The 144179-nt window shown below is 41.2% G+C and overlaps 7 protein-coding genes across 11 annotated transcripts in view; 3 read left to right on the top strand and 4 right to left on the bottom strand.

The window, feature by feature from the left end:
• hhat (hedgehog acyltransferase) overlaps positions 1 to 17785 on the top strand; it is a 428216-nt gene extending 410431 nt beyond the window's left edge. Inside the window, exons 10-13 of the mRNA XM_079511738.1 lie at positions 4279 to 4314; positions 7885 to 8086; positions 9642 to 9786; positions 16934 to 17785. Coding sequence (XP_079367864.1) covers positions 4279 to 4314; positions 7885 to 8086; positions 9642 to 9786; positions 16934 to 17019 — 469 coding nt within the window. The 3' untranslated portion in view covers positions 17020 to 17785. The remainder of the gene's footprint in view (positions 1 to 4278; positions 4315 to 7884; positions 8087 to 9641; positions 9787 to 16933) is intronic.
• Positions 17786 to 25404: 7619 nt separating this feature from the next.
• On the bottom strand, positions 25405 to 81521 carry kcnh1a (potassium voltage-gated channel, subfamily H (eag-related), member 1a; the record flags this gene model as incomplete). The annotated part of the gene is made up of 12 exons (XM_079511735.1): positions 25405 to 26828; positions 31490 to 31686; positions 35240 to 35492; positions 37653 to 37852; positions 50120 to 50391; positions 51541 to 51698; positions 66424 to 66816; positions 67245 to 67363; positions 69855 to 69983; positions 70337 to 70443; positions 72829 to 72952; positions 81449 to 81521. 12 exons carry the CDS (start codon positions 81519 to 81521, stop codon positions 25971 to 25973), a joined length of 2883 nt encoding a protein of 960 aa, XP_079367861.1. The 3' UTR covers positions 25405 to 25970.
• A 2014-nt stretch (positions 81522 to 83535) lies between these two features.
• On the bottom strand, positions 83536 to 83838 carry mrpl57 (mitochondrial ribosomal protein L57; the record flags this gene model as incomplete). Its single annotated transcript, XM_079511916.1, has 1 exon — positions 83536 to 83838. One exon carries the CDS (start codon positions 83836 to 83838, stop codon positions 83536 to 83538), a length of 303 nt encoding a protein of 100 aa, XP_079368042.1.
• A 3333-nt stretch (positions 83839 to 87171) lies between these two features.
• Positions 87172 to 101858, top strand: LOC306930658 (cytochrome P450 3A56-like). Its single transcript, XM_079511737.1, has 13 exons — positions 87172 to 87277; positions 87879 to 87978; positions 88350 to 88402; positions 92200 to 92299; positions 93013 to 93132; positions 93542 to 93627; positions 93987 to 94135; positions 94657 to 94781; positions 96599 to 96674; positions 96846 to 97006; positions 98269 to 98495; positions 98968 to 99130; positions 99491 to 101858. The coding sequence occupies exons 1-13, from the start codon at positions 87198 to 87200 to the stop codon at positions 99566 to 99568; spliced, it is 1518 nt and encodes a 505-aa protein (XP_079367863.1). The 5' UTR covers positions 87172 to 87197; the 3' UTR covers positions 99569 to 101858.
• Positions 101859 to 102942: 1084 nt separating this feature from the next.
• On the top strand, positions 102943 to 116691 carry LOC306931078 (cytochrome P450 3A56-like). 5 transcript variants are annotated; one of them, XM_079512266.1, is made up of 14 exons: positions 102947 to 103001; positions 104072 to 104177; positions 104779 to 104878; positions 105263 to 105315; positions 107271 to 107370; positions 108084 to 108203; positions 108613 to 108698; positions 109057 to 109205; positions 109727 to 109851; positions 112211 to 112286; positions 112454 to 112614; positions 113536 to 113762; positions 114235 to 114397; positions 114757 to 116691. In XM_079512266.1, exons 2-14 carry the CDS (start codon positions 104098 to 104100, stop codon positions 114832 to 114834), a joined length of 1518 nt encoding a protein of 505 aa, XP_079368392.1. In that variant the 5' UTR covers positions 102947 to 103001; positions 104072 to 104097; the 3' UTR covers positions 114835 to 116691. The 5 variants fall into 5 exon arrangements, with proteins under 5 accessions (XP_079368394.1, XP_079368392.1, XP_079368391.1 ...); XM_079512265.1 differs by lacking the exon at positions 102947 to 103001 and adding an exon at positions 103076 to 103312; XM_079512267.1 differs by lacking the exon at positions 102947 to 103001 and adding an exon at positions 103120 to 103140.
• A 2847-nt stretch (positions 116692 to 119538) lies between these two features.
• Positions 119539 to 134523, bottom strand: LOC306930820 (solute carrier family 22 member 7-like). The gene is made up of 9 exons (XM_079511915.1): positions 134059 to 134523; positions 132604 to 132707; positions 131908 to 132062; positions 130651 to 130819; positions 130154 to 130274; positions 128826 to 128935; positions 120775 to 120992; positions 120184 to 120292; positions 119539 to 119810 (listed from the first exon to the last, which is right to left on the bottom strand). Exons 1-9 carry the CDS (start codon positions 134512 to 134514, stop codon positions 119579 to 119581), a joined length of 1674 nt encoding a protein of 557 aa, XP_079368041.1. The 5' UTR covers positions 134515 to 134523; the 3' UTR covers positions 119539 to 119578.
• A 3810-nt stretch (positions 134524 to 138333) lies between these two features.
• LOC306930819 (inositol hexakisphosphate and diphosphoinositol-pentakisphosphate kinase 2-like) lies at positions 138334 to 141798 on the bottom strand (the record flags this gene model as incomplete). The annotated part of the gene is made up of 1 exon (XM_079511914.1): positions 138334 to 141798. The coding sequence occupies one exon, from the start codon at positions 141796 to 141798 to the stop codon at positions 138334 to 138336; it is 3465 nt and encodes a 1154-aa protein (XP_079368040.1).
• Between the last annotated feature and the right edge of the window lie 2381 nt (positions 141799 to 144179).

The raw sequence follows: 144179 nt of genomic DNA, 5'->3' as shown, positions 1-144179 counted from the left end.
ATAAGAACTACCCAAAATAATTCCCTGTGTATGCCTTGTGTATCAAGGCATACACAGTGCTGCCTTGATCCCGCCTCTAGCTGCCGCTGATTGGCCATGCCGTTTTGTGGCCGGAGCATCTAGTCCAGGGACAAATTAGCCATTGGGCCAGTGGGGCCGTGGCCCAGGGGCCCTTGGCTCTCAGGGGCCCTTCAGAGAAACTGGACTGCGCGGTAATAGATTTGACGCCCTGAAAAGGGCTCCTGGGGCCCTTCATTGGCCATTAATTTAGTTAAATTTAGGTAAAAAATATGATAAAAACACGGAAAATCATGAAAATGTCGCACGCACACGTGCTATGGGGGCCCTGCAAAACGTACCCGCTCAGGGGCCCTCGTGGGGGTTAATCCGTCCCTGATCTAGTCTGCCTGAGAGTTCCCAGATGGGAGCAGGAGGGGGGAACCCAGTGTACTCTCTGCTGCCCCATCTGGCGGAGTCAGGTTAAATTTTAGGGCCTACCCAATAAAATCATTGATGCAGCATAGTTTAGCTGATTTTTTAAGTACAAAATAAATATAAATGTGAGTATACTTTCCAGAGACTATTTAGCGTCTTTATACCCTTTGTTATCCCATGGGGACATTCTATTTTATTGGGTAGGCCCTAAAATTATGATCACTGGGAATTTTTTTGATAGGTCTTATTCCGGCTGTGGTTACTTTCCTGCCTGAAGACTACAAATCAGTGACTACAACATGGTAAGTGCTCCCGACCGGATCACATGGTGATTTAGTAACACAGACCTGGCTTTCCTCAGAGGTGGAAAGCCTGGTGACGCTGTCTGGTAATCAGAAGGTCATTGGTTGACCTCTTGGCCCGCCCATCTATGTATCTATGTATTGTCCCTGAGCAAGACACTTAACGCCTAACAACATGTCAACGAAATTGAAGTGTCCCTGAGAAAGACACTTAAACCCCCCAGCACTCATCATGACCATCTTAGCAGCCATCAGCTGGGTGAAGATTAAACCGAATTTCCTCTGCAGTATTATCAAAGGTCTCCCGTCCCAATCGGCAAGCCAAAATGTATGTCAAACAGGCTGCCACGGTAGCTACATTGTTATGTACTTGTGAATAAATACGGCTATGGGTACTGTATGTGATAAACAATGTACATCCTCATTGCCCTCAGTAATTAGCCGGCAAACAGGAACGCCGGGTTGATGATCTTTTATCTCATACCCGGCCTCTAATTGCCCTGGAGTGATAAAAGGATTGAGAGAGAAATATCTGATTACCCCATGGGATGATAACTGGTAATCCCTAGGGCTGCTGACTAGCTGTCCAATCAGCCAACGCTGAACTGTCACTGAGTAACTTCACTGGTGCCATGTTCTCCATGTCTTTGTGATTTCATTAGGCATCAGGTGTATGTGGTGAACAAATTAGCGCTCAGGCATTCATAGTTGTGTTTATGCCTGGGCAATTACCTTTATTTGTTCCAGTCAAGTAATTTGAATGGATAAGAGCCAGTCCATGAGTCCCGATATACAGTATAACGGCAATGGAATTTTACTGTAACCTATATTACTTGATACTTTATAGTAGAATGTGGTATAAAACCAGTATGATGTTATATTTATCTTATCTCTGACACCATTGTCACAGCTTTCCTAATATACATTATAACCACACTCCATCGTGTGTGATATTCTTAATGGGTCAGATCAAGGTCAAATCATTTACAGGTTGCTATATTTGTCCTGCAGCAAAAGGAGCAGTTCTACTTCTAAACTGCTCCAATTCAGATTGTGTTTTTATTTCAGCTACTTTGATCGTGCTTTGTCAATCAAAGGCTCAACTCCTATCCTTACTGGCATCAACAATATGTCCCCTCCAGGCCCCTTGTTTCAGAACCTGACAAAAACATCATACACTCCTAGTTCCTAGTTCTACTTCTAAACTGCTCCAATTCAGATTGTGTTTTTATTTCAGCTACTTTGATCGTGCTTTGTCAATCAAAGGCTCAACTCCTATCATTACTGGCATCAACAATATGTCCCCTCCAGGCCCCTTGTTTCAGAACCTGACAAAAACATCATACACTCCTAGTTAATGGATTGCTTCTTGGGTTTTTATAGTGCCTTTCTAAGTACTCAAAGCGCATTACAATGTTCCATACATTCACACATTGGGAGATGAAGCGGCGAACAGTCAACACCACTCACTCACCTCACTTGTATCAAATACATAGAAATAGTATTATGTTTTTCCCCTTTTTGAGGTAGGCCTATTAAAAAGGTCTTAAAATCCTTAAATTGTTACTTCACTGACATCTGGGGACCCCCTAAAAATCATGTGGGGACCCCCTGGGGATGCCGACCCACAGGTTGGGAACCACTGAGTTAGTAGACCGTTGGCCCTACTACAGCCACAGGTTAAATTCATAGCCGTAGCCTAGGCTATAATATATACTGTATAGGCATGTGTTTTCGCATTTGTGGATATAGGCTAGCTAGGCTAGGTATGCCACGGCAATGCTAATGTGAGAATAGGGTTCCCCAATTAATTTTCCTCAAGGGCCATATTTTGACTAGGGTACCAGGCTTGGGGGCCGAGTCCGCACATGCGAGGTCGAGGTCTTGCCCTGAAAATTAATTTTCAGGTCAAGACCCCAATTGAAAAGGATGCCCAGTTTGACATGCATAGGCTACTGACCCCCATTTAATGCCATTTATATCTGGGACCCCCCCCCCCTACTGCAGAGGAAATTCGGTTTCATCTTCACCCAACTGATGGCTGCTAAGATGGTCATGATGAGTGCTGGGGGGTTTAAGTGTCTTAATTCTTCCAGGGGCCACAAGGGGGCGCTCCGCGGGCCGCAAATGGCCCGCCGGCCGCCTATTGGGGAACCCTGGAATAGGCTAATAATCCCCACAGACGAATGCATTATCCAGGCAGGGTCTGACCACTATCTCAATGTAATGTAGAGATTCAGTGGCAAAAGGAGCAGTTCTAAACTACTTCCCCAGTCTGCTCCAATTCAGATTGTTTTATTTCAGGTATTTTAATTTAGTTTGATCGTGCTTTGTCAGTCAAACCTTCTGACAGCAATGATTTGGCTCATCTCCTAATCATCACTGGCACATCAGAACAATGGGTCCCCTCCACACAATCAGGAACAGGCTATGACCCCTTGTTTCAGAACCTGACAAAAACATCATAAACACCTAGTTAATCATTTGAATAGCATTGTTACCTTTTATTATAATAAACTCCTAAACAATCACAAACAATCAAAGCCCAGGTAAAATTGATTGCTATGCGTATCTTATACTGAAGGGGTCAGAATTGCTTAAGCTAAAGGGCATATTAAAGCGCTTGGCTTATTATTTTCAAAGAACCTTAATCACCATTACTGCTAATTCTCTTTAATGCTGATTTTCCACTGCGATGTCCTTTGATGAATATTTAAAGACACCTGAAGCTATATATTTTTTTATGCCCATGCCACCCCACCCCCCACTCACCCTGAAATGTGCCTGCACGAACAAGTATTACCAACCTTACTTGAAATGTGATGTGATGTATGCCCCCCCCTGCTTTGTTTTCTTTTTTTTTTATGTTGCAAGAAAGATGTATGGCGCTGCTCTGCGGCGACATGGGCATAAGGGCTACGCTTGCATACAGGCCCTTTGTCTAAGACAAATTTCTTCCTCGGGAGACAAATGACAAATAATAAAGAACCTTGAAGCTATAGTTTGGGACTGGTACAGCAACTGCTGGTGGACTTTATGCGGCAGCTTAAACCCCATTCAAAGTTGTAGAGAAACACACATATGCAACATACAAATTAGCATTGCATGTGGTAATTCCATAATTGGTAATGACAAGCTCCTGACACCTGTATTTAGCTGGAAACCAAATGGTGATGGAATCCTTGCTTTGTTTTTTCAATACAACTGCATGCTTGTAGCACATTTTGTCTGGTAATAATTCCACCATGGATGCACTCCATACTGACTAGCTAGAGGTTCCCAATGATTATATTGATAGGTTAGTGAAATCCCCCCCCCCCCCCCCCCCTCTCTCTCTCTCTCTCTTTTTGGTGAAAGCAATTGATGTAGACACACACCTGTGTGTTACTAACTCAGGTTATATATTCTCTAAATCCATGAAGCTGTTTGCCCTGCAGTGATAAAAGGATTGAGAGAGAAATATCTGATGTAATCAGAGAGTGCTCTGGTGTTTCATTGGGGTGGCTATTTTAGTATGTACATTTCTTTTTGTCTCTTTCAGGCATTTTGATGAAGGACTATATCAATGGCTCATCAGGTAAGAGGCATCTAATCAAATAGGAGCCATGATGGATGATGATGCATCATCATATACATTTTTAACGTTTCCCTTGATTTCATGTACAATATAGAATACAGAAAGACAAGCATTTATTTGGTGTATCAAAACACGGTGGAAATTATTTGTTGCATACTAAAAGAGTATTCATGGTTTGGCATTAAGATTCTCTCTTGAATTTATTTCAAACGTCTACAGTTGCCAGTCAGCATGTGTATGCCAAGCATACACATGGGTGTAGTGTTCATGAACTGTATGGTGGATGCATGTTGCTTTGAGGAAATGCTACTATTACTACAATCGTAATAATACAGAGTCCGAATCTACATTGCAAATACAAGTTCTACATTTTAGTCATTTTGTTTTAATGGCATCCATATGCTTTGTAATTTTCCTGGCTACAAAATGGTACATAAGATACTGTTCCCCCGCACATTAGCTGAAGTGTCACTGAAGAGGTTTTAATGCATTTCTAAAACGCTGGTAATTGTAATTGTGTGAGAAGAGTGCTAGATACTGTATGTATGTAGGTGTTAATGCGGCTGTGCTCCAGTGCTCCACATGACTCACTCGCCTGACGCCTCGTCTCCCCCGAGAAACTAAGTGGCTCATAGCTCCTCATTTCATGGCGATGGTCTCTGCCCGTACAGAGACGTGTCTAACACTCTTCCCAACAAAAAAGCTCTTGCTGCTCAATTTGCCTTTCAAGTAAAAAAGGCCCACCAGGGCAGGCTGTCTTGTGAGTCACATCTGACATGTAAGGAGGAACAGACAAGCATTTCAGCATTTTATCGATTCATTTCTCCACAAGAATTGAGATCACGATTTGCACACAATTCTCATTTTTCTTTTCCATGAAAATATTTATTGTCTTTAGTCTGTAGTTGCTGAACATTACTACGGTACATCCAAAATGTGGCACCTGGAGCAAACTACTGTGGCTTTAAACAGACAACATCAAGTGCTTGACTTTTGATGATTTGAACAAGGTGGACCCTCTTGTAAACAAGTGTAATGCTTTATTGGGTCGTCCACTCACAGTTAACAGTCTTTGTATTGAGTTGTGCTTGAAATGTACTGTAATTCTGCAAACTGTTAATAAATATTTCAATCAATCAATCAAAAAAACCTCTAGAGTAGCCTAACTAAAATGAATTGGACAGCCAACCAATGCTGCACGATCCTTGCTCAAATTTCTGAATCTGTCTGAATCTAGATCGCGATCGTCATATCGCAACGCATTGTGAGCTTGTAGATCGGTTATGTTCAAATGGCCGAAATGTGGGTAATGTATGTTTTGTATGTAATAATAATGAAAATCTACAAAGTAACTAGTAACTAAAGTTTTCAAATGAATGTAGTGGAGTAAAAGTACAATATTTGGAACCGAGGTGTAGTGGAGTAGAAGTAAAAGTATTGGAAATTCTCAAGTAAAGTAAAAAATACCTCAACATTGTAGACTGTACTTAAGTACAGTACTTAAGTAAATGTACTTACATTCCACCACTGGTTATGGACTAGCATAAATATCAAACATTGTCCCTTGTCTGTTGCCCAGCCCTACCTTTGATAATTGCCAATGTATTCAGGTCATCTCAGCCATTTTCTAAGATGTTTATATAGTGATTGAGAAGCTGTCAACAGCTACCTAATTTCATTAGTTTGTAGAGACGGACAGACCGGTTGGTTGGTTGATTGATTGAGTGAGTGGTTGAGTGAGTGAGTGAGTGGTTGGTTGTTTGAGTGAGTGGTTTGTTTGGTTGAGTGAGTGAGTGAGTGAGTGAGTGAGTGAGTGGGTGGGTGGCTGGTTGTTTGAGGATCTTTAGTGTTCAGTGTGTAGTATGTAACAATATGTGATTTCTGTAGTCCTCTGCATGCATCTGTTCTTGCACCTACTTTACTCTCTCAATATTGTCAACCTGGCCACTGTGTGGACAGCCTCTAATGAAGGCTGTTAAACTGCAAGCTCATCTTTCAGGACCATTGATTAGCCACAGCGGTGGTCGAGATAATTAGTTCCCTGCTCAGTAGGAGCAATAGCCTGAAAGTGATGTTTCCTTGTAAGTGCTGTGGCGTGATGCTGCCCGATGCTACTGGGGCACCACACAAGGGCCGATACCTCCTTTCTCAGAAAAAGACCACACTTTTCATACCCTGACACCAGTTTTCTTGATGTTATGCACAGTATTCTTCCATATTCAGAGGCAATCCAAAGTAGTAACTTTGCAATGGGTGTGTGAGAGAAATGGGTTTGGGGGTGTATATTATTTTGGTATTGCATATGTTATTAGAAACTTATAAATAGTTGTTCTAACTCAATATAGTCTACTATGAGTCTGGACAGACACGGATGTACTGTATGTACTATGTCAAACGGTTGGTGCAGCCAACTGCGATGCAGTAATTCTAGTTTTCTCTTGAAATCACTGGCTGCACATGGCTGTTAGCCTTTTGGACTTTATTTTAATGAAATTGCTGTTGTTGTTTTGTCAAACTGGACACAAACAGCTTCCATCAGTGAGGAGTGGTGGTGTGGGAAGAGAGCAAGGTGATCATCATCATTGACAATTTAAAATGTAGGCATTTATCAGACGCTCTTAATCCAGAGCGACAGTAAGCAAGAACAACACATACTAATTAGGTAATACACCAAATACACAGAAATAGTCATCGAGGATCATAACCAAGCTAAGAGCCTAACATCCATCTAACAGTAGAACAATGAAACTATGAGTATACACTAGAGTGCTATGTCTACATACTATGATATCTAAATTACATAAATGTAGCCTTTGCTACGCCTGCAAGGTCGTGGAGGCTAGGGCAAGTGCTGCGGGCTAAGGTGGAGTCTGAAGAGGTGAGTTTTCAGACTACGGCGGAAGATTGGGAGAGAGCCTGCGGTTCTGATTGCAATGGGAAGTTCATTCCATAGTTTTGACCAGCTGCAGTTCATATATGGAGATCTGGTTGCCCAGAATTGCTGATCTGACCGCTGTGCCCATAATGGTCATGCACATATGGTACTACCGACCGACTTCAAACTCGCCACATGCTACATCTATGACCCGAGGGAGTGTGGTGCCCGGTGTCGAGTCGTGTGGATAGCTGTCACTCACTTGAGCATGGCAAACATATTACATAATATCACCATGGAACCACATTCAATGCACATACAGTTTTAAAAGTATGTAAAATGGGTTTCCAACCATCTGTTGTTTTCTGATTAGCACCATTTAGTCTCACTGTGGAAAGTTCCATTAAAACATCTCTCCCTTTGGTTAAAAGGGAGAGATTGTACAGGGTGCCAACATATATATTTTTTGCAGCTATGCTTCCTGCCAAGCAGAAATGTATTTGAACTGTGCTTAAAGTTAATGAATTTCAGTAGCAAAAACGTTGGACAACAGGGAGGAGCATGCATTTGTAATACTTTGGAAATTGAATGGGTAATTGTTGTATTGTAGGCTTTTTATGTACTTAAGAACTGTAACATTAATCATCTTGAGTCCATATATCTATTTTTCTTCATAAGCCTATCTGTTTTTCCAGGTACATCTATGTCCCACTAGGAGGTTCCCGCCATGGACCTCTGTATAAAATGCTGTCCACTGGCCTGGCGTTTGGCTTCGTCTGCCTCTGGCATGGAGGCCATGACTACCTGCAGTACTGGGCTCTGATGAACTGGACTGGAGTTCTGGTGGAAAATGGACTGAGGACTCTCTTCACCTCTTCCTTCATTCACTCCTTTGTTGTATGTTTGAACACAAAGCAATTTAATTTAAAAAAGACTTGGACTTAAATTAATCGTTTGTTTCTTGGTAAATTTCATTATTTTCCCTACCTAATGTACCAAGAGTCAAACTAATGATTCCCTTTTGATGTTTCTCATACAGTTTGAACTAGGTATGGTAAGGTAAGAATGGTGAGCTTAATTTAGTTCAGCGCAATTCCTGGATGTCTCTATGGGATCACGTAACAGGCAGCTCCTCTCAAATGTAGGGTAATGCACCGTTAAACTTCTCCATAAATGGATGACTGGCCTAACAATATTACACCTTGTAATCTATGTATTCCTAGCTTCTAATTAGAAATAAATTAGATTACATCAAAGAAGTTTAATTAGCAGATGAATATGAATATATGTATTTAGGAAAAATGTACTATAGCTCGATCATTTATACTAATGAAAAAAACCTTTTAACACTTGGCTACTACACATATTAAACCCTCAGCTTTGGAGGTGCAAATTTGCTACCTGATCCCATGACATCCAGGAATTGAACTACATGCAGAGATGTCCTTGTTTTGAGGGTTAAAATCTAAAAACATTTCCAATATCCAATTATTTGTACCTATTTTTTTTCTCTCAATTTAGTTATGCCAATTTACCCCTTCCCACATATTTCTGTGTTGCCAGATTTAGCCACTGCTATTGTACCCGACTGGCTCACCTGCCAGTGAGGAGCCCCCGCCAGGAGAACCTAGGGCCTCCCCCCTGTGTACTCGTCCTGTTCAGTATCCCCAGTGCTGACAGGTGCTGCCCCAGTCCATACATAGGGCAGCAACAAAGTTGCCCTTTCCGCCCGGCTTCCCTCCTAACAATTGTGTTTGTATAGAGACACTTGGTCGTGCCGGATACACCACTCTGAATTCAAACCCCTAGACCCCACAGTGGTAGACAGCTACTTTACCCCTGCATGCAGGGGTGTCCATGACATTGGTCTCTGTACATAGGAACATGGTAGACTTTCCCTTTAAAATAGAATGCATGTATTGGTAATTAATGTGTGACTAGGTTTCCCAATATATTCTTGTGTCAAACTGTTAAGAGCAAGAATGTAGCCTATTTTATCAGTAGACAAAGACTGAAGATATCCCAAGATAAATAACAATTGACTTTGACGGTACGCAAATGTTTAGCATGTCTTCGATGTGGAACAGCTCTGGGCTGTTTCTGTTCATATCTTTAGGAGAGAACTTATTGTCACAAAATAATGCTTTTAGGGTAATATTCCCCCTTAATTGCTTAAACCCTATATACAGTACTTTGTTGTACATCTAATAGTAGTAAATAATAGCTGATCTACAAGCTCACAGTGCATCGCCGAGCTTGTAGATCTGATATTTTCACTGAATGTTCGCCTATTGTGACATGTCCAGAATTAGGATGTTGGGGTTCATGCCCTGTAGCATAATATTGAGAAAACCTACTTTATCAAAATGTACTACTGGCAGGCAGGTACACTTTTCCTGCATATACAGTACAGTGTGTATATAACTAAAAATATATATATGCCGTTCCCTAGGAGCGCAGTTTGTCTATGCGCATGAAGAGGCGTTGTGTTGCCCTGCTCTCTGCGTTCTCCACTGCCATGCTCATCCTCTCTAATCTGGTGTTCCTCGGAGGGATTCATGTCGGCAGAATCTTCTGGAAGCGTGTCTTTGTTCAAGGTGAGCTGCCTTCCATAACACTTACCCAAGAGGATTTGCTAATACCTCATTTTGCATCATTGTGGTGCTGGCGCTGTCCAAGTTTGTGTTTAATGTGGTGTATCAAGCCAAACAGGCTGTACAACTGTTAACTAAGACATGTGGCACTTTCTGTCCCAATAACAGAGACGTAAATAACGAAATATGTATGATGTAACAGTTTAATAAAGAGTACTGTTTTAACCCATTTTGATATGAGTACCGATTCTAAAAACGCCTTCTAAAACCTAACCTAAGGTTTCTGAAAACCTTCAAATTCGTATGTATGTTGCTATACATACGAACCAATGACACACAGATTGTCACCAAATGAGCTACCAGATTGAAAGGTATAACAGGTCTAAATGGGTTAATTATAAACTGACACACAAAACGTATTATTAAAAAGGCATTTCAACTTTAGCTTTTACAGTAACCCTCTGTCCCCCCCCCGCCCATGTGGTGTGTGTATCAGTGTTTCCACACCTAAGCGCAAAACGGTCGACAGCCGCGCACGTCTTAAGCTGTGCGCGACTGTGACGACTGCCGCGGAGGAGAGCGTTTCCGGGAATATGGCCGTAGCGCAAGTCGTCCGCGGAGGTGGAGCTTAATTTCCATCCACCAGCTATCTGGTGACCCAGAGGCAGTTATAGCGGACCACCGCAGATAATAATATTGCAGCTGGTAATTAATTGATTTAATCAATTCTTGTTTTCTCCCCAATTTAGTTGTTATGGCAATTGATTCCTCCCCACATACATTTTGCATTGTCACTGCTGTTGTATCCTACTGACTCACCTGCCAGTGAGGAGCCCCCACCGGGAAGACGCTCCTCCTGTCCCAGAAGCTGCCCTAGTCTGTAGGAATACATGCAGTGATATCACCATCCCTCCCCCGAATACGGAGGTAGGGAAGCCGTAGGCACCATGGTGGATTCAAACTCACAACCTCTGCGTTGGTGGGCAGGCACTTGGGTGCCACCAGAGTGAGTGCCTTGAGTATGTATATTCTAGTCAGTCAGTGGCTATAGATTTGAAGGTTAATCCGCCATGAGATGAGAAGAAAGCAAATGGAAACGGTGCATATGGCCACAGAAACCAAGGGACACCATGGTTTATTCAGCCAAACTGTTAGCATAGTTTATAGTCATGGTTTACACGTGTGTACATTGTTGTTAGCAGGAATGAAAACAAAGGCGTCCTACCGGAATAGGAGGGCCTAAGGGCCGATTCATACTCCTATTTTACCGCTAAATGGTAAATGGTAAATGGTGCATTTATATAGCGCCTTTATCCAAGGCGCTTTACATAGATTGTGCATTACATTCACCCATTCACACACACATTCATACACTGATGGCGGCGGAAACCATGCAAGGCACAAACCAGCACATCAGGAGCAATTAGGGGTTCAGTGTCTTGCTCAAGGACACTTCGACACTAACTCTGGGGGAGCCCAGGTTCGAACTGGCAACCTTGCGGTTACCATCCAGCCACTCTACCCCTGAGCCACCGCCGCACAGCCACCGCTGTAGTGCCGAAATGATTTCGGCTCGTCAGAAATGTTCAGTAGCACCGAAGAGCCGACTTTAGGACGGTACCCGCCCCCCGAACCTCAAATGACGTCACATTGTAGGCTCTACAGAGCCGAACCGACTTTTATTCAGCTCTAAAATAGGAGTATTTATCGCACCTAAGGCGGAGCAAACGGGCAACATCCTGCTATCCACAATCTGTTTGGCGCTGCCCCCAGAGGCAAATTCAAAGAAAACCAGGGCACTGTTTTTTTCCCTTTTTCTGCCGATGGGTTTCCAGATTGCTGTCCACTCTGTATCACCAGAGCTTTATTATTGGAGTGGAAGTTTGGGTATATCCTGATACGTTTCCCATTCATGACACTGTTACTTTTCAAGCCCTTGATATTGTTAGCAGGGTTTTTGTAATTTTTCTTATTTTATAATTCTAGTTTTCTAATCTCAATTGCACCCAAAAAACAGGAACTTTTAACATTCAGTAGATTTTCTGTGGTCTGGGGTTTTCTGGCTCAAACAAGTGCTCTGATTTGCCTGTGGAGTGTGAGGTAAGACTCCACAAATCCAATATATGACATAGGGATTTGCCAGCAGATGTCACTGTTGAGGCCTGTTTCCCTTCAGAACATACAGAGAAAACCACAGACCACCAGAATTCCACTAAGTGTTCAAAGTTCAGGTTTTTTTGGTGTAATTGAGGTCATACAACCTAAAATAAATGAATGTCATGAAATCTTTAAGTGAAAACTAAATGGTAAACATTCTATAAACTGACCTTCATCACCCGATGAAGTTCCAAAACATATTAAACCTTTTGGGCTATAAGTGAATGCAGTGTGCAGGATTCCTTTTTTTGCTCGTCTTTTGTTGACTGCCTACACTGTCCATTAGGTGTGCCAAAGGATTTATTTTCTAAACACTTCTTTAAATAGAGCTACGGAGATACAAATGAAAAACTACGGAAATTGGAATATGTTTTGTAGAATAATTTGACAGAAATTCCTAGATTGAGCCATTGAGACACAGGATGTATTAGGAAGTATTATAGTATATTGTGATCTTGTTTTATAGTCTTTCCTTACATTTTGACAATGAGGGATTACGTTGACTGAGCCAAATGTGAAAAACAAATCAGACCCGTCTGAACTGAGCTGTGTGTGCGTGTGTGCATGTGTGCGTGCGCGCATGTGCACGCAGTGGTCAATGGGTGAGTGATTAGTGTGAATGGCCCGGCAAATGCAGACTAGGTCAATGAGCATGAGCCGCAGGGTCAAAGGTCCTCCTGCAAATGGACAGACACATATGGACAGACGGGCACACACAGTCATGTAAAGGAGCGGTGAGCAGCGCTCAAAAATTTAAATCAGTATCTTTTAATATGAGATGTTTCTGTTGATGTACCCTGACAACTCAGAGGGATATAAAAAAAACTATCATATTGCTCTGGGTAAAAAATACATATTTATAAAATGTTGCATTATAATCTCTGTAATATTCTGTACGCTAGTCTCAACCCTACACATTTTCGGCTCTTTTCTATAAAAAGCACAGTACTTTGCTCCTTTATACATTAAAACCGAGAAAGCATACTGTCATTTTAAGCTATCACATTGGTTCTCAAAATATATAAGGAGATGTACAAGCTCATGAAGCGTCACTTAGTGCCATGTTATGAGCTTGTAGATCTGCCTTTTTTGTATTCAAATATGTGTGCAAATCTTTGAATATATCTCAAATCTTTGCTTCTTGGGGTACGTGGAACAAAATATTTTCAGATGGGGGTCCGCAGCCAAATGAATATCATTTTGTGGATCATTGACATGAAAAAGTTTGAGCACCACTTATATATGGGTAACATACGTTTTTCAGAAAAAAAGATTCTACAAAGACATTAGAATCGGCATCAGGTCTTCATGGGTTAAGCAACTTTGCATTGAGCGTTAGTCTTTGCAGTTTTTCATGATTAGCCAAACTGGACAAGAGAACAACAGGTAACCTCAGGTAACCTCCCTGCAAGTGGCCTTTTCACATCATTTGCACTTGAAGTATGCTGTATTAATCAGGAGACAAGCCAGTTGTGTTGAGTAATTAATTACAGTGCTGGCTGATTGGGCAGTTGAGAGGAAATGCTGGCATTTTGGAGTGTTTTGCTCACCTGTTTTTTGAGGGGTGGTACCACCAAGGGTGAGATCAAGAATGGTGACTGACGTAGTCTGTCGCTAACTCCCGTCCGTCCGTCGCTAACTCCCGTCCCTCCGTCGCTAACTCCCGTCCGTCCGTCGCTAACTCCCGTCCCTCCGTCGCTAACTCCCGTCCGCCGGTCGCTAACTCCTGTCCCTCCGTCGCTAACTCCCGTCCGCCGGTCGCTCCATGCATTGTTTTTCAAATGATGTCATATGGCAGCCAAGTCTATGGACTTTAATGTTTGTTTAGTGCACTTTTAACAAATCGTTTGCCAGCCAAGTCTATGGACATTTAATATTTGTTTAGGGCACTAATTTAATTTGTAGTTTGGCTGTTTTTGCTGTATTTGAAAGCTTTAGTAAGATGTTGTGAAAGATTGCCCAAAATAGGTATGCCAGAGTTAATGTGGTTAATTGCATGCAGTTGGACTTGTGATAACTTATCGGCACACAGTAAACCAGCTGTGTGAACATGCCATGATGCCACTGTAATATTTCTTCAGAGAAGCAGATATTACATTTATTTCAGGCAATTGCAACTGCAAGCACAGAGATAAACATATCAATTATTCTCTATATTCGATTGTAACTAGAAAATCTAACTTGAACTGACTTTTACTATTAACTATGGAATCGTGCATTTCCCGTCCGTGTGTTGGTCGGGCACGTGACATCACGTGACATCATCATTTTGTTTTCTCAAGGTAAGGTTTGTTCTATCTGTTCGAGCTGATTTACCATCTTGTTTGCTTCATAATAATATTGGTCTGTCACATTTTTACATTAGAAAATGTACTTAGATTATCCAGAGAAAAAAACGTGTAAATGCTAATGTTAAATGACACCACTATTTACCGGAAGTGGGCGTGGAAAGCGGGCTGTGAGATAGGCCTATTCCAAAGCGCCAGCGCTCGCCCAGCAGTCTGCTGTGACCCAGACGGATGATGTGAAGGGCGAGGCCGCTTCTCGCCCTCAGGCGTCTTACTGGTTCTCTTACTGTCAGATTCACACTATTGTAAATTAAGTAAATTAATTAGTAAATTCATTTTACTAACTTACTAGTAAATTACGGTATGGGGTTCTCGGTTCCCCTACTTAATCTACATATTTCCACTCAGTAATTGTAGTCTTGATAAATAATGAATTGAGATGAATGCTGCATTCACATGGGGTCAGGCAGACGGCATTAAGTACTACTTTATTATGCATAGTACTGTACTTACTGTAGGGCAGTGGTTCTCAAACTTTTTCATGTCAATGACCCCCAAATTGACATTTATTAGACCGCGGACTCCCATTTGAAAATATATGCCAGGGATCATTTATTTTACGGCTCTAGCAGTGATTCTCAAACATTTTAATTTCAAGGACGCCCAGTTTGACATGCATTAGGCCACAGACCCCCCATTTAATGGCATTTCTATCTCTGGGAACCAACCGTTTGGTTCCATTTGTTCACTCTCTAAGTTACAGACACATAAGGGTCCATTTGGTTCCAAACTTGACACAAATCAACATAGTACTGTAACTGTAAGTGTGAAACATTTCTAATATTCTCTGCTGAACTTCTATTGTAGCCTCTTGCCAAAGACAACACAGGGATGTCTTGGCATAATACCCCAGCTTGAATCACACATTGTTCATGGAGAGCACTGGACCTTGAAGGTTAACCCATTAAGGCCAGAAGACCATTTTACAAATTCCTTCTAAATCAGTGTGTGTGTGTGTGTGTGTGTGTGTGTATATATATATATATATATATATATATATATATGGCAGCGGTCCCCCATCTGAAAATGTTTTGTGCCAGGGACCCCCAGAGAGGATTTGTTATAAAAATCACTTTTTGTGTTGAAAATAGAAGTGACACCTGGGCCGTGGCTCAGCGGTCCAGGCACCTTGGCTGGTAATCCAGTCTGGCAGTGTGCCGCGGGTTCGACTCCCGATCCCAACGGCCTTTACTGCATGTCACCCCCCCATCTCTCTCTCCATTTCCTGTCAGCCTACTGTCTGTCCCTCCATAAAACATATAAAATAAAGGCGGAAGCCGCAAAAACAAAAACATTAAAAAAAAATAGAAGTGACACACTGTGAGAGCTTGTAGATCTGCTATTTTTGGATAGCCATAATATAAAATCTAAAATGACACGGATCCAATTCATACCTCAGTTAGCTTCTTCGCTTCACTTCATTTCAATGACAAGGGAGGTAAAAAAAAGAAAAAGGGGGGGGGTGAAATTATGTTCTCAAGGGATGACATTATGTCAGTGCTTGGCAGCTGTAGTAGGTAACTCTGAAGCCTGACTTAAGCCTGACTTACCTAGTTGTGCAGCTGTAGTAGGTAACTCTGAAGCCTGACTTAAGCCTGACTTACCTAGTTGTGCATGGGTGTCACACACTGTAAATAGACCATCTACATGCCTAGAGCGTGACACATTTTGATCTTGTAGATATATTTTCATATCAACTCAGTTTCATTAGTAACTAAGATATTCAATAGAAAGTCCTATTTTTTTTAATGCCATATTTAGCCAGTACAACTGCAAATGTACCATGCAAACTTCTAGCCTAACCTGCTAGCCTACTAAGCCTAGTAGCGAGTGCTCAGTGCGAGCTCAGAGCATACACCCGCCCCGGTTTCAAACTGTTTTCACTGAGACCACGGCTTTAACTAGATTTAAATAAATCTAGAAAACTCTTATCTACCCATGACCTTGCTCTTAGTGCAGATAGGAGAGGGTTTTCACTACAGCTGTGTATAAACCGGCTTGCGTGTATGTGAATGAGATTCAGATGGAGAGAATAGAAAATAATAGATCATTGAAATTCATTGTGATTGCAGGTGCGTGTTACTGGAGGAAAGCCAGGGGAGGTGGGGGGGGGGGTTTGTCTTCCTACTGCTAGATAAGTCCATTATTTTACTCAAGTAAAACTGTAAAATCATTGAGCCTTTATTCAATTGAAGAACAGTAAAAGTAAAGTAAATGCATGGTTGTGGTTAAGCATCAAAACATGCGGACAGACATTGCGCCCCTTAAACTTACCAACTGTAACATATCTTTTTGTGTGTGTGTCCCCAATTTGTGATGTTACAGTAGTTCTAAAACAAAATCATCGCATTCCGTGCTACAGACACACACACACACACACACAAAGCTGCGCATAGGAGGGGCTAGCGCCCCTCAAAAAAATTAAACATATTTCCTGCTAAACATCTGGTCTACCAGCCAACAATTTTTAGACAGGATGGGCAAAGGAGTGAATTTGTCCTACAAGAAATCAAACACCAGATAATGATTTTGGAGCTGTGTAATTAATGGTAATTTATGGAGAACTAAGTCTTGATGAGCTAGATGTAACAGAAGATTGTGTATTTCATGTTCCTGCATGATATTTTCTATGCATCTCATTTCAGGCTGGTGCACCATTGCCCCGCCCATGTTGGCCTTCCTGTACTGCTTTGCTCAGGTTGGTCTCCAGTGGACACCCGACCCTGCGTGAGTCACCTTGCACTGGCATTGGAGCGATCATCTCTGCTATCTCTGCAGATCAGCCTGCTGAGTCCACTGCACTGGCTGGGGTCTCTGCTGTGTGCGCGTGTGTGTGTGTGGGCGTGTGTGTGGGCGTGTGTGTGTGTTGGCACGTGTGTGTGTGGGCGCGTGCATGCGTGCGTGTGGCTTACAGCCAGCGTCTCCACTGTCTTCAGAAGCCAGCCAAATCTGTGGACGTGCGCTGAGACAGCACCTTTTCATAGCCTGGCTAGATCTGTCTGGAGCTGGCCACGAAGTACAACATAAATGATTAACAGTTATTGACTCCAAATAGAATGCGTTGTGCATTTGAATGTATGTACTGTATTTGTACATTAGGTGTTTTAAAGGTAACTGATGCTGAATCAGGACCCAGTACGTTATACTAAATTAATGAAATGCAAAGTGATTATAACAACATATATAGCAATTGAAGTCTTGATTATATGACTGAATAGATTGCTGGTGTTGCAGTAGGCTGAAGAATTGCTGACCGGCCTGTTCCTTTTGCCCTTGTCTATCCACAGTCGTGGCCTTTCTCTGCCCCAGGTGTTACATTGATCACAGCAAGAGAGGCATTTCTCTGTAGTTAGTTAGTTAGTTAGTTACCCCTTTTATTTCTTTCTTTTTTACAGTAGAAATAGAGAACTAAGCGTTATAAGCTTTTCCTCTTGTCACTAATTGTTTCAAACACTTATGATCATCAAACAATAAATGCTCTGCTTGATTTTTATTTATTTTTTGTCGACGGTTTTCATTTATAATATAGATGAAAAAGAGTGGAGTTTAGTGGTGATGCAATAGCAGTTAAAGGACCACTTCACCACTTTTCAACATCTCTTCATATAATTGGTCCTCACTAATGTTCATGATAAAACACCACCATTTTTTTCCTACTCAGTCTGTGTCTCATAGGAGGGCTTTGGGCAGTTCGGACACCCGTCCACCAGTGACATCATCATTAGGCAGATTTTTTTTTAAACAAAATTTGTTTTAAAATATATTTATATTTTCATCATCGTGAGAACAATGGCTTCAACTTTTGCATTGCAACTTTTCAGGAAAAGAAAGCCTGCCGTTTCTATTAGCTTGCATTCACCATCGATGATGTCACTGGTGGACGGGTTTCTGAACTGCCCACAGCCTTCCTATGAGACACAGACTGAGTAGGAAAAAATTGTGGTATTTTATCATGAACATTAGTTAGGACCAATTATAGGAAGAGAAGTTGAAAAGTGGTGAAGTGCTTTAAGCATCCCCAACACACACCGAAAACTTCAAAACTTAAATTATAATTGCTTCGTTCGAAATTAACACAGAAGATTCAAATATGCAAATGTTTTCCCACAGCTTAAAACATTGCCAAAACTATTTGCATATTGAGCATTCCCTGCTCATTTAAATTCTGAATTACTAACTGGTAAAGAAACCATATGAGTCAGAATGACAAGTGCCAGTCGCTTGGGATGACTGCTGCTGCGGATCTTATCCATTATTAAAAAAGACTCTTAAAACCTCTACAGGGAGTGTGGATTGTACCTTCAATTATACATATTACTGTATCTGCACTGTATATTCTCAAACTTTTCCAGGCTGTCCTTGAGTTGAGCGAGCCTTTCCTTTCCTCCCCTCACTGCAGTAATTTAATTGCAAGTCACTTAAGAAAGTTGTATTCTTCCATGGCTTTAGATGAGGAAAGACTCAACTTCCTCCTCTTTTAGTCCATGAGCTAGACGCCTAGACCCCACCTAATTTGCGCGTTAATTACGAAATGGGTGGGCAAATTGTTGTTTGAATTTTTGACTAGCTGTACATCTCTACTTCACATTTTTGTATAACAATTGCAGACTAGCAGCTTAGTGGTAGTTATCATGCATTGAATACTTGCACCCATATATTGTCACATGCAAATTGTGACAACAAATATATGATCAACTTTTGAACCTTACTTTGTGTAGAGACCAATGAAACCACTTTTCTGCATAATTCAAATATGGGGAATTGATTGGAATGGTTATTTTACTTCCACAAAACTTCCATATATGCTTAAATGGCCTTTTAATGCAGTATTTTGCACACAAATTTTAAATAAGGCTTGCAAATATCCCCATTTTGGAAGTTCCTAATGGCTATAGAAAACTGCTCACCATTCTAAGCTTTAATATGAGTGGTAACATGTGTTTGTACGTTTTGTAACTCTAGAGATACAATCAGAAACACTATTATAGTGTGATAACATGAGCCAAAATCGTAGCCTGGCTAATAAGCCAGACTCAAATCACACTGTCGTGTGGTATTTGAGTCTGGAGATGCTGTGTATGGATCTTGTTTCCCGGGGGGCGGGTTCAAACATTTTCTCTTTGATGCAATTGGTTAGAGCTACTGTCAGTCAAAGGTCTCAAGCATTGAACATCACTGTACCAAAGCCCGCCCATATTGCATACCGTGTCCCGATTGGCCACACCAGTTCCAGACCGTAATCCGCCGGCAGGCAATTCTTTTTTTGCCAACGGCTGATTCGGTCTGGCTTATTAGCCAGGCTACTAAAATCGAGCTATAGAATCAAATGGGTGGGCAAAGCTGGTGTGATTTTGTTGACTTGTTGTGCATCTCTACTTCACAGTTTGGCTTGATAACCATTGCAGACACTTAGCTTAGTGGTCGTTATCATCCATTGAATATGCGGACCCCTATATTACTACACACACATTCTTACAAAAAATATATTATCAACTTTTGAGCCATTATTGTGTAGAGACCTATAAGCACACCTTTCTGCATAATTGAAGTATGGGTAATTGATTGGAATAGTTATTTTACTTATTCAATAAGTGCCCTGTGCACGCTGTTGCGTCACGCATCCGGTTGCGGTAGGCTCGGGTACCTTTGGGCATATTGGCATGTAAAAAAGCCAATTTATCATTCTGTTGAGCTAGTGATGTCAGAAGTGATGTCAGGGGGCACGGTGGCACAGTCGGTAGTGCTGTCGCCTCACAGCTGGGTTCGATTCCCTGGGGACGCCATGGGCGCTGGTGGCGTGTCCTCTCCTCCGTGTCATCAGTGCCCATACTCGAGGCGGGGTTGACGAAAGGGCCCTTCTGTGTGGAGTTTGCATGTTATCCCCGTGTCCCCTAGGGTAGGTACCCTCACAAAAGTAGTAATCCTGGTCTCTAAACTGCCTCCCCCTGGCCAGCCGGGGCGCCTGATGGAGGGGAAAGGAACTGGTTGGAATAACGTGTTCCTTCCACGCCAACCAGGGAAACTCCCCCCTGTCAGGTGTAAAGGAGCAACTTGGACACTCGTGCATGAAGGAAGCATGAGTTCAAGTCCGTTGGAGGGTGTGTAGAGCCCAGGATCACATTAGATAATTGACACATGGGTGAAAAATGGGTTACAAAATCGTGGGATAAAATGATTCTGGAAAGTTAGGCAAAAACAGGCATATTTTCCTATATAATGCCTAATTTGCATATTTAAATATACGATTTCAGAAAACTTGTAATGCAATAAATCAATGTTTTCAAGTAATTAATCAACTAGGAAAGTTTCATGGTGATCACTACTTCTTACGTTTTTTCATCCAATTCACCCATCATGTATGTCCCGGCCCGTGAAAATAACAAAATGTGTGGAAGTGTTATCATATATTAATTTACTTATATTGACCTTATAAACAATTTAATATAGGTATGGTTTTGCCCACTCATTTCGTAATGAAAACTTGTCCGGCTCATGGACTATTAATTTTCTTTTATGCTCAATATACATAAAAACTGTCGCTCCATGGGATGGTGTTGGTAACATCGCCGACTAGTAACCCTTATTGCTAGTAACCTGGCATACCCATTTAACATCTTCACATGCTTTTATTTATGTCATTTCATTTAATGCAGTGTTCAAAATATGAATGAGAAATTACTTCTCTGTAAGGGGGGAAAAAGGTATTGTTTGTTGTGTCCTGCATGTGGATTCTTTGACAGAGCCTCCATGTTTGCATTAGTTGATTTCTATTCTTGTCCTGGGGATTACACACCAGTGGCACTAAGTTGGATCAGGGTGTGGAGTCGGTGAGGAATCCTCTTAAATGAGCAAAACTATGAGGTGTGTTTAACATAAGAGGATCAGCCAAGTAATGAACCTGCTGAATTAATCTTTGTATAGTGTAGAAGACAAATGACCCTATTAGAGATGAATAGATAAACAAACAATCCTATCAGAGATGGCAGGTTCACAGATGCTATAAGGATGCAATGGCCATGAATCTTTCCGAGGCAACAACAATGATCCCTTAAGCTGACACAAGATGATGCAGTATGTAGAAAATATTTATTGTTCTGAATAATTTATCACAGTTCTTAACAAGTTAGATCCCATTGTGCTTGCAACAGTTTCATTTTTTATCACACAAAATGTATTAATATAGAGGCATGTGCATATTACATAAAGGACCATAGTCTAGAACAGCCATCTCTTTCCTCATAAAACCGTCTTAACATAATGTGTGCATACATGTTTTACCACTTCTAGGCAGCTCCCCAGAGCTGACCACAAAAATAGTTCAAATTCCCATTTCCATGCTAGTTTCAAAGGAGCAACCATGACTTCACTATGCCGCTTTTTCTTTGCGTGGGACTAGACATGGGCAGTGGGGCAATCTCCTAAAGGCACAGTCTTGCATGCGTCCCGCTGGCATAGAAATGTATGGACTGCCGACTGTAATTACACGAATAGTAATATAGAAACGGTAATGTAATAATATGAATTGTAATATAATTGTAGAAATCCATCGTAGCTTACATTGCATCGTGCATGATTTTGGACCTTATAAATGTTACAGCACAGCACTACATATTGCTTTCAAAGATCGTTATGAATTTTACAGTGGGCCCACTCCTATCTAGCTGTGACTTTGGTTAAAGATTTAGCATGGTGGGATGGGCCCTGAATCTGCCGTTATCTACCCTTGGGATATTTACTACAAAGAAGGCCTTTTCTGGTTGGATGCATCTATCAGGGATAGAAAAGAAAATGCTGTATAGCCTCATCAGAGAGAAAATGCTGTATAGCCTCATCAAAGAATGCACACATACTGTACATCGGTTTCTCTTAAAACATAAAATTCTGTCATAATCCTCTAGCATAGTGTAATGGTTAATTTATACTTTGTCATGTGACCTGGTCGCTTGCCAAAAATAACAGGTTTCGAACTGAAAAATATGATGCAAGAAGTACAAATTGGGCTTAACACAAACATCGCACCTACAGTACTATGTTGGAACTGCTTGCAGTTCACATGGCTCAGATGCAGATACTGTCCAGCAGCACGCACATACCCAATAAATAGGAGATATAAACCTAGAAACCATCACACAATAGCAATTTACAAAGCACACAAGAGTGTCATTCTTTGTGTCGGTGGAAGGAAGCATGTTTATAGTGTGTGTTAAATTAGATGAAAATGTTAGTGGATGGGATATTGTACAATTTTCAAAATTATTACTAGTTACTGCTCAGTGATGGAGTTAAATCTGGAAGAGTGACAAACCTCACTCCTTCAATATAAACCTAAAAAATGTCGCACTTTCAACCAGAAATTGCACTGGTCGGCTTACTCGGCTTCACAAATCTGATTGATTGATTGAATGAATGAGTTGCACTAGGTATTTGAGCAATATTTATAGAGTTTGCATAACATTTGTCAATTATGGACATCCAAGGATTTATTTGTTGTGACGTTTCAGCTAGAATGCTGCACCCACTTAAGTGATTGACCTCAGAAATGCTGACAGCTCCTGAATTTCGAAATACTGTAAGAGTTGGTCTCTGTAATGTTAGTAAATAGCTTCTATGACAGAAAACCCTAGTGCTTTTCCATAGTTACTTTTAGATGATAAAAATGCTATGTCAATATAGACCTAGAAATGGCTCCATGTAGCCTATACTGCAAAGAATATGTCAAGTTGACAGGGGCTCTGACTTTCACAGCCATTTATTTTTACTCCTCTAAATCTTTGATGGAAATTGTGAATATTATTGGTACTGGCAACCCCAGCCTCTTTCTCCCCCTCATCATATTTCTACCCAGCTTGTCAGTCTTTATGTTGAGGCAGATGTTTGCTGTGCAATGATGCCCAGGAAGTTGAAGTCCTAAGTAAAATAAATCTGTTTCCAATCTTAGATCTTCTCTGTCTAAATGAAATAATAACCCATTCATATACACTTGGAGCAGGTCATTAGTCAAAAAGTGGGACTACCTAAAATAAGAGAAATCAAATATTGTTTGCCAGCCAGTTTACCTGTGAGTGACGTATACGGTATGATTTAGGGGTGTTGTGCAGGATGCAGAAATTAAGATAGCAAAGACGAGACGTGCAGTGCTGGAAATAAGAGATATGACTGATTGGCCAGCTTACCTATAGTATGTGCTACGACAGTGGTTCCCAAACGTTTTAGCTCGAGACCCAAAAGAGACATTTGATCTCCCTCCCGGGACCCAAACTAGTGAAAATGGCATAGGCCTACTGCTATAAAAGTATTTCCCCCCCTCTAATTAATGATCTTTTGTTTTTATGGAATTATTTTGGGGGAAAAAATAAAAAAATGTTTTTAACTAAATTGTGAATTTTTGGCGATTTTTTTCTAATAATTTAAAAACAAAATGTAAGAAACAAAAAGAACACAAACACATTGGTGGAGTCACCGTGCCAGAGGAGATGACACAACACTCATGCATGCAACCATGCAGCAACAAAGTGATGATGAATACAAATGCAGATGATGCTTTACCACATCGCTTGCATCCATGATTAAAGCTCCATTGTGCGATAAGGAGAACCAAACCTTAAAACAAGGGGAATCACAATACCAGCTGTTGTTTCAAAACAAGCCAGCTATCCCTCTCCCCTGCAGCACCTCACTGTACAAGCCAGCTATCCCTCTCCCCTGCAGCACCTCACTGTGGGTCCCAATCCTGTCAGGTCCTAGACAACATTACACACAACTGACTATGGCAGCCAAAGCAGAACAGAGTACTGCAGGCTGTTTCAGTTTTGTTATCAGGTTAAATGAAGAAGTAGGTAGTTGGGAATCTGAAGGTTCCAGGTTTGATCCCTGCAGGCTGCTCCTGGTTAAGACACTGAACCCCTGGCCTGGGCCATGGCTCAGTGGTCCAGGCACCTTGGCTGGTAATCCAGTCTGGCAGTGTGCCGCGGGTTCGACTCCCGATCCCGACGGCCTTTACTGCATGTCTTCCCCCCATCTCTCTCCCCATTTCCTGTCAGCCTACTGTCTGTCCCTCCATAAAAAATATAAAATAAAGGTGAAAGCCACAAAAAAAAACATTAAAAAAAAGACACTGAACCCCTAACTGCGCCTGATGAGCAGGTTGGTGCTCTGCGGCTTCCTCCACCATTGGTGTGTTAATGTGTGTATGATTTGGATACAGGTGCTGTAAAGATCAACATTTAATCCCCCCCCCCCCCCCCCAATGCAGATAGATCAGCTTGCGCTGGAAAATAGTAAACCATAACTCAGTAGTAAGACATTTTGGCTGGCCAACACCGTGGCTGTTGCCAAGGTGTTTCAACAGATTTGAAAGCAGCTCAGAGACGGGCGAGCCCCAAGTCTTAGGAGGAGCTTAGAGTTGGCCGATACGTGCACAACTGCACATACAGTATTCAGTAGCATTTTCTGAATAAAACCTTTATACGGCGCATGTTACGTTCAGGATTTGTGACTATCAAAAATATCACAATGCAGCTTTATAGTAAACAAAATCCCTCTAAAATCAAATTAAGCATTATTGAACAGAGTAGTCTAGATTTGTACAAAATCAGCAACTGCTAACTGGAAATCAGAAGCAAAATATTTGAGATGTTATCAACTTTCTGCAGTTGGTGCATCGTCAATGAATTGGAATTGAATTGAAGCAAAAGACTCCAAACATACATACCTACATCATATTGATATCATGTATGTTCTAATTGCAGTAGCATCTAAAAGGGCACTCTTTAATGGCATTAAGGATGTGATTATGAGAAGGTTAACGATGTGGTATGATATGAGACGCAACCACGCACATCAGCAGCATTACTGACATTAAATAGCAGTAAATGCGGCAAAGAATGCACTCCGGTATATAGATATTGTCTTTTGTACAGTGGTTACCACGTGATAAGTATTACTGTCAGATGATTCCAGTAAGTAGTTTACATAAGGATAAGGACTATCTAGCTCCCTGTTACCATGCAAATGAAAATTTGCTAATTCCATGTTTACATAAAGCGTAGACATGCTTTATAGGAATTATATGACTGGGACACCTGTTTGGCCAATCAGATGGGTAACTGTAATGATTTGCACTAATAACTAATAACCATCCTGGGACTCTTGTGTTTTCAAAGTGCCCTATCCCTTCTATCTGTCATTGTGAAATAATTCAAATTACTTTTATATTACACTAATTAATCAAATGTGAATACGTTTTTATGTGCCATGCAAGGTACCCCATGTGAGAATTTTCATACAGTAACAATGAATCATGCTCTTTCTGGAACTTTCCAATATATGTTAAAAGTGTAACACATGAAAGACATTTGTGCTTTTGTTTGGACTGTGATATGATCCAGTGATTGTATTAGACATGAAATACCTTTCTGACCAAGCTATTTTTTCTCTATGATATTATGGAAAAATAAATCAAGCTTATATACAAACATTTGTATGACTGATGTCATAGTGCTGAAAGGCTTCAGCATCTTTACAAATTGACCTTTCAACATGACTTGGAACGGTCACACCTATAGGACAAGCACCAGTGAATCACAAAGACCACAGTGTTCTATTGTCTACTTGGTGCACACAGTGCCACCTCGGCCATCCAAGTATTCTGGATATTACTCATTACACTGCCACTGTCAGCCTCTAAGTAAAGATGTCCTCCTTGTCCATCTCTGGTGAAGTGGGTCTAGAAATCTCAAAGAGTGTTTTCGGGGAGCCAGCGACAGGGCTCCTCGCTTTGAGGAGCTCAAGTGCTTCTGTAAGCTGCGCTTCTAGGGCAGATATGCGAACACTGAGGTTCTTGAGGTCATCCCTCAACTCCAGCTTGAGTTCCTGAAGTGAGGCCTGAAGTGTTTGCTCTGGGATTGGGTAGAAGGTGTGCCTAGCCTCCGGCTGGACAGGGCTTCGGTCCTGCGGGGTCGTCATGCGAAAGTCACCCACTTTGTCCAGGCGCAGGTCACTTTTGGTGATGCCACTGTCACAGGAGTCTGTCTTCTTAAGACTCGTCATCTCTGACTCATGTGTCTTTGTCCGATCAGGCAAAGTTTCCATGGATTCAGCCTTAGACACTTGGTTCCAGTTGTCAGCTTTGGCCATAGACTCTTTGAAGCGCCCCCAGCCTTTGGCCTTGGTGGGTTCTGCTGGCCGACATCCTGCAAAGCCGACGGGATCTGGTGCCTTGAGTTTTGCCTTATCTGTCGGTGTGGAATTGTGGGGCGCAGATGATGAGGGTGTTGCTGGGCTTTCTGTCACTGTGACAATGCTGGTGGTGGCGATGGGTGCCAATGAGGAGGGTTCTGTGTACACAGCGCCTTTCTCTACATCGTGTTCATCTGAGTCAGGTTTGTCTGGTGCCGTGCGAGCCGCCTCCTTCTGCTGTCTGAAGCGCTGAAAGAGCCGTCGCACTGGGTGATCCGGGGGAAGGTTCAGAGGTGCTTCATTTTTGCGTCTTAGCCTTTCTTCCTCCTCTCGTTTCACATCACTGATCTTTCGAAACACAATCTAAAAACAAAGGGAAATGGGAAAAGCTTTGATTAGCAGAGGAGAAAACGGTTAATTTGAATTATAATTTTTATTATTTGTGTAGTGTCAATGCTAAAGGCCTTGACACTATACTTGGCACGTCCGCAATTAGGGTCTGCGGACAGCAGGGGTGATGTGGTTGCGATTATACTGCAATTTGGTATCTGCAGACATGCACATATTTAAGAGCAACACGGCTGCACTCAATAAAAGCTATAATCGAATGAGTCATTAGATTATAGCTTTTATTGACAGTGCCATGGTATATACTGTACAAGTCCTGCAGTTGATTGCTAGGAGTATATACCATGGCACTGTCAGAAGAGAGCTACTGACCTATAGTTCACTATATCTTTGCTCAATTATTTGTGTGCATGTCTTTGTTGTGTGTGGATATCTTTTATTGAATTCAAATATTTGATATACAAATATTTGTATTCAAATAGAAACTAGAGAAAATGGATATGCCCTACGTCAGCACAAATCGGCATCCTGCGTTCTCCTCTCTCCTCTCCCAGCAAAAACACCACATATTTAGTCATTGTATTATGTAAAGAAATTGAACTAGCCAGGGTTTGGTAGGGGTGGGTTCCACTTCTTTTGGGTTTCCTTTTTGCTCGTGTTTTGTTGATTAGGAGTTAGGTTAATGATTGTATTTTGGTTTATATTACTTTGGGTAGCAAAGTTAGGGTTATATTGTTTAGTTGTTTGCTAGCCCACCTTGAAGAAATTAATAAAACCCATTGTATGGCTGACATCCTGGTTGCTGGTAATTCTTTGGGAGTAAAGGAGAGAGAATTCTCAGAATGTTATCTTATATTTTAGTTTTTGGTACTAGTTGTGCTTACTGCCTACAATCATCTGAACCTATTTATTGTTTCTCGCTTTGAGCTAGTAGCTCAACAAGTTCATGACTTGCCCTTGGTGGTGGTTGTGAGCTTGGGCCAAAAATAAGCAACATTTCAAATGGTCAAACATAAATTTAAACCAAAGTGCAATACACTTCCATTTGCTTGGTTGTATTTCTTCTCACTAGTGAACAGTAGCTAGTATTGTGTGGGCCTGGGTTGGGTAGCTCATTTAGTAGAGTGGGTTGGGTAGCTAATTTGGTAGAGTGCTGGCTCTGGGTTTGACACCCAGAACCCATAAGAAATAGAGACATTTCAAGATTTAACTAACAGTTCTGCTGAATGGCTCTCCTGTATTTATCATTTGTTTTCCTCCTTTTGCTAGTTTCGTCCTCCTTAAAATGCCCTGCCGCATTGCTGCACAGCAGCTATAATTTGATTACATCTGATCTGATTAAGTTGGTGTGATTGACCATGGAACTAAACTGTTGTGCACTGACATTTCAGAAGTACAAATTTGTACACAGTACAATCCAGAGTGTTGATTTTAATTGTAAAAAATGGACCCGAGTCAACTCTCTTCTTGCTATGTTATCCCTGAAGCACAGTCATTGTGCTTAATAACTCTCTTGTGGCAGTGGTCTGATCAATATTCTAGAGCTGCAGCAGAGCATTAGGTTTTGAGGCATAGGACTTCATAAAAATCATTTCAAAGGATTTTGTAAAATCACATTCATCTGGTTGGAATTTATATGTGAGACTGTTTCTTGCATCACAAGAAATCTTATTTTAACAACCCATCAGTAGGTATAGACCAAATCATCATAGCATCATAGCCCCACCACAATGTATTTCTGGGTAGATAAGGTTAGCAGCATCATATTGGATCATTAATTTATTACTTAATAATCATTCATTGTCTTCTAGAAGAACAGAACACAAGACATCTTATTGACTATTAGAAATATAAATTTGTTCTAAATATCCACAGGTTGACAAACTAGACATTGCTAATGTTCTGGACACTTTATTTAATATTCTGTAAATATCCATGTGACATACGTAGCAAGTTAGCAACATATTTAGATTAGGATTTAGACGGCATTTTTAGAATCGGTCTCAGGGCTAAATGTTTGTACTTACGTACATTACATGTGAAATACACCTTAAGCAGTATCCATTCAATCAACGTTTGCCAAGCTGTATACATCCAGAATGTATAGGACCCTAGTGAATGGTCTGTTCAACACAATATATGAGATTGCTTTTCCGGGTGCAAGCAACCCATTCATCACATTCAGTTCAGTCTCTCGGGAAGGGTAACCTTGTTTGTGAACAAGAGAATGACTAGTTACTGTACTCCCATTACAGTAAAATCCTTACTCCTCAGTGTTCCAATATCTCTAATGTACCCATACTGCTGTTGCTGTCACTGCTGGTGTCTCTGAATGGAGAATATGACAGTGGCTTGAATGTGACACTGGGCTGGAGTTGAGCTGCGTGAAATCTTTTTAGGCAGCTCTGGCTGCTTGTTTGACTGCATATAGGACACCAGACCAGTCCTACATTCAGACATCCTGAGATTGATATCACTGGATTCTCGCAACCTTTTGATGATCTGGCCGATTTTGACAGCCAATTTTATGCTTGCAAATGTTCCCATGCTCTGGACGGCCGCGTAAGTGAGCCAATTGAGAGCGAACACAGGCGGCTTTCACTGGGAACAGGGCTGGGAACAGACAGGTCTCTGCTGTACTGTACCGGATGTACTGCACATTTGCTGACTGTCTCCTTTACTTACCAGCCATGACGAATATGTGCGTGCGTGCGTGCGTGCGTGCGTGCGTGCGTGCGTGCGTGCGTGCGTGCGGCATTCACTCCGCCAGGCTCTGCCTGCTCTATTGGTGTAATTAAGAGATTCGATAGTGGATATACGCTCTGTTTTATATACACAGATTCAAATGTAAAAAGAACCACCGCTCATCTGCTGAAAAAAATGAAGTGAGGTGCTGGAGTCACAGAGGGATAATGAGAAAAATAAAGGGAAGCTCCGCACACTCAGATCTGCGCACAATCAAAGTATTTATTTAGCAAGCTTTCGGTCTACTGACCTTCAGGCCTGAAGAAGGTCAGGCCTGACCTGAAGAAGGTCAGTAGACCGAAAGCAAAATAAATACGCAGATCTGAGTGTGCGGAGCTTCCCTTTATTTTTCTCATATACTCAGATTTACAAATAAATAAGTCACATACTGTACATGACACATGTCAGTTGTTATTTTTTTCTCCATCATTCGTCATTGTTGGTTAGATAGTCTCTTGAAAGTTATCAAGGGTTAATTGCCCACCTGCCCCTGGCAGGTAAATAAAACTTTCGGGCAGGTAAAGATTGCTTTCAGGTTGCCCAACCAGGCAAGTGCTCCTTTGAGAGGGGACACAACTGTCTATAAACACAACACAAGATATCTGTCTACACCTGAACATAGCCAGAGCGCTCTGTCTTCTGGTCTGCATGTAAAATAATAGCACTGTTTATCTATAATGTGCTTTCACTGTTGCTACACTTAAAAATATCAAATAACATGTGAACCCATTGTCATATTGCCCACATACATAGCTATGGTGGTATTTGGCTTAAAAATGTAGGTATACTCAGTGTATGACATGTTTTAATCACACAGCCCCAGAAAGTAAACACAGTAAAATTGAACGGTAATTAAAATTTTACCTCAATTGTCATTTTATAATGGACAATTTACTTATAGGGCAAGTAGGTATGACCTTTGGGCAAGTAGAACATGACCTGTACTTGCCTCTGAGACCTTAGTGTCAACCCCTGTTATCCCTAGAGAGCTTTTAGATAATTGAACTACAGTACTACACAACAATGCCAACAACAACTGAGAATGTTTTGGGAACTTCATTTAGCAAAGTGGTTTAATTAAAATTGTATAACTGTTTTAATGTGAAATGGTAACCTGGCAAAAACAAAATGTGAAGAGAAAATATATAGTAAGGAACGAAAAACAGTATTCAGTAAAATCATTAAACGGTGCCACTAGTCGACATGGAAGTCTGAGAAATGTTATTCTCTCCTGAATTACTTCCACTGTATAAATATTACTTCCACTGTATTATGGCTGATGAACCGACTATAGTGAGTGAACACAAATCTTGATTAAGTCACTAAGCATTTTTCAATATCAAGCGTCTTTCATTAAACTGAAATTAGAATCCTTAATTCTACTCATCATTTGAGACCAGCATCTGGTAGATGAATCGTTTTGTTGTTGCTGTCTGTTGTTGTAGTCATTTATTGTTCCAGCATTGTTCCAACATGTTACGGAAGGATTATGCCAATTCCTGAATTCTCCATAATACTACATAATAGTGCTGTCCCCTACTGTTTGGTTTTCGGACTGGTTGGTCCTACAACCACATGCCTCTTCCAATACACATGGAATGTCCTGCAGTTTTTGTGAACCACTGGATGGACATGAAACTTTGCACTCACACTCCCACAGTTGGCCAAAGAAGAGCCAAATCGGCCTCATAGTGTCGCTATAAAGCTTAAATAAGTAATTTCCCCCGCAGCTCCTCATGTGACGGCTGCACCCCATGACTGACACAGGCCATAGGTAGGCAACCCGACCTGGCGGAGATCTGCACTCTGAGGAGCACACTTTTCCAGTTAAAATGTGTGAACATTGTCGCCTATATATGTGTCCCTGAGTGAGTTCTGAGGACCCACGCACTCAACGCAAAATAAGACGTAAATGCAAGAGCCAAACTCACCCTCTTCCGCAGGTTGTATGTGAGAAGCAAATTCCTTGAGAAGTGATTGGAGAAAGCTGTGTAGAATTCCAGCACCTTTTGCAGAGCGTCTCGTTTGATGATGTGAAGGTCGCAGTATGTCAGCGCTCGTACATTGGCACACGCCTGGGCCAGTGTGACCTCTTTCCAAAACACATCCCCAAAAACATCTCCCTTTCCTGCAGAGCAAGAAGAGACAACTCAGCTTTTTCGGTCCCTATTACTTTTTGCAAGTGCAGCACTTCTTCCAAAGTGTTATATTAGTGTTAATATTTCAGTCTTGTCTGAGGAAAGGATTGTGATCTGTGATACGCTATGTTGTCTGTTCTGGCCTGTTGTCATGGTCTCCAATCATCTTCATGCAGTACTGAGCTCAGACAAAACTGTTCTAGCCAGTGTGACAGAAGTTCTTGATAATAAACCATGATGTATTATAAATATTTTGAAACAGAAACAGAATCAACTGCTTCTCGTAACACAATAGTAAATGTACCTATGCTTGACTCCCTACAGTATGTCTAAATTAGCCTGGTAAAACCATCTGGCAAGGGGGAGGGGTTTACCCAGGCTATGTCTAATGCCTGGATAAAGAAAATCATATATACCTTCAGTAACACCCCTCAAAATGACATGATGATGGTATAGAATGCAGACATTGTAATAATTTCAAATCTTTCAACTAGTTTAGTAAAAGTGTTCAAAAAAGGGAGTAAGGATGCACTTGGACACCCTTAGTTTAAATCAGTGCTGGACAACCATGTCCGTTTGATCTACTAGTAGATCAGGATGAGTAGAGAACTTGAAAACCCAGATGAAGCCATCCATTAAATTATTTGATAACAACGGTAAGGGAAAGGGGAATATTTAGATTTTCAGAGCAGCATAGAGGAGCACATGGTCCTAGTACAGAAGGAAAGCTCCATCTTGTGAGTCCTTGTATTTTACATTTAGTCTTAAGAGTGCCATTAGGCTAATGAGAACCTGATTCATACTGTAGCAGTAACAGGTTTATCATCGGAAGCTTCATTACAGTGAAGTGAACCCTCCAAAGACGCACAAGCAGCCTAAGAGAATATTGATTGTTCCAAAGACGAACCAACAGCAAGTTATTGATGGAAATCAGTCAAGGCTACAGTATTCCATCAATAAGTGTACCATACAATTTACAATTTAGGCATTTAGCAGACGCTCTTAATCCAGAGTGACTTACATTAAGCAATAACAAAAGCATGGCATACATCACATATATAAAAAGTAGTTGAATCATGCGTAAACTAAGAACGTAACAGTGGAGTATCTATGTAAACTATACATACTATACTATATTATATATTATACATGTGTACTATAAAGTGCTATGACTACATAAAATGCAATTCTAGTGCTCTCTACGTAACAAGCTATAAGTCTGTTTAAAATACTATCTAAGTCTACATAAAGTGCTATCTAAGGGGATAGGCTAGGGCAAGTGCTACGGGCCATGGTGGAGTCTGAAGAGGTGGGTTTTCAGACTACGGCGAAAGATTGGGAGTGAGGCTGCAGTTCTGACTGTGATGGGAAGTGCATTCCATAGTTTTGGAGTCAGAAGGGAGAAGAGTTTGGGACGTGTGGAGCATTGTCCCGTCGTTTTTAGTGAAGGTACCTCCAGCTTCCCTGCGTTGGCTGATCTGAGTGCGCGGGAGGGTTTGTAGGGTACGATCATACTTGTGAGATATGGGGGAGCCATGCCTTTGGTTGCTTTGAATGCCAGCATCAGAGTTTTGTATTCTGTGTGGGCAGCGACCGGGAGCCAATACCATCAATTAATACAGTATAGGCTTATCAAATCATGCTTTTTAAATGGCCACTTTAGTGAGAAAGAAGCAAGGCAGGGTCATGCTTATACGAAGATGCATGCAATTTCCATACTGTTAAACTATGTGTGTGCAATATCGTCCCTTATTTGGAAACTATAAGTCTTTTGAACTGATAAGGGACACACTTTGTTCCTTTTTGGGGGAATCAATCAATGACACACAACTTAAAAGTTCAAACAGCTCAGACGCATAAACGCGGGAAGCGAACGAAGCTGTTGTGGCAGTCTGACACACACACACACACACACACACACACACACACACACACACATACACACATACACACATACACACACACACACACACACAGAGAGAGAGACCTCTGAATCGTTCCAATTTCAGTTGCCCTCTGGTGGCGGGCGGGTGGTGTTACAGCGTGACACACAGACAGACAGACTGACACACAGACAGTTTTGGCCAGCTTCTATAGTTAGTGCTCACTTCGTTCGCAATAAAGGTTTTACAGCAATTCTGGAATACTGTTTAATTAATAGAGTGTTTGACACTCAGATACCACAAGATTTCAAGACAGCTATTCTAGGAGTAGTACCGACTGGGTTTGAAGGTATGAAAAAGGTATACCTCCTCCAGATATTGTTAACAGCGGTCAAAAAGACTATCACAATAAATTGGCCTCCAAACCATGAACAATGGCTGAATAAAGTAAAAGAAATGAGAGACATAGAAGAAATACTTATTTGGTGAGGCTACAAAATGAGCAATTTGAAGAAATGGACGCCCTTCGCACGCATTGAGATTTAACATTACCAAGATGTATGTAAGACGTAGTTGCTGCTGATTAATGTTGCTGCTGTCTCTTTGGGGAGACAATGTGAATTGTGTATTGAGAACCTAATGATGCTATGCTGTGCTTGTGTATAAAGTGTATTGTTTACCCCGGCAATGACAATAAAAACAATAAGTTGAAAAAAATAATAATAATAAAGTTTTAACTTTTAACCACTTAAACCCTCTCTAGACTCAGTAAACTGAACCTGAGTTGTGTCTGTACTTGGACTGCTTCTTTCGGTCTACCGTCTACACCAAATCTCTTTGCCAAAAATAACCAATCTACAAGCCCACAATGTTGTGAGTTTGTACATCTGCTATTTTAGGCTAATGTTTCCACCAGAATATGGATGCTGGGGTTCAAGTGGTTAATATGGACGTCCCATATTTTTCTTAGCAAAAAGGCACGCAGAAAAGGGGTGTCCCTTATTTGAATGTCAGGAAGTTGGAATTGGCAAAACTAATGGTGTTGTGCTTGTTTAAATTAAGGTCAAATATGCGGTTTTGTAATATGCAGATCAAATAGAAATTAGGGAGGTAGGTGCAAAAATCATATTGGGACTTATTGACCAAACGTCATCATCAAAAGGCGACTGCCCATAATTCCGACATCCCATTACTCCAACTACGTACGTGGCTTTGCGTGCGGTTTGGGTTAGGGTTAGGGATAGGGTTGGTAATGGAGGGAGGCGGACCAACGCAACGCCGGAATAATGACACTGCACCAGGCAAAAAGGGGAATATATGATTTACAATTCTGTATCTTCTATCTGGACATAACTCAGACAGCGCTGAGTTGACTCATGTGAACTTTGACATGCTCGGCATGGCGTCTTGCTCGCCTAAGCTTGCTCGGCGGTGCCTCCCTTGGCTCAAGTCCAATGCCTTTTTTGTCGGAACGTCTTTGTTGGACCGTCAAAAACGCTGGAGCTGGACTTCCCCATTCCTGGAGTCTGGTCAATCTGTGTCTTATTCCCCCCCACCCCCCCACCCCCCCATGGTTTCCAGCATCCCAATTCTGTCTCTTGAGAGGATATGATGCAAAAGTATCCTTGAAAAAAACTAGATTGAAAAAGGTTTAACTCACCTAAAATGGCCACCACCTCATCATCCTGAATAACCTCCAGTGATCCTGATACCACGAAACAAAGGCTGTCCACACTTTCACCCGCATGGTAGATCAGGTCACCAGGCGCACAGTGGATTGTCTGGAACTCCATGGCTAATGCTCTGAGGCACCCATCACTTGCTAACCGGAAAGCTGGATGCTCTTTAAAAACCTTCCGGTTTAGATGAACACAGATATCCGCTCTCATATCTTTGGGACAAATCTGCAACACCTGGAGGAGGAAAAGCAGTTTTTGTAGGCATTAAAGGGACAATGACGTTTAGAATATTTAGAACACTTTCCTGGGGGTCTTTATGTGTGTATTATGTGGTTTTAAATATTTTAGATTTTAGCAGTGAGCCCAGTGTCTCTGATGTCATGGACACTGGGCTCACTTACTACAGCCCTCCCCCTATCCACAAGGAGGAGCAGTGCACCAAAGCATTATGGGAATTGTAATTTGTAGTCCAGGAAGGAAGTGAGCCCAGTGTCCATGACATCAGAGACACGTTGGCTCACTGCTAGAATCTAAAATATCTAAAACCACATATTATACACATAAAGACCCCCATGAAAGTGTTCTAAATCTTCTAAACGTCATTAACATATTATTTTTTGCAAAAAGGGTGAAGTGTCCCTTTAAACATCTCACCTGTTGACACGCTAAGGTAAGTTCCAGTGATGTCATCAGTCACTGAAGGCAGAAGACTGGTGTAGATAGTGATCATGCCATGGTACACCCATGGTAACCTGACTCCTCCTCGTGGGATTGCTCAGGGATTGGTCTTGAACCGTCCCGTGCCTGGGACGAACCAATCAGCGGCAGCTACGGGCGGGATCTTGGCGAGACCGGTGTGATGCCATCGAGAAGCGCCTGTTGCAATTGTATTTACTAGCGCAGACATGACCAACAAATAGTGTTTTTTTTTATTATTTGTTTACCTAATGGTATCAGGCGTTCGTTAACACTTTTGTTGATCACAAGGGTTGTTTACTTTCCTGCTGGCGCAGCTACCATACGTCATGTAGACACGTCAATATGATTGACAGACGGTCCCATCCAATCACCTGCCAAGTAACTTGAAAAAGGAAACAGCTTTCTTCAGCGATTGGGCTACAGAGATCCCAGATGGAAATACGTTGTGAAACAAATGTGATCTCTTCCATCTGGCGGAGTCAGGTTATACCCATGGTACACCAGCCTTCTGATGAAGAATATGAAAGCATGAAAGTATTGGATTCCTGTCTGTTGTGTTCATTTACTACACTACACACAGCAGAATTTGAGGCATTTACAATGCAGATTGAGTGAGCAGATTGAGTGAGCACCTTTCGTCAGTCAGATTCATTGCACCTGGGAACTGTCTCATTTCAGGTGGGAAGGATTCATTGAGACATGGAAATGTGCCTAAACTGCAACACTGGACCTCAGAGGAGTGGTACTGTACAGTACAGTGTACACTGACCGGCGCGACCTGTTTGTGAGGGACTACTTGTTGGGGATACTCGCTGCACAGATAATATTAAGGACTCCTAACCCCTAACCATTTAGTTTAGCTTTAGTTTAGTCTGAACGTTTGAACCAGGAGAAATCACGGCAACCAAGGTGTCCCAAAAGGAGATCAGAGCTGTCCGAGAGGCAAAGGAGGAGGACTCAGGCAGATGATGGTGTGTCAATAAAGCACATTTTCTTGTTTTGTGGGCAATCAACTTTGACAACATGGATAGAGGAACTCGTTTTCTGCCTTCTAGGTCTGTGAGAGACTAGACCACAAAATAGGTAAGGAATGGAATACAGTATGCGTTAACTCTAACTGTGTAAAAGGGAAAAGGTCCTGTATGTTTATGTTACCCCGGTAAGTTCAAAGGCCAATAGCAGTTCTCTTGTTATTGAACAGCATGTTGTTCAAATACTGTATTCCACCTGCACACAGTGCACAGCTTGCTGTCTGTTATAGGGCATTACTTTAAACCAAATCTCTTTGAAGGTGAATATCATGCAGAGACAGATTAAGTGACGATTTTAGACCTCTGGTTCGGCCTGGAGCCTGTTGATAAAAACACATACATAAAATATATTCTACATGGCTTTCAGTATGCAAAACACTCACGGCATGTTATTATGTGTGGAATGTGTGGAAGGTGACCCAACAAGAGACTAATTAAAAATAAGTTCTCCACAAGATCTGTGAGAAATGGAACATCAAGCTTCAGTGACTGCTACTTTGTATATTTGCCACTTATTCATTACCAACCAGGCAAGCTAGAACAAGAAGGGAGGCATTTCCTTATGTGCCTGTAACTGATAAGGTAATATGCTGTGAAAAATAAGAATAACCGTAATCGTGAGGGACAGTAGATGAATGAATGCATGGCTTACAGATTGAGATACCTTTTCAGTATCTATACCCCGCGACATCGACCACGTGGATGCAATGTAGTCCATGACTCTCTCGCTCAGACCCTTGGGGACCTGGTAGAGCTTCAGGAAGTCTCGAACGCTGTTCAGCATCTCGTGGTAGCGGTTGGTGTTGGCGTACATCTGCTGGAAGATGGTCGTCACGTTACCGAAGATTGTGGCATAAAGAAGGGCTGGGGGAAAGACAGAGCGGAAAGTTGCATGAAACGATTAGTGTTTTCTCAGAGGAAGAAGACCTGGTGCTGTCTTATCGAGAGTTGAGCTTTTGCACTATTCGATACTGTAGCAATTCGTTTCATTAATTTAAGCATGGGTGAGACATTCCCTTCTTGTTACATCATGTCATCACTCTGCATAGACAATGGACAACAAATACTGTAGGCCCACGTAATGACACATGGCATGTACTTGCACTTGCTATGACACGCATGCACACAGACAGAAGCCCTTTCCACACCTAAGCACAAAACGGTCGACAGCCACGCACTTCTTAAGCTCTGCGCAGCTTAAATTCCGAGTTTTTAGACAGCTGGTGGATGGAAAAGAAGCTCCACCTCCGCGGACTTTTTGCGCGGAGGAGAGCGTTTCCGGGAATCTGGCCGTCGCGCAAAAAGTCAGCGGAGGTGGAGCTTCTTTTCCATCCACCAGCTGTCTAAAAACTCAGAATTTAAGCTGCGCGCAGCCGAGAACGTGCGCGGCTCTTTCGATAGTGTGGCAGCACCCAGACAGACAGACAACACGCACGTGCGTGTACACACACACACACACACACACACACACACACACACACAAGTTGGTAATTAAATAGCAACATACAGTATATGATTTGGACTGGAATATTGCAACAGCTGGGGTGTGTTTGGATCAAAGGCCTCAGATTCTGCTGTGTGTAGTGTAGTGTTCTCTTGGCAATGAGCACCTAATTAGCCCTGCTAGAAGGTTTTGAGAGGAAATGTGCCAACTGCACATTTGTCCAGAGATAATGACAGCAACCTGTGTGTTTGCATTCACAGGCGTGTTTGTGCACATCGTTTGTGCATGTTGTTTGTTTACAACACATGCATATGAAATGTTGGAAAACTGTACAGGGAATATTGCAGATAATTGCTATAAACTGCTCAAGGCCAGTGAGAGCTAGACTGGAATCCCTCAATGTACAGTATAGGTACAGTACAATACAGCACATGTGATTGTGCACTGTCTTTAATGCACGTTAGCAAGAATCAGTGATTAAACTGACAATGCAAGGATAAAGGAGGGATTTAACAATTGATATTTTTTATCCCCTCCTTTTTTGGGGGGGAGGGGGGGACAACAACTGAACAAGTTGTTAGAATGATAACTACAGTACCATGCAAAAGCTGCTTTGTTAGAAAGTCAGTTGTCAGAAAGTAAGGCCCCAGGCCGGCAGTTGCTATGGCAACAGAACATATGTATACCTCCACCCCCCGCCCCTCCGATCCACCGTCACACTATGATCTGCTGCTGCCAACACCGATCCACTGGTGATGGTAAAAATAGAACACTATCAGCACATCCATATTTCATAGACAACTGCCGTGGACTGAAAAGGGGAGATTGTATCTCTGAACAGGTCTGTGTGGGCGGTGTGATTTTCCAGATATATTGGTTTCTAAGAGAATTTGGCTCTGGCGATGGAATAAAAAGCTCTCGGAGAGTTTGACGGTGCCCTGCAGCCTATGTTGATAATCTGAAAGCGCAAGGCTGCAGGAGGGCGCCGTCACGGCCTCATCAGAGGGATGGCAGCAGTGGCTGCCTGCAGAAGCTACTTGTACAGCAGAGCGTGCAGGTGAAGAGTTATTGCGGTGGGATTGCAGGGAACCCTGGGATAAATGGATCCACAGATCCAGTGGTGCTGGTATTACTTGGAGTTGCTACTCTTCTCTCTCTCTCTCTCTCTCTCTCTCTCTCTCTCTCTCTCAATAGCACTCTGCCTGCGTTCACAGATATAATGGCAGTGCACTGGATTATTCACTACACACACATGCTACAGACACCTTATCCATTTTTAATATGAAGGTATGGACTTGCTGCACAAACCTGCTCTCCTTTTCTTTCACATTTTAGATGTATTTTGTCAGTGATAGGGGGCTCTCGTGATGAAATCAGAAGGGACAGCTACAGTTGCTTTCTCTGGTTAATTGTTTATGTAATTATTCCTCAACAAAATGAGCTGTGTGATACAGACATCTAACCTTATAGCTCTCCTGATTATTTTTTTTGACAGTATAGTATGAACATTTCTGACATTGTATGTTGGGCCTTCCAGATATACATTCTTTGTTTGTGGTGTAGATTCTGCTGTCCACTTCACGCTTAAAAACTATATATTTATAGAATTCTAAAATCCTGATGTCAAACCCACGTCACCTGGGTCTTGAATATTCTGATTGGCCTGGGCCGTGGCTCAGCGGTCCAGGCACCTTGGCTGGTAGTCCAGTCTGGCAGTGTGCCGCGGGTTCGACTCCCACGTCAACCTACTATCTGTCCCTCTATATAAAAATAAAGGCTAAATATATATATACAAAATATCATCGAAATCATTTGATAAAAATGAAAAAGAGAGTCCAGCAAGTGGCGCTGTATCATGTATGAGGGGATGGCATATAAACCTCAGGCCAGGAGCGAAGGTAATTATTATTAATCGTGTCTCTGGTAATGCAATGAGTCCTACCCATCACCATCGTGGTTTGGTTTCCTTTGTTAAATGTGGGACTGTAACAGTGATTAAAGGCTAGTCTTGGTCTGTAAGATAGCTTCCCATTGAAGCTGATTATTGAAGCTGATCATCCCACTGATCATATGATCAGTAATTACGGTTATATCATATCGTGTATAATTATTGTCTCCACCAGGCCGAAGGCATGGGGAGAGAGTATGTTTTGCACTCCGTCCGTCCGTCCGTCCGTCCGTCCGTCTGTGATCAGCTAATCTCCGGCACCGTTAACCCGGTCGATGCCAAATTTTGCACACACACTCCCTGGATGCCAACGATGAACGATGAAAATTTCCAGAACGGCCTGTTATAGCGCCACCAGGAGGCCGCTTTGTGCAAAACAAGTTTTTGGACAGTACACCTACAGATTTTGTCCAAACATCACGCAAATTGGTACACAGTCTCTCTAGAGCCATTCAACGAAACGGGTCTTTCAGATTTCTCAGACTCCATCCTGATTGGCTAAGATTGGCTTCCAAAGCAAGCAGGAGTGCTCAGTTTCAAACAAAATGCTGCAAATCATGAACACATCGTGTGATTTCCGTGAAATTGTGCACGCACATTCCCACTAGGCAGAGGAAGAAATGCCACATGAACATTTTCAACTCAGCCTCATGGTGGCGCTATAACTGGCAGAAAAGTGTTTTTACCTCTAACTGCACGGATCTGTGGATAACTTTGTATGCCAACTCCCTAGAGGCCAAGGAAAAACCTTTGCCTGGAATTTTTCACATCTGCTCTTTATAGCGCCACCAGGAGGCCGACATATGTAAAACACATTTTTCTAATATTACTCCTTCAGATTTTATCCAAATTTCACGCAAATCGGTACACATGCTCTCCATAGTCATGTGATCAAGACGGGCTTGTTTGATTTCTCATAATCCACCCTCATTGGCTACGATTGGCTTCTAAACTTTTCAGGAGTAGCCCGCTTTGTACCCGTTTTGTACAAATCGCCACAACTACTCAACGCAGCGTCCGATTGTGGTGAAACTGTGCATGCATATTCCCACTAGGCTTTGGAAGAAATGCCACTTGACAGTTTTCAAATCAGCCTCATGGTGGCGCTACAACAGGCCAAGCCACGTCACACACACACACGCATGTACGCACACACACGTTTATATTGCTCCTAAACATTTTGCCAAACATCACACTCACACTCATCCTCCTGGTGGAGACCTGTGCCCAGAAGGGCACTTTTTCTAGTTTTAGTTTAAGTTGGAGGCAGTTTTGTCTGTCATAGTCCAATGCGGCTGAATCTCGAACGATTCTGTGCAGTTTGTAGCTACCTTAACACCCAGACATTTGGTACACAGGTAAACCCCCTCCCTATCCCCGTTCATGCATCTACAAGCATTGGTCAAATTACTCATGGAACTCAACTTTTGTGTTCCAGATTGTGCTGCAGTCTCTACGCTGGCCTGATGTGAAGTTTTATCTTGTATCTCATGTATACGTTTTGACATTTGTTTCCATCTTATATTTGTCTTGATGTCTGACAGATAGACAGACAGACAGACAGACAGACAGTAAAATAGGCCATGGAAACAAAGAATACTGGTTAGGCTTTTGTTTAATATATTTCTTCAATAATGTATTACATTACCCAGTCAAACTGGGGAACAAAATTCCATTTAGGTATTTTATTTTAGACCATAAACAAATTACTGAAATATAGGAGGGGAAACATGACTGTGTCCTGCAGGCCTGGGAATGGTGTATGTGGCCAGCAGTTATTGAGCTGCTACTAGATGCAAATGTAATGTTGTGGTTTGTTACAATGATACAAGGCAACAGACGTTAGTCTCACGGAGGCTCATTTATAAAACTGCAGGGATTCCCCCCAGTGTGAAAGCATATAGGCCTATACTATCATAAATGCTGACATAGAACTTCTGTATGAATAGCAACAATTAATGAATTTACTTTATTTCGTTTAATGATGTGGATGTCACAAGAACCTCTACTAACATGCCCCCTGGTGGTTATCTGCCCATGCCCTATACTCATTCTGGGTTTAAAAATGCGTTTTGATGCAAAACGCATCAAAACCAGTGATGCGTCTTGACTTACTTGACTTATTCCTGTAGGCTCCTAGGTGGAGCATAGGGCCGCAATCACACCCCGCCATCGGACTCTGTTTTGAGCAGTTTTCTTCAGCTGGGCCCACGATAATCCGGTCGTCTTTGCCTCACTCTCCACTGATCTTCTCCAGGTCTGTTTTGGCCTCCCACTTTTCTTTTGCCCTGTGGGTTCCAGTCCAGTGCTTGCCTAGTGATGTTGTCAGTAGGTTTTCGGAGGGTATGTCTAATCCACCCCCACTTTCTCTTCTTCACATCCTGGCTGATGGAGTTTTGGTTGGTTTTCTCCAACAGGCTGGCATTTGATATTTTATCAGGCCACCTGATGTTCAGAATTCTCCTTAGGCATCTGTTGACTAATGTCTGGAGTTTGTTGGTGGTAGTATTTGTGACTCTCCATGTCTCTGATTCATAGAGGAGAACTGACTTGACGTTGGTGTTAAATATTCTGGTCTTATTACGGAGGGACAGTGCCTTGGAGTTCCAGATGGGTCGTAGCGTGGTGAAAACGTGTCTGGCCTTGTTTATTCTGCTTTTGATGTCATCCTCTGATCCACCACCGGTCAGTCTCTTTGATGTTGTCTCCCTGTAGTTGGACTGGGAGACCCTGTTTGTTGTTTACCTTCATGAGTTCTGTCTTTTTCACATCTATCTTGAGGCCAGTCTTTGCTGCCTCTTCGGAGAGTAGTGTTAGCTTTGACTGTGCGTGTTGGTGTTTGTGAGAAAGAAGACAGATATCGTCTGCAAAGTCAAGGTCTTCGAGTTGTTGGGTGAAGGTCCACTGGATGCCAGTCTGAAGGCTCATACATAGTCTGATTGTCGGTGGTGGGGTGACCACCGAACTACAACATGATGTCACGAGCCGCGGTGAAGAGAAAACCACCGCCACCGCTCCAGCCCTTCTCTCTCAACGTTATTTCAGCTCCGGTGGTCACCACCGAAAATCCAGACTATGAATAGGCCTTTACTGGCCATGGTTGTGTTTTTCATGATCCAGTCGATGGCCATCAAGAAAATTGTTGGTGAGAGCAAAGCAAAGAAAAGAAAAGTTACTATATTTACCCAGGGTATCTGGGCTAAGCTCAAGAACTTGTTTCCAGCCAGGCCCTGCTCATAGAACATTTCATGGTAGTGGTTCAATGCCTTGCTCAAGGGCACTTCAGCGGTGGTAATTTTAACGGGTCGGACCGCTGATTCGAACTGGCGACCTTCCGGTATCAAGACCGCTCCGCAATCCGTTCGGCCACCGCTGCCACATGCAGCCTTGTCTCACCCCGGTCTTAACTTCAAGAGGCAAGTTAGCTTTCCATTGTGGATGATTTGGCAGTCCTCATACAGCTGTTGGATCCAGTGATGCGTAGGCATTTCTTATTTTACTTTGCAAGTTTATTCAAAACAAATGACCTACCGGTATCAAGTAATTGGACATGCTGTTTAACTGAGCATGTGATTATTAAGTTGATACGGTACATCAAGTTTGAAAGTTACTTTTAGAACAGACCAAACAGAAACGGGTCACTGCAATGTAATAATTTGGTCTGATTCTGTGATATTTTACCAGTGATTTCAATACAGTAGATATTTAATTAATACTCCTTTCTACACTGTTGCCATCATAAATCTGTATTATTTTGAAGCTAGAAGACAGAAAGAAAGAATGGCTGTCTACTGACAATATGACACTGCAACTCGCACGCAGAAACTCACAAAAAGAGCACACTGACAGTTACGACAGGTCTTTCAGAAAAACCCTCAAACACTGTTTCATATCCTTGTGTTTGTGTGAAACACAATGATATGAAACAGTGTTTGAGGGGTTTTTCCTGAAAGACCTGTCATAACTGTCATATTTTTTTTTTTGGCTGTCTCATTTTAAAGGAGGGGTTAATAGCCTCTACTAGCAGAGTAAGTAGGTTATAAGCGACGAACATTTGAAAAGGAATATTGTCAGCTATTACATTTAGACCCGAAACCCCGTTGACCTCAGGATACATCACTGAGGATACGTCCATGCGATGTATTTTTCAGTTATAGTTCTTCTATTTATAGTGACTCATAGGAATAGACTATGTGACAACCAGGTATAGTCTGGTGACCACCGGAGAGATGGGTGACAGCCGGAATGTAGACGGCACCCGGGTGAGCAGTATGGGTTAGCGCCCCAGCCTGTGTCCTCCGTGAGGAGGAAGCCCAACAACCCTCGGTGAGGCCTTTAGGAGGGCCATGCAAGCAGCAAGCGGAGCCGCAACACCATTGCCCTGCGGAACCATTGCCCACCACTCCTGAATGAAGTGTCTGGTGCTGGGACTCGGTCCTGGGCCTGAGAGCAGGAGTGGACCTGGTGAGACGTAGGAGGGGCCCGGACAGGAGACAACCCACAGAGCCTAGACCTTCCATGCGCCAGAAGTGTACCTCCCAGCCCTGGCAGAGTATAGTTCTGGAGTAGTTGGTGGTTTTGCCCTAGTAGAACTGATTGAGGGTAGCTACTGGGACGTAAGTCGGGACTTGATCACCCCGGCTGGGTCGCCTGAGTGAGGGGTATGATGTTGGTAGACCCGATACCCGATTGACCTCAGGATACTGAGGTCACTGAGGATACGTCCCAGGTGCATCCATGCAATGTATTTTTAGTTATTTATTGTTTTACTTTTTTCAAAAGGAGATGGCTATTTGCTTTGTATTGTACAGGGAAAAATACAGTACCATCCTTGACTGAGCAATTTCTCATTTGGATCAGCAATAGCAATCTTTTCTGAATGCGTTTTTATAGAAACACATTCTATCCCAAACCCATCTGAACTGACTGCCTTACCATTGAGGAAACAATCGTATAGCTGATCACCTCCGGCCTCTGTGCTAAGAACATAACTAAAGTCCCATCCAAATGTGCGCTCTGCCCATCCAATCAAATGTTAACAATAAATGTTAGGTGGAATTGAAAAAATCACACCCGTGTGAAGTGAGGGGAGCTAATATATTAAAGTCTATCTCATGTTGATTAGGTGATGTAATGGTGATGTAAAACAAACGGTGCGAACACAAACATTAAACGCCATTAACAATAAAGGGACAATATGACGTAAATGACACATTATGACGTACATTTTCCCTTCATTGTCAATGCATTTACAGAACAAACATTGAGCTAAAGACAAACATTAAACCTGTACATAGGAGGGGCTAGCGCCCCTCAGAAATAGCAGAGGATACTTCTAGCGGACCTACCCTTTCTAACTTCTGATGGTGTGGACACTGGGCAGCCTACAGCCTACCTCCTATTGTTCACTTCAGAGCTCTGGGGCTCCAAATGTCGATGTAAACGTTTGAAACATAGGTGTACTCTCAGACGCCTCTTATCAGTACTGTAGGCTTAATAGTTTCCTGTAAAGGGATTATATCAAAATGTAATGATAAAGCCTTTAGATAAGTAAACACTCTCCCCTGTTTGAGTGCCTGACAGAGTCCTCTGGAATTCCAGGAGGTAAATGTAACATTGCCGACCAAACTGAATTACTTGCTTGCATACAGTATCGCAGGATCAATAGAAATACAGTTACAAAAGCGCATATTGAAACAGAGGCTTTCTGGTAAAAGAGCTGTACTAAGCTGTAAAAATCACACTGTAGCTGTAGTATAATATTATACATAATCTTTCTAGGCTTTAGGACAAAAGACTGGACCCCCAAGCCTCAACAAACTCTGCCATCGGACAGGAGTCCACTTAAAATGGGCAAAAAAACAACGAAAACGTGCCCATCTCTGATGGATTAATTACAGTCTCCAGTGTGGTAGTGGAGGTTACTCTCACCGACCAGGGAGGAGAGACTAGACTCCAGGAAGAAACAGCTACAGTAGAAGGGTGCAGCTTAGTACGAAACAGACTGAAGCCAAACAACATGGCTGTGGACTTCGACTGCAGGGAAAGTTGGCCTGTGTTGATTCAGCTGATCACTCTGTTTCACATTCGATGTACAAAAATGCTGTTATTGGGGAGAATGTTTTAAAATTCACCATCAAAGCAAGACTGAAGTATTACCAACCAAGTACAATCCCAAATACACCTGATGTTGTTTTTGTTGGCACAAGTCACAACTTCACAAGGATGTCCTGATTCTGGAGCTGGGATGTGTCTTTGATTTGTACATGGACTAGGCATTTCAAAATAAACATTCTAAGTACCAACCATTACATGGAATCATAACAAACCTGGGGTATCAATGTAGATTCGCCATACTGATATTTGGCAGGCTGGGCCATGTATACTGACCTAAGTGACCTAGCTGGCATGACAAGAGCAAGAGAGCAAAGAGATCCCGCACACTGTCTGGGACTTGCAAAAACGATTCTCAACCAATTTAGACCTGAGGCTGATTCTAAAAACGCCTTCTAAATCCAGCCCCTGAATCGCAATTGGCTAGCCATGCCCATTCAAATAAAAATCACACCCGTGTGAACTGAGTGGTGTAAGGTCTTATATAGCCTGATCAGCTGTGGTCTGAGGTAATGTCTGACGTAATGAAATCACACCCGGGTGAACTGGGTGACCGTAGCAACCATGCTAATTTTTTGGTACGAACAGACAGACAGACAAACTAACAAAGCCAGTTGTAGGAGTGGTTTACACCACTCAAAAATATGTTCTTGAATAATGAAGTGAAATTAAATGAAAATTCAGGCCAGTATTCAGGCTAGGCGGGTGGACCTCTGGCGTCACTCTGACATAAGCATAAACAAACCCTGACCATGTCCACGTCACTCCAACCTCCGATACACCCAGGACCATGGCCACTTCACTATAACTCAATAAATCACCATACAAACCCGATACACACTAAACGACCGATGCGTCCATGCACCGAAACACGTGTTGACAATGAAAGTAGAATTTACGTCATATGTGTCTAATCAAATCAGGTTTTTGTGGACGAGAAAAATCGACTTTTCTAAACATAGTGCAACTGTTTTAATTCAGCTCGGGGCTTATATATATATATATATATATATATATATATAAGCCCCGAGCTGAATTAAAACAGTTATATATATATATATATATATATATATATTATATATATTCAGTTGTCATCTTTTGGTGACATTTAATATCTTGTATATGATTGATAAGAGCGTCCCTCACTTCACACAGGTGTGATTCTTTTTGTTCCAGACAGGACCAATTTCTTTGATTTGATTGATTGACATTTATTTGTGACCTCAAACAAATGGTTCTGTGACCTGAAAATGGGTCCCGAACCACTGTTTGGGAAACACTGAACACTGCATGATTTCGGTCCTAAACAGCTGAGTAGAATGTTTTGCTCAACGCAGTATACACACTCCCCTCTCCATATAATTATGAGCGTGACTGAAATGTAAGATTTATACCCCCAAGGCCCAACCAAAACTCTGAATCTGCATGATTCACGCAAGTCACCAAAATGTGCAGTGTATAGCACTATCATGACCCCATTGTGGTTATTCTTAGAATGTGTAGCATTAGCACCTCTAAAGTATCTTGACTATACTTGCATACATTTCTTGTTCTATTATGTTCCAATAGTTCTTTCTCACCCAAAATGTAAATCCTGGCTATATGCCACTGCCCAGAATGTACTGTATAGCCCACTTTAACCCCGGGGATAGTTTGTACATAATGGAGAGTTTAGTCCCTCCATACAAATAAAACATCTCAAAGTTGTGTACTTTCACTATAATCATTTGCTCACCTAAGATGTGCGGCTCCACCTGCCTGATCTCCTCCTCTGGCTGTCTCTGCCCTGGTAAAGTTCCTGATCAAATCATGCATGCATGTGGTTCAGAAGCAATCAGTCTATGGCTAATTTGCAAATAAATTATGTTTATGTCAACAGCTTTGTTTTTGGCTATTTTGGGGTTGCAGCTGTGCTCAGCCTCTCTTCAGACTGACAGTGATCACTTGTTCTGTCAATCATGAGCGGCAGCTATAGCTCCGTCAAAGTTGAACAGAATTTAACTTTGGATGATTGCTGTTCAAAAACAGACCACCTGGCTGTTCCATTGGAAAAATGGAAAGCACCACATTAAACACGCATGTTTACTTTGCTAAACAATAAAAAACAGTGTTGTGCACAGCCCATACAGTTGAGCTGACTGACACTGGCTGCTGACTACTTGACAATGTGGTAGAAGTGGATGTTTAGCCTCTGTTGTTTCTCTTTTTTAAGAGGCAGAGCAAGAATTGTTTTTGCAAGTATGTTTGTGTGCAGACCTGGGAGAGGTTTTACTGGCTCAACTGTACCTTGAACAGCAATTGGAGATTCAAAGCAGTGTAAAAATCCATTGGATTTCTATAGTTTCAGATAGTTGGAGTCACACTGTCACTGAGACCTCAAACAGAACTTCTAGAAGACTTTTGAAAATAATGCCATGTTTAAAGTAAAAATCACATTTATAAGCGCGCTTAAATTAAATTAATTCTTCAGTATCAAGGTGATAAAACAATGTTAAGTATGTTTTGAGCTGGAAAGAGGGTCCAGAGTCTCTGGGATAAAATTAGAGATGTCCCAATACCGATACCAGTATCGGAACGCTGCCCGAAATCCCCTTATTTGGTCATATCGGGTCATATCGGGATCGGCGAATATGCCAGTCTAACCACCGATCCGACACAGGGCAGACACTATGCCAGGTAAATAAAATGTTTGGGCATGTGGAGTTTGCTTTCGAGTTGCCCAAACTGCAAGTGCAAGTTTGAGTGAGAAGTCTGCTATAAGCACAACACGAGATATGTAACTAGATAGCTATAAACACAACACGAGATATCTGTCTCTAAACACCTCCGCTCGGCTCCGTCTCTCTCCCCTTCTCTCTCCCTCTCTCCACACACACAGTATAACACCACACGCACGCACCTACGCACGCACGCGCGCACGTGCGCAACATGCACACTCAATGTGCAGTGGCTCAGAAAGCTCATTAACTCTAGAAAGAATATATATAAAGAAAACACCTGCAGACTTTTGACGCATGTTCCCTACGGTTCCAAAGCTCCGAGGTGGAAAGCCTGGTGACGCATCGCGATGTTAGTCAAAGTGTGTGTCAAGTTAGGCGAATGTCAACCCTTGACTTCCGGTCGGTGAACTTCCGGTCGATCCCGATACCACTAAATTGTGGTATCGGGATCGGATCGGGAATGAAAAAAGTGTATCGGGAATTCGGGACATCCCTAGATAAAAGAACTTGTAGAAATTGATAGAACAAAGTAAGGAATAGACTATGACACATTCACAGTCCACTTCTCCACATCAAATAGCCTACATATGTAAATAAGATGCAAGCACCTACAGTAGCAAACCTGTTACTTGGACTTCCTACAGGACTGCAGCACACCTAACGAATTAGATGGCATGCTATCTTTGTCACATGCAAAGGTCTCCTCCGTACTGAATTAATGATATTGCATTTATTTACTCAACTACTTCAATGGACTGTGGCTTTAAAAGGTATGATTAAGTACATTATGTGCTCGGCTGTCTGTTCAGCCTGAACAGACAGCTGAGCACATAATCATTTGCCCCTATACAGCCATCTGATGATATATGAAAGAAGAAGTACATTAGGACTTCATTGATACTCACATCCAATCATCATCATGGCCACGGCAAAGATTTTCTCCCCATCTGTAGTCGGAGCTATATTTCCAAAGCCGATGCTGGTCAGACTGGTCATGGTGAAGTATAAGGAGGTGATGTAAACAGAGTCTTTGTTAGGGCCACCCTCCCATTTCCCTGAACCGCTGGCATTGAAGCGGTATGGCGTTCCCACTGTCTCGGCTAACATGTAGAGCCAGCTGTCCACGCGCACAATGTTGGTGTCTTCATCGATCACCTCGTAATCGCCAATGCTGTACCTGTGTGAGGGAAATGTATTAATATTGCATTTCATAACCAGAGGTGGCGTTTCTCTAAATCAAGTTCATGTCTCTCTTGTGTTGCATGCAGCTGCAGCTCTTAAGTGATACAAAGTGGTCATTAATGCATCCGTCTCCATTGGTGTGTGTGAGGCTGTCAATTATTCAGTTGAAAGAGAAAAATTGGTGTCATAACTCGAAATACATGCTACATGGTACATCACATACTTCTATTTTTTACCAAAGTATTACTTGGCTCGGGAGGTGCTAACCATGAGAGTAGAGAGATTGTAACTGGGGTTAAATCGGTAGAAATATTACAGGCTGAAAATGTTGCGAAGCTACGCATTTTGAGCTTGTAGATCTGTAGCCTCGGAAAACGCAGGCATTTTGTTTTCAAAGGAAAAAAATAAGCCTGGGTAAGCCAAGCAGGAAAAGTGGCATAGGAGTGGGAGTGAACCTTGTATTTCGCTAAACCAATAACGCACAGAGGGGCGTTGCTCCAAATTAGGCGACGCCAGTGTTCTCTGCTGTTGTACTGGGGACGGGAAGGGAGGGGAGGAGGAGGGGAGCGGGGGGAGGGAACTAGGGGAGGCGGGCTCAGGTTGGTGAACCAATAGGAAGTCAGAGTCGATTTCCAGCGCTAGATTGTTCCGTCCTTCTATGGCCAGAAAAGCATAGGTCTCTTTCAGATTAGTAGATCTGCTACTTCAGGGGCGCCCGGTGGCCTAGTGGTCCAGGCGCATGCCACAAATAGGCTCTGGCCTGACAGCATGTTGCGTGTTCGAGTCCTGTTCATGGTCGACTTTTGCTGCATGTCTCTCCCCTTCTCTCTCTCCCTCTTTCCTGTCTATCTTCACTTGATACTATCAATAAAGGCAGAAAAGACAAAAACAAATCTTTAAGATCTGCTACTTTAGCTGTTTTTGAATTTGAATCCTGAAAAGTAACAGTTTGGGACATAATGGTTTCCACCCGACAGAGACGATAATATGAATATAATAACCTCAGACGATAATAATATACTACCATCATTTTACCCTGAAGAAGGCAGTTAGCTCTTTGGTTTTCATTCCTCTGCGTCCATTTCTGCTCTACAGCAATGAAATATAATATTAAAGGACATGCATGTTTTCTGTTTAGACATACCAAATGCAGGCTAGCCAGTGGGCGGCCAAGCCAAAAACACACACCAGCAGCACCAAGACCGCCGCCCCATACTCAATGTAGTGGTCCAGCTTGCGGGCGACCCGACCCAAACGGAGCAGGCGGACCACCTTCAGTGAGCTGAAGAGACTGCTAATCCCCTAAAGGAGGGACAAGGGAAGAAATGGAGAGAGGCACATCATGTCACTGTGGGCTCCATATCAACGATGGGGAGAAAGCATGCAGTGAAACCTACTTGCCCTCTCAGTGCACTATTAATGAGCCATTTTAATGCCATAGCAACGCCAGCCCAGACATTCTCTGGAAATCTCCCATATGCCGGGCAGGAGACCTCTTCACCAGATTAATATGTACCGCAGTTAAACCTGCAGTCATTTCATTGCACCAAACGTTCTGTCACCTCATATTGTTCAAACCTCCTGAGCCAGCTAAATAGTTCACTACACATATTGTAATTGTTTTTGCCAGGCCGTCAGGCCGGGAGATGAAGACTATATCCATTTATATTTTTTTCCATCCTTCATTGCCGTCGGGTTCTCACGCCTTAGTCTCTCCCTTGAGGAAGGAGGCAAGGTTTGGATACGAGGTTGGAGGAATCGATCAGGTTCAACATAAAAATGGGAAGCTCCTCGCTCCCTGAAGTGTTATTTTGAAATGACGGCAATTGCTTTCAACATGTTACCAGTTACACTGGTAATTGCTCAGATGTCATGTTGTACTGGACGATGTATTTTTGAGGGGTGCTAGCCCCTCCTATGCCCAGCTTTCCGTGTTTGTGTTGAAGACGAGTGAAGACGGAAAAGTGAGAACGCAAATAGAGGGTATGCGTGTGACATCATCATCCCGGAGGTTAGGCGGGAATGCCTACTGAGTGACAAAAATCTACTTTCTGGCCTTGACAGCCCATACATCCAAACAGAAAAGTCCTATTTGATTGCATTAAATTACTTTAAACAACATTCTGCCATTTACTTTATGCATGCGCATACCCTCTATTGTGATTGGCCAGCGTGATTGGGTGGAACGTGGGAGATGTACCATTGGTTGAGCATCACATAACGATTGTGCCACGGGGGACAGCCGTTGTATATGTGGCTGGTAGAGAGATGTCAGACACTGTGCAATACTCGAGAGATATAATATTTTGACCTCTTAAGCTACGCCTGTGGCTGATAATAATTGTATGATTGGCTGAGCAATGTAGCCTACATATTGATAAAAGTGAGGGCAGAAAAGGGAAGAGGGAAAAGTGAGGACGCAAATTGTAATTGGCCAGAATGAGATGATTTATGATAAGAGCGCCCCTCACTTCACACCGGTGTGATTTTTCTCTATTATGCATAGGAATTGAGCTGTTTGACATACGTCCTCCCATAGATCTACCCATGATGCACGACAAACTGCAGGATTGTGTAAATAAAAATCAATCAATCAAACCAAACCATTATTGAATTTGTAAGTATAATCACATTATCAGATGGTCAAATGTTTATAATGAGAGGTGCAATTTGTGAAAAGGAACAGAGGAATACAGAGTGAGAATAGGATACATTTTATTCCTAAAAATAAAGACATGAACAGTGTACAATATTCTACAACAAACCTGTGATAATCTGTAGGACTTGCAACTACTAACAATAAAAACGGCTGAATGAATAAAGCAGCTTTGATCACTATTATTCAGAGATGTATTTCAGTATCTCGTCCAGTCTAATTAAGTGGGACACTTTCACTCTCAAACCTTGTACTGTAACTATAGTATAGGGTAAAGAAGCAAATAGTTCTTAGCATTCTGCTTTTTCATGTTTACATGATTAGAATGCTAACGTTTCAACGGCTCCAAATCATCCTTTTGAAGTCTGCAGAGCTGTTGTATTCCATCTCCCAGACATCATAATTAACATCCCATATAGCCCAAGGGGACGGTCCAATGCAGTATCCAATACACAGATATCAATTCTTAAAGGCCAGTCCACTATACGACAAAACAAACTGATCACAAACACATTGCTCACATTAACTGCCATCAACCTATTGTCCATCTCCCTCTCTCACTCACTCACTCTCTCTCCCTCATGCACGCACGCACGCACGCACGCACGCACGCACATACACACAGTGTACTCATGAGCTTTACCAGACACCTGAGAAGTAGAGAGAGAATTTGGAGAAAGTAAAGTAGAGTAGGCTTAGCCTACTACGCTATAAAACATACAATATTATAATCAGTGTTGGACAAAGTACTCAGCCCCAGTACTTGAAAAGTATAGATACCCCTGGTCAAATCTATTATTTCATTTGGGAGAATTCCACGGCCACATATTTGTGCCCATGGAGCGCACAACTTTGTGCGCCAGACCGCCTGTTAAGGTGGCCAAATCATACAAGTCATAGAAAGTACTGTATGCTGTATGATACTTTGCGGAATAAGCGGAAGTGCCGTTCACGGCTGTATTTGTCATGATACGTCACTATCTTGACCTGCGTTTTCAACCAAGCTCTGTGGCTGTTCGACTACTGGCCATGTATTCTATTTTATCAACACTTCCCGTTGTTTTCCGAGGCGACCCTGTTGCACTTTGACGCACCTCTCATACATTCCGGAATACTTTCATTACCGTAAGCAATGAAATCCTTCATTTTGTTGTTACTTTTGGGTCAATTTATTAATTTAGCCAAAGAAGCCATGTAATGTTGTCCTGACGTCTCTCGCTCATCCCCTGGGATTTGGACGTTTTCTCTATGGAGAATAACATTGGGTCATCTTAAAATCATCTCATATAAGCAATGTCGTCCAAAAATAAACAAACTATCTCTGCGATACTATATCGTTTACGATAGTCACTCATATCTGATACATATTTGATGTCTGTTTCTGGCGAAAAGTTAACTCATTTCGTGGCAGTTGATTATTCATATACATGAGTATTTAGTTTTGGAACACAGTTCTTATTTGACGCGATTAAAAAAACAAAACGTCTATGGGAATTCAGAATGGGGAAAGAAATCGCAACCAAGATATGATGTGTAAATTCCCCCAGCCTTTGATGCTCTATAGGAAATCAATGGGGAGCAGGTCGTTATTGAGAAATAAACCCCTTCAAAGTGATTATTAGACTCCTCCGCTAATCACCCTGTCATGGTTTATTTCTCCCCATTGATTATCCCTTCCATAATTGGTCCTCATAATGCTCATTATAATATGGTAAAACTTTTGTCTATACCTGGTCTGTCTCAGGGGAGGGATGTGGACAGTTCAGAAACACGCCTACGCCTACTGCAGTGACTTCATCATGAGCATGACCCATTATATAAAGATAGGTTGAAAATGTTTTTGAAGTATTCAAAAGTGCTTTTAAAATGCTGATATAATAATAATAATAATAATAATAATAATAATAATACAATTAACAAGAAATTGAGTAAAATGTCTTTATAATATCAATGCATTGCATTGCTGTATTAAAATGTTTCCCAAAAACGGATTTTCCAGAAATTTCCAAAAAATATTAATAATCCTATATATTAAAACTGGCTAATAGGAGGACCGGCGGACCTCGCTCTGACACCACTCTGACTCAGGCATAACCATAAAAAAAACCCCGATACACTCATACTGTACATATAGGCATTGGAGACCCGGTTGTCCAGCGCCACAGATTTGACCGCTATGCCCAATGAATATATGGACATATTCATGTATGGGATTGAGCGACTTCACTCCAGGGACTGCGGTGCTCGCCATCGAGTTGTTCGGTACGTATACGGCCATGCCAAAATATGAGCATATACTGATGACATCAGGGATCTCCATATATGGACATTAACCCATTTTGACCTGAGGACGATTCTACAAATGCCTTCTAATTCAGACAGTTTTCTGAAAAACCCATGTTTCTGTGTCAGTCGTTTTCCCCAAAACTAGATGTATTTGGCCGTCGACCCCCATCTGAAAATATAATATAATATATAATATATAATATATATTCAAAGATTTCAGGCACATTTTCACGAATTTTCAAAAATAGCAGACCTACAAGCTCATAGCGTGCCACTTGCTATTTTTCAATAGCTAAAGTATAACATGCTTAAAACACCAACAGGGGTTCCCGCCCAAAATGGGTTAAAGGGACACAGGTAGACAGACAGATACAGAGATCTCTATATATGGGCACAAAGGGGACACAGACATATGGGTACAATGGGTACTCTGACAAAGCCTCCGATGCTATGACTGCAGACATATCAGTCGGATCGGCGTGCAGTGCAGGTGTGTGAGATCTGCGTAGTGGCCCGAACCTCTAATAGTCAAAATAGCAGATACAGTAAGTTACAAGTTCACAGCGTGTCGCAATGCAATGCATATAGTGAGCTTATTTCAAATAGACTTGAATTGTATGTATTTTCCCTTCCTAGAAATGTAGTAAAAAGTAAAATAATTATCTGTCTTTGAAATGTAATGGAAATAGTGGAAGTCATCCAAGTATCCAAAAATACAAATACTCAAGTAAAGCACAGATAGGCCTACTCAACCAGTGAACCACTGATTATAATATAACAGGTTGACATGCTATGGAAACAATCTGGCCTTCATGTGTCTGTCACTGTCTAGTTCAGGACAGCCCTGTCTGCTGTTCATATTCCAGTTCAGGACAGCCCTGTCTGCTGTTCATATTCTATGTGTCACTGTCACTTGTGAGAGCTCCATGTGTGGGAGCTGTTGTTTAAAATTGATAATGGCAGGAGTAGTCTTCACCAGGCTGGTGCAGCTGGGAGGCAGTGTTGTATCTGTCAGGCTGTAGATGGCTGTGTAGATTATAGATTTGGTTTTATCCTGTCAAGTATGCGATTTGTCTCATCAAGCCGGAATGGCTGGGAGACGGTGTTCGTTTACCCTGTCCTTCTGACATATGGGTCGGTTGGGGAGGGGCGTTTGGTCAAGGGCAATGCTGGTTGGATAGGTGTGGGGCTTTGTGCGCACACTCCCGGTGAACTGGGAGGAGCCTCCACCCTCTGTTTTATTCAGGGGCCTTATTAAAGGGTACTGAATGACTGGATTTTGTATATTGGATCAGAAAATGTTGTGAGGGAGTATTATATTGGACAATGTGATCTGTGTTTTGTCATTTTCAAGTCTGTCCCTGTTCCTCTATTCTTAGATGCTTCAAGAATACCGGTAATCTTAGTTGCTTTGGTTTGACACAACATTTTTGTTGTATGAGGGGGAGGGGGGAAGTCGAAACACAGCCGAAAGCCGTACAACAAATGTTGTGTCAAACCATGTGACTTCTATTGGAAATGCATTGGGGCGGCCATGACACTTACCCTTTGTTTACATCTAGCATGCATCAATGTTGTATGCTAGATCGAAAGGTGTGAGTCAGGCCTTAGGCCTGACTCACACCTTCGCATCTAGCATACAACATTGTTGGATGCTAGATGCATGAGACTTGTCTACTGATGCACGCTGGCAATGCATTCCCAATGGAAGTCACATGGTTTGACACAACATTTGTGTTGTATGGCTTTCGGCTGTGTTTCAACTGCCCCCCACCCCCTCATACAACACAAATGTTGTGTCAAACCATGTGACTCCCATTGGAAATGCATTGTGAGCTTGCATCAGTCAATAAGTCTCATGCATCAGCTATACATCAATCTGTTGCGAAGGTGTGAGTCAGGCCTTAGTCTGCGCAACCTCATGGTGATGATGATACACTGTAGGTCGCTTTAAAATTTGGCCTATAACTCTTGAACCATATGTCTACAGAAACAAAAATATTGTACCTGGATTCCTTGGACCAACTTCCCATCTGTGCCTGATTACATTTTCTGCCATTTTGTGTTTTCTTCAAAACACAAGTTTTTGCTACTACAAAACTCACTCACTCAGATTTGTCATATTTAATTCTTTGTCTATTTCATTAGAATCCATCCTGGTAGAGATCTGCGCTCAGGGGAGTGGACTTTTCTAGTTATTTCCTTTGTTTGCTCTGGACAAGGGTAAAAACCTGCTTCTAATCAGACTTCTGTGTTTACATAAAGCTAAAATGATACTGTGTGGATACTGGACCAGCTACAGTACCAAACAGTACTGTGTGGATACTGGACCAGCTACAGTACCAAACAGTACATAGTGCTGCACAATCTCACCGGAGATGGAAGAGGTTACACGACCAGCACCCTACAGGAAATGCCTACTCAGCTCCTCCGCATATTGAAACACCCTCTCAGTGATAAATTTAAAGAGACAACACCAATCGCATCAGTGTGCTGTGCCGTTAGTGAGTGTATAGGATTTCTTTCCTTTGGTGGTGGTGGTGTGTGAGGGGCAGAGGGGGTGGTATTGATCTTTCTAATGTGCTGTGGTGTGCAAGGAGCACACGACTGCACCACTGATGTCACTTGATCTGACCTGGCTGCCAGTCGGAGCCCTCAGCCTCCCTGACATCAATTTACAGACGAGAGGTGCCAGCTCTATTAGATTAACAGTAAGGTTATTATGGATCTAGATCTGAAGTCATTATTCCTAAACTCCATCAAATCCTTTTTGGAAACAAGCAGGCTTGTCATGGTCATGGTATCCAGTCAGTAAAGTCAGTCACTGAGGACTTTGTTAACGATCGCATATTAAGATTTATTTTCTTTTTATTATTTTATTATTTATTTTATTTTTTCAAATGGCAGATGTCATTCATGAATTGAAAGTTGTGCACATATAAGATTTGCTTTGTTTTCTTATAACTTGATATCCAACAAAATATCCAGCTATATTCCTTATAATTTATTTTGATAATCAATAACACATTTATGACATCTGGCAATCGTTTTAGCTCTGCATATGCATTCGTTACTTGGTGCATTCATTGCTTTGGTGATTGGTCCGGTTTTCGTGGTAAATCAGTGCAATAAATAAAGAGGTTAAAGCCGATCTGAGGCAGTGTAACGAGGTTAATAAATTCTATTGTTAAGGAGTTCCAAGGATGTTGGTCTACTCTAGAACATGGCAAGCTTTACTATCACATGTTCTAGACTATAATAACTTCAAACCCCCAACCACTCCCATAACTGACTAGTTACACTATTTCATATACAAACTAAATTCTATTTCACACTAATGTAATGACTTAATTGAGTCAGTTAGGAAATTAGGAAAACAAATAGAAAAAGTGCTCCAGGCCAGGTAGATTATCGACAGTGGGCCAGCAATGTTTGAAATTCAGTTATTGTAGAGGTGAGAGGAATCGCTGCATTCATGATTTGAGGCATTTTGTTCAAAACAAGCCACTCCTGAAAACTTTAGATGCCAATCACGGTGGAATATTAACCGGTCGATGTTGATCACATGATAATGTGTACCGATTTGCATGATCTTTGGACAAAATCTGTAGGAGTAATATAAAAACATACTGTATAAACAAAAACGGCCTCCTGGTGGCGCTATGACAGGCCGATGTGAAATAATTGGGACGGAGGTTCTGCTCTGGCATCCAGAGAATGTGTGTGCACAGTTTCACATCGATCCGAGTGCCGGAGATTAGCTGTCCAGTGTCCACAGATGGACGGACAGACACATGGACGGACGGACGGACTGACAGGGTGCAAAACATAGTCATGATGACCACACCTTTGACCTGGCGGAGACAACAACAAGAACAATGGCCACTGAACACATACAGGCATGAAAATATGCTACTTTCACAAACAAACAAAAATAAGAAGTACACTATATACTTTTAGTATCATTTTAAAGGTATATTCAGTGATTTCACTTAATTCAAATATCACTTATTTTTTCTTATTTTTTGGATAATCCTCCCTACTATAAAGTGTGCTGACCATATAAGGAGTTCCTCCCTGTCCCCAGTGAGCCCCTGGGATCAAAACACCCTAGTTTCGGTTTGGGCTTTGGGTGGCAAAGACTTCATCCAAACAGGATGAGAGGGGCCTTCCTCCAATCATGATCGAGTGGGGCGGACCTTGGTGCACGTGCTGTTGGTCTGTTGTACTTCCCCCACTGTAGTGCGTGCATGTGCACATCTTGTTACCAGGCGGACCAGGGTTTTTCCAAATCACCCAAATCACTGAATGCTCCTTTAATATAGTGTACTTCAATAATGTTCATACCAACAAACATATAGTTTGTGATATATCCTTAAGATGTGAAAATAAAATGTATTGCAGAGTAATTGTTCTAACGAATTTGATCATAGAAGTAGTACAGTAAGTATATGGTCACATAAATCAGTCCTTGGTGTGTGACAGAGCTGTGTGGAGGAGAGAGAACATGAATCATGATGGTATATATTCTAATCAAACTGAAGCCTACTTGAGTGACAGCTTGGTGGTTCCAATTCTTCCCATCACGTCCCATGCATGAGAACAGGCAGGAGAGGGAGGGGCCATGCAAACAGAACAGAGGAATAAAAAAGAAAAAAAAAGACGAAAGTGAGAGAAAAGACACTTCATCAATAATAAGTGGTGAATTCAACGATGACAAAAGTAATATTCAATAAATGTGCTTGCTATTGAACATGATACAAATAAGCAAACAAATAAGAAAAAAGACAACACAAACATAATATGTAACAGCTGCAGACCAACAGAGATGAAATTGTAATGAAGTGCATGTCCTGTACAAACCCAGATTATCTAGAGGTTAATCAATCAGAGAATCAATGCTTGGAAGTACACACAAGCCATGAAGCCGACAGAAGTGCTCTTGACCAACACATAACTCTTTCAGGAGCAAACCGGTGGATGAATGGATAGTGAATAGTGTACCTGAAGTTACCAACCATAAGGTTGTGACATCTCTGGTTTGACTCCAGCAGGAACTATGTGTTTCATGTGTGGATTCCACACATGTCTTTCACCTCTCTGCCCTCGGCTTGCTGTCTCTAGTCTACACTCTACTATCTGAAGAAAATCCCGTTCCAATGCCAACCTAATGCAAATAAACGTGACAGGGCCTTCTCAGTTGCCACCCCCCCCTCCCCTATATGGAACACATTCCCAGCTCACAAGGCTGCTCCCACCCTCACCATGTTTAAAACCACACTCAAAACCCACCTTTTCCCACATACTCTAATCCCCTACCTAATCATAAAGGCCCTTTTTTGCCTTTCTTTCTTCTTTCTATAGTTTTTAAACTTTTAACTTGTTTTTTCCTAATAACATTGCTTTCATTTTGTATAGACTATAGTACATGCGTCCACGTGTGTTGTTGTGTTCGATCGCTATGGATAATACTGTTAAATGCTCTCCATTGAGTAGAGGCAGATAAAGAAAGCCAGGACGCAATGGTTCACAACATTCTTACTGTACAATACATGATGAGCTGTGTGAACGCACAAAAAATAGATACACTACTTATGGAAATTAATGGATCTCCTTTTCTCTCCGTTTCTCTCCCTTTCTCTCTCCTCACAGCTTGTCTTTCTTTGGAGACGCATAGCAGGATTTTTCAAGTGCTTTAAAATGTTTTGTGCCGTTTGATTACAACTGATTACACAGTTTCTTTTACCATTGTCACTTAAATTGTTTTTCCAAATTTACGAAATTTTAAAATGTATGGATTTCGATTGCAATCAGTGTGAGAGTATTGTGAACCACCTCTGCATATCTAAATTCGAATGAGGTACTGTGTAAATACTAAGGACACGTTTGCGCTCTACGTTAAAGACTAGCTTATACCTGGTCTAAACACAGTACACAAACTCTGGGCATAAGACAGCAGTGTGCTCTGCTAGTGCCAGACCACACATCATTTTAAGACATCATTTTGGCCGAAGGGTGACACTAGACAAAAAGGCCATGGGGGCACCACAATCAGTATGGTTCACCGTTCACCCCAAAATCGGCCAATTAGATTGGAAATTCGAGCCTAAGGTTGGCAATAGAGGAAAGGCCATGAGGGTCAACAGAATCAATAGGGGCCATCCTCTGGGAGCATGTAATTGCACAGCAGATTCTATGGCAATCAAGTTAATCTTTTTGAGGTATGCGTGATGGACGGACCGACTGACATTGCTATTGTTAGAGCTATAGTAGTCATAGCACTTCATAGTATATATGTACAGCATAGTATAGCATAGTATAGCATATATGTGTAGTTTATATGTATAGTGTCATTATTGTCTCCACCAGGCCGAAGGCATGGGGAGAGAGTATGTTTTGCACTCCGTCCGTGTGTGTGTCCGTCCGTGTGTCCGTGTGTGTGTGTGTCCTTCCGTCCGTCCGTTACCAGCTAATCTCCGGCACCGTTAACCCGCTCGATGCCACACTTTGCACACACACTCCCTGGATGCCAACGATGAACCTCTGCCCCACATTTTCCAGAACGGCCTGTTATAGCGCCACCATGAGGCAGCTTTTCACATGTTTTACCTAAAACTGCACCGATCTGCGTGAAACGTTGCATGCACACTCCCTAGAGGCCAAGGACAAACCGTTGACCTGCATTTTCCGCATCTGCCTTTTATAGCGCCACCAGGAGGCCGACTTTTGTAAAACACATTTTTTGATATTACTCCTCCAGATTCTGTCCAAAAATCTCACAAATCGTTACACACTATCTCTATGGTCATGTGCTCAAGTCGGATCTGTCCGATATTTCATATTCCATCCTAATTGGCTATAATTAGCTTTCACAGTTTGCAAGATTGCCCCGTTTTGAACAAAAGCCTCAAATCATGAACGCAGCATGCAATTTACGTGAAATCTTTCACACATTTTCTTACTAGGCTGAGGAATATATCCCACCCTTTTCACATTGGCCTGTTATAGCGCCACCAACAGGTTGATTTTTGCAAAACACATTTTTGGAACAAAATGCCTCAAAAACATGTTTATATTAATCCTAAACATTTTGCCAAACATCTCACACAGTCCTATATCCTCCTGGTGGAGACCTGTGCCCAGAAGGGCACTTTTTCTAGTATAGATATGTTCTAGTTATAGTTTATATGTATAGTGTCATTATATAGATATGTTCTAGTCACGTTCTTAGCTTACGCATGTTTCGCGATAAATGCTTTTTACATATGTGATGTATTCCCATGCTTTTGTTCTTGCTTATTGTAAGTCGCTCTGGATTAAGAGCGTCTGCTAAATGCCTAAATTGTAAATTGTAATTGTACAAGAAATTCAAATACGATAAACATGCCTAACATCATGGCATAACAGTTATTCTGAAGGGAATTCCATGACTTCATAGTGATTTCAGATGACAACAGGCCAGTGTTTTCCTCCCCTTCTCCTGACATCTGACTTGTAATGTGATTTGTCTGACCTGGGGCCTCTTGACCCCATCAGCGATTAGGCTGCTGATATGTTGAAAGACTAGAATGAAGTAAAGTGCTGCACCTGCAACTACTGCTCACATGAGTGCTGATGACTGCCCACAAGCAAGTCTTTTAAGCGTGACCACAGCATTTCACAGTGCCTTGTGCATTGGAAGGTGCCCCCCACCTAAGAGCTAACATACACTCTGCTGGCCTCTGACTGACACATTGGGACATTAAAAGCAATGACAGCATTTTACACACATGCTCTGTCCCAGAAATACAGTAGTTTCACACACGCTTAAAACGCAGGCACATTATGTGCTGGCACATACACACTATGATCCATAGATGTAACGAACACTGGCAAGCAGAGCCCAGAGGCTACATTTAGAGTGTGTGTGTGTGCGCGCAAATTTGTGTTTGTCATTCATTTCAATGTATGCATAGTACAGGCCAACTCTCTTCAGGCAGAATGATGACATCTCAGAGATGGAGGTGAATTTCAATCAGATGCAGGTACAAGTGGTGTTGGTTGTAGGCGTATTGTGTGAATGTATATGTCATGAAACAATGCATACTGATATCTCTGAGTTTCCTGCAAACACGAGGACTCCACCTGTAAAATGAAGCTACATGAATAGACAAGCCATCCAATGCCCTAAAGCTGAACAACATTTGTAACAAAACCAGCTAAGTGTAGTTTCTAATACTTACTTTACAAGCCTTAAAAACGCCAACGAACAACACAAACAGTACAATGCAATATAAAAGAGCAATTTGTCATTATGAGGTGTCGTCAGTGCAAGTCTAAGATGTAATATCCTATTGTGCTGAATATAAGACTACTTTTGCGATGGAAATATCGTATTATAATCGGGGACTTGACTATTTGACATTCAATGTTCTTTTCCACAAATGAGTCTTGAAAAATGGGGGTCGTTTTATAATCAGTCGTCTTACATTCAGCACAATACGGTAAATGTTAAAGTAAGACAAATTGACCGAAATACTTGCTTGAGAAAGTATAATTTGAAAGAAACAACTATTCTGTTTTGATAAATGTAATAGCAGTGATGCAATGACAGACTTTGGCACTTTCATTTCATATCTCATGTAATGACTAAAACTAAAAACTATTTCAATTAAAGTTAAAGAATGACTTTAACTTGTATAATATTGAATATTTTAATTTACTTGTAATAATCCTTTCCTTTCTGATCATGAACTGGATCCCTGCTTTCATTTATAAACTGTATTGTACTGTACTGTATGTTTTTATTTCTTTAAAAATAGAAATAACATTGAGAATGCCCAAACCGTTTGTCTATGAGCAATCATTGGCCGGACTTTCGTGAAAGTTGTTAGAAATTATCAGTAGCTGAAAATTCATCAGTTGCCTCCCCTGAAGAGATTATTATTTTCGGGGGGAAGGGCACAATCAAAATGACATAATCAGTCAAAGGGCATATTTTAACAATTGCAGAGTTTGGACTCTACTGAGTGCAATCTTTGTAGTTTATTAAAAAAACAAATCACTTTTCCTTGAATAATTCTTAAATTACAACCTGGTCATGCAAATAAAGATGTTGAATTTTTGGATTGTGTACTGTACAGTGGCGTATCCAGGAATTACGTTTTGGCCAGGCAAGATATGTTAATTGTCGTCTCCCCGCGCACAATCGTAGCACTAAAGGTTTTCAAAGAGATGTACCTGCCAGACGAGTAGGATACAAAGGCTGAAAGGCATGCATTTGCATTACAATGGGTGATTGAGGGTCGCGCTCTACCGCAACGGCCAATCAGCTGTCCATTTTAATAGTTCTCTTGTTTTTGTCCTCTTTTTTCTCATTGTATGGATTTTGGCCGGGCCAGAAATGGATTTGGACAGGCTGACGCCTGCCCTCGCCTTATTGTAGATACGCCTCTGGTACTGTAGCTACCTTATATAAATAAAGATTTTGACAATCATCTTTATCAGTTGCTTCTATGCTGTAGTGGGAAATATTCACTCCCACTACATTGTATGGAAAAACATGTCTCACGTCAGTCACACTTTTAGCACATACTGTAAACAAACAAACACAACATATATTAAAATAGTCCTGTTACTTATTTGGAGCAAAGTGAAATGGCTCTATTCATCTTTTACCTTTTGAATTTGACTTACACCAACAACTCTGTCTCTGATCCAATGAATTCTACCCCATCTTGTTTACACCCTGTCTTGTTTAAACCACAGCGACTGAACAAAAACACTGACACTCTATCTACCTATCTACTGTACCCATGACAACACAAAGACTTCAAATTGCACAATCCATTTGTTTAACGTGAAAATAGCCAAATATTCTCTTAAATTTACATTTCAGGCCACAATGAAAACAATTACAAATAAGTCTCATACGTAAACGTATGAGAAGAGCGTGGTACTTTGTTTATTGAGAGCTGAGAGCTCCATAACGCAATGAGGCAAATTGTTGCCAAAATGTGCCTTTTATGACAGTCTGTTATCATAAAGGATTTGTGAAAAGGGAACAACTTTAATAAAGATATTTGGTATATCGGCAGCAATTTGGACCAGGATAAATTCTTAGTTTTAGATTACAATAACCTTATAGTCTGAATTTACAAAACAGATTGTTCTGTTTAGAGTAAGTCTGTTATTCTGCACATACGTAGACATGCATGGCCATGGGATACATTACCTGCCGCTCCAGTGTGGGATGTCACATTTTGAAACTGTGAGTATCACCTGTGAATATTTGGCATATACAGTACAGTAGCACTGTAGCACTCTCTCAGCCACCACAATGTTGCACTGTAGTGATGATGAGTTAAGGAAGGGGTTCCGAAACGGTGGTGCGTGCACCCCTTGTGGTGCGCGAACGCCCTCTAGGGGGTCCGTGACATGAAAAGGGTAATGGCGGTTTTATGTTATTTAACACAAACTGCAAAATCCGGTAAGACACTGTTGTAAGGAGATGTATAGAGCAGCTGCGGGAGTATACAGCAGCTGCATGTCTCTCAGTGCAGTGGCATTCTGTGATTATTTTGCCATATCATCTTTAAAGAATTATCATTTTCGGCCAAATACAACGAGACTGAGCGTTGGGGGGTGCGTCAGCTAGGTCAGGAGGTAACAGGGGGTGCACAGCCATAAATATTTGAGGACCAGTGAATTAAGGGATAGAATAATATTGGTTTCAAAGGCTAGTACAAAAGGTTCGTGGTTTTAAATCACATGCTGCACCTTCCTAACAGTTCCCCAACGGAGCAATGTAGTTTACAACATCAGGACTGACATGATAAATATTGACAAATGCTTTGAAACCACAAATGGACATGGCTTCCTCAATAAAGAGCTATTTCAGCTGATCTGTATAAATAAAGGTCTAATAACAAATGACCCAAACATGTCAGAGACAGACTGATCTGTTCATGATTAATTAATGGGTTACCAAAAACTCTCAACTATCCCTATCCCACTGACTACACTGTGGTAGAAAAACATTTTCTTAAAAATATATAAAAAATATATATTTTCCCCATGAAGTTCCAAAGAAAATTATCCACTAACCTCATCTACGTTCTCAAAAGCATTGATGACATCATAGGGCAGGCACGACAGCAGGTCAATTACGAACCAGGTCTTCAGGTAGTTCATTCGAATCAGCTTGGGGTCTGAGATGACCTCGCCTGCAGGTCCCACAAACGTTGTGTGAAAGTTTAGGACGATGTCCACCAGGAAGATGACATCCACGATGCTGTCCACCACCAGCCATGTGACATTGTTCTGCTTGGTCTTAAAGGAGACATTGTAGGGCACCATGATGGCTGTGTAGAAGGTGAGGATGAGAATGACCCAGTCCCAGGTGGTCTTGAACAGGCAGTAGTGGAGGATGATGTGGGGGGGCGTCTTGGGGGTCTCCTGCTTGTACTGGGGTAGAATGTCAGAGCCGAGCTGTAGTACCTGCCAAGAAGAGCGCATTCCAGCTAATAAATTAAGTAATCAGACATAACTGTACAGAGGCCAAAAATACCTGGGGGACAGGCATGGGCCTGGACACCTCTGCTTCATCTGCTCAAGAATATCCATCCTGTTTGGGTAGCCTAAAATAAGCCACTAGCTCACAGTCACTGGCATACCACGACAAAGCTAGAGAACCGAATCCAAACATACATAGTTTCTATTAAAGGACATGTGTATTTCAGAAGCTGATTATTCTGGTCTATAGAAACGTATGTTCATGATAAAACCCATACTGACAGCAGTTACAGGGCACTATTTCATCAACCGGATTCATCATCTGAAGTCAAGATTGCTTTTCCGTGAACTCTACGAAACAAAGCTCTACTTTTTCCTCGTCATTCATAAAGTAACTTATCAACATGCAGTACCTCAGCTAAGCGGGAGTGCTTGTGGACATTCTCTCCCTTGTGAACTGTGGGCTGCAGCTGTTGTAACACGCCTCTGCTGCTAGTTAGGGCACGAGTCAGACGAGCAAACTTCCCCCAACCTGAGGATAAACATATCAGGAACAATGTGTCAACTCATAAGATGATAATTTCTTCAGATCAGATATTTTCTCTTAGACATTCACAGATGCAATCACAAAATATAAAAATGTGCATAATATAAACATACTGTACCTCAACTTTACATTCAGTTCGCAAAGTTGTGTGCATGTTAATATAACATTCACATTTTACATTAACCAATTATGAAACCACTACTCAGTACTCTTTCTTACGTATGATGTTTGGCTTCGGTTTCTATTCCCCAAAAGATCATTGGAAGCACATTTACATCGAATGGGAGTGGCCTACCTGTAAACTACTACTAAAATTGGGCTTACAGACATATTGTAATATAAGAGATCTATGAAACAGACTATGGCTGTGTGTATAAAATGTGAATTAGATAGTTTAAATACATTATATTGTATCTAGCAATTCAATTGGTTTCTTTTTGCATGTATACAGACAAGGGGAAGTAACATACTGTAGTATTGGGAAGCATGGGTAAGGGTTTGAACTTTGAACAAATCTGGCAAGAGCTTTCCTATTCTACCCCATGCAGATTTTAACCTGGTTTCATTCGCAATGCTGACATTTTTACCATTGAGCTAATAGAGCCTGCCTGCTTGCTCAGGGGATAAATTGAATCTTAAACAATCTGATCTTGTGTCTACACTCTACAGTAGGTGAGACATGACCTTTGACACAATCTAAATGTCTCAATAGAAGAAAAGGGAGACCAAATATAACCACTCCAATTCTATAAGTTATATTGTATTAATGACAAATCCTACCATACAGACTGGACAAAATTAAAATGTATTCATAAAAAAGTGATGAGTTAACTACAGTATATGAGACCCAGGTGGGCTAACTATATGGAACCTATATGACAATGTCAGCTGGCACAAGATGCTTCACACTTGGGTTACTCGTGTGGGCTTTAAAGTGGTTCTACGTGCGCATTAGGTGTGCCCTAGGTAATTTGATGCGACACCCAAGTGGACCCTAATTGGGCTTGTCCATGTGGGTTTTAATTAGATTCTACCAAGGCCCTAGGTCAGCCCGAACCTGCTCATTTCTGTGGGGTTGACATGGTAAACTGGAGATGACGTCAGGTTACACTTTTTCTTTTGGTTATGCTGATTGGCTGAAGCGGTTGTTTGTCAACACTGTAGTAGTCCCGTAACCAGTAGAGTCAGACTCCATTTGCATGTATGGAAATGCAATTTCTGTGACGTGGCCAAAAAAAGGCCTTTTGACGAATGAGTGTGAGGCTGTGAGCTTCAGTTCCTGAGTGATCCTCACGGCTCGCTACCATATTGCCGAATTTCGTGAAAAACGACAGCACAGAACGGGTTCGACTCCCGATTCCGATGGCTCTCCCCATTTCCTGTCAGCCTACTGTCTATCCCTCCATAAAAAAATAAAATAAAGGTGAAAGCCACAACAAAACATATATAAAAGATGGGACCAGATGGGACCAAGCAATAACAAAAAATCACACCCGTGTGAACTGAGCGGTGCAGGCTGCTCAGCAACACCACTAGCTGGCTGCAGTTATAGTTATAGTGCTCAGTGTGAATGGCCCTTTTAGGCTGCTCAATAGTGCCACTTTAGATCACCCAGCGGTATTGCAGCTGTTCGTACACACAGACAGACAGACAGACAGACAGACAGACAGACGAGGCAAAGTGCCTGTTCAAAGTGCCTGTTATCGCTATATGTTTTGTACAAATTTTCACGTACAAACTTCTCTTCAACTGGGATTTCAGATAATGGTCCATAGATTGTGTGTAGAAGATAGATTTCACACAAAGGGAAAATGTATGGATATAAAATAAGTAAACAATGCACTGATTCTCTGGCAAATACAGACATTATATTTGAACACACGTGTAGTGATGGAAAAAACAATTGAACCCCTCTCTTTGTCTTTTTTCTTCTTAACATTGTTAAATACAACGCACATGTACTTGATCACCCCCCCGGCTGGTTCACCTGAGTGAGAGGTATGATGTTGTGAGACCCGAAACCCAGATGATCTTAGGATACATCACTGAGGATACATCCCAGGTGCATCCATGAGATGTATTTTTGTTTTAGTTGTTCTATTTATAGTGACTCATAAGAATAGACTACGTGACAACCAGGTGACCACCTGAGAGACGGGTGACAGCCGGAATGTAGACACCCGGGAGCAGTTTGGGTTGGCGCCCCTGGCTGTGTCTTCCGTGAGAAGGAAGCCCAGCAAACCCACAGTGAGGCGATGTATTTTTGTTTTAGTATTGATACAATCGATTATTTGCAAAACGATACGATACAAAGTCAATGTTGCTGTTTACATTTCCATATACTTCGATGCAGTTACTAGATCGTTACACCCCTAGTTGGTACTGTAGCATTGTCTCACAATGCGAAATGTAACTTTGAAACACATCTGACGGGAGATATAGAAACCAGACAGGAGATTAATTTACTGATGCCAACCTTTGGAAGAGTCGTCCTCAATGGGCTGTTTGAAGGCTGTGATGTCACTGAACTGGCAAAGAAACAGAACAACCTTCTCTTGTTCATTGCGAATGGGAGCAATTTTTACAAAGAACCAAACAGGTGTCCCTGAAACAAAAGGGAGAAAAAGATGATTGATACTCATTTAATCAGACAATGGTATTAAATAAATCAAGCCCGAAATCCATATTGCACAGCATAAGTATAATGTTGAAATTGTACTAGTCTTTCAGAACCTGAAACATTTCTAGTAACACCTGCTGGTAGAAAAAGGTTATACCATGCAAGTGGATATAAGTACATGGTCTGAATAATTCTCAACCAATTAGTACTTCTACAGAGCTAGAAATGTTATGGGCTGCCTTTGAACCCTGCTGTACTTTACAGAGGCCAGGAATACATTTGCATAATAAGAGATTGGGGAAAACACATTTATCTCTCCACTTGACGAAGCTACTTACTGTTCTTCTTGTACATTAGTATTTCAAATGAATTCATCTCATAGTTCTCAAACGTTAGTCGCACTTTCTCACTTGTGTCCTTGTCTGTGAGCTCCCCATACATGAAACTGGAAAGCACAAAGGAAAATAACATTTTAAATATTTAATAGCCATTTGGCATAATGAGAAAAGCAGACATTCAGGCATCTTTGCACAGCACTGCAACGCTTAAATGTGTGAATTATTTTTGTAACAGAAGACAGATTTTCTGAGGGTATATTTTTTGTTCTATTTTGTGCCGTTTATTTTATATATCAACAAATTACATTGAGTAAAATTTGATTAATGATGGTTGAAATAAATCATGACGGCATAAGAAAAATGTTTCTGAACGCCTTAATTGGCTTTATGCAAAATAACCTCACAAAAACGAATGAATGCTGAATAGAGGGTCAAGCAGCAATGAGCAATCATTTAACCTCACACTGTACCGACGTTCATCTCACTTTGCTAGTTAATACCATCCTTGGTAGCACCATGTTCTAGCTTGATCTAAATATAACTGAGTTATATGAAATGCAAAGGGAAGGATAATATTAATTAGACTATCTGACTCTTAAGAGACTGTTCAGAAGTTGTTGATCCAAAATCATTGACAAAGCCTTGCTAGCAATATTCAGTAACACATGGTCACAGCATTGCTTTCAACTATAGATAAAAGTGTGACTGCACAGAGGCTTGAATAGACACATCAATTTAGCAACTCAGTGGCCTTGTAGTTATTGCCCTGAGACTTCGAGGTCAGGGGTTAAATTCCCGGCCGAGTCATACCAAAGACTATAGAAATGGTTCCAATGCCTCCCTGCTTGACACTCAGCATCAAGGGTTGGATTGGGGGTAAATCCTGCAACATCATGTCCTGGGGAAGTTTTACATCAAGCTGCCTCACGGCGTGAGGCAGCTTGATGGCTCCTGGCCTGTGGGACACATGGGTCTGGAATCGTTGGTTCCCAAGGCTACTTACTTATTGCTTTATAAAAGGTTTTTGTAAAGCAGTAAGCCACACCTACAATAATATTCTTCTTAGACTGATGCAGTGGCATAGAAGCTAAGAGTAGGAACAAAGTGAACATTGTCGGTGTCACTGGCTCAGACTGCTTACACTAAGTTAAGGACACCATTTTTGAGTGGTGCTAGCCACTCCTATACGCAGCTATGTGTGTCCCTATACGTGTCCCTGTGTCTGAGCACGAACAGCTGAAACACCTCGCTAATACCTAGATGGTATTAGTGTTGAGCAGCGTCTCACACACACACACACACACACACACACACACACACACACACACACACACACACACACACACACACACACACACACACACACACACACACACACAGGCCAGGGAGGAGGGCTTGTACATTACAGTACAGTACTACAGCACGAGTACAGTACAGCACTCACTTCAGACTGGTCTGATTTTTTTTCCTGGTTGACAAAGGTGCCCAGGTGAGCGTACTCCCCGGCCCACATCACTTCTTTTGATGTCGGGGTGGGAAAATGCAACTGTTGCGCACCAACAATAGCTGGAAAATGACCTGCGACAACGAACCGAGCAGCTCACCCGATGCTTGTCGCAATAGGCCTATCTCACAGACTTCCCCACCCCTTAATACGCCCCCTTTCCACGTTAGTGGTGATAGCGTGACGTCACTCCATAGACACTACATGTTAACAGAGGTAATTTAAGAAGTCTACAACTTTTGTTTTCTCAAGGTAAGGTTTGTTCTATCTGTTCGAACTGATTTACCATCTTGTTTGCTTCATACTAATATTGGTCTGTCACATTTTTACATTAGAAAATGTACTTAGATTCTCCAGAGAAAAAAACGTGTAAATGCTAATGTTAAATGACACCACTATTTACCGGAAGTGGGCGTGGAAAGCGGGCTGTGAGATAGGCTTATTCAAATAAACATGAAACAAACACAAAGCACCAGTCAGCTTGTACAGTAGGGTTCAAGTGGTTAATGGCTGTGAGCTGACAACTCAATTAGTGTTGCACAGCACACATTTCGTGTGCACAGCAGTGTTTCACAGCACACATTTCTCACATATATCCTACTCTGTTGCACCAGGTGACTCTCGAGGCCCTTACCCCGGCTTACCAACAAACCACACCTCAATTCCAAGTTGTTACCCCTGCAATATTAAAGTCATAGTTCGGATAGTTTAATAGTTCCACGCCAAAACAAATGGTGTAGGGTCCTCGCGTCAAGGATATTTTGGAACGCAACAACATGTTGTCAGAAGTGGTATGTATTAAGTTGAATAAAATAAATAAATAAATACATTGCCGGTACATTGCCCTTATACATTGCCGGTGCCTGCGTCATGTTGGTGTGAGTATTGGCGGGGCAAACTCATGACTAAAAGTACAGTATAGAGAAGTTTAGTTGAAAACGTTACACAGTATGACTCTATATTTATGCTGAAATATCTCCTCGCCTACCTGCATGTGCTGCTTTTCTGCATGACTTCAGCCCTGTGGTACCCCGACAACTTGCAGAAACCATCATTGCTGTAGACAATGGGCCAGTCCACTATCTGTGCATTTCCAAGGACAAAGTTGGTGTCTGTTTAAAATTAAATGGGAAAGAAAAGGCTGAATACTTGAAGGTGTTACACAAAAACTGTCAACAATAACATAACATTTGACAAAACATTAAGCTACTGTATTGCATCAACATGGAAAGACCAATGCCAAATGCATTTGATCTCAAACAAAACAAATAATCTGGGCTAAATGCAATGGAATAACAGTTATTCAAGAAATGACTACACTTACAGTAATATGCTGTAATATGTAATATTTAGAAATAATCTTAATTATTAATTAATCTTAATCTCATTGAACATTACCATGAACCTTGTGAGCACAAAAAGTATGATAATGTATGATTGAGGAGAAGTTCTGAATGCCACATATTGTAGCACATGTTGACTGAAATTGAATTCTAATTACATTTAGCTGAATAATGAATTTGAAAGATGACAGGATGGTACAACTCATAAACAAATGGGGGGAAAAGACATTCAACATGAATACACCTTGCATGAACGGCCGTCCCTATACTCCAGAACACACAAATAACTCTAATAAACACCAAACACAGGCTAATTCAGCATTTTGCATAGAACTTATTATACACCACACGGACTATATCAATTAAGTCATGAGACATCACCCAAGTGCCTCAGATGGAAAGGGGGACACGTAATCATGTTTGGGTAATGCAAAAAATCGAATCCTCTAAAACAGGGGTTCTCAACCCGTGGGTCGCGACCCCTCGGGGGGTCGCCAAATTATTTTAGGGGGTCCCCAAATTATTAAAAAAACCTACAAGCTCGTAGCGCGCCACTCGGTGGCACGCTATGAGCTTGTAGATCTGCTATTTTTCAATAGCTAAATTATAACATAATGCTTAAAACACCAAAAGGGGTTCCCGCCCAAAATGGGTTAAGGTTATTGTAGCAGTCAATTTATATTGGGGGTCGGGAGGGGGCGGGGCGGGGGTCCCGAGACGTTGCCAAAGCATTTTCGGGGGTCCCCGGCCAAAAACGTTGAGAACCCCTGCTCTAAAATCTTGAAAGAAATTGACTCCTGATCCTCGCACAGCTATCTTGGGTGATGTCAAACCCAGGACACATTTTGATGGTCCTGAAAAGAAACTATTTTATTAGCCATGCCGGCAGCAAAAAAGGTGTATTCTACAGTATGTCATTGGAAATCAACACCCTCTCCCCTGCCGGCTTCCCACCAACGAACATGGCCAATAAGTGTCTGTTGGAGCACCCAACCAGCCGGGGGCACCTACAGTATGAGAAACCAAACCCTAGTCATCACTATGGTGGGCTGGTACTTTAACCCTTGCATCACCCGGACACTGTGTGAAATCCCTTTTTAAGGTCTCTGACATTGAAAGTTACTAATTAGTTGTATACTGGTTTGTCTAATTATTCAGACGTGACATAGCATCCCATGTTACCAGTTTTAAATTGAACATGAATGTATGCTCTTTCATAGATTTTCAGCATTTTTACAGATACATTGATTCTCGTCTTAACATTTTATTTGTATAGCCTATTTAAAAGGATATGAAGATATAAGTCAACATGTATAGCAACTGAAATAATGTAAAATATTATGGTATACAATATGATATATCATATACCGCTATTTACTCTTAAAAACGTAAATGTTCCTTATTGTTACTAAGCTCATTCTAGTGTCATAGATTAATGTTTTCTTGGACCTAAGAATGGTTCACCTCAAATATGATCAAACATCCTGCAGTGCAAACTGGTGGTTTTATTGAGATGATTGACCCATTTTGATTGATGCACTTTCACTGCTTCTACTAATGTGTGTAAGGTTTTAGAGCTACGGCCACACAGATTGTTCAGCTGTCCATTTACATTTCAGATGGATATTTCCACTTCTGAAACAGACAAACTATGGATGTGAAAATAAAATGTCAATATATTTGTAAAAAATAAAATGAATAATAACTTTTGCACTTTGAAGATACGTTATTGATGCAAAGATTCAATGCATTCTGACCACCTCACAGGGAAAGAAACAAAGGTGGAAGAAAGTGAAAATAAATTGAAAACAATGTAATTGCCATAAGACACACATTTCCAAGACGGGTATGGGCACGCACGCACGCACGCACGCACGCACGCACGCACGCACGCACGCACGCACGCACGCACGCATCTCTATGATCACATCACAACAAAACACATTGACCTGACAATTAAGCACATCAGACTATTGACAGAGAATGATAGTTCCATGCCAACGTGTTATTTTACAATGGTCATGTGCATGTTATTGTCGGTAAACATGGATAAGTTATTTTGGCAGTAGCCCTATATGAATGTTCATTTAGTATTGTGTGGCAACACACAATTATGGTCTAACATATCAAACAAATGTGTGCCTTGTAAATTAACAGCATTTGGTATAGAACATTGTGTGATACACTACAAAGAAAGGAATATTAGAGAGGGGAAACATAGGCAACACTACAAACTATATGTATTATAATACCTGTCTGTCTATGTGACAGTGTCCAAACTGAAACATTTAAAAAGAAAAAAAATAGGTTAATAAATAACAGAGAAAAACATCATTGTTCGCTTATTAAAGCAGTGTTTCCCAACCTTAAAGGATGTGAAGTGACCACCAAGATGGTGATATTATAATACTACTAAAATGTGTTACAATGCTGCTATGACATGAACTGGTGCAAGTGTGTTTTTTCAAGAGTGTTCTGGCCAAGACAGGAAGCAGAACCATTTTGGTTTCAGACGTAAAACAAACATAATCATAAAATATCAAGAAAGATCCTCAGCATTAGTCATCAACATCAAAAAGGCAATATGAATCAAAACAACTACAGCCAGATGTCCACACCTCCAAGTCATTTAGGATTACTATACATGCATCCAGTGAGACCAGCTCCTGAAGATGCAGGTCATTTTGCATCTGATTCCAAGCACAGTGATCAGCATACTTAAATGCACTGTGCTTTACCCAATGCAGTACAAGCTTTAGGGACAGATAGTAGAACTAAATCATGGGAGAGAAGACAAAAACTTCCCATACTTGTTTAACATATTATGTAGATATCCATAGGCAAGATAGAAGAAGACCAAAATAGCCGACATGGCAGATCATCAAACCTGAGCATATGGCAATTAGGGCTATTCTTTTGTAATACATCTCAGGGCTCAATGGTAGACAGTAGGCGGCAGCAACAATTTGCCTCAACAAGGACTTCAGTTGTTTTGCATCAGTTGCTGAATGTGAGGCTTAAATGAGGGAATTATCAATTACAATTCCTACTTATAATAGTGGGCAGATACAGATTCAAGGGATATTTCACTTTTAAATAACTGTAGAAAAGAATACCAGCACTCACGTAGTATCCTGGAAGGATTTAAGCTTTATTATGTTTCCCCCCAGCAGCAAACAACAGTGTGGACGTTTCGGCCCGAGAGCCTGAAGATTCACGCTGGGGAAGGCTCTCCAGCCGAAACGTCCACACTGTTGTTTGCTGCTGGGGGGAAGCTTAAATCCTTCCAGGATACTATGTGAGTACTCGTATTCTTTTCTACAGTCTGTATCTTCCAGAACCGTGCACCCGTGACATTATGACATGGAAATACTCTACCGAGTGCTTGCTTTTGCTTTCTACTTTTAAATATTAACCATTTAAAAAAATATATATAAAATATATATATTTTAAAAAAAATGAAAAAGTAAAGGAAAAATCACTCCCCTCACCCTTTAGATTAGAATAACATTCTAATGTGTGAGGGAGGATTTTTCCATTAATGTTTTCATTCTTTTTTTTTCTTTTTTTAATCTAAAAAAGTCCCCAGCTGACCAGGGGGAGGCAGTATAATGACCATAATTACTGCATTTTTGTGTGAGGGTACCTACCCTAGGGCATGGGTTCTCAACCCGTGGGTCGCGACCCCTCGGGGGGTCGCCAAATTATTTTAGGGGGTCCCCAAATTATTTTAAAAAAAAAGATTTTTTTTAAAATTTTTATTTTCACGATTTTTCAAAAATAGCAGACCTACAAGCTATGAGCTTGTAGATCTGCTATTTTTCAATATCTAAATTATAACAATGCTTAAAACACCAAAAGGGGTTCCCGCCCAAAATGGTTTAAGGTTATTGTAGCAGTAAATTTATATTGGGGGTCGGGAGGGGGCGGGGCGGGGGTCCCGAGACGTTGCCAAAGCATTTTCGGGGGTCCCCGGCCAAAAACGTTGAGAACCCCTGCCCTAGGGGACACGGGGAGAACATGCAAACTCCACACAGAAAGGCCCTTTCGCCAACCCCAACTCTGGGTATGGGCGCTGATGAAGCGGAGGAGAGAACACGCCCCCAGCACCCCCCAGCAGGAATCGAACATGGGACCTTGTTGCTGTGAGGCGACACCGCCCCTCTTTTATTTTTGATATATTTTTTAATGTTTACTTTATTTGAAAGTGAAATATCCCTTTAAAGGAGCATTCAGTGATTGGGATTTGGAAACCCCCCCGGTCCACCCCGGTAACAAGATGTGCACATGCACGCACTACAGTAGTGGGGGGACACGCGACAGGCCAACAGCACGCACACCAAGGCCCGCCCCCGCTCGATCATGATTGGCGGAAGGCCACCCAGCCAAAAACGAAACCTAAGGTTTTTTTTACCCCAGGGGTTAACTGGGGACAGGGAGGAACTACTTATATGGTCAGCACACTCTATAGTAGGGAGGATTATCACAACAAAAAAAAGTGATATTTGAATTAAGTGAAATCACTGAATATACCTTTAAATGCAGACTCAATCGTAGAGCCCTGAAGAATGCATTGATGGAAGATTTGATTTTGTTTGGTCACAATTCAAAACAGTGTTAAAAGCAAGTTGTACCTGACAAGAGCCTGGTTTGGAGTATACACAATATTATCAGCATACCATTTGTGTTGGATTTTGTTTTTATTGAGACTGATTACATAATGAACAGAAGTGGTCCCAGGACCAATCCCTGGGGCACTATTACTGTATTGTGGAGAAGCAATCTAACTTTATTTATATTGTGTGTATGTTTATATTTGGTCCTTAAACGCAATCACTGCCATGCATTCATGTTCAAAAGGTGTGGAAAAACACTGTGAGACTTGAAACTGGGTAGGCATTGGTCATTTAGCCTTTCAGTCAAATTACTGTACTATTAGGATGCTGGGATTTTGTGTCTACTCTGGAGTCTGGACTCTGGAAAATCTATAATTTCAAGTGCTACATATTAAAGGCAAATTTGATCTTGAAGAGAGATGTTAATGGCACTGTACTGCCATCCAATCTTGATTCAATGATTCTATGGTCTGTAACATTTTAATGACTGATTTTTCTTTTAACCCATTTACAGAATATTGGTGCCGTTTATACGTGGCCAACTATTTCCAGTGTATTTACAGGAATAGTCTTGATCAGTCCCTGCACTGACAGAGCGCATGATGGCATGGGTGTGCTTCACATTTTGTCAGACATTTACCTGCCATTGTTTTCTAGTGCAACTTAAAATGAGTGAGCTAGTTTGCGTGTTCACTGTTCAGTCTGTCTAGCTCAAGCACACTTTGACAGGACAAGTAGTTGATACTTGGATACACATTGGCTGTTGATGGTATAAGATTTCTGAGACAATTTTGGTTAAAAACTCGAGCTAACATGAGAGTTTGTAAAGCAAGAGACCTTATTTACACATCAGAAACAAGAACTAGTCTATGCTCATGTCCCTACGGGGCTGTGTAAGAGGATGGCTTTTCTTTACATCACAGCAATAGAGAACCTCAGGGGAAATAACCAAATTGACATGTAATTTAAGTTATTCATTTTATCTTAGGAAAGCTAAATAATGACTTGCAAATTATAGAACACATTTATCTAAAAGCTATAGATAAGAGAGACATGGATGTAATCATGTAACAATCTATTCCATCATGAATGGAGCTCTTCCAGGCAGATCTACATTAACATTACTAATTTGAGGGTGAAATAAATGAGTATACATTTACTAATAATCTAGACTTTTTTACATTATATTATATTATTATATTATATTTTGTTCCACACTGAACTGCCCAAGGTCATTGCAATAACAATATACATTTGATTTTCAGAATTGAAATGGTTTACAAATCATAGATCCAAACACCCAGAGGTGTAGATATAGGGGAAACTTCAGAGAGAATTTCACCCAAAGCTTGGTTTCTCTGACCAACTCAGGGGGACAACGAGAATGAAATAAAACTAAATGATGTATTTCCCACCCACCCAATATGAAAGTAATGTAATATAAATCTACACAGGGACAACTCATTTGTACTATATTACTTTTCAGCTCCAACTGCATCATTAGTAACATATCAATATTACATTGTCTTATACTGGACGCAAGGACAATGAAAATGACCCACCAGGTTCTTAACTGGGTGCCATTTTTTTGGGAACAAGTTGTGTCATAATAATTGAGATACAACAGGGACACTCTTACTCCATCACTCACACCACTCTCCTGTCTTTCCTTTCCTGCTGTTAAACAGAAATGTAAACAGCAGGAAAGGAAAGACTGTAGACAGGAAATTGGTGTGAGTGAGTGATGGAGTTAGAGTGCTCCTGTTGTATCTCTATCAAGATTATGATGACACAACTTGTTCCCAAAAACATTCTCTACCATATGTAATAATATGGAAATGACATAAAATAATATTACTAACATTAGTCTTTAAAACTTCATAATTACAAACTCAAAATCAAGCTCTTGTCATTTCAATTTGGTTTTAAAATGATTTTTTAGATAAAAACACTTTATGATATTCTCGACCATAAATGTGAATATGCAAAAATTTCAAGTATTCTCAATTATTAGAGAAATTGGAAGCTACTGTGTGAGTGAAAATGGGAATGACATGGGAGGTTTCAAATGTCCAAAACATAGTACATACACACTCTAAAACTGCATAGTCTGAGGATGATGCACATAGAACAGATGTTAAGTTCGGCCTTATCAAACAACATTGGACATTGTACCTCAACTTTGCCAAAAATACAAATACAGCTCTTACAATGTGTAATGTGTTCTTTTCTTTCTCCCCCCTTTAAATGGAGAAGAGGTGTTGTGTTTTTGGATAACTAAAGGGTGAAATTGTGTGAGGCCAATCATTAAGAGGAGATATTACAGGTAGAGGGGCAAAAATGCTGAATATACAACAATATATTCTAACATTGTTCTATTGTGAGTTTGTGACTCATAGTTCTCCCCATTCATTTATGAAAATACATTATCTCATAACATATTCAGTGATCTGCAGATTATGCAAAACACAATATTGAGTATTATAATATTAAGTCAGAACCTTTTGGTTTGTTTTATTGAGATGATAAATAACTAATTGTTTGGTAGCCTAATGTAATATTTTGTCAACATATTGTGACCGTATTATGTTAAAATAGGCTACACTTAATATAATAATAATTTAGTTATAATACCACATAACGACAATGTAGTAGGCTGTGTAGAATTATGGCTTCACTTATGAGTTTGTGTGCCAGGCTTTAGGCCTATACATAATGTTGTATTTCATAAAACATTTTTATGATACTTAACAATTGCTTGCATGTTTATATAAATGTACAAAATTGACAAACTGAATAAAAATATTTATATTTTGTCTGCAGTAAGCCTATACCTGCAGGTCTTAAATAGTTCATCGTTCATTGTAGTCAGGTTCTACAATTTAGGCTTTTGTCTGAATTCAAACAAAAGCGAGAATTATGAAGATAGTCTACTGTATCTAGTTTAGAGAGACCAAGAGAGCATTATGCATGGAAATAATCTCTTACAACAGATCAGTTGTATCTGAGCTTGCATTATAGGGGTTCAATTCCCACCAAGGCATCAGTAGACAGATATTGTAAATGCAGCATATGCACTTTGCAGGATGAGAGAACACACACACACACACACACACACACACACACACACACACACACACACACACACACACACAGTACACACACACACTGCACTGATGTTTAGCCTAGACTTTTCCTTCATTCACCAGAAATCCCATGCTAGTCTACAATACGAATACCTATTGATATTCTGAATCCAATATTTGGGGTAGGCTTACGACTGAGGAGTAGGTAGAAAATACAGTATACGTAAACATAAACACAGAAAAATAACTTCACAGAGGGGCTGTTGGCCATCTGATCACAAGTGCCCAATACTTGCAACTCCGATGCTTAATTGTCTGTTTAAGCTAGATTCGTATATTATTAGAAATGTTTGATAATCGTTTCTAAAAATGGACTGGCTGCTGCTGTCTTTTTTTTTAAAGTTTAATGTAGGCTACATAACTCCATTGATTGATTGATTGAAATATGTATTAACAGTTTGCAGAATTACAGTACATTTCAAGCACAAACTCACGACCCAATTAAGCATTACACTTGTTTACAAGAGGGTCCACCTTGTTCAATTCATCAATCTAATCCTTACCGTTCGATCGCCTGACAATATTCTCCAAAAAAGTGTTCTGAGGGGCCACAAGTCCTCTGCGACCCCCTGCCATCCTGTCGCTTCACTCAGTGCTCCGTGGGTGCATGGAGCTGCAAGGAGGGAGATCTTCTATCCAGGGGCGTAGCGCTCCAGACGTCTCTCTTCATGGTCTCCCCTCTTTTGAGACGTGATGCGGGTAGTTGGGGAGGGTTGTGTGCTGGGATGGATGTGGTATACGGTGCAATAGCATCCCTGCGCATCTCGGGGAAGGAAAACAACGCGTGAGCGCACATCAGCATGGACGCGCATGGGAGTTTAAGAGGAAGGAGGGGCCGTGGGACCAGATTCTGACAGGTAATACAATATGCTTACGGGTCCATCTGCTGGACATGCGACAACACTACACTTTATTAACGCGTCCCAGCTAATGCACTGTGTGAAATGTGAATGCGACAAATTAAACACCCACCTAACCACCATTGGTCGACTCGGTGTCAATGGTCAACGACGCATTTTGGCCACATTAGCAGTGGACCATAAATGTAAAGCCCAGAGCTTCAACTCCCAAGACAGGCTAAAGATCACAACATCATGTTCTTTTTTATCCCATGGGAAAAACCGTTCAAGAGTCTAAAGAGAAAGAGAGCGAGGCTGGTCGGTCACTGACAGAAACCGTAATGCCCCAGCCCAGCTAACAAACGGGTGGGGTGGGGTGGGTGTGGTGACTGGGAGGGAGGGAGCCAGCCAGCCATCGTTCGATCACGACTCGCGTCCCACAGCAACGACGTAGCCTACAGTGCTGAAGAAAGATGGGGCTGAAGCCTGAATTGCGGAATGCATGCTTTGAGATGGCGAGGAAACTATATCCATCCTGCCACTCTCCTCTGGACTGCGAGTCTGCCACATATGGAGAATTTCTCGCATTTGATCAGAATCAGAAGAATATCTTTATTATTGTCATTGTATAAAGACAACGAAATTGATTGGCAATCAAGTTCAAGTGCATTAAATAGTATTTAGACTCTGTATGGCGTCTCACTCTCTCTCTTGTTCCAATTTGTGGGAACGAGTCATTTAATAATTTCCAGTATTTCAAAAAAGTATATGAATGTAGGCTATAACGAATTAGGCATATTATAATACTATGATAAGCTATCATGAATATTATGTAGCTTATAAAAGTCCGGTAAATTGGTGGACTATACTGATTGAAGGTAGACTGTATCCTACATATTTGATTAACAACAAATAGTACCCTACATCATTTGTTCCATTTCCACCAATGTGTAGCTTATGCTGGTTGCTGTAATGGTAAAATTGTCAGGTCCAGGGGATACTTATGTAAGAAAATAACACCCCACTTTTTAAAGTGGGATCACTAAACCACACTATGCATTATCTACACGAATGTCTGTCTGTCTTACAATACCATTAGTATAATTATTTGGGTGCTTTTACAATATTTTGAACCCTTGAAAAGGCATCAACTCGTAAGCCTATCTATGCCTGCTATTCCATAACAGCGAGCATTTAATATAAAATGTATTAAATCTACAAATAATTCACTTTAAAGACAAGATATTAATAAAAACAAACATGTATAGCATACATTGCAATGTAAATGATGTATGGTCAGTTGGTCACTGCCAGATTGTTTCACATTGACACTATGAACACACAATGAACAAATGACACAGCTGACATGATTGCTTATGTTTTTATGATATGGCAATTTATTATGTATTTCAGCAATCCAGCTCCCAGGGGTCTAGCACATTTTAAACAGTCAAATATACTTGTTGCTTGGCTGATACAAACAAGCCAGTCCAAACTACTTTACATATTAATAAAAAAAGAACCTGTCTGCATGACTAGTGTCTCTTAGGGGACAGTGAAATGTTGGTCAAACAACTCCCCTTTTCTGTGTGACAGAATTAATATAGTCTGGATTTGGTTCATAAATCAGCAAGATACTTTTAAGAGACCCACCGCAGCATTAAATCGGCATACAAAACAGAGATTGCCTACATACATAAGTTACACAGTCACTCATGACACAGGATATAAAGTATGTCACAACTGAGCAGTTAACTTGACCATGTTTTGGTAGTGTTCAGATGACCCAGGTGGTCTGTGATGTACTTGTGTTCGGGAAAGTTCCTGCGGAAGGCATTGTCCCTGATGGTATTCCACCTTTGTGCTCTCCGCTCAGCAGCATGGCCAAACTCCTGCTCTCGAGTCATGTACGGCCTGCTGATCCAGTACTCGTTCTCAGCCTCGCGCTCCAACTGCGCCACCATGTTGCGTTTCATCTGCCATGTGACGGGTCGAAATCGACGGTACTTTCCAATCCACTGTTTCCCTGGGACACCTTTCCGCAATAATGCCATGGTCAGAAACATGATGATGGATGATGTCTGGAAAGACAGGTCACAGTAATGACATTTGAGTGATAACAATAATTTGCCACCAAATAGCAAATTATAGACAGTAAAATCATCAGTGTTAAAGGTTTCTGTATCGTTACAACTTGCGTACAGTTACAGTTCTGGTTTCCTCAGACATTGATCAATTTGGAACTCTTAGTGTACACAATGTGACCAAATTACACTTTAAGGGTACCTGTCTCCTGACCATGAGTGAGGATCAAGTGGTATAGCTTAATTTAAATGTCTTTGCTTATGCATGTGGACAACATTGAACCTTCATTGTCATGTTGTTGAGGTTATTCTGCAGATGTACGTATCGAGTCTCGACCTATAGAATAGCTGCCTGATATACATACATCCATACATGGGGAACACAAATTGCCAGGTGCTTTGTAGTTGGGTGGAGTATAATTACTCACACCTGACAATGTAGTGTGCCCCATACCTGCTTCACTGAATAAGTTTACATGTGTTTAGTCAGGCAGTACAACTATCTGCTGTGAAATGCCAGCCACTGCATAAAGAGAGCGTGTCTGTGTGAATCTATAGGACATTTTTTGATATTTGACCACATGTTTTCTGACATAACTTTGAAAATGGATTTGACATGACAAAGAGGAGCTGACCCCAGGTTTGGTGAGTGTGTACCTACAATATGATGTGCTGCAATAGAGGTTGTTTGGGAATCAGAGGGCCCCGGTGGAATCTCTTATGTACAGGTAACATTGGTAGTATTTTGTCAAATCAAATGTTATTTGAAAAATGGTCTTATGTTAAAAGTATATGCCTATACTTGATGTGAACATGCACGGTACATTATCAGACTTAATTTTATCCTTCAACTTCTTATACCCCAAAATTGTTTTGTGGCAATTGTTGAAATATTAGACCTTAAATTGTCGAATGTTTAAGCATGTTCTAAACATGTATACTTTACCTTAGTTAGGGGGTGCACTGCCCACTCTAACTTGGTGGCACCCACCTATCACCCCGGGCCCACCTGGTCGTAAGCAACTTACCGTAGATGCTATCACCCCCCCACCCCTTTTCCCCCCTCACTGTATGTTTCTTTTCCCTTTTTACCTCCTTTATGTTGAATTCCTGTTCTGTTCTTTGGCTATACTAGACCTGTACATGCCCATCAGCTACCGGCCTACTTGCAACTTGGGAACCTAATAATACCCCTTGTCAACTTGTCATAGCACCCGTTTTAACTATCTGTCTGTGTCCCTTTTGTGCCCATACTGTATATGGATGGAGATCTCTGTAGTATCAATACCCGTTGTCATAGCACCCATTTTAACTGTCTGTCTGTGTCCCACATGGATGGAGATCTCTGTATTTGTCTGTCTGCCTGCCTGTTGTCTGAAGTCTCAATTGGCTGAGGCAGAGGCTGGAAATTGCACAGGTGAGAGGCACAGGTGAGGGGATTTAGGCTGATTCGGCCCATTGGCAGAGCCTGACCAGAGCCTTTTGTGGTGGTTCTGGAGAATCGGGGGTGTGGAACGCGTGTGTCGAATGTGAAGTCGGTGGGGCAAACGGTTCTCCAGTTGCGTGCATTACAACCGTACACACACATACGCACGCAGACAGACAGACGTGGCGCATTTATAGTAGGATAGAAGTGTATATTTGTACGTCTCTAAATGTTTTGATAGTAAGAGAAATCTATGAAAATCTGGGAACTAAATCGTTACCAAGAAATTTCTTCACCAATGTGTTTCTAAAGGTGTCTAATAACATGTACTAAAAGTTTGAAATTCAACTCCCGTGGGAAATTGAGTTTATTAGCATAATATGTGACCATACCCATAACATCCTATATAAGGCAAAAAAGTCCAAATTTCATCATTCTTTAAGTAGCATGTGACATATGAAAATAGGGGGTTTTCATGATTCTGAATCCATTCCAAGCATTAGTTTTGCACAAAAAACACTCCTTGTGGGGAAAACGGCCTCACAAACGTGATGAGGTCAGCCCATTTGGTCAAGTGGATATGGCCCAATTTAGCCCAAGGAGTGTTTTTTGTGCAAAACTAATGCTTGGAATGGATTCAGAATCATGAAAACCCCCTAGTTTCATATGTCACATGCTACTTAAAGAATGATGAAATTTGGACTTTTTTGCCTTATATAGGATGTTATGGGTATGGTCACATATTATGCTAATAAACTCAATTTCCCACGGGAGTTGAATTTCAAACTTTTAGTACATGTTATTAGACACCTTTAGAAACACATTGGTGAAGAAATGTTTTGGTAACGATTTAGTTCCCAGATTGGTCAAATACCTGATAAAATGCCCTTACTATGATGAATTGAACAAGGTGGACCCTCTTGTAAACAAGTGTAATGCTTTATTGGGTCGTCCAATCACAGTTAAGTCTTTGTATTGCGTTGTGCTTGAAATGTACTGCAATTCTGCAGTGCAAACTGTTAATAAATATTTAAATTAATCAATCAATCATAGCTCATTCACTCCCAGAGTCCCATGCCATGATATATGTTCAAATTCAAAACAATAAATCTGTTATCAGTGACACTGTTAAATTGAAAACCATAGTGTTTCTTTAAATGATAGCTGTCCTGGCCAAGGACATCTCCGAACGCTACCATTCGGCACTATAGGAATTGGAAAATAAACCACATAACAGTTCCTTACCTTACAGTTTGACCCGATTAAGTTTTCTCAATATGAGCAACTTCTATTTCCATTCAATGACAGGCGACTATTTATATAATTCCAAATCGTGCCAAATGAAATGCACGATCGTGCGTCTAAAACACTTCCGGTCAGTGACGTCTACGGCACATGTTAGGGATCAAAACAGTCGAAATGGGTGAGTCTGACTCAAAGCGCCATCTACCGTCAACGACGGGGAAAAGTTGTAGGACTACCGTATTTATCTATATTTAATCTTTCATAGGCAACGTCACAAGTAAGTATTAACTAAGTATTAAAGAATAAGTTAATTAGTCTGCAGTTTTTGAGAAATCTTATCTTTGTCTGACTCATTTTTCTAATTTAATTAAATTAAGTGTCGCAGTCGCACCCAGGCTGTCCTACTCTAGCACGACTTTACACAAACACTCCCAATTTAATATTTTGCGAAAGCGATCATTTCTCTAGACTCATGACTCATATTATAGGACAATAAGAACATCTGTCAATTAATTATTATGAACTTGAGACTGACGTTGACCCCTCCTCCACTGATCTTTGCTCCTCCCAGCCTTTGGCTTTGGGTGATTAGGCTATAAAACACAAGTCTGTTTGTATTTCACTTTATTTAGAGAAAAGGAAGCAGGCGAAACGAACAATGATCGGAATGTTTGCCTTGCCGTTGTTTTCAGCGACTACGTGGACACTTCTTGTTCTGTGTTTTACTCTGCTGTTATTGTGAGTATCCTTCCGCCTTTAGCCTACTTCAATTCTTGTTTTGCATTCCTCAAGTTGCGCAGTTATACCCAATACGCAATACCCATGTCTTTCGTTAAACCTTTTTGCCTTATTATTGTCACGTCCGAGAATAATACACCATTTGTACTACAAACAGAAGAACCCCAGAACGTTGCGACTTTAATTGCGACAATGTTTCTACATATTTACAGACAATAGCACGCCATTAGGCATATGTTCAACATTGTTTACGTCATTTCAAACAGTATGACTGGTCAAAATTTGTGTGTTAAGTGACAGACAGCGTGTGCGTTGCCGTTAATTGTATGTGTCAAATTAATGCCATTACATATGTGGAAAAACACCTGCTCTCGAACTTTTTAGTTTTATAAATCATACACAAAGCTGATATAATACATGATGACAAATTGACATTTAAGTTCTACGCAGCTCAACAGCTACAAATCAAAGCCAATTAACCGCAACAATACTCTACATTTCCTCAATGTAACTGTTGCACAATCTTATGATCATGCTGCAAATGTGATTGCAACTTGTGCAACAATAATTATTATGGGCATCCTGCTTTTGTGTCATCTAGATATGGTCTTTGGCCATATCATGGCTTTTTCAAAAAGCTGGGGATTCCAGGACCAAAGCCCCTGCCCTTCTTGGGAACTTTGCCATACCAATTGAAAAGGGTAAGTGATCTCATTCTCCATCAGTGCAGCCTGTGAGCATGAAAATGAAATTGCTGAGTGCTGACCGATATAATTATTTGACTCCAGAGGTCGCCAAATGCATGTTTTATTGTGAACCGAGGTCATTTTACTCATTTATGCCTGGCATACTAAAGGTTACGTAATGGGACCTTTCCAGTTAGGTCGAATATCTAATGGTTCAAACTTTTTAAAATGGCTTTTTGGCATGAAATGTATAATAATAATAATTATAGTAGGCTGCTAATGCTATCACCATGGTACAATGTTATGGTTACTTTTCTCCTTCTTGGCATTTCTGCATTCTCTGTCTAACCTGTAATACTAATACTATTATTCCTGAAATGTCATAGGGCATTGAGCGTTTTGACATTGAATGCTATAGCAAGTATGGGAATGTGTGGGGGTAAGTTTAATTCTTCAGATTCTTCAGCTTGTAATTGATTTAAGTTGTGTAACTGTCTAAATTCACAGAATGCTAAAAAATCATGAAGTTCATCTGTTTGTATGTTACAATTATAAACTGTGTGAAAGTGTGAATAATATATCAACAAAGTCCCAAATTTTAACCATCCATTTTGAGTGTGAATATTAATACACAATGTAAAACATGTACAGGTCCATTTTACATGTTAAGAATTAAATGAACACTTTACTTATTTGAAGAACTACATATGCCAGATAACTGCAAGAGCTTATAGTAAATACTAAATAGTATTTTTTTTAATTATTTTATTATTACTGTATACTGTATTGGCTCTTGAGGTTGCAACAAATACCTAAAAAAAAAAAAGATCACTACTATAGAGCGTCGCAGTCCCGCCCCCTCGAGAGACCCGGAAAAGAAATCCCCGTTCATTTTCCTCATAGACTTTTCAGAAAGTATTTATTTAAAGACGTTTACGCCGCGGACAAAGCCAACTCTTATCATGACAACAAACATAATTTTTCCTGAACAAATAATTAGAAAGAAGAAGAAAACGTTTTTTTTGTTGTTTTTCTTCGTTGTAATTATTTGTTTGGTCCAAAATATTGTGTTTGTTGTCATGATTTGTCACGACAAGAGTTGGCTTTGTACAACGCTTATAAGGACTTTAAATAAATTCGTTTTGAAATGTCTATGGGAAAAATGCATTGGAAACTATTTCCTGGGCCTGGTGTCGTCATGAAAGGGGGCGGGACTGCGACGCTCTATTCAGACACTAAGTTAACACAAAACTTTCACAGTTCAGTATGGCATCTAGTATCTATTTACAGTATCTAACAAAATGCAGCGGTATAGCCTATATGGTATTTTTCACGGTAAAAATAAAGATCTAAAGTTATATGTCCAAAACTTAGGCCTACTTTTCAGGATTCAAATTCTAAAATAGTAAAAATAGCAGAAATCTACAAGCTCACAACACGTCGCATCGTGAGGTGTTGTGAGCTTATAGATCTGCTATTTTTGCTACTTTTGTATGACACTGCATTTTAAGTTCTAAAATATGGAGATGGCGGTTTCTGCCCCACATCAACGATATGTAAAATACTAATTGAAGACGATGACCCGCCACAGTGGTGTCCGATAGGAACTCAACCGAGATTATCTAACCTGTGTAGTTTGAAAGGTGGTTCAACGGCAATTGGAAGCCCTAGTCAAAGGGGAGAGCTGCCAGAATTCTGATGATAAGAGTCCTGGAGGTGACTCACTGATAAGCCTGTCCTGGAGGTGAAGGGTCTTGAATGTAGAGTGTAGAATAGTATCTCGAGTCCTGTCCAGTTATTACGCCTGCCAGAATAATGCTTGTGTCATCCCGGTGATGTCACGATGAGTCAGCTATATGTTCATATATGGATTTCCAAGGTTAGCCATGTCCAAATCTGGAATTCATGATGTCAGACTCGGACATGTAAGTCAGCTCCATATTTGGAATTCTAGATGGTTAATTGCAGAAAACAGCACTCGAGCGCTGTTCATGCAGCCCTTGAGTGTGACAAGCTGAAGTTTGAATTACATTGTTTAATTTCAACGATGGTAGCGCAAATATCAGCAATTATAGACATGTGTGCAACATGACAACTGTTTTTAAAGTATTGCACAGTTCTTCTTCTTTCGTGTATCATCAGATGGCCAACTCAGTGTCATGCAGCCATGCCCTCGTCTCCGGTCCTAAGTAAAAAAGGCCAGCTTCTGAGGGTGGGCTGTATAGGGGGCAGCCTGTGATGATGTGTCTCTGAGGGTGGGCTGTATAGGGGGCAGCCTGTGATGATGTGTCTCTGAGGGTGGGCTGTATAGGGGGCAGCCTGTGATGATGTGTCTCTGAGGGTGGGCTGTATAGGGGGCAGCCTGTGATGATGTGTCTCTGAGGGTGGGCTGTATAGGGGGCAGCCTGTGATGATGTGTCTCTGAGGGTGGGCTGTATAGGGGGCAGCCTGTGATGATGTGTCTCTGAGGGTGGGCTGTATAGGGGGCAGCCTGTGATGATGTGTCTCTGAGGGTGGGCTGTATAGGGGGCAGCCTGTGATGATGTGTCTCTGAGGGTGGGCTGTATAGGGGGCAGCCTGTGATGATGTGTCTCTGAGGGTGGGCTGTATAGGGGGCAGCCTGTGATGATGTGTCTGAGGGTGGGCTGTATAGGGGGCAGCCTGTGATGATGTGTCTCTGAGGGTGGGCTGCATAGGGGGCAGCCTGTGATGATGTGCTCGGCAGTCTGTTCAGGCTCGCCACACTCGCATGCCGCACTGTCCGGCAGGCCCCACTTCTTCATAGATGAATATTGCACAGTGACAACTAAAGTCTCTGTAATATTTATGTTGTATTTATTTATGTATTTATTTATGTTGTACTATTACTAAAAAACAATCTAAAATAAAGGAATTTAAGATCATTAATAAGCTGGGCTATTGCCTGAGTCCAGTGTCACTCTTCGCCTAGCACTTCGCCAATAGAAGTCTATGTAGAAGAAGTGAACAGAGTTGTCGGAACTCTGGTTAATTGTACCCACGTGGACCGACTAACGGAAATAACCTACCTATATGGCAACCTACAGTATCAAACACACTAGAATAGATGACGTAAAAGCCTCCGTAGCTATATATATATATATATATATATATATATATTTTTTTTTGAGTGGTGTAAACCACTCCTACAACTGGCTTTTTGAGTGGTGTAAACCACTCCTACAACTGGCTTTTGTGTGCAGAAAAAAATGAGCATGGTTGCTATGTTCAAAATAATTTCTGACGTAATTAAATCACACCCGGGTGAACTGGATGACCGTAGCAACCATGGTCATTTTTTCTGCACAAAAACAGCCAGTTGTGAAATCACATCCGGGTGTGAGGCTAAATAATACCTTACCTTATATAATACCTTAGACATTACGTCAGACCACAGCTGATCATGCTATATAAAACCTTACACCACTCAGTTCACACGGGTGTGATTTTTTTTTTGTCCATTGGACGAAGAGAAAAACCCAACATTTTCGTTTTAAGAAAAATATAACCTAGCTATGTTATATATGTATTTAGGAGGGGTGACCTTAAGGTGAGGTTAACACATTAGCTTGTTGTCTCAGAGACATTGTCTATTTGGGAATTATTTGGTTTAATCCAGATACAGAGCCCATGGATGTACTGGCAAAGGAGTCTCAAACCACAGGAGCATTTATTCACTGACAAACTTTACACACTGCACTGCTACCATGACTGGTCCCATACTCTCCCTCACTGTCCATCCTCTCTCCCCCTCCCCCACACACAACCTACATACCTACTCAAATTGACCATTAGGACTAAACGTTAGTGAGAATTTTCCGCGGCTGTCATGAGTAAAGCTACATTACACAACACATAATATGTTCATATTAAGCAGGTCCCCCAACCGCAGAAATGTGCTAAAGACCCGAGCCAACCCAAACCTGACCGTTCCATTCATTTTATTGTGACTGCGGTTGACCTGCCAGCTTGCGCCTGTGAATATTGTGTGTGTGTGTGAAGCTTACCTGAAAGAAAAAAAGTCAGCTCAAATGTATTTTGTAGTGTGTCGGGCCTCACAGAGCTCCAGGCACAAGGGCCATGTCATCTTAACATGACAGAAAAGCAAAGACCTCATCTTCTATTTGGTGCTGAGAAAGGATATAATTTTCTGTTTGCATCATTGCATGTCTATTTTCAAATTTCATAAGAACTGACTTCTTTCTTGTGTATGTGTAGGACATTTGAAGGACGCAAACCGATGATAATGGTGGCAGATCCTGAGATGATTAAAACTGTCCTGGTGAAGGAATGCTTCTCCGCGTTTACCAACCGCAGGGTGAGATGGCTACACAGTACCATATTCATACAAACACTTCTGTCAGATATTATTTAAAACCAGTATGTGTGCTCAGGTATATGCTATATAGCCTAGAGTTTGGAACATTTCAAAAATCCTATGGCCATAGCTATCATTGTTATGAACAAAATAACTCCATAGGAGATCAGTTCAGAAGTGTTGTTCAGAAGTGCTTTTCTGGTTTCATACAATTTGGTTAGCCTATAAACAGTGTTTAACAAACACAAGGTTTAATCCATGGGGTGTGGTTGTTTAGCTAGTTCTTTGTAACAGACTGATCTCCTGCTGTCTATTCCCTCTTTGCCGTCTCTCCATCACAGTAGTACTAGTGGCATAAGAATAATGATGCTTTCTGTAACAGTTTCCACTGAACAGATTAATTCATATTAGTAGGGGACCGTTATTTTAGGATCCAATATTTAGGGTGCAAGCAGCTCCTTCTGATGTGGGATTAACGTCAACTTGACAGGCTTCGATCACACTTTAATGGACTAAAACAGTCGCCACAAACAGTGTACAGAGGCTCTGACTTCCTCATTCACAATTCCCACACTCACCCTCGCACACCAGGTGCAATCACTGGCATTTAAAGTGGGGTGATTGACACATGGCTCGGGACCATTTCGGGCTGTCACAATGGTCACAATTCATAGACAAATGTGGTGCTAATCACAGTATAATTATGTTCACAGGAAGTTGATAAAGACTTTATGGGGCCTATGGCAGATGGATTGACAGCAGTTAAAGATGAAAGGTGGAAGAGAATTCGGAGTACCATATCCCCATCTTTCACTGGTGGAAGGATGAGGCAGGTAATAATACATTTTGGTCCTAATCTGTAGTGAAATGGCATGTATCAATGGTCATTCACAAGGAGCTGTTTTCCAGTCCGCCTACATAATTCCTAATAACATTAGGTTGGCTGTGAATTTTCAGCAGTGACACTGGTGAGATGGCCATGTGTGTGTGGTTATTAACTGGTTAGTTTTTCCTAAAGAATGTAAACCGACTCCTGAGTTGGGTGGGGTGCTCTTTTTCTTTTGTGTAAAATGCTCTGTAATATGACAAAAGAAAGGTGTTCAATAATAAATACACTATGAGAGGAATGAAGTCGACAGCTTAATTTCTCTCTTTGTGTATTCCTATGAAAGGAATGAAGATGCACGATACAGTACTATACCCCACAATTGTACTAATGGTTTGTTTTGTCCTTTTGTGAAGGTGTTCCCTAATGTACAGGAGTATGCAGACAGACTCGTTGAGACTCTAGGGAAAACCAATCTGGATGAATCTGTTGACATTAAAAGGTATGTTTTCAAGCAGTAACCTGCAAGTGCAAATAATTTATATATAAAAACTAAATTTAATACATATTTAATACCTTTTTACTTAAAAAATAAAAAATAGTGGAAATCGTTGATCTACAAGCTCACATGTTGCATTGCGACTTTTGCGAACTTGGAAATGATTATAATGATCCCGGGACCCATTACAGTGAAAACTAATTTACATTACACTGTAGATCCCTCAAAGAAACCCTCTATTTTGTTTCCCCTCATGCTTATGTTATGTCTCAGGGTAAATGTTTGTGTTGATATGTGTTAAAATAATACGTATCTCAAAACCCATAAATAATAATAATTTAAAAAAACTTGTTTTGTTTTAGGTTCTTCGGGCCCTACGCTTTAGATGTTGTGACCAGCGCGTCGTTTGGTGTGGATACCAACTCTATCAACAACCCAGATGACCCTCTTGTCAGTCATGTCAAGAACGTTGTGAACATAGGCGGGAGAATATGGATATTCTTTTTCCTGAGTATGTTGTCTGATCTGTTGGTACATTTTCAAATGACACAATAGTATCGATAGTGAATTATGTCTTTGACAATCCAAATGTATTAATGTAAGTTCATGCATATTTGAAGCATAATTTGTTTAAATTATATACACACATAAATTATGTACATTATTTTATGTAGATGGAGGATGTTCAGGATGTAAATGGTTGTAGTTTCAACACGTAAACATGTTCAAATCTGTTCAAGTTGAAGAGCGGTTGAATTTTGGTAGAATCTTGGGCATGATACAAATGCACATATTAATCTGTTGCTTCTGTGGTCTGTGAGCAAAATGAAAATAGTGACACGAGCACTGGTGCCTAGTGGTGAATAAGCCAAAGAAACATTAATTGTTTATGTTTATTATGTGTCAAAAGGGTAATATTGAGAACTTTCACAGACCAACAATGAGAGTGAATGGAATCTCTAAATACATGGCCTCAATCACAGCACAGTAGCAAAGGCTAAGATGTTGATAACAAATTCTTTCTCCTTTCAGTGTTCTTCCCCTTCTCATCCCATCTTTTTAAGCTGTTGGGTGTTTCCCTATTCCCAAAAGAGAGTGTGGACTTCTGCTTAAATATCATCAAGAGATTTAAAGGCCAGCATCATGCAGATAACTCTGTAAGCCTCATTAATTTACTTAATTATTGTAGAAAAAAGTTGCAATGCAAATAACCTGTGTGTGTGTGTGTGTGTGTGTGTGTGTGTGTGTGTGTGTGTGTGTGTGTGTGTGTGTGTGTGTGTGTGTGTGTGTGTGTGTGTGTGTGTGTGTGTGTGTGTGTGTGTGTGTGTGTGTGTGTGTGTGTGTGTGTGAAAAACAAACAAAAATACTCATTTAACGACATTACTAAGAAAATAGCTTCAAACATAAACAACAGAGCTGACAAAAAAGAGAAACTGATAAGGTGACTAATGGTTGGGTGTGCTTTAAGGTTTTTTTATAGATAAGAAACATAGTGCTTGCACAATGCACATCCACTCTAGTGTCCAGGTGCAGCACAAACATAGAAAACAAAGTCCACTCCAGGGGTGTAACTACCACGCAGATGTGTTGGGGTCCTGTGACATTTAGGCACCACGTGCCATCTGTAAAATGCATACATAATATACTGTGTATTCAGTGGTAACATTTTGGCAGAGCCCACCACCCCTCTTTACTGCCCAGTGTTGGCTTGTTACGCCACTGTTACGCTCCATCACGTCATCTTCCATCAGGTGAAGGTCCAAACTTTGAACTTGTAATAAACAGTGAAGGCACCGTTAACAAGGTCGATGCCAGATTTTGCTCACACACTCCCTGGATGCCAACGATGAACCTCTGCCCCAAATTTTCCAGAAAGGCCTGTTATAGCACCACCAGGAGGCTGACTTTTGAAAAACACATCTTTTGATATTACTCCTCCAGATTCTGTCCAAAAATCCCGCAAATCGTTACACACTATCTCTATAGTCATGTGTTCAAGGCGGATCTGTCCGATATTTCATATTCCACCCTAATTGGCTAACATTGGCTTTCAAAGTTGTCAGGATTGGCCCGTTTTGAACAAAAAGCCTCAAATCATGAACGCAGTGTGCAATTTACGTGAAATCTTTCACAGACTTTCCTACTAGGCTGAGGATATATCCCACCCTTTTCACATTGGCCTGTTATAGCGCCACCAACAGGTGGATTTTTGCAAAACACATTTTTGGAACAAAATGCCTCAAATCATCCAAGGCGTAAGAAGAAATGGCACCCTTTTCACATTGGCCTATTATAGCGCCACTAGGAGGCCACAACCTGACCTGCCCTGGTGGAGACCTGTGCCCCGAGGGGCACTTTATCTAGTTTTGTTTAGGCCAGTGGTTTTCAACCCTTTTCATATCAAGGCCCATAATTTATTTGGCATTTGAGCCACGGACCACCATTTGATGAGATTTAGTCTCGCAGACCCAAAACGGAAGAATATTTTGGTATCGTTGGCTAAGATTCAATGCTGTGGCAAACGTTGATCAAAATATCAATTCTTCTACATTCTGTAATTGTGTAGACTTCTTGTAAATTAAGTAATGCAGATTTTAACAATAATGTAACTCTTGAGAGCATAAAATGAAACCAAATACGCTCTCAAGAGTTTGTAACCAAATGGACCCTTATAGATCTTTAACTCTTGAGAGCGTAAAATGAAATGGCCTTCCTCAGAACAGATTTAAAAAGTGAACCTCTGCTCTGAGGAAGGCTGAAGCCAAAATGTGTCAAGTGTGCGTCAAATAATGTTTATCTGAGTCAGTCTTACATCCTTGATTTATTGACATATTGGCAGTGTTCCGTTAATACACCATTTCAGGTTAAAAAGATAATCAGATTAATCAGCAATTAAGCTACTAAACATTTTTTTGTGGATAGGTCATTTTGGTACAAGGGGCATAGGATATGTAACATTTTATTTGTTGTCCAGACTCGAGACTTCCTACAGCTGATGATTCAGAATGAGATACCAGAGAAAGCACTAAAGAATGATCAGCCAAGCAAAGGTATGATGTTGTATTTTTCAATTACATTGATTTTCTTCCACCACATTTATCTGTTCTAACCTCTTAAAAAATACAAAACTAAAGCCTTGTCATTTACTTTTTGGTAAGTCCAATATCCAACAACATTTTATGTGTGTGTTTTTATTAAAGCTTTGTTTACTTTTGCTACAGGATTGACTGAAGCTGAGATCCTCTCCCAGTCATTTCTTTTCATCTTTGGTGGTTATGACACCACCAGTACCACTCTGAGCTTCATTATGTATAACCTGGCAACCAACCCTGATGTACTGAAGACTTTGCAGGAAGAATTAGATGCCAGTGTCCCAAAAGATGTAATTAAATAATATATTATTGTAATATTATATTATGTATGTAAATATTCTATATTTGGTGTCAGCTCCTTCAAGTGTAACTGAATAGTTCTCCCAAAAATAAGTTACTTGTCTGGTACAGTACATTACACAGGAAGCTTGCCTAAAATCTCTAAAATAAGTTAATTTAATGGTACACACTACACAGTTATTTTAAAATAACTTTACTTACAGCATTTCAATGTTTGATATTTGGGTGCACAAGAAATCTTCAAAAAAGTTTTATGGAAATGTTTTGCCCTTTTTGGTAACTCAAAAAGAACTGGTCAATGTTGACTTCAGTTCTTTTGGAGAATCTGCTGTAGTTCTGGCCCGCTGTTGGCAAACTTCACCTTTTGTTACAACGGTGTTGCCAGAGCTGCGTTATGAAGAGTTCTAGGGTCTATAAGGTTGAGAAGATTAATTTTAATTTCTGGGTGAACTAATCCTTTTTATTTGAATCGCTGACAGTTCACAGCACATGATGTCAATGGCATTAATGTATGTTTCACTGTACGATTGGGGAAAACCAGTCAGACTGAAAAAGGTCCACTCGGTTTCACCGTCGGAGGCACGCTGTCTTTAGGTGACTTGAGTAACGCCTAAAATAAACTGCTGATCCGTGAGCTTGTTGGGAGCTCGCAGATGTATTATGTATTTTTTTTTATTTCACCGTTGTGTCGTGTTGACTCGGGAGGGGGGATTTGTCAGGTTAGTTTATTCAACACAGGTCTGTCACATAACTGAGAATGAGATGCCTTGGCTCTCGTTGCCCTCTAGTGTTGATTACACGGCTCAAGAAAACAAGTGCTCCTTTTTCAATCTGACTGATTTTCCAATCATACTGTAACATGCATTTCAAGAACATCAGTGTACAGTTGGGTGCCACCGATATTGTCCCTTATCATTTGACCCATTTAGGATTTTAAAAATCCTTCTAAATCCTCCAGTTTTTTTAAATAAATATTTTCACGATTTTTCAAATATAGCAGACCTACAAGCTCGTAGCGCGCCACTCGGTGGCGCGCTATGAGCTTGTAGATCTGCTATTTTTCAATAGCTAAATTATAACAATGTTTAAAACACCAAAAGGGGTTCCCGCCCAAAATGGGTTAACTGTCCTTTTGCGCAAATCACGCAAACCTCAGCAAAAAGAAAAGGACAATATCGATGGCCTCCAACTGTAAGTTCACTGGATCACATCTCCTGTCTGCTCATTCATTAAATCTACCTTTTGGCTCCAGGCTCCTGTTTCATATCAGGGTTTGATGGACCTCCAGTACCTGGATCAGGTCATTTGTGAGTCTATGCGTTTGCTTCCTACTGCACCTCGGCTGGAGAGGATGTGCAAAACAACTGTCGAAGTCAATGGCTTCACCATCCCTGAGAACACCCTGGTGGGGATCCCTGTGATACTGTTACACAAGGACCCACAGTACTGGAACAACCCTGAGCTTTTCCAACCAGAACGGTATCAACATGCTTTTCTTGTCATACAACCACCATATTGTGTTCATAACATATGTCCATAAGAACAAAACACGCAGAAGAAAGGGGGCATGTTTCAATGGCACAATTGGTCATTTATTTAACCAACTAAATTGCTGTTGCATTTACAACAACTAATTGGAATTGTTGCAAAACTGTCATAAAGGGATTGTACATCCAAAAAACATAATTTGATCATTACTAGTTTTTGAACTTGAATGCAAATACCAGAAATGGTAGCCAATAAGCCTTTCTTGATGCAAAGGAGTCCGAGATTGTTAAACATAAAAGCAAAACAAGAGATGTCTAAAACAGCAAAACATAAAGTAACAAATTACCAATGTACTTTAAGTAAACATTTGTCGTCATGTATTCCCGGGAACAGGAATTGATACGAAATGTATACTTTTGGGGCGTTTACAGTTTAGAATATGTGCCTTTTTTTTCTTTTGCAGGTTCAGTAAAGACAACAAGCACAATATAAACCCATACGTCTATCTGCCATTTGGAATCGGTCCTCGTAATTGTGTTGGGCTGCGCTTTGCAGTCCTGATCATGAAGATGGTGCTTGTACGTCTCCTGCAGACTTACAATGTGGAGTCCTGCAAAGAAACAATGGTGAGCTTATAATTGCACTAAAATACAAATTTCATATCGCTTTACTGGAGGGGGGCTTTTACTGTGACAGTGAAGTGACTTTTACTCCATCAAATAGCCGAAAATATTTGCGAGGAGTTGTGAGCTTATATATCGGCTACTCAATTCCAATGCTTCAACTTGTGCTTTCCCAGTTCAATTGTGATCATTTTGGGGGGTCACAACCTGAAAAGGTGGAGAAACATTGGCTTAGAGTATGCAGATTTTTAGTGGGAATAAAACTGATTTCACTATAGTGATACCAGACGCCAGACCATGTGTTTGGAGTGAAAAGCTGCATACTCTCTGGGTTCTGATTTTAACTCCATGTTCTTGTTTCAGATTCCCTTGGAGTTCAACAATTTGTTCCAGCCAATTAAGCCAATCCAACTGAAGTTTGTTCCGAGAAACAATAATTAAGGTGAAGCAGTAACTGTTCTCAATGGCATCTACAAATATGTTTAGTGATGCTGATAACGGCCAGAGGTAAAAAGCTACAAACACTACAAATAGGATTCAACAGAGCATGAAATTATACAATTATACAAACTTTTGCAACTTCCTTACGGCGGCTCTGCAGAAGGCAAGCCATCTATAAGAGCGACCCTCGTGTGTGTGTGTGTGTGTGTGTGTGTGTGTGTGATTTTGCAACCCGCTGGACAGATTAGCACCAGACTTCGTATGCACACTACCAGTAGTACTGCCACGGTAACACTTGCTATGCATTGTCTATAATTTGTTAGAAACATACTTATAATCTGCTTATAAATCTGTAAAAGTATATATATTTTTTATTTGAATTGCTTGTAATTATATGAAGACTTTTATAAGTATACTTGTGAAGTATTGTCAAATGAAATATATTTTATAAAGTGAAGTATTATAATACAGTACTTCACAATTGCTGGACACTGGTGGACATTTTGGTGCAGTAACCCTTCTAGCATCCCGTGTGGTGTTCCGCAGGGATCCCTTTGGGGCTTTTTATTGTACTCAATCTATGTGCTTCTCTTTGGTAAAATTATTTGTACCCGTGCATTCATTTCCACTGTTATACGGATCCCACCAAAATCCAATATTGCAGGAAAATTGTGCCCTGTTTATTGTCATGTCTCTCCAATATCAAGCACTGGATTTCTCAAAGATTTCCTATAGTTAAAACAGGTAAATTATAAGATTGTATTCACCCTATCCATCCATCCTTCCGTCCACCTGTGTGTCTGTGAACAGGCGTGAAACTTTGCACTTTACTTAAAGGACGACTTCACTCATTTAGAACCTATCTTCATATATTATTGGTCTTCACTAATACTCATAATATGGTACAATCTTTGTCTACCCCATCTGTGTCTCAGAGGATGCCTGGGGACGTTCTCTCACGGATGGAGAATCCAAGCTAATAGAAACTGTGGGCTTTCTATTCCTGGAAAGTTGGCATTCTATAATGGAAGCCATTAAACTTAAAATAAAACCCTGCTTAATGATGGTAGACAGATTTCTGAACTATCCAACTGTCCATATAGCCATCCTATGAGGCAGACGGAGTAGAAAGAAATTGTATTTTATCATGAGCATTAGTGAGGACTAATTGTGTCGTCCTCTAAGCACCCAATGACCATTTGTAGTTGTAATCTCACTGTAAGAGCCATGAATTGGTTTGGTTATGTTGATTATACATTGGTCAAGGAATGAGTAGGCTGTCACTGGTGTTGATGTGGATGATTGACGGGCATAGGGGCGGACCCAAGGTTACCTTTAACATCACCTGTTCACCTGCTGTGGACACAGAGAGAGAGGGGGTGTGTGGGACGCCATACCTTTTGTTGACCGCTTTATTTTGCTTTCTTTTATTTACGTTGATCGCTGTGGTTACTTTACTTTATGTTTGAGCACCCTTTGAGTTACATTGCTTTAATAAAACCCTTAAACGCATTGTTTTGGACCCAGCGAATTCCTTTTGTTTGTGGAGCGGAGCGCGTCTGACAACCTGGCCCATCCCATCGCCTCTCAGCGACTTTAAGGACTTTTTCTCATGTAGTCGCTTTTCACTCACTATAATAATGCATAATTTATACTGTAACAGTCATTATACGTTATTAGTTATTACACTATGATCTTTACAAAACACATTTCTATGAGTTTCCAGCAATTATGAAGTATCATAATTCCTGTCATTATAAATGGAGCCATTGGAGCTACTCGCTTCCTTGTGGAACCCGAGAACCACATTTGATTCGATTTCTCATCTCAATCCCCAATTAACATTAGACACAATTAACATTAACACAATGTTAATTATTTTGGATGATGATTTTGATGATGAATTTTTGGCTAATTAAATATGCATTCTGCATTTCTCAGTTTTGTTTTGTCAGTTAGCCTATATGAAAAAAAACATCTACAGTAGCATGTTGTGCTGTGGTAATCCGTACATCAGCAAAAGCAGTGACAATATCACAGCAGTAGTGTATTACTGTAATTATTCCACAGTTTCATAATTCATATTTCAGAACAACATCTACTATATTAACAGCTGGGTTGGATGTTTTTGGAGTGCTGTATAAGGAGATATGGCTCAACTGATATAATTGAGCATAAATAAATTGTAAGATGAACACCTTGTGGGACGGGGAATCAGTTCTCTGTAATGAAATCTGTCTGTCTGACTTTGTCTTTTCATATGAAAAACCTGGCAATAAACACTTTTTAACTCTGAGGCTTAATTAATATCCGTCCATCGTTCTTCAACCACTTATCCGGAATCGGGTTGTGGGGGTAACAGTTCCAACAGAGATTTCCAGTGTTCCTCTCCTGAGCAACATTATCCACTTCCCCCTTGGGGATCCCCAGGCATTCTCAGGCCAGTGCGGAGATGTAATCCTTCCACCTGGTCTGCTAAACCCAGTGGGACATGCATAGAGGACCTCCCTAGGGAGACGCTTGGGAGGCATCCATAGATGCCTGAACCGGGTGCATGTGTTTGGTCCAACGTACTAACAGTCCGACAGGCATTAGTCCGACACCCTACCCCTAACCTCACAGAGAAGCCACTGGTGGTCTTTACCAGCCACATATGTCGGGGGGAGCCACGGGTGAGTCTTAACCGGCCACATATGTCGGGGGGAGTCACGGGTGAGTCTTAACCAGCCATGCATGTGTCTTAACAGGCAACACATGTCAGGAGTCACGGGTGAGTCTTAACCAGCCATGCATGTGTCTTAACAGGCAACACATGTCGGGAGTCACGGGTGAGTCTTAACCAGCCACGCATGTGTCAGACTGTTGCATGTCGGACTGTTAGTACGTCGGACCAACGTATGCGCCCCGCCTGAACCACCAGCTTGCTCCTTTCCAAGAGTAACTTGGTGGCACCCACCTATCAACCCGGGCCCACCTGGTCGTAAGCAACTTACCGTAGATGCTATCACCCCCCACCCCTTTATGTTTCTTTTCCCTTTTTACCTCCTTTATGTTGAATTCCTGTTCTGTTCTTTGGCTATACTAGACCTGTACGTGCCCATCAGCTACCGGCCTACTTGCAACTTGGGAACCTAATAATACCCCTTGTCAACTTGTCATAGCACCCGTTTTAACTGTCTGTGTCCCTTAACTCCCTTTTGTGCCCATACTGTATATGGATGGAGATCTCTGTAGTATCAATACCCGTTGTCATAGCACCCATTTTAACTGTCTGTCTGTGTCCCACATGGATGGAGATCTCTGTATTTGTCTGTCTGCCTGTTGTCTGAAGTCTCAATTGGCTGAGGAAGAGGCTGGAAATTGCACAGGTGAGAGGAATTGGCCTCATTATGCCCACTGGCAGTCGCAGAGCCAGAGGCTGGAAATTGCACAGGTGAGGGGATTTAGGCTGATTCGGCCCATTGGCAGAGCCTGACCAGAGCCTTTTGTGGTGGTTCTGGAGAATCGGGGGTGTGGAACGCGTGTGTCGAATGTGAAGTCGGTGTGAAGTCGGTGGGGCAAACGGTTCTCCAGTTGCGTGCATTACAACCGTACACACACGTACGCACGCAGACAGACAGACGTGGCGCATTTATAGTAGGATAGAAGTGTATATTTGTACGTCTCTAAATGTTTTTGATGAATTGGAACAAGGTGGACCCTCTTGTAAACAAGTGTAATGCTTTATTGGGTCGTCCAATCACAGTTAAGTATTTGTATTGAGTTGTGCTTGAAATGTACTGCAATTCTGCAGTGCAAACTGTTAATAAATAGGACATCCCCGAACGCTACCATTCGGCACTATAGGAATTGGAAAATAAACCACATAACGGTTCCTTACCTTACAGTTTGACCCGATTAAGTTTTCTCAATATGAGCAACTTCTATTTCCATTCAATGACAGGCAACTATTTATATAATTCCAAATCGTGCCAAATGAAATGCACGATCGTGCGTCTAAAACACTTCCGGTCAGTGACGTCTACGGCACATGTTAGGGATCAAAACAGTCGAAATGGGTGAGTCTGACTCAAAGCGCCATCTACCGTTAACGACGGGTAAAAGTTGTAGGACTACCGTATATTTAATCTTTCATAGGCGACGTCACAAGTAAGTATTAACTAAGTATTAAAGATAAGTTAATTAGTCTGCCGTTTTTGAGAAATCTTATCTTTGTCTGACTTATTTTTCTAATTTAATTAAATTAAGTGTCGCAGTCGCAGCCAGGCTGTCCTACTCTAGCACGACTTTACACAAACACTCCGAATTTAATATTTTGCGAAAGCGATCATTTCTCTAGACTCATGACTCATATTATAGGACAATAAGAACATCTGTCAATTAATTATTATGAACTTGAGACTGACGTTGACCCCTCCTCCACTGATCTTTGCTCCTCCCAGCCTTTGGCTTTGGGTGATTAGGCTATAAAACACAAGTCTGTTTGTATTTCACTTTATTTAGAGAAAAGGAAGCAGGCGAAACGAACAATGATCGGAATGTTTGCCTTGCCGTTGTTTTCAGCGACTACGTGGACACTTCTTGTTCTGTGTTTTACTCTGCTGTTATTGTGAGTATCCTTCCGCCTTTAGCCTACTTCAATTCTTGTTTTGCATTCCTCAAGCTGCGCAGTTATACCCAATACGCAATACCCATGTCTTTCGTTAAACCTTTTTGCCTTATTATTGTCACGTCCGAGAATAATACACCATTTGTACTACAAACAGAAGAACCCCAGAACGTTGCGACTTTAATTGCGACAATGTTTCTACATATTTACAGACAATAGCACGCCATTAGGCATATGTTCAACATTGTTTACGTCATTTCAAACAGTATGACTGGTCAAAGTTTGTGTGTTAAGTGACAGACAGCGTGTGCGTTGCCGTTAATTGTATGTGTCAAATTAATGCCATTACATAGGTGGAAAAACACCTGCTCTCGAACTTTTTAGTTTTATAAATCATACACAAAGCTGGTATAATACATGATGACAAATTGACAATTAAGTTCTACGCAGCTCAACAGCTACAAATCAAAGCCAATTAACCGCAAAAATACTCTACATTTCCTCAATGTTACTGTTGCACAATCTTATGATCATGCTGCAAATGTGATTGCAACTTGTGCAACAATAATTATTATGGGCATCCTGCTTTTGTGTCATCTAGATATGGTCTTTGGCCATATCATGGCTTTTTCAAAAAGCTGGGGATTCCAGGACCAAAGCCCCTGCCTTTCTTGGGAACTTTGCCATACCAATTGAAAAGGGTAAGTGATCTCATTCTCCATCCATGCGCCAGTGCAGCCTGTGAGCATGAAAATTAAATTGCTGAGTGCTGACCGATATAATTATTTGACTCCAGAGGTCGCCAAATGCATGTTTTATTGTGAACCGAGGTCATTTTACTCATTTATGCCTGGCCTACTAAACTAAAGGTTACGTAATGGGACCTTTCCAGTTAGGTCGAATATCTAATGGTTCAAACTTTTTAAAATGGCTTTTTGGCATGAAATGTATAATAATAATAATTATAGTAGGCTGCTAATGCTATCACCATGGTACAATGTTATGGTTACTTTTCTCCTTCTTGGCATTTCTGCATTCTCTGTCTAACCTGTAATACTAATACTATTATTCCTGAAATGTCATAGGGCATTGATCGTTTTGACATTGAATGCTATAGCAAGTATGGGAATGTGTGGGGGTAAGTTTAATTCTTCAGATTCTTCAGCTTGTAATTGATTTAAGTTGTGTAACTGTCTAAATTCACAGAATGCTAAAAAAATCATGAAGTTCATCTGTTTGTATGTTACAATTATAAACTGTGTGAAAGTGTGAATAATATATCAACAAAGTCCCACATTTTAACCATCCATTTTGAGTGTGAATATTAATACACAATGTAAATGTACAGGTCCATTTTACATGTTAAGAATTAAATGAACACTTTACTTATTTGAAGAACTACATATGCCAGATAACTGCAAGAGCTTATAGTAAATTATTAAATTAAATAATTTTATTATTACTGTATACTGTATTGGCTCTTGAGGTTGCAACAAATACCTAAAAAGGAAAATGTTAGTATGATCACTACTATAGAGCGTTGCAGTCCCGCCCCCTCGAGAGACCCGGAAAAGAAATCCCCGTTAATTTTCCTCATAGACTTTTCAGAAAGTATTTATTTAAAGACGTTTACGCCGCGGACAAAGCCAACTCTTGTCGTGACAAATCATGACAACAAACATAATTTTTCGGCCTGAACAAATAATTAGAAAGAAGAAGAAAACGGTAGGTTACAACACTTTTTTTGTTGTTTTTCTTCTTTGTAATTATTTGCTTGGTCCAAAATATTGTGTTTGTTGTCATGATTTGTCACGACAAGAGTTGGCTTTGTACGCTAATAAGGTCTTTAAATAAATATGTTTTGAAATGTCTATGGGAAAAATGCATTGGAAACTATTTCCTGGGCCTGGTGTCGTCATGAAAGGGGGCGGGACTGCGACGCTCTATTCAGACACTAAGTTAACACAAAACTTTCACAGTTCAGTATGGCATCTAGTATCTATTTACAGTATCTAACAAAATGCAGCGGTATAGCCTATATGGTATTTTTCACGGTAAAAATAAAGATCTAAAGTTATATGTCCAAAACTTAGGCCTACTTTTCAGGATTCAAATTCTAAAATAGTAAAAATAGCAGATCTACAAGCTACTTTTGTATGACACTGCATTTTAAGTTCTAAAATATGGAGATGGCGGTTTCTGCCCCACATCAACGATATGTAAAATACTAATTGAAGAAAAAAGGACTGTTGTCTACAGACGATGACCTGCCACAGTGGTGTTCCGATAGAAACTCAACCGAGATTATCTAACCTGTGTAGTTTGAAAGGTGGTTCAACGGCAATTGGAAGCCCTAGTCAAAGGGGTTTCAGGGGAGAGCTGCCAGAATTCTGATGATAAGAGTCCTGGAGGTGACTCACTGATAAGCCTGTCCTGGAGGTGAAGGGTCTTGAATGTAGAGTGTAGAATAATATCTCGAGTCCTGTCCAGTTATTACGCCTGCCAGAATAATGCTTGTGTCATCCCGGTGATGTCACGATGAGTCAGCTATGTTCATATATGGATTTCCAAGGTTAGCCATGTCCAAATCTGGAATTCATGATGTCAGACTCGGACATGTAAGTCAGCTCCATATTTGGAATTCTAGATGGTTAATTGCAGAAAACAGCACTCGAGCGCTGTTCATGCAGCCCTGGAGTGTGACAAGCTGAAGTTTGAATTACATTGTTTAATTTCAACGATGGTAGCGCAAATATCAGCAATTATAGACATGTGTGCAACATGACAACTGTTTTTAAAGTATTGCACAGTTCTTCTTCTTTCGTGTATCATCAGATGGCCAACTCAGTGTCATGCAGCCATGCCCTTGTCTCCGGTCCTAAGTCAAAAAGGCCAGCTTCTGAGGGTGGGCTGTATAGGGGGCAGCCTGTGATGATGTGTCTCTGAGGGTGGGCTGTATAGGGGGCAGCCTGTGATGATGTGCTCGGCAGTCTGTTCAGGCTCGCCACACTCGCATGCCGCACTGTCCGGCAGGCCCCACTTCTTCATAGATGAATATTGCACAGTGACAACTAAAGTCTTGTGTATGTGTAGGACATTTGAAGGACGCAAACCGATGATAATGGTGGCAGATCCTGAGATGATTAAAACTGTCATGGTGAAGGAATGCTTCTCCGCGTTTACCAACCGCAGGGTGAGATGGCTACACAGTACCATATTCATACAAACACTTCTGTCAGATATTATTTAAAACCAGTATGTGTGTTCAGGTATATGCTATATAGCCTAGAGTTTGGAACATTTCAAAAATCCTATGGCCATAGCTATCATTGTTATGAACATCATAACGCCATAGGAGATCAGTTCAGAAGTGTTGTTCAGAAGTGCTTTTCTGGTTTCATACAATTTGGTTAGCCTATAAACAGTGTTTAACAAACACAAGGTTTAATCCATGGGGTGTGGTTGTTTAGCTAGTTCTTTGTAACAGACTGATCTCCTGCTGTCTATTCCCTCTTTGCCGTCTCTCCATCACAGTAGTACTAGTGGCATAAGAATAATGATGCTTTCTGTAACAGTTTCCACTGAACAGATTAATTCATATTAGTAGGGGACCGTTATTTTAGGATCCAATATTTAGGGTGCAAGCAGCTCCTTCTGATGTGGGATTAACATCAACTTGACAGGCTTCGATCACACTTTAATGGACTAAAACAGTCGCCACAAACAGTGTACAGAGGCTCTGACTTCCTCATTCACAATTCCCACACTCACCCTCGCACACCAGGTGCAATCACTGGCATTTAAAGTGGGGTGATTGACACATGGCTCGGGACCATTTCGGGCTGTCACAATGGTCACAATTCATAGACAAATGTGGTGCTAATCACAGTATAATTATGTTCACAGGAATTTGATAAAGACTTTATGGGGCCTATGGCAGATGGATTGACAGCAGTTAAAGATGAAAGGTGGAAGAGAATTCGGAGTACCATATCCCCATCTTTCACTGGTGGAAGGATGAGGCAGGTAATAATACATTTTGGTCCTAATCTGTAGTGAAATGGCATGTATCAATGGTCATTCACAAGGAGCTGTTTTCCAGTCCGCCTACATAATTCCTAATAACATTAGGTTGGCTGTGAATTTTCAGCAGTGACACTGGTGAGATGGCCATGTGTGTGTGGTTATTAACTGGTTAGTTTTTCCTAAAGAATGTAAACCGACTCCTGAGTTGGGTGGGGTGCTCTTTTTCTTTTGTGTAAAATGCTCTGTAATATGACAAAAGAAAGGTGTTCAATAATAAATACACTATGAGAGGAATGAAGTCGACAGCTTAATTTCTCTCTTTGTGTATTCCTATGAAAGGAATGAAGATGCATGATACAGTACTATACCCCACAATTGTACTAATGGTTTGTTTTGTCCTTTTGTGAAGGTGTTCCCTAATGTACAGGAGTATGCAGACAGACTCGTTGAGACTCTAGGGAAAACCAATCTGGATGAATCTGTTGACATTAAAAGGTATGTTTTCAAGCAGTAACCTGCAAGTGCAAATAATTTATATATAAAAACTAAATCTGACATATTTAATACCTTTTTACTTTAAAAATAAAAAATAGTGGAAATCGTTGATCTACAAGCTCACATGTTGCATTGCGACGTTTTGCGAACTTGGAAATGATTATAATGATCCCGGGACCCATTACAGTGAAAACTAATTTACATTACACTGTAGATCCCTCAAAGAAACCCTCTATTTTGTTTCCCCTCATGCTTATGTTATGTCTCAGGGTAAATGTTTGTGTTGATATGTGTTAAAATAATACGTATCTCAAAACCCATAAATAATAATAATTAAAAAAAACTTGTTTTGTTTTAGGTTCTTCGGGCCCTACGCTTTAGATGTTGTGACCAGCGCGTCGTTTGGTGTGGATACCAACTCTATCAACAACCCAGATGACCCTCTTGTCAGTCATGTCAAGAACGTTGTGAACATAGGCGGGAGAATGTGGATATTCTTTTTCCTGAGTATGTTGTCTGATCTGTTGGTACATTTTCAAATTACACAATAGTATCGATAGTGAATTATGTCTTTGACAATCCAAATGTATTAATGTAAGTTCATGCATATTTGAAGCATAATTTGTTTAAATTATATACACACATAAATTATGTACAATATTTTATGTAGATGGAGGATGTTCAGGATGTAAATGGTTGTAGTTTCAACACGTAAACATGTTAAAATCTGTTCAAGTTGAAGAGAGGTTGAATTTTGGTAGAATCTTGGGCATGATACAAATGCACATATTAATCTGTTGCTTCTGTGGTCTGTGAGCAAAATGAAAATAGTGACACGAGCACTGGTGCCTAGTGGTGGATAAGCCAAAGAAACTTTAATTGTTTATGTTTATTATGTGTCAAAAGGGTAATATTGAGAACTTTCACAGACCAACAATGAGAGTGAATGGAATCTCTAAATACATGGCCTCAATCACAGCACAGTAGCAAAGGCTAAGATGTTGATAACAAATTCTTTCTCCTTTCAGTGCTCTTCCCCTTCTCATCCCATCTTTTTAAGCTGTTGGGTGTTTCCCTATTCCCAAAAGAGAGTGTGGACTTCTGCTTAAATATCATCAAGAGATTTAAAGGCCAGCATCATGCAGATAACTCTGTAAGCCTCATTAATTTACTTAATTCTTGTAGAAAAAAGTTGCAATGCAAATAACCTGTGTGTGTGTGTGTGTGTGTGTGTGTGTGTGTGTGTGTGTGTGTGTGTGTGTGTGTGTGTGTGTGTGTGTGTGTGTGTGTGTGTGTGTGTGTGTGTGTGTGTGTGTGTGTGTGTGTGTGTGTGTGTGTGTGTGTGTGTGTGTGTGTGTGTGTGTGTGTGTGTGTGTGTGTGTGTGTGTGTGTGTGTGTGAAAAACAAACAAAAATACTCATTTAACAACATTACTAAGAAAATAGCTTCAAACATAAACAACAGAGCTGACAAAAAAGAGAAACTGATAAGGTGACTAATGGATGGGTGTGCTTTAAGGTTGTTTTTATAGATAAGAAACATAGTGCTTGCACAATGCACATCCACTCTAGTGTCCAGGTGCAGCACAAACATAGAAAACAAAGTCCACTCCAGGGGTGTAACTACCACGCAGATGTGTTGGGGTCCTGTGACATTTAGGCACCACGTGCCATCTGTAAAATGCATACATAATATACTGTATATTCAGTGGTAACATTTTGGCAGAGCCCACCACCCCTCTTTACTGCCCAGTGTTGGCTTGTTACGCCACTGTTACGCTCCATCACGTCATCTTCCATTTGATTGATTGAAATATGTATTAACAGTTTGCAGAATTACAGTACATTTCAAGCACAAACTCAATACAAAGGCTGTTAACTGTGAGTGGACGACCCAATTAAGCATTACACTTGTTTACAATAGGGTCCACCATGTTCAATTCATCAAAACATTTAGAGACGTACAAATAGACACTTCTATATAGACAAAGAACAGAACAAGAAGGAGTCAAGGGATTCACATGTCTTAATGACTGTTGGTAGGGCGTTCCACATTTTGGTGGCATAGGAGCGAAAATAATTTAGTCCCTTGTTTGTGCCGAATCTGGGTTGTACATGGTTCGTTGCACTCCCTCTGGTGTTGTGGGTGTGGACTTCGTTAATATTAAGGAAGTATCTAAACAGGTACAGGTGAAGGTCCAAACTTTGAACTTGTAATAAACAGTGAAGGCATTTAAGACATTGTTGTCTCCGCCAGGCCGAAGGCATGGGGAGAGAGTATGTTTTGCACTCCGTCCGTCCGTCTGTCCGTCCGTGTACAGCTAATCTCCGGCACCGTTAACAAGGTCGATGCCAGATTTTGCACACACACTCCCTGGATGCCAACGATGAACCTCTGCCCCAAATTTTCCAGAAAGGCCTGTTATAGCACCACCAGGAGGCTGACTTTTGAAAAACACATCTTTTGATATTACTCCTCCAGATTCTGTCCAAATCCTGCAAATCGTTACCTATCTCTATAGTCATGTGTTCAAGCCGGATCTGTCCGATATTTCATATTCCACCCTAATTGGCTAACATAGGCTTTCAAAGTTGTCAGGATTGGCCCGTTTTGAACAAAAAGCCTCAAATCATGAACGCCGTGTGCAATTTACGTGAAATCTTTCACAGACTTTCCTACTAGGCTGAGGATATATCCCACCCTTTTCACATTGGCCTGTTATAGCGCCAACAACATGTGGATTTTTGCAAAACACATTTTTGGAACAAAATGCCTCAAATCAAGGCGTAAGAAGAAATGGCACCCTTTTCACATTGGCCTATAGCGCCACTAGGAGGCCACAACCTGACCTGCCCTGGTGGAGACCTGTGCCCCGAGGGGCACTTTATCTAGTTTTGTTTAGGCCAGTGGTTTTCAACCCTTTTCATATCAAGGCCCATTATTTATTTGGCATTTGAGCCACGGACCACCATTTGATGAGTTTTAGTCTCGCAGACCCAAAACGGAAGAATATTTTGGTATCGTTGGCTAAGATTCAATGCTGTGGCAAACGTTGATCAAAATATCAATTCTTCTACATTCTGTAATTGTGTAGACTTCTTGTAAATTAAGTAATGCAGATTTGAACAATAATGTAACTCTTGAGAGCGTAAAATGAAACCAAATACGCTCTCAAGAGTTAAAGAGTTGGTAACCAAATGGACCCTTATAGATCTTTAACTCTTGAGAGCGTAAAATGAAATGGCCTTCCTCAGAACAGATTTAAAAAGTGATCCTCTGCTCTGAGGAAGGCTGAAGCCAAAATGTGTCAAGTGTGCGTCAAATAATGTTTATCTGAGTCAGTCTTACATCCTTGATTTATTGACATATTGGCAGTTTTCCGTTAATACACCATTTCAGGTTAAAAAGATAATCAGATTAATCAGCAATTAAGCTACTAAACATTTGATTTTGTGGATACGTCATTTTGGTACAAGGGGCATAGGATATGTAACATTTTATTTGTTGTCCAGACTCGAGACTTCCTACAGCTGATGATTCAGAATGAGATACCAGAGAAGGCACTAAAGAATGATCAGCCAAGCAAAGGTATGATGTTGTATTTTTCAATTACATTGATTTTCTTCCACCACATTTATCCGTTCTAACCTCTTAAAAAATACAAAACTAAAGCCTTGTCATTTACTTTTTGGTAAGTCCAATATCCAACAACATTTTATGTGTTTTTATTAAAGCTTTGTTTACTTTTGCTACAGGATTGACTGAAGCTGAGATCCTCTCTCAGTCATTTCTTTTCATCTTTGGTGGTTATGACACCACCAGTACCACTCTGAGCTTCATTATGTATAACCTGGCAACCAACCCTGATGTACTGAAGACTTTGCAGGAAGAATTAGATGCCAGTGTCCCAAAAGATGTAATTAAATAATATATTATTGTAATATTATGTATGTAAATATTCTATATTTGGTGTCAGCTCCTTCAAGTGTAACTGAATAGTTCTCCCAAAAATAAGTTACTTGTCTGGTACAGTACATTACACAGGAAGCTTGCCTAAAATCTCTAAAATAAGTTAAGTTAATGGTACACAGTTATTTTAAAATAACTTTACTTACAGCATTTCAATGTTTGATATTTGGGTGCACAAGAAATCTTCAAAAAAGCTTTATGGAAATGTTTTGCCCTATTTGGTAACTCAAAAAGAACTGGTCAATGTCGACTTCAGTTCTTTTGGAGAATCTGCTGTAGTTCTGGCCCGCTGTTGGCAAACTTCACCTTTTGTTACAACGGTGTTGCCAGAGCTGCGTTATGAAGAGTTCTAGGGTCTATAAGGTTGAGAAGATTAATTTTATTAGATTTATTTTGACAGTTCACAGCACATGATGTCAATGGCATTAATGTATGTTTCACTGTACGATTGGGGAAAACCAGTCAGACTGAAAAAGGTCCACTCGGTTTCACCGTCGGAGGCACGCTGTCTTTAGGTGACTTGAGTAACGCCTAAAATAAACTGCTGATCCGTGAGCTTGTTGGGAGCTCGCAGATGTATTATGTATTTTTTTTTATTTCACCGTTGTGTCGTGTTGACTCGGGAGGGGGGATTTGTCAGGTTAGTTTATTCAACACAGGTCTGTCACATAACTGAGAATGAGATGCCTTGGCTCTCGTTGCCCTCTAGTGTTGATTACACGGCTCAAGAAAACAAGTGCTCCTTTTTCAATCTGACTGATTTTCCAATCATACTGTAACATATGCATTTCAAGAACATCAGTGTAAGTTCACTGGATCCATCACATCTCCTGTCTGCTCATTCATTAAATCTACCTTTTGGCTCCAGGCTCCTGTTTCATATCAGGGTTTGATGGACCTCCAGTACCTGGATCAGGTCATTTGTGAGTCTATGCGTTTGATTCCTTCTGCACCTCGGCTGGAGAGGATGTGCAAAACAACTGTCGAAGTCAATGGCTTCACCATCCCTGAGAACACCCTGGTGGGGATCCCTGTGATACTGTTACACAAGGACCCACAGTACTGGAACAACCCTGAGCTTTTCCAACCAGAACGGTATCAACATGCTTTTCTTGTCATACAACCACCATATTGTGTTCATAACATATGTCCATAAGAACAAAACACGCAGAAGAAAGGGGGCATGTTTCAATGGCACAATTGGTCATTTATTTAACCAACTAAATTGCTGTTGCATTTACAACAACTAATTGGAATTGTTGCAAAACTGTCATAAAGGGATTGTACATCCAAAAAACATAATTTGATCATTACTAGTTTTTGAACTTGAATGCAAATACCAGAAATGGTAGCCAATAAGCCTTTCTTGATGCAAAGGAGTCCGAGATTGTTAAACATAAAAGCAAAACAAGAGATGTCTAAAACAGCAAAACATAAAGTAACAAATTACCAATGTACTTTAAGTAAACATTTGTCGTCATGTATTCCCGGGAACAGGAATTGATACGAAATGTATACTTTTGGGGTGTTTACAGTTTAGAATATGTGCCTTTTTTTTCTTTTGCAGGTTCAGTAAAGACAACCAGCACAATATAAACCCATACGTCTATCTGCCATTTGGAATCGGTCCTCGTAATTGTGTTGGGCTGCGCTTTGCAGTCCTGATCATGAAGATGGTGCTTGTACGTCTCCTGCAGACTTACAATGTGGAGTCCTGCAAAGAAACAATGGTGAGCTTATAATTGCACTAAAATACAAATTTCATATCGCTTTACTGGGGGGGGCTTTTACTGTGACAGTGAAGTGACTTTTACTCCATCAAATAGCCGAAAATATTTGCGAGGAGTTGTGAGCTTATATATCGGCTACTCAATTCCAATGCTTCAACTTGTGCTTTCCCAGTTCAATTATGATCATTTTGGGGGGTTACAACCTGAAAAGGTGGAGAAACATTGGCTTAGAGTATGCAGATTTTTAGTGGGAATAAAACTGATTTCACTATAGTGATACCATACGCCAGACCATGTGTTTGGAGTGAAAAGCTGCATACTCTCTGGGTTCTGATTTTAACTCCATGTTCTTGTTTCAGATTCCCTTGGAGTTCAACAATTTGTTCCAGCCAATTAAGCCAATCCAACTGAAGTTTGTTCCGAGAAACAATAATTAAGGTGAAGCAGTAACTGTTCTCAATGGCATCTACAAATATGTTTAGTGATGCTGATAACGGCCAGAGGTAAAAAGCTACAAACACTACAAATAGGATTCAACAGAGCATGAAATTATACAATTATACAAACTTTTGCAACTTCCTTACGGCGGCTCTGCAGAAGGCAAGCCATCTATAAGAGCGACCCTCGTGTGTGTGTGTGTGTGTGTGTGTGTGTGTGTGTGTGATTTTGCAACCCGCTGGACAGATTAGCACCAGACTTCGTATGCACACTACCAGTAGTACTGCCACGGTAACACTTGCTATGCATTGTCTATAATTTGTTAGAAACATACTTATAATCTGCTTATAAATCTGTAAAAGTATATATATTTTTTATTTGAATTGCTTGTAATTATATGAAGACTTTTATAAGTATACTTGTGAAGTATTGTCAAATGAAATATAAAGTGAAGTATTATAATACAGTACTTCACAATTGCTGGACACTGGTGGACATTTTGGTGCAGTAACCCTTCTAGCATCCCGTGTGGTGTTCCGCAGGGATCCCTTTGGGGCTTTTTATTGTACTCAATCTATGTGCTTCTCTTTGGTAAAATTATTTGTACCCGTGCATTCATTTCCACTGTTATACGGATCCCACCAAAATCCAATATTGCAGGAAAATTGTGTCCTGTTTATTGTCATGTCTCTCCAATATCAAGCACTGGATTTCTCAAAGATTTCCTATAGTTAAAACAGGTAAATTATAAGATTGTATTCACCCTATCCATCCATCCTTCCGTCCACCTGTGTGTCTGTGAACAGGCGTGAAACTTTGCACTTTACTTAAAGGACGACTTCACATATTATTGGTCTTCACTAATACTCATAATATGGTACAATCTTTGTCTACCCCATCTGTGTCTCAGAGGATGCCTGGGGACGTTCTCTCACGGATGGAGAATCCAAGCTAATAGAAACTGTGGGCTTTCTATTCCTGGAAAGTTGGCATTCTATAATGGAAGCCATTAAACTTAAAATAAAACCCTGCTTAATGATGGTAGACAGATTTCTGAACAATCCAACTGTCCATATAGCCATCCTATGAGGCAGACGGAGTAGAAAGAAATTGTATGTTATCATGAGCATTAGTGAGGACTAATTGTGTCGTCCTCTAAGCACCCAATGACCATTTGTAGTTGTAATCTCACTATAATAATGCATAATTTATACTGTAACAGTCATTATACGTTATTAGTTATTACACTATGATCTTTACAAAACACATTTCTATGAGTTTCCAGCAATTATGAAGTATCATAATTCCTGTCATTATAAATGGAGCCATTGGAGCTACTCGCTTCCTTGTGGAACCCGAGAACCACATTTGATTCGATTTCTCATCTCAATCCCCAATTAACATTAGACACAATTAACATTAACACAATGTTAATTATTTTGGATGATGATTTTGATGATGAATTTTTGGCTAATTAAATATGCATTCTGCATTTCTCAGTTTTGTTTTGTCAGTTAGCCTATATGAAAAAAACATCTACAGTAGCATGTTGTGCTGTGGTAATCCGTACATCAGCAAAAGCAGTGACAATATCACAGCAGTAGTGTATTACTGTAATTATTCCACAGTTTCATAATTCATATTTCAGAACAACATCTACTATATTAACAGCTGGGTTGGATGTTTTTGGAGTGCTGTATAAGGAGATATGGCTCAACTGATATAATTGAGCATAAATAAATTGTAAGATGAACACCTTGTGGGACGGGGACTCAGTTCTCTGTGTAATGAAATCTGTCTGTCTGACTTTGTCTTTTCATATGAAAAACCTGGCAATAAACACTTTTTAACTCTGAGGCTTAATTAATATCCGTCCATCGTTCTTCAACCACTTATCCGGAATCGGGTTGTGGGGGTAACAGTTCCAACAGAGATTTCCAGTGTTCCTCTCCTGAGCAACATTATCCACTTCCCCCTTGGGGATCCCCAGGCATTCTCAGGCCAGTGCGGAGATGTAATCCTTCCACCTGGTCTGCCAGGGGGTCTGCTAAACCCAGTGGGACATGCATAGAGGACCTCCCTAGGGAGACGCTTGGGAGGCATCCATAGATGCCTGAACCGGGTGCATGTGTTTGGTCCAACGTACTAACAGTCCGACAGGCATTAGTCCGACACCCTACCCCTAACCTCACAGGGAAGCCACTGGTGGTCTTTACCAGCCACATATGTCGGGGGGAGCCACGGGTGAGTCTTAACCGGCCACATATGTCGGGGGGAGCCACGGGTGAGTCTTAACCGGCCACATATGTCGGGGGGAGCCACGGGTGAGTCTTAACCAGCCATGCATGTGTCTTAACAGTCAACACATGTCGGGAGCCACGGGTGAGTCTTAACCAGCCACGCATGTGTCTTAACAGTCAACACATGTCGGGAGTCACGGGTGAGTCTTAACCAGCCATGCATGTGTCTTAACAGTCAACACATGTCGGGAGTCACGGGTGAGTCTTAACCAGCCATGCATGTGTCTTAACAGTCAACACATGTCGGGAGTCACGGGTGAGTCTTAACCAGCCACGCATGTGTCAGACTGTTGCATGTCGGACTGTTAGTACGTCGGACCAACGTATGCCCCGCCTGAACCACCAGCTGGCTCCTTTCCAAGAGTAAGAGCAACGGTTCTACTCCAAGTATCTCTCGGGTGACTGAACTTCTCACCCTATCTCTAAGGTAGATGCTAGCCACCTGTCAGAGAAAACCCATTTGGGCCGCGTGTACATTATTATTGTCTCCACCAGGCCGAAGGCATGGGGAGAGAGTATGTTTTGCACTCCGTCCGTGTGTGTGTGTGTGTGTGTGTGTGTGTGTGTGTGTGTGTCCGTCTGTCCGTCCTTCCGTCCGTCCGTTACCAGCTAATCTCCGGCACCGTTAACCCGGTCGATGCCAAACTTTGCACACACACTCCCTGGATGCCAACGATGAACCTCTGCCCCACATTTTCCAGAACGGCCTGTTATAGCGCCACCATGAGGTGATATTACTCCTCCAGATTCTGTCCAAAAATCTCACAAATCGTTACACAGTATCTCTATGGTCATGTGCTCAAGTCGGATCTGTCCGATATTTCATATTCCATCCTAATTGGCTATAATTGGCTTTCACAGTTTGCAAGATTGCCCCGTTTTGAACAAAAGCCTCAAATCATGAACGCAGCATGCAATTTACGTGAAATCTTTCACACATTTTCTTACTAGGCTGAGGAATATATCCCACCCTTTTCACATTGGCCTGTTATAGCGCCACCAACAGGTTGATTTTTGCAAAACACATTTTTGGAACAAAATGCCTCAAAAACATGTTTATATTAATCCTAAACATTTTGCCAAACATCTCACAGTCCTATCCTCCTGGTGGAGACCTATGCCCAGAAGGGCACTTTTTCTAGTTCTTTATTCTTTCTTTTATTCTAACCTTATTCTTTCGGTCATGACCCAGAGTAGGAAGGAACATTGCTCGGTTTAGATTAGATCATGTCATTCTTTTTCAGCATGGCTCTGCAGGAGTCTAGTCATCTATAAGAGTGACCCTCTTATTGTGTCTGTATCTCTTTGTGTGTCCGGAGATAATCTCTAAAACCGCTGGACCAAATTAGTGCAACATTTCTTTTGCACAATGCCAGTTGGATGGGTCAGAATAATCAAATATTTAAAAAATCGTTAGTAGGATAAAAATCACACCCGTGTTGAAGTGAGGCGTGCTCTTATCATACATCATCTACGACGTCATCTCATTCCGGCCAATCACAATTTGCGTCCTCACTTTTGCGTCTTCACTTTTCTGTATGGAAACCGATATGGAAATGCTTGGCCGATACCAATACCGATGTTTAAAATAACAATTTAGCCGATACTGATACCGATATGTTTATTTAGTTTTTGTTCTTTTTACTTCCCCCTTCTACAAGCTCACTTCTTCTATTTCGGCGAAGAGGATTGGAGTAGAGGGGGGGGGATAGCAGACCAATTACATCTACAGTTGGAGGCCATCGATATTGTCCTTTTCTTTTTGCTGAGGTTTGCGTGATCTGCGCAAAAGGACAGTTAACCCATTTTGGGCGGGAACCCCTTTTGGTGTTTTAAACATTGTTATAATTTAGCTATTGAAAAATAGCAGATCTACAAGCTCATAGCGCGCCACCGAGTGGCGCGCTACGAGCTTGTAGGTCTGCTATTTTTGAAAAATCGTGAAAATATTGATTTCAGAAAACTGGAGGATTTAGAAGGATTTTTTTAAATTTTGAGGTCAGGCCTAAATGGGTCAAATAATAAGGGACAATATCGGTGGCACCCAACTGTATGAACTGTTTAATCTGCAAACACAATTTGATCCAATATGACCCTGCAGGTTCATCTCTCGTAGCTAAGGGGTTCTTAGCCTGAACACGTTGAAGACCCCTGCCTTATACTTTTTGAAATGTTTTAACTTCTTACACATTGGAACCATGCCATTCCCATAGATCCCGAGATCTGTATTATTATTTTTAACCTAAGAATAATTTGCCACAACTAACAGTCCATAGCGAAGATAAATGTACCACAGAGTTTTTGACCCAAAGGCTTTCAATTGAATTCTGCAGAAGTGATCGCATTTTATTGGAAGGGCTGCCAAATTACTTAACTTTCAGATGACTTATAGATAATATAATATAGATTATTACTACCACAAAGAGACTAGACTAGAGCCTTGTCAGTGAAGTGAAATTGTTACCTTCCTTGGCTGTTCAATGTCCTCGATGGTTTCCGGGAGCCGTACATTAAGGGTTTCTGGCAGGAGCAAGGACACCAGGCCACATATAATGGCCACTGAGCAGATAATGATCTCTGGAAGCAGTTTCCATACATTGTGCAAAAGAAGAATGAATGGTGCTATTGAGACACCTAGACGACCAATGAAGCTGGTATAGCCCACACCATTTTGCCTAGTTTAAGAGGAGAAAGCAATTAGTAGCCTGTATCATTTGATATTTAATGATAGAATTATATATATATATATATATATATATGCACATCCCTTGGTTGAGGTGCTGGGTTGGAAAGTATAAAGAGAAATAATAAACCTGCACACTCGTCTGCTCCAAAGTAATTTATTTAATAACGTTTCGAGCCAAGGCTCTGCATCAACCCGATTTGGTGAATTTTTTGACTGAAATGCTATAAAATTACTTTGGAGCAGACAGGTGTGAGTGCTGATCCATGGAAACCGGCATCATCAAGCACCTATCCGACTTCTTTCAAATTTAGTCTTGGTTTCTTTGCGGTAATGACTTATTGACGTGCACAGTAATGACTGACCTTACAACTGTAGGGTAAAGCTCTGTTGTGTAGAGGTAAACGGTTGTGAATGCAGCTTCTGACAGGCCTTTTCCAAGTATGGCCACAACGATACGCACAAGCCGCACATCTGTATAGAACCAACCAACATGAAAGATGACATCATCAAAACATTCTGATTAATGTATTAATACTGCAGGTCAGGATAGTTTGGGTTTGGTCAGCCTCAACTCTGTCACAGTATGAAATGAGTTATTTAGCAAAAGGCCGATGCACACCTCAAAAGGCTAGTGACAGGTGCGTAGGGCAATAGAGCATACATTAAAAAGGGGATCTTTGAAAAACAAAAAAGGTCCCGCACACTGTCAGACACTTGCCAAAATAGACCTTCATCAGGACGGACAATGTCTGATGAAGGTCTAATAATCGACCGAAACGTCGACCTAATTTCGACATTTTGGCAAGTGTCTGACAGTGTGCGGGACTTTTTCTTTGTTTTTCAAAGATACCCTTTTTACAGTATGAAATGAGAACACTTACACACAAAACAATCTAAATGTCTGTCTCAGTGTTTTGTTAAACAACTATAATATATACATATGATTTGTATACAACCTTTAGGAATTAAGATGTTTATAAGAATGCAGGTTCCTGTAAGTAAAAGAGTCCCAGCCTGGCACTTTCTCCGTCCAATGATATTGAGACAGAAATAGACCGTAAGTTTGGCAGGCACTTCAATAGCAGCGTAGATGAAGTGGGTGAGGTAGATGTTCAAACCAAGTCCAGTGATGTTCAGGCTGATTCCATAGTATGTTGATGCTACTCCATACCTGCAAAGTAAGGCATCTGTTATGAACACCACACCTTTGTTGTTTTTTGTTTTGTTAATCCATTAAAACCAGGAAAGCATTGTGTAATTTGAATTTCAGATTTATAATATATCGTCTCTGTCGGGTCCAAAACTGTCAAATTCAAAAGTAGCAGATGGACGAGCTCAAAGCGCCACGTACCGAGCTCAAAGCGCCACGTACCGAGCTCAAAGCGCCACGTACCGAGCTCAAAGCACCACGTACCGAGCTCAAAGCGCCACGTACCGAGCTCAAAGCACCACGTACCGAGCTCAAAGCGCCACGCACCGAGCTCAAAGCGCCACGTACCGAACTCAAAGCGCCACGTACCGAGCTCAAAGCGCCACGTACCGAACTCAAAGCGCCACGTACCGAGCTCAAAGCGCCACGTACCGAGCTCAAAGCGCCACGTACCGAGCTCAAAGCGCCACGTACCGAGCTCAAAGCACCACGTACCGAGCTCAAAGCGCCACGTACCGAGCTCAAAGCGCCACGTACCGAGCTCAAAGCGCCACGTACCGAGCTCAAAGCACCACGTACCGAGCTCAAAGCGCCACGTACCGAGCTCAAAGCGCCACGTACCGAGCTCAAAGCGCCACGTACCGAGCTCAAAGCGTCACGTACCGAGCTCAAAGCACCACGTACCGAGCTCAAAGCGCCACGTACCGAGCTCAAAGCGCCACGTACCGAGCTCGTGGATCTGCTACTTCTGATGCTATTTTGTCATCAAGTAGGGCGTTAATTTACGAAAAAAACAAAGTTAAAATATGGAGATAGGAGCTTTCTGATGATATACAGTATAGCAACAGTTTATCAGAAAACTGTATTTCCTTATGAAACAAGAGTCACAGGGTGCCATACAATAACAAATGACATAAATAGATGAAGGAATGTATAAATTATGTATAGTAAAATAGAAAGGTAAAAACTGAACTGAATATTATGATATAAATAAATTAAAGATGCAGTAAGTTATATTATAAATAAGTGTTAAATATGTCTATTCTGATAGCAATCATAAAAGCTATAAACTGAGTGTTCATTCAGTAACAGGGTCTCCCTGTCTCACTAGCTCTTTAAGTACACAGACATTTTCAGGTCTGGATAAAACATTTATCCAATCAGGAGAGCGTACTCATACAGGAGGAAACCGTGTATCCTGTGTGTTTATCTGATACACGATGAAGAAGTGAATTTGGCAGTTATGACACGAAGAAGTGAGCAGACAAAATTGGTACTGGGACACAATGCAATTTAAGCAAATTAATGTACTCTCTCCTATCCTGAAATTGGCAGCACTTGAAAATTACATTTCTGTTTATTAAATAGCTCTTTAATTTTAACAAACCACCTCATAGTGGTAGAACGAGACCCCTAATGTCCAATATAGGAATATAAAGCTAATTGACCACATGCTGATAAATCATGACACTATGTAATGCTATATGCTTACTACTTGCCCCCTAGTATTGCTGCTTGCACCTTGTGATGACCCATCCTGGTTGTGTTTGCTGTTAATACTGTTCTCTGTTCATGTGCAGGAGGAGGGGACCAGCCTGCAGGGGTGTGTCTAGATGATGAGGCACACCTGACTCCAATTTGGCTCAGGAGTATTTAAGCAGGCTGGTCAAGGCCATTCTCCCTCTCTCCCCTGCCAAGGAACATTGTTTGCTCTTTACTACTTTGGGTTAGTTTTGACCTTAGTTACTGCACTTGCACATACATTACACTTTCACACATCCACACAGGCACTACACTACTGATTCAACTGATGACTCACACCCCACGTTACCGTAAAGTATTCTTTGTTTTGATTAAGTTTATAATAAATACCTGTTTTTGGCATTTACTCCTGTGTGTCGTCTCCCATGTTTGTCATGGTTAGGTCCGTTCATGACAAGATGGGGGCTCGCCGCTCTAGCTAAGTTTGTTGGTAGATATGGTTGTTATCTCCGAGTGGAGTTTTTTTCTATCAATTGTTTTGATGAACTTAAGCTTTGTTTGTTTGTTTGGGAAACAAATTGTTTGGGGGACACACATAGGAGTTGGTATTTTGTTTTTGGGGGGGGGAGAGCATTAAGAACCTTTTCGTTTTTCTTGTATTCTCTCTGTGTGCAGGTTTGATGTTTTAAAGTGCTTAGTCCTTGGGGTTCCAACTCCCATATAGCTTTTGAACAGTGGGTCTCCATATGGGACTCACTGTTTTTATTTTCTGGGTTTAGACTGTGTTCCACACAAGCTGGAATGCGGTGGTACCACTGAGAGGCCCTTGTTGGAGGGGGGGACTCGGGAGGGCCACTGAAGACTAGGGTGGAGACAGTCAGTCAGATTTTGTAGGCAGTTTAGGTAGGGGAGTTGGGCTCTGGGGTCTTTTGCTACTTTTGGTTAAAGCCTGTGCACAGTTTTTTTTGTTTGTTTTTTTTGAAAAAAAAAAAAAGGAAATATGAGTTCAGTTGAAGAATTTGTTCAGGCTCCATCTGTGGAGCTGCTGGATAGATGCACAAAAGAGCAGCTATTAAAGATAGCAGAACACTACAACATTCCTGTCCGGCCTACACAGTCAAAAGTTAGGGTAAAAATAGTTCTGATCGACTGTTTGGTGGAAAAGGATGTATTATCAGAGGAGGCGGTCCCATCGGAGGATGAGAACCCAATTGAATTGAGGTCTGGTAAAACCTTTTCTTTTTCTTCAGGGCAATTAACTTTTGAACAACAAAAGGAATTGCTTCAAATTAAACTTGAACATGAGAAAATTAAACTTCAACATGAGAAAGAGATTGAAGAGATGAAGCAAAGAACTGAATTGAAAAGGTTGGAACTGGAGCAAGAAAAGTTTAACATGAGTGCTCATGAAGCCAAGCAGTTTAATGTTGGTTCTAACCTACAATTACTTCCCAAGTTTTCAGAAAAAGATCCGGATTTGTTCTTTTCCCTGTTTGAACGTGTGGCAGATGCCAGGAATTGGTCTGATGGTGAGCGCACTCTACTGCTTCAATGTGTCCTCACAGGTAAGGCCCAGGAGGCCTATGCTTCTTTATCAGTGATGGATAGTCAAAGATATGAGGTTGTTAAAGGAGCAGTGTTACGTGCATACGAGTTAGTAGCCGAAGCCTACAGACAACGTTTTAGGAATTGGAGAAAAGAGGAACACCAAACATATGTGGAATTTGTAAGAGATATGTTAGTCCAGTTTAACAGGTGGTGCGTAGCATCAGAGGTTAAAACCTTTAATGGGCTTCGTGAGTTGGTTACTCTGGAACAATTCAAAAACTGTGTGCCAGTTAACATTGCTACGTATATAACTGAGAGGAAAGTGAAAACCCCCCAAGAGGCAGCCATTTTGGCTGACGAATACTGTTTAACACACAGAAGTGTAGTTGGTGACTGTATGTCTCAGTCTGGTGGTTCCCTTCGTACAGGAAAGTGGTTTGGGGGGCAGGGGGATTCAAGTCTTTCCAAGTCTGAACATGGTTCCGGGAAACAGGACGATGCTAATGTTTGTCATTTTTGCCATAAAAGTGGACATTGGAAAAAAAATTGTTTTGCTCTTAAAGCTAAGGAGAAGATGTTAAGTGGTGCACCAATCAAACCATCCGCGTTGGCTGCACCGGCAGTTCCCTCACCGCAGCTAATGGTTAACATGGAAGGTGTTTCTGATATCAGGTGTTCCACTGGGGGTGACCATAACGCTGAGTACACAGCATTCCTTTCGGAGGGTTTTGTATCACTGCCTGGTGGAAAGGCAGTTAAAGTTAACATCTTGAGAGATACAGGGGCATTACATACTTATGTCCGTCACAACGTCATTCCATTCTCCTCCATTTCAGACACAGGCGATGTCATTTTAATGCGAGGTATGGGTATGCAGGTAATTCCGGTACCCCTACATAGAATGAACATTGTCTGTGGGTTGGTCAGTGGGGAGGTGGTGGTGGGAGTCCGTCCTGAGTTACCAGTGGAAGGGGTGGATATAATCCTTGGAAATGATTTGGCTGGGGATAAAGTGTGGGCTGAGGCTAAATCTCCAAATGTGGTTACCCAGGTCCCATTACAGTCTTACACAAGTACCCACCCAGGGGAAACTGAGGTTTTTCCGGCATGTGCCGTAACTCGCGCTATGAGGAAAAAGGATGAGTCTGCTGAAGAGGGAAAAGAGGGTGCAAAAGTGTTGTCAATACCTGTACCTCTTCAGTCCATTTCAATTACGGAGTTAGTTCAAGAGCAGAAAGCGGATACTTCCGTGAGTGTTCTGTTTGACTCTGTGTCCCCTGCAGAAGAGATGGATGCTGCAGCACAGGGTTATTTTGTGATTAATGAAGTACTCTTGCGTAAATGGTGTGTTCAAGGAGAGACTGGCGTGGGGGAGCCCATTTTGCAAGTTGTGGTGCCTACCAAATTCAGAGAAATGGTGTTGAAAAGCTCCCATGATGGAATAGCTGGGCACATGGGGGTTAGGAAAACATACAGTCGCATCCTGCAACATTTCTTTTGGCCACGTTTGAAGAAGGATGTATCGGCCTTTATAAAAACCTGCCACACTTGCCAACTGACGGGAAAGCCCAACCAGTCCATAAATCCAGCACCGTTGTGTCCTATTCCAGCGTTAGCTCAACCATTTGAGTATTTGATTATGGACTGTGTAGGGCCTCTACCTCCTTCGAAATCTGGTTGCCAATACTTATTGACACTGATGTGCCAGGCTACTCGGTATCCAGCAGCTTATGCGCTACGGTCTATTACAACAAAAAATGTGTTGAAGGCCTTGACTCAATTCATTTCAGTCTTTGGCATTCCGAAGGTCATTCAGACTGATCGTGGGTCAAATTTTTGCTCGCATATGTTTGCACAGGTCATGAAGCAGCTTCAGATTAAACACATACTGGCATCAGCCTATCACCCTGAAAGTCAAGGGGCTCTGGAACGTTTTCACCAAACTCTGAAGTCACTTATGCGGGCTTATTGTATAGAGCTTACTCGGGACTGGGAAGAGGGTCTGCCTTGGTTGTTGCTGGCTGCAAGAGAAGTGGTACAAGAGAGTACTGGATTCAGTCCTAATGACTTGGTTTTTGGACATTCAGTGCGTGGACCTTTGGCAATTTTAAAAAGTGGTTGCAAACAGTCTGAACCTCCCAAGAATTTGATAGAGTATGTGAATGGGTTTAGGCACCGTCTGTATATGGCCGGGCAAATGGCAAAACGTAATCTAGCGCAATCGCAAAAGAAAATGAAATCCCTGTTTGATCGTAAGGCAAAACACAGACAGTTCAGTCCTGGAGATCAAGTGATGGTTTTGATGCCAATGGTGAATTCTCCATTTCAGGCGCGCTTTACTGGTCCACTGACAGTGAAAAAGCAAGTCTCTGACCTGGACTATTTGATTGTGATGCCTAAGGGAAAGTCTAGGGTGTGTCATGTGAATCTGTTGAAACCATACTGTGCTCGGGTGTCGGCGTCTCAAAACTCCAGTGACGTCCCTTGCGTTGAGCCTTCATTGTGCGTAGGCACGGTTGGGTTTTCTTCAGTGGGGGAGGTTCAGGGAGGGGGAGATTGGCCGGCAGATGAGGCTGTGTTACAAGTACGCCTGAACAACTCTGAAGCATTAAAAGCTTTACCCAAAGTACTTGGACACTTGGATGAGACAAAAATGAAGGAGTTGGTCTCTATGGTTAATAGCTATCCTTTGCTATTTTCAGATACACCATCACAGACACATCTGATAGAACACGATATTGATATTGGAGATGCAAAGCCAATTAAGCAGCGATTTTATCGTGTTTCTCCCGAAAAAAGAGCCCATCTGGATAAGGAGGTAAACTACATGCTAGATAACAATTTGGCAGAACCCTCCAATTCTAGTTGGGCCTCTCCATGTCTCTTGGTTAAAAAACCTGATTCCACTTTTCGACCTTGCACCGATTTTAGAAAAGTCAACAGTGTTACAAAACCTGACTCCTTCCCATTACCACGCATGGAAGACTGTGTGGACCAGGTGGGGTCCGCCAAGTTTGTGAGTAAGTTTGACTTGCTTAAGGGATACTGGCAGGTCCCATTGAGCCCTAGGGCCCAGGAGATAAGTGCTTTCATAACACCTGCCGGTCTGTATTCCTACAAGGTAATGCCGTTTGGTTTACGTAATGCTCCAGCCACTTTCCAACGGCTGATGAACATTGTGGTGTCAGGTTTGTCGGGTTGTGCTGTGTACCTCGATGACGTCGTCATTTTTAGTGACACTTGGGAGGAACATGTACAGAGGATACGTGCACTGTTTGACAGGCTGGCGTGGGCACGGTTGACTGTAAATCTGGCTAAGTGTGAATTTGCCAGAGCTACTGTTACATACTTAGGCAAGGTTGTGGGTCAGGGTCAAGTGCGCACTGTGGAGGCTAAAGTGGCAGCCATCAGGAAATTCCCAATTCCATTAACAAAGAAGGAGTTAATGCGTTTTTTGGGAATGATAGGCTACTACCGAAGTTTCTGTAGAAACTTTTCTTCAGTGGTGGCACCTCTTACTGATCTTCTGAAGTCCAAAGTAAAGTTCATTTGGTCAGATAAGGCGCAGGATGCTTTTGATAATGTAAGAGCTCTTCTGTGTTCTTCACCTGTTTTGGCAGCACCTCAATTTGACAAATGCTTTTTGTTGCAGGTAGATGCCAGTTATGTGGGTACAGGAGCCGTCTTGTTACAAGCTGATGATAATGGGGTTGAGAAACCACTAGGTTTCTTTTCTAAAAAGTTCAATGCCTATCAGGTAAATTATTCAGTCATTGAGAAAGAGGCCTTGGCCTTAGTATGGGGGTTACAGCATTTTGATGTGTATATTAGCACTGGGAGTCCTCTGGTGGTGTACACAGATCATAATCCCCTTACCTTCCTACGTTCCTTGCAAAACCCAAACCAGCGTTTGATGAGGTGGGCATTGTTTTTGCAGCCATACCATTTGGACATCCGGCATATAAAAGGCCATGAAAATGTAATGGCTGACGCTCTGTCGCGTGCATTCTAGGGTAATGCTCTGATCTATTTACAGTGGAACTATATATTTTTTTTGTTTGTTTCCTATTTGGTAATTTACTGTCATTCACCCCTCTTATGCTACTGCAGGTATCAAGGTTGCAGAGGTGATGATTGGAAGGATGGGTCAGGTATCTGTATAATTGATGGGTAACTGTAAAGTTAAAGTAAAAGTTACGGAGTACCTGCTTGGTCTCCGATCTTATGGGGGGGGGTGTGATGACCCATCCTGGTTGTGTTTGCTGTTAATACTGTTCTCTGTTCATGTGCAGGAGGAGGGGACCAGCCTGCAGGGGTGTGTCTAGATGATGAGGCACACCTGACTCCAATTTGGCTCAGGAGTATTTAAGCAGGCTGGTCAAGGCCATTCTCCCTCTCTCCCCTGCCAAGGAACATTGTTTGCTCTTTACTACTTTGGGTTAGTTTTGACCTTAGTTACTGCACTTGCACATACATTACACTTTCACACATCCACACAGGCACTACACTACTGATTCAACTGATGACTCACACCCCACGTTACCGTAAAGTATTCTTTGTTTTGATTAAGTTTATAATAAATACCTGTTTTTGGCATTTACTCCTGTGTGTCGTCTCCCATGTTTGTCATGGTTAGGTCCGTTCATGACACACCTATATTGGAACTTGTAGTAATTCATTATTGTTAAAGGGATACCCTACACAGGCTGGGACGGCACTTGTCAGCAGGGAGTGTTGGGTGGTGACAACACGCAAATATGTGTGGGGAGGAATAACAACTAAATTGGGTAGAAAAAGGGGTAAAAGGAAAAAAGCGATACTCACCAAACGATGCCAGTCAGCAGACACAATGATCTCATCTTTGGGGTCTTAATTAGGTCAAGGTAAGTGTACGTCCTGTCACAGTTTTTCAAGGTCTCTGTATTGCAAAAGGTCTGAAAAAACAAGTTAGTTCTGTGCTTTTACAGTAAACTTTTCTTATTATTGCAAAATACACAATTCAAACTAGTCCTGTGGAAAATTATACAAATAAATAAATAGCTGGATGTACAGAATTGGGACTGACTAATCCAATGCATTAGTGAAACTTAAAACAAGTTTAACTACAGTATACTATACTACATTGTAATTATAATAGTTTTTACCAACAAAATACATTACAGGATTAAAAAAAAAAAAAACCGGACAAACAAAGTTTGTTGTTATCCCCTACACTGCATGAAAGCTCCTGACTAGTAAACTTTGAAATGAACACATAGTCGGAATGCCACTCCGTCCCTGTTTATTGTTTCTTAAAAACGGAGACCTGAGTGACGGTCTAGTCTTCCTCAGGTCCAAGACAATAATATGCATTACAAAATAGAATACACATTAAACACGGTCCACAAACCATCAAACTAGCCTGCATCCTATAAGGTTATATTGTGTATGTGAGTGTAGGTAGAGAGTATCTATGGTATGGTTATTATAACACATCTATCAACTAATCAGATAGTTGTGTGATTTGACCAGCCCATTTTATAATGGGAGATACGGGTAGTTGCAATGAGCTAAGTACTGTAAGCAGTTTCAATATTTAAACTGGCAATGTCAAACAATATAAAATACTTACAGTATACATATGTACACCTGACCAGCCATGTGTGTTAGTATTTATAGCCTGGAAGATGAACTCCCTAAGAAGAACTCTTGTTGATAATAGACAAATCCAAGGAGGGGTGCCCTCGCCTGGCTTGGCCTGGCCAGACTGATAACATGGATTCACTCACACTTCCTCGAGGCGTGAGTGAATCCATGTAATGTGTCTGGCCAAAGCCAGATACTGACTGCAGGGGCGGCCTTAAGGCTCATACATAGTCTGGACCTTCGGTGGTTAGGCGACCACCGAACTACAACATGACGTCACGAGCCGTGGTGAAGAGCAAACCACCGCCACCGCCCCAGCCCTTCTCTCTGTTTTTACACACCACCGCTCAACGTTATTTCAGCTCCGGTGGTCAGCTCACCACCATCAGGTGGTTACCTCATCACCGAAAATCCAGACTATGAATGAGCCTTTAGGGTGGAGGCCCGTTTCAATTGAAACTGGTGAAACATAGCTAAGGCCTCCTATGACTGACTGATATACTGAGAAATGTCTGTTTGGAACTTACCTCTAATTTAACTCTGGACAGCCTTTCTCTCTTGTTCATTTGTGCACATTTATCCAGGTAAAAATGTGCCTTGTCCACTTGACCATTGGCTAAAAGCCATCTTGCAGATTCTGGAATCCACCTGCAATTATAAAAGATATGTATGCATAGACAAACTAATGACATCCCAATGACTGTATTTTGTAGCTTGGCTATCAAATCTGATCCAAAATTATAGTCACCCAATATGGAAGACAATTTCCGGCCCTTATGCAATGTCAGTTTAGTTTTTCTTGCAATTTTGTTCCTCGTGAAGGTGAGACGAAAGTTTAAGGAAAACTCCCCACATAAGTATGATTAGTATTAAAGTCAAAGTTGCGAGGGAATAATTATAATTCAGGTCTTTTAAATATTATTCAGCGGTGGAAATGGGCTTCCATACCCAATGAAGGTTTGTCTCTTGAGAAACAATTAAATAGATTATGGACAAATAATATGGAAATACAAAAGGTGCTTACCACCAAGTTAAAACAGCAATACACATGGGAGCGGTAACAGTGATAATGAGCATCCGCCAGTCATTCACTAGATATGCATAGCCTGCCAACAGCATATTGCCTACTGACCAGCCCAAGCTGCCAATCACACCAATGAATGATCTATGATCAACGTCAACCCACTCGATGCCTGGATGGAGGTTAAGGTTAAAGCATAAGGACAGAATCTTAAATGTACATTTTCCTTTAGGTAAGTGGCTACTTAAAGGGATATTTCACTTTCAAACATGTTTAAGATCATTGTAACATCTACGCAGGCTTTTTTGTGCACCCCAGACAGTTATTAAGTTGCTTCCTATACGAACCAACTTCAAACCCCCTTTTATTTTATTCATTGAAAACACACGCCCGTGGTTCTGCTGACTGATATTGTCCTAATGCATGAGGGGGTGATTTTTCCATTACTTTTTCATTTATTTTCTTTATATTTTCTTTGGGAAATTAAATTTAAATATATAAATAAATAAAAAGAATGCAGTGACACTGCATCCTTTTGTTCGAAAATAAATTACATATTTAGCAGTGCCTGGACTGGTGATGGTGACTTATAGGCCTAGCTAAATAAAACTTCTACAAGTACAATAGTTACATTCTTTGACCTGACTGAACCCAATGAAAAGAATGACTAACATGTACTGCCAACACTGGTGATGGTGACTTATAGGCCTAGCTAAATAAAACTTCTACAAGTACAATAGTTACATTCTTTGACCTGACTGAACCCAATGAAAAGAATGACTAACATGTACTGCCAACACACACCACCTCATAGGATTTGACCAAGTCATGTAACCTCCCTTTAACACCTTATACAGCATCTCAGCAAAATGCATTTCAGGCATCTATTAATGAGTACCACAGACGAAAAACAGTCTAAGTCCAAATTTCAGACTGACCCCTCCACGAAAAGGCCTCGTTGTCCTGAACCCTTATCTATCATTTATATATTATGGATCAATAGTGTGGACTTAGACTGTTATTCGTCTGTGGTACTCAATTTTCTGTGTCACTTTGGGATGCCTATATATTTGCACCAATGAAAACAGAAATATAGCCTATCAAATCTAAATGAAATTAGTAACAACAATTAAAAATCTCTGACTATGACTTCCTATGTAACAATAGATGCCAGAAATTGTGAAGACCAACATGGTCTTATCACTTATCAAACACTTCTGAATGTATCATAAAATGTTTGATGGTGTTGCTACTACTTACAGAGAACAATGGAGATTATGGCCATTCCTGAATTTCCAAATCCAGTGAAGAATCGCATAACCGCAAACAGGATGTATGAGTTTGAGAAAGCACTGCAGAAGCCAAATACAATGACCATAAGGTAAGCCACCAAAAGTGAGCTCTTCCTCCCAAACCTGTAAAAGAGTGTGATGAATTAAAGATGGCAAAGGTTCATGAAATGCTTATAAATGTTATCTTAACCACTTAAAGGGGAATACCACACATCTTCAACATTGAACTATGTCATTGATATAACTTAGAACTGTTGTGTGGAAATAATTTAAAAAAAGTCCCCCGTCCCCCTTTCTGTTTAGCCTAGAACTGGAGGTCTAGAACTTGGTTGGGGTGATTGGAGTCATGTGATCAGTGAACATCACGTCGGTGTACTCTGCATGCCAAAGAGTACACAAACGTGTTCTAGACCTCCAGTTCTAGGCTAAACGGAAGAGGGGGACTTTCTTCCACTACGTCAGTGAGCATCTTGAAGGTACCCAAGGACCCACCCACCTCAGACATCAGCAACATTATGAAAATCACATAATTAGCCTACAATTGTTTGGGTGTAATTCACCCACCGTTATTCTAGCCTTATATACTACTCAATTACAGTAAATGTACTTAATAGTTACTGTTCACCACGCCAATTGTTTGACAGAATTTGTAAGAGATATGTACCTATCACAGATGAAGCCGAAAGCTATTGCTCCAACCATCACTCCAAAGAAGAAAATTGTGCCTGTGGCTTCAGCCATGCCTTTTCGATCACACACAAGGTCCCACTTTAAAAGAAAAGCAACACACAAAGAATTCACTTAGGCCTACTACTGTCCACATTGTCAAGAACTTCACGCATGCTGGTTTATCCTCACACAACCAAAACAGGCACTGCACATCCCCTGACACACATGCCAAGATTGTAGTCAGTTGGTCAGACAGTCCTCGAGTTATGCCCAGGACAGACACACTGACAGACAGACACAGTCTCTGCAATTTATAGATAGATCACTACGGCTTGCTGCAAATTGTTGCAGAGAGAACACACTTTCTAACAATATATATAAAATATATTAATTTATTTTAGTAGTAATAATACTACTAGTAGCAGAACTCATTCTTAAAGGGCCATTTCACCACTGGAAGAAATTGCAATCACTCAATTTTAATAGTATTTGTAGTAGATACAGTAGCACAATTAGAAATGTGCATTCGATGGCCAGAACAATATTGAAGTCTGTGTTTGACTCTGGTTTTACTGGATTGTTGAATTCCTACAATGACCATAATGCTTGGGTGCACTTGTGGAGGGGAGACCATAGACCTAAAAAGGTAGACGCCCCCCTCTGCTCTGGGGTGCGTGTTTATCGAGAGGAAGCAAGCTTTACCGAGATTCCTTGTGAAGCATAGGGGAAGCATGCACGGAAGCTTGCCAAGCTTCAGTGTGTGTCACAGAAGGGGATGTTGGGTAGGCCAATGAGAGGCAATGTAAACGTTTGTTTTCTCATGCCAATAAAGCTCTGTTGGACTGATTGATAAGTCCCAGAAAAGACGTGCTGTGATTGGCCAGTAGTCACTTGAGTGACAGCGACGCAGTGTGCCTTCCACACTTGACTTGCTTGACTTCCTCCTTACGCCGGAGACACATGGCTCCAATTGCAGCAGCCACTGAGCATCTATTGTTATCTATGTCTATGGGGGAGTCTATGGGGGAGACACCCGTCCTTCCTGGACAACATCTCAGTCCAGGAAGGAAGTGAGACCACATTTTCATGACAGATTTTGGTCATGAAGATGGCGTCATGACTAGAAAAGAAAGGAAAAAACACACATAAAAACCCCCAGGAAAGTGTTTCTTGTGTCCTAAACATCATTAAAATAAGATCTGGTTGCAAAAGGGGTGACGTGGACAATTAACAAAGCTGTCCATATTGTAAAATAAACTTACAGTAAAACTTACAACTATTTCAAAGCATAGAAGGCATTTCTTTAAGACTATGGAAACGTTTATTTAAATGCAAACAGTTGCATTATTGATTGGTGGAGGATCATTCTGAACATAATGTTAAGAATCAGATGATGGCATTGATTTGACACTGCTATGCTTATTGCACATTTTAAGTAACTCATATTTACCTCAGTGGCAAGAGTAGATTTGAAGGTTGTGTTATCATAACGCCATCCACTCTGACAAGGGACCATGGATGCATTGGTGCCATCCAAAGCATGGGACAGGAGATGTAACTGTGGCTCTGAGAACATCTCACAGGAGTCTGGACTCCCATCTTCCCGTAGGGGAATGCCAATAGTCATCCTCTGCTCCTGACTTAGATTCCTGAAGTGTCCCCCATCATCCAGGACACTGGTGTCACAGTGGTGAGATGGCACTGCTGCGATGAAGTTGTTCAGCAGGAAGTGACAGGGTAGAACTACTCGAGGGATGCACTGCAGTGCAATGATCAGGAATTGAAAACGGCCAAAGCCATCTATTTCTTCGAGAATGTTCTCAAACTTCATCTTAGTGTGGAGGCTGTATATTACATTATACATCATCATTACATTTGACCATAAAAACAGCCAGCGGGAAATCATGTGGATGAATTACAATACAAATGAATTATTATACAGTATGAATATTGAGAATATTGAGTAAAATTACTCACCTTTCAAGTACTTGAGTGATATTTAAACTGGATGAAAACCCCTAAGATGATGTGTACACTGTACAGTAGACACAATGTCATGTGTACTATCGCAGCGAGACAGGATTGTCAGTGCAACAGAGTTAGGGTAGCAATGGCAAGACTATATGTTCACTGGCTTTTAAAGTAACTTCACCTTTGTACACTGATTAGTCTAGACCCTCTCTTCTGTAACCGACTGCCAGTCCACCATTAACAAATGGATAACTATTACCTTCTTCAAGTTAAATGAGTACCAGACAGACATACTGTACTCCTTGTTGGTCCCGGGGTCCCAAACTAGAACAGTGTCGCCATTTCAACACAAAAACATAACACAAAAAGATGTAAAATCTGGAACCCTATCAGTGAACGAGACAAGTGTACAGTACACCATACACTAAAATATCTGCTAGCTTTTAAGAGTAAGAATGTTGGCTTCCTCCTTGCTAATGCCTAATTTAGCCTAGGTGTGGCAAGGTTACCTGGCCAGGAAACATTTCCTCATTTCCAACATAGGCTATTGATAGAAAAGGCACAGCAGAGTTACATGACAAACTGCATCTCAGTGATGCAGTTTGTCCCACAGCCAGGTGGTCATTCAAATGGGTCCCAGATTTACTAGTTAAATCACTGCATCTTCAACTAGAATCGTACAAGACACAACAGTACGAACAATACAAATATACTCGCTTTAATGTCTCAATTATAGTTTTTACAGTCTTGAACTTTAAAAACACTGTGTGCATTATGTCTGAAGCAGCTTAAACTAAGTTTTCAAATGCAGTTTCATGGTAAGTTTGATTAGTTTGGTATGTTACACTATGTGTAAATCACTCTCTGACTCTGATAGCTACTAGGTGCCATTCAGCACCATGGACAGCGTAAGGGTCAGAAAGCAGAATAAGGACAAATATGTTTTAGGGGATTTTACACATTTCTTTATTTAAAAATCTCAATTCAGTTGAAGTGATGCCTGTTGTAGTTGACACAAATTAAACCTTTCTTGACAAGCAACATTTAGATTTTCCTTTCAATCTGGGAGCTACCTCTGTGTCTCATTAGTTGTTAAATATACATGGAGAAATTTAATTAAATATTTTAACAAGAATTTTAAGGTTTTCAGAAAACCTAGGTTATGTTTTAAGAGGCATTTTTAGAATCGGCCTCAGGTCTAAATGGGATAAACGTGAATATAAGCTACTGCATGTTATGTCATGTGACTTATAACCCATTTAGGCCTGACGTCGAAATAAAAAAAACGTTAGCTTTGAAAGAATATATATTCAAAGATTTGTGCCGCATTTTTACGATTTTTCAAAAATAGCAGACCTACAAGGTCGTACGTAGCGCGCCACTCGGTGGCGCGCTACGACCTTGTAGATCTTGTAGATCTGCTATTTTTCAATAGCTAAAGTATAACATAATGCTTATTTAAAACACCAAAAGAGGTTCCCGCCCAGAATGGGATAATATGGTAGCCTATTTACCTTAGGATGAACTCAAATGCATTTACAAATTCAATGAGAGATTGGAACAGTTACACAGCCTTTAGAATGAGTTAATCTATCATCACTTAAGGTTGTCCTCAGATAACTCTTAGTCTTAACTTCTTTCAACATAGAGAAAAACCTCCCAGATAACTTAACTTGTTTCAACAGAGGAAAAAACTCCCATTTGATGTATTACAGCCATCTGAAATAACTAACATCTCTGAGAATGCTACAATATATTCAGTTTTGGAAAACATCTTGTCCTTCAAACATTTGATGTTTGATAGAATACATTATGTTCCAATCCTTTATATTAAGCACAACAGACATTGATTTGATATTGAGAAAATAAGTAGATCTTCCAGTGTGTATTCTGTACATGGGTCCCTGGTAAGAAGAGTGGTGGAGGTGGACTGACATGGTGAAAGTGTTTTCATGTTCATATGAAAGAAAACTTTTGTAAGTTTTGTTTATTGTTTAATGTTTTAGTACCTATAGTGGCACAGCTACAGTAGGCTTTTATGGCCCGGACATTATTGAGGCATACAATGTAAAGGACTAGAGTGGATTTAGATGGAGAATTCGCACATTTTGGTGTGATGGACAAATTCCACTCAAACCTAAAACCTATAACTGAATTATTATATGAAATTCAAAATTATACTGCTATTTTATGTTATTGCAACCGAAGGTCGCAGTTAACTATGGAATTGTGCATTTCCCGTCAGTGTGTGTGTTGGTTGGTTGGTTGGTCGGGTGAGAGAGCACGTGACATCATCAGGGATGGAGCACGTGACATCACGTGACATCATCAGGGATGGAGATCCCTGATGTCATCAATATTAAGCCCATATATGGAGATCCCTGATGTCATCAATATTGGGCAGCAAAACTCTACATCTGACCTCAAACCTCAAACCCTTAGATCTCCATATATGGGGCTGACCTGTTCTGACATTCCATATGTTGATCCTTCCCCATCCATCCTTGCTATTCGATGTCTCCCCTTTGACTAATACCTGTCCATTTAAACTCTAGACGGGCCTGCCCCAAAGTTAGTAGTGCAGCCTCGTTAGCACTCGTTAGATACTTTAATTTTCATCACAAGTGCTGAAACGGTCCCGCGAGGTCGCAATGATTTTTATGGAGCTCCTAAAACATGGATGTTTTGTATGATCACCTCAATCTGAGCTTCAATTCCAATAAAAAGATATTCTGTACGGAGGAAAATAATCAGTGACGTCACCAACGTGGAAGCAAAGCGTTGCCGGTCAACGATGACTCCAAGAGCTGGTAAAAATCATTATTAAACATTATAAACTAAGGGGTTGTTCGATATCGTCCTATAGGCAATCTGTGACCATAAATAATTAGTCGTCCAATGTCGCCTTAGCAGAGAATGAGCTAAGAGGAGTATACATTAGGGCTAGGCCTGTGTTTCTGGTATTATTGGCCACTCATTCTGTATAATCGTGGCAAAGATAAAGTTTATGAAAATGGCCATCCCAACCTGGAATGATGAGCCCTGCTCCAAGCCTCATCAAATACATCGTGCTCATTCTCTTTTGGTCACAGAGTATCTCCACATCACAAAGGCTAGTAGAGCAAACAGAACGTGCAATGAAATAATAAAGAAAACAAAATGAATCATTCATATATTCTGTACTATTTCAGTTAACACCAGACCCATATATACGGTAGGCCTACTCTAGATAGCAACATTCTCCCCCACTAACAAAAATTAAATGCCATAAATTATTTTGCTTTCGATAACAATACATTTAACACCACCTGAACCCTAGCATCCCTATTCAGAAAAATAGCCGATCTACAAGCTCACAACGCGTCACAGCATGAGCTTGTAAAACAGCTATTTTAGGCAATGAGTGTGGTGTACAGGGGAAAACGAGCCAGAAGTCAAGTTTACAAAGTATCAAGGATTTAAGTTGTTAAATGTGTGAAATACACACTAACATGGAATGAAACATCGAAAAGATAATGTGTTAAACACACTAATAATTTCCACAACGCTGATGATAATGCTGTCAATCCAGCTATCTATGAAATCTATGAAAAGTTCCACTTCCTTGTCACACAAGACATACAGATTGTCAGTGGAATCATTTTTGGGAATTTCATGAACATTCTCTATTCTGCAGGGCAAACAAAAGCTATACCAAAAAGTATTGCCTGCACCAAACTGGTTCGCATGGCAATAAAAGCATCTTAAATTCCATTCAACTAATGGTGTCTTCAGACATGGGTTCCTGTTGCGCTTGGTGACTTCCCGTCACCAGTTCTATATCAGGGATGGAAATGACCAGTTTATTATTCACACTGGTTTGGTGGGGAGCTGGGGTTCCAGGGGCATCTTTTAGATCCTCCATTAGCTGGAAGATGGGCTTACACAGTTCATTGTGCTCCAGGGAGCTCTGAGTATGAGCTTTGGGAGTTGCACCGCTCTTCTTTCCAGCCATTTCAAGGAGCGTCATTCCCTGTGTGAAACGACAAGGCAAGACTTTAGCAGGAGTATACGTGTTGAGAGGTGCTTTCTTCCCAGCCGCAGATGACGGCAAGAGATTTGAGATGGAATCATGGGATTTGGCAATAGACACAAGGAAATCATCCACTTGCTTCAGCGAGAGGGAGTTGTGCAGGGTCACCATTGAGTACAACTCGAAACCTGGCAGATCTGATGCTGATTGAGGACCTAATCCAGTAGTAAGCTTGAGTTTCGTAGGTCTCTGCTTATGGGCACTGTTCTCTGCCAGAACGTCCACAGAGCCTATCTTCTTGGAGCGGGTAAGCTTCCTGTTTATATAGTAGATTGGGTTTGACACAAGTCGTTTGAACATCCTAAGAGCCCGGTCCGGCTTGTCGCGCTTAGTAGACTCCTCATCACTATTATTTTGTGAACTCTTCTTAGAGCCCTCGTTCCCCCGAGATGCAGGCCTATAGCCAAACCCAGAGGGCAGGTTTTTGTCCTCCTCACAGCCCTTGGCCCCAGGACTGAAGTGCAGCTCCACATGAAACCTCTCCTCAGATGTGGGGTCCTTGTTGGGGTCTTCGTAAAGCATGATTACGATCTGCGTCATGTAGTTGAGCTCGCTAACAACTTTGAGGTATTCCATGGCCCTTTTCCATTGGTCATCTTTGGTGTCATCACAGAGTGCTCCATAGCACAGAATGGAAAGCAAGGAGTGTACATGGCTCTCACTGGTGAAATATAACCTGGTTCTCACATGGCGCTCGGGTGACGTCACACCACGGGAATATACAGGATGCAGTTTGTTGACAGTGTCGTCGTCTTGCGTTCTCTGGAGGTCTGAGCGTATCTTGCGGATGAGGGGGATGCAGTAGCCCTTGGCAATGTCTAGCTTCTCAGCCTTAGTGATACCATATTCCTGTGGTAGAACAATATCAGCCAGCGCCTTAGAGAGGCGGTATAGTTCCATGGTGTTGTCCAGCTTGAGGGAGCTGTTGTGTTGTACGTCATACTTAATGCAGTCATAGATGTCGGAAATCTTGCTGATGTTGTAGCGTCCATTTTTAATCTTGAAATCTTTCTCAAGTTTGGCCCAGCGCCGTAACATGAGCTCGAGGGTCTCATTGTGGTATAGCTGGATGTCAGTGAACTTGGGGTCTTCCATCATCTGACGGATCTGCACAGTAAGGTTCTGGATGAGCGAGTACACCTTTTCACACGTCCTCACTGGGTTCTTGATCATCTGCATAGACTTGACCAGAGATGTGCCACTGGTGGGAACGAGCTTCTCGTAGTCCTCTGTGGTGAAGTCCCTGTCTTTCTGCAGAATCTCGTGCAGTCGTTCTTTGACCCTCTGCTGGCAATTGCTGTCCGAGTCATTGTCCAGCAGTCCATTCATGTTGGCACTCTTCACCATCTGCACCAGGATAGGTGTCAGCTCCCCTTCCAGTGCCAGCAGACCCTTGGCGAAGGCAGCAGCAGTCATCTGCACCCTGCCCTCATCAGAGGCGTAGATCTTCAGGTCGTGCCGGTACGTGCTATGCAATCGCAGAAGACCACATTGCCCTTGCCCTCCAGGGTACATGCCACGGAATGCCCTCCCCAACTCCTCAGCCTGTTCTCTGCCTGCTGGGGTAAGCTCACCACCCCACTTCAGGGCGAGCAACAGAGACGGGTCATTCGGCTTCACATCTTCTTCACTTGATGCTTTAGGGCACCCATGTGGAAGGTAGGTCAACTGAACTTTACGATTGATGCCGGAAAATTGTCCATACATTTCAAGTACTGTTTTCAGTTGTTCAAGCTTTGCTTTGGACTCCTCTATTTCGGAATCCGTGTTCTGTCCAAGTTCTACGAGGAGTTGCCGAGCAATATCGAGCACTTCTTGTAACTGCTTTGGCTTTTTCAACTTCAGCTTTCCACTTTTGTATCCGTCACATTTCTCAAAGAGGTCAAAAAACCTTTGGTGACGAACCTCCATCTTCATTTTCTGCTTGGGAGTTCGGTCTCCATGTCGAATGACAGCGATTACACACCGCAATTCCATCATGGTTCCAGAGGTGGTAGGGACAATTGGAATGTCCTCAGCCTCCAGAGGTATGGACCAGGGGATCTGGAACTGTGGAGCCAGTTCTCTCATAATCATGTTCCCCACTATTTTTGCACAGTCATCGTAGTACATCATGGAGTTCTTGACAAAGCTGAAACCGTTGACGTCACAAACGTACGACTGACCATTGGCACGGAGTAAGTCAAAACCACAGACAGTTTGCTTGAATGCCCGACAGACTTTCCAAGCGATGAGTTTCTCTCTCGCATTCAGAATGACAGGATACCGCACCTCTTTGCCCTCGCTGTCCCGCTCCACCTTGCCATCAAGGGCTGGCGACTTCCTTGCTTCTGCATGGGCATAGTCAGGGCCCACTGTGTAGACCTTGACATCAATACCATCGGTAGGCATGAACTCCTCGTAAATGTATGATCCTGTTTTCCTTACGCTGCTCTCAGTGGAGTAAACACTGCTTCGGCTGCCAATCTTTCGGAAGAGCCTCTGACTGCCCCCTCCGGCAGAGGTTGGGTAGTAGATGTAAACATTGTGGTCTTCTGCGTTCACTGGCTTCTCTACAAATGGCTTCTGGAACACCTCCCCGTTCACCTCAACGTGATCCTCTCCTTCCACCAGGTTACACTCCTGTGGTCTGGCTGGGTCCCTGTTAAGAACAGCGTAACGAGTTAGCTGGATCCCCTCTGCCTTCAGGATTCTGTACACCTCTCTCCTATCTTGGATATGATACTGGAGGTCCAGGTCATTGATGACAAGCGGATTCCTGAGTTTTGCATATGCCACTGCTTTGTCCAATGGAAAACCTTTGGAGTGGAAGGATATCAGGCAGTCACAGAGAGGCCAGTTGTTGACAGGCTTGTTGAGGATGACATCCTCTTCAAGGGTTACGACAGTGATGTACTTGAACAGACGGAGACGGTCAATGATTTCTTTCATGGGCTTGGAATTGGACTTCTTGGACATGGCACAGATGCCCACAACAATCTGCCGCTCTGGTGGCGAGTCCTCATCATCATCCTCGTCTTCCTCAACATTCTCATAGATGCAATTGTACCTTGGGATCCTCCCTGTCTCCAGAGGCTCCTCCCCCCCAGCCTCATCACAGGACATGTAGTGTGGGTGTTCCCTGTCAAGAGGCTCATTCCCAGACATGACCACCCTTCCACCCTCGTATGGTGTACTCTGTCCGGTTGAAATGCTAATGTTAGGCTGACCGTTCTTTGGCAAGTTTATTGGTTCAATTCTGTGATTATTCTGGAAAAGACACAAAGCAATGCTTGATTCACCGCACATGCAGAGTACTAAAACTCTCTCCTCTGATGGAAGTGACATCATCACATACATCATACTCTGCTCTCTTATACTGCCACAGTGCGCCTCGCTATTGAAGCATGCAATAATAAAGAAAAACAATAAAGGAACTCCCCCTGTTAGGTGAAAAGAAGCGGCTTGGACTCCTCATGCATTGAAGGAAGCATGAGGTCTCCCCAGGTTGTCAGATGGAGTGTAGAGCCCCTGATTACATTAGATAATTGACACTGGGTGAAAACATTGGTTACAAAATCGTAATTTAGTTTAAAAAATAATAATAAAGATGTTGCACACCTATCTATGTATCTATGTCCTATATAGATCTCTGGATCTAGATACATGTGGCTTCAATGTAGAGCTTGTACTTCATGTGGCAAAGCCTTTTGACATCAGTCATGAGGCTACATGTTTAAAGCAAACATAATAAAAAGTCCATAAACTTGGCTGCCACATGACGTCACAGGGGAAACACACAAAGCCAGTAGTTCTAAAAAAAAATCACACCCGTGTGAACTGAGTGGTGTAAGGTCTTATATAGCCTGTCTGACGTAATGAAATCATGTCTGACGTAATTAAATCACACCCGGGTGAACAGGGTGAACATAGCAACCATGCTCATTTTTTCTGCACTAACAAAGCCAGTTGTAGGAGTGGTTTACACCACTCAAAACATTGTACTGTAGAATAGACGTAGCTGTCTATGGCCGTGTGGACCAGTTAATAACACTTTTATTGAAACATTTACTACTACTGAAGTCAAAGCAGTTGAATCTTTGCAGTATGCATTTTTGGGAACAGAAATACTATAGTTTTTCCAGGTGAAAGGGACTGCATGTAAACCCAGAGATGTCTAGAAAATAGGACACCAGGCCAAATATCATTAACAGCAACTAGGCATTTAATGAGTAACTAACTATAGGCTTAACATAAATCATCAGTACCATTTTCTACAAGTGAAAAAGTACTAGCCCAACACAGAATAAGGCCACACAAAATATGAACCGAGGCGAACTGCAGTTGTGCATAGCTCTGTCGGCTGCAGCTGCCTTTCTATGAGATCTTATTAGATGTTTAAGTTGTAGCAAGAGGTAATTTCACAACAACAACTATAGAGGGTATGCACATGCATAAAGTGAATGGCAGATCGAGTGGCAAATCGAGTGGCAAAGTGAATTTTCATGTTGTTTAAAGTAATTTAATGCAATCAAAAATGTAAAACAGAAGAAAAAAAATCTGTTTGGATGTATGGGCTATTAAGGCCAGAAAGTAGTTTTTTGCCACTTGACATTATACAGCAGGGTTGCCCAAAAGGTAGATCTTGATCTACCAGTAGTCAGTAGATCACAGAGGCTGTGCAGGTAGATCATATGACATGGCCCTAAAACATATAAGAAAAATAAAAAAAGCATCTGCCACTTTAAGTTTGACTGGCGCTGGCCCCTCCTATATTCAGCTATTAGTGTAGATTTTTGTCTTACACAAACTTCAATTCCCATTGATAATGAATGGAGAATTTACATCATATGTGGATGAGCAAATCGGCTATTTTGTCCTACACACATGCAGATTAAATTCCCATTGACAATGAATGGAGAATTTACATCATGATATACGATGATAAGAGCGGTTGAGCGCCCCTCATTTCACACAGGTGTGATTTCCTGTTCATTAAAGAGCTGGAGACTGAACTGAACAAACACTATGATTACTATCAGAATATAGTGATTTAACCCTTTAACAAAGTGGTTAAAACGTTTAGTTTTAACCACTTACCCTACCTTAAATGTCATATATCTTCTACAAAGCATAGGATTATATATTAGGATTTTATTTGAGTAAATTGGATTGAAGCTATCAGCTACATTTTTACCAATAATAGATTATGGTGACTGTGACATATATTTCCATGCACCTGTTACATCATTGTGTCTGCTTGTACACTATCTACAGCAGTGAGATTTGTTGCAAATCATACTTTCCATAAGAGAGTGGGCTGGCCCTGTTTAGTTCATAGTCACTGTTTACCTGAGGCAGTACATCATTTATGAATGGCCCTATACTGAAACGGTTATACCAACTTATTTATGTCCTACCTTGCAAATATAACTGACTTTGCATACATAACACAATTTTATTGTCTGATAAATATCCATACTGAGTTAGATACGAATGCATTTCAGTTCTCAAAAAGCTCAACTGTATAAATGTTAAACAAAATGTGG

This window comes from Electrona antarctica, assembly GCF_951216825.1.
Source record: "Electrona antarctica genome assembly, chromosome: 10".
Classification (NCBI taxonomy): Eukaryota; Metazoa; Chordata; class Actinopteri; order Myctophiformes; family Myctophidae; genus Electrona; species Electrona antarctica.
The sequence above is the reverse complement of the archived record's forward strand: the minus strand, read 5'-3'. Positions and strand labels throughout refer to the sequence as shown.

What these genes read in the sequence shown, in the direction of transcription:
- LOC306930658 (XM_079511737.1), top strand. Translation starts at nt 87,198, where the DNA reads ATGATCGGAATGTTTGCCTTGCCGTTGTTTTCAGCGACTACGTGGACA. An exon ending in ATGGATATTCTTTTTCCTGA is followed by an intron (nt 94,136 to 94,656) that starts GTATGTTGTCTG and finishes TTCTCCTTTCAG; the next exon opens with TGTTCTTCCCCTTCTCATCC. An exon ending in ATGCCAGTGTCCCAAAAGAT is followed by an intron (nt 97,007 to 98,268) that starts GTAATTAAATAA and finishes TTTTGGCTCCAG; the next exon opens with GCTCCTGTTTCATATCAGGG.
- LOC306930820 (XM_079511915.1), bottom strand. Translation starts at nt 134,514, where the DNA reads ATGATTTCCCGCTGGCTGTTTTTATGGTCAAATGTAATGATGATGTAT. An exon ending in CTGCTGACTGGCATCGTTTG is followed by an intron (nt 120,993 to 128,825) that starts GTGAGTATCGCT and finishes CTTACTTTGCAG; the next exon opens with GTATGGAGTAGCATCAACAT. An exon ending in CTTTACCCTACAGTTGTAAG is followed by an intron (nt 119,811 to 120,183) that starts GTCAGTCATTAC and finishes CTCTTAAACTAG; the next exon opens with GCAAAATGGTGTGGGCTATA.
- LOC306931078 (XM_079512266.1), top strand. Translation starts at nt 104,098, where the DNA reads ATGATCGGAATGTTTGCCTTGCCGTTGTTTTCAGCGACTACGTGGACA. An exon ending in GAATCTGTTGACATTAAAAG is followed by an intron (nt 108,699 to 109,056) that starts GTATGTTTTCAA and finishes GTTTTGTTTTAG; the next exon opens with GTTCTTCGGGCCCTACGCTT. An exon ending in GAGCTTTTCCAACCAGAACG is followed by an intron (nt 113,763 to 114,234) that starts GTATCAACATGC and finishes TTTCTTTTGCAG; the next exon opens with GTTCAGTAAAGACAACCAGC.